Below are 144,179 nucleotides of genomic sequence, written 5' to 3'. Positions count from 1 at the left end.
AGGATGTCAGGTGAGTGCAAAGGAGTGGAGGTGGGCTCAAGCCTTCAAGTTAACAGTGAGAGCAACGCCAGAGCTGAGCCAAGGGTATGGCTGGGCTCTAAGAGCCTGTGCACGAGCCGAGTCCTGAAAATAGTTGCCATCTACATCATGCTACAAAGATCATGTGAAAAGTCTCTTTAAAATAAAAGAAATGTTGCTCTGTACCATGCAGACGCGTTTCACCGTAATAAATCAGATTATTTTTGTATAATGCACACACAGAACTTACACATTGGAAGGTGCTGTCATATGTCATATGCGATTATGATGAAAAAGGAGGCATTGTAAAATAAAATATTTGTCTAGGATCCCAAAATTTTGTCAAACGGGGAAACCAGGACGTCTGGTTCTCTAGTTTCACATTATTCAATTCACTCACTAAAAGGCTACATTTTTCACCTCTTTTTAATATCAACGGCTCATGCTTTGTTTTTAGGTCTCGGTAATATCCGGTCTGTCGAAGGCAGACCGGAAGTCCGAGAATTAATGTCAGTAAGAGGGCTGCTTTATCCCTCCCTCTTTTTGGCTCTCCCTCCATTGGCTGGCTTCCTAAATGGAGGTCAGCCATTGGAGGAGAGAGCCGTCCCTCCGAATAGGCTCCGTCTTTTTCGGATTTGGGGGCGTCATTTTTGCTGTTCTTTAGCTCGTGACGTAGTCCGTCACTCAGGACAGCAAAACCACTCCCCCAAATCCGAAAAATAGCAGAAGCTCGAGTCCGCCATTTTCTCGCCGTCCAGCCTGCACCAACCCGTCCCCTGTGAGGTCGCCTCTTCAGTCACCTTGCAGCCTCCCTCTCAGCCCCTGCAGACTCCCACTTCCCTACTCCCTTTCGCTCTCACCCGTCCTCCCAGTCCGTCCCCCCCTCCCTCCGCCCGCAGCTCTCCTCTGTCCGGGTTCCCCCCCCCTCCCTCCACCCGCAGCTCTCCTCTGTCCGGGTTCCCCCCCCTCCCTCCGCCCGCAGCTCTCCTCTGTCCGGCTCCCCCCCTCCCTCCGCCCGCAGCTCTCCTCTGTCCTGGCCCCCTCCCTCCCTCCGCCCGCAGCTCTCCTCTGTCTGGGTTCCCTCCCTCCGCCCGCAGCTCTCCTCTGTCGTGCTCCAGAGAGGGGTCGTTGGGTGACGATGTGCCGCTCGTTCACGGCGCTCAACTGCCCTCCCCCAGTGCTTTTGGTGCCATTCCAGGTACGTAATTTATAGAGATATTGTTAATGAAAACCATTCAAATACAGTAGGAAGAAGCGCTCGTTGGTGTAATCCTGTGGCAAATACAACACAAAGGGGTTTTACACTGTGTACTCTTTGGCAACTGCAATCAGAAGGGTGTTACAGTGGGAACTCTCTGAAACAAACACCACAGGGCAGGGTGTTTCATTGTTTAAAACCGAGAGACCATCTTATATAAAACTTTTGTTCAGGACTTTCTAAACATGTCTGTTTTTCATTGCATATATGTATATTTCTATGTTTCATTTTTAATGGGGCAGGAGGAGCAGCTATTTGAACCTGTTGCGGAGCTGGTCATGTCTACCTAGAGGCCGAGTCCTGGAGCAAAAAGCTTTTGTAAATACGCAAAAAGGATCTGGGGCAATGGGGATCAGTCTCAGTATACTGATGTAACCACAACAAGTGACGTTAGTAAACGCAACAAGTTGTGCACATGGCATGGGGTCAGTGATCTGTGCATGTGTGTTGATGGGTGGAGACAGTCTACCAGCGGTTACTGGGCATGGGCTCTTGAAATTAAATAAATGAACAGGTTGGGCCTTTAATTCATGTCCTCTCTTTACCCCAATAGTTGTGCAACCTCATTAGGTAAAACAGGCCATCAAGGCTCACAAGCAGAAAAATACAACTGCTTAAAAATGATTCCAGAAGTGTTATTTACAGTGTTAAATAAGTAGAAAGTGTGTCATTAGCTATGTGGCCTCGACAAAAATAAGAGAAAACTGTTACACCACTTATGGTGAACAAACAAAACACCATAAATATCAACAGCACTCTCATACTCCTCACAGAGTAACAGTCACACTCTGCTAGAAGCATTCTTACACCCATTACGTATTAGCAATCATCCAACTTGCAGTCACAGACAGCCAGAAGCAATCTCACACTGCCCACAGATCAGTAGTCACACACTTCCGACAGTACTCACCCCTTCACAGAGGAGCAGCAACTCTGAAAACTATTACATCCCTCATCCAGTAGCAGTCTCGCACTAGTGATAGCACTCTCACTAGTCTCACAAGCAAGCAGGAATGTCAATCGATCTGGCTAGTACTGCTTCAGTGATTGGTGAGTGTGTGTGTATGAGGTGTTGTGGATGGGTGTGAGAGTGAATGCAAGAATTAATAGGAGAATGAACAGTGCAAGGGAGAGTGACTGAGTTCAAGGAAGGATGTTTAAGTAACTGAATGGATGGAAGCATTCAGCCATTTCTGATGTAAGCCAGAACTATTAGCTTTGCCAATGCTTTGTAGTTTGGAAGACCAAAACACCATGCCATTTTAAAATGCACCACTTCAATTATCCATGGACCAACAACTTGATAATCTGCATGAGATTTAATGCTGACGGTCTGTTTCACAAGGTCCAAGGAAAAAAAGTGGGAATGTACTCTCAAAAGATTACTTCTTTGTTTGCAACAAATTTACAACATTTAGTGGTTCGTAGATAAGCCATGTTGAAGTGCTTCTGGAAATATGTCAGTTAAAGGTTTCCTTGAGAACTTGCATGGTCAATGTTATCCCTTTGGAAATTGCATATGTGGAAAATTCGACATGGCAATTTTAAGTCAAATATGCAGTTCACACGTAATTTTTTTTCACACCCCAAAGGAATTTTTTCCCTCCAGTGGAGGAACCCCGTCCTGATAACCCCATTTAATATGGGGGTGCTCTCTACCCAGTACCATTCTGAAAGTGCATCTACTTCTTTCTTTTACAGGAATAAATATATGGGCATATTTACAGGGTTTGGAAACTACCTGCAATGTATGCAAACATACGAATACACATGTTTGTGGGTGGGTATCCACCTACGCATGTAGGTAGAGCCTAGCAAGTATGGGTACAAACCCTTTATTTGTTGTTGTATGATTTTAATGATAGTGGTGGAAATGCTGCCTTCATGAATATACTTTATGAACCTCCCCCCCCTCCCTCCGCCCGCAGCTCTCCTCTGTCCGGGTTCCCTCCCTCCACCCGCAGCTCTCCTCTGTCTGGGTTCCCTCCCTCCGCCCGCAGCTCTCCTCTGTCGTGCTCCGGAGAGGGGTCGTTGGGTGACGATGTGCCGCTCGTTCACGGCGCTCAACTGGCCTAATGTACATACCCCAAGCCATATGTTTAAAAAAGCACAATACATGGGCATACATTGCATCCGTTTCAAAGCTTTGGGAACTCCAAAAATTAAATATGAGAAGATAGAAAAGCCTATTAATTCTCATTAAACTAATACTTTTTAAGGTTGCTTCTGACAACCCCGGAACCCGTAATGTAACCATGTAAGAAGGCTTCTAACTCCCTTCTCCCTAAAATGGAAGTTAGCAATCTGTCATTTTCATTTTGATTTGTCTCTATGCATGGCTAAACTCAATTAATTTAAGTAACCAGTTCGCACATATGCCCATATCTTTAGATAAACATCTTGCCCCAGGTTAAGCTTCGCCCAGCCCTCCCCCGGTAGGAGTAGGAGGTTTTTTTTGTTCCAGTTTGTAGGGCATCAGACCTACTTTTGGAAGGTGCTAATTCTACTTTTGTTGGCCAGTCCTCTTCGTTTCGGCTTCAGCTAGCCTCATTTGGTAACGCAGGGCATAAAGAGGGTCGGGCCCTTAAATGGGTGGACGCCTTCTCACTGCATAGCATTTGAAGGCAGATCACAGGATGTCCTAGTTTGTAAGATATACTTAAGGTTGCCACTTCAAATGGGGTGCTTCCTTTCAGGCCTGTCCGCTCAAATTGCAGTGCGCTGGAAGTCTTTGCCGTGTATACGTTATGACGTTATTTAAGACTTTGCTGTTCCTTTCAAGTGCCAAGGAAAGTAAACAAACCATATCAGCTGGCTGTAGACAGCAATTTTTGAGAGGCGATGGAGTCTGCGCTTCGGCGTTGAGTTTTGACAAAGCAGCCTATGTATGTAAGAACAACAAAATCGGCTTCTTAAAGAGCCCCTTATTTTAGTGGATGCACGAGGAAGAGGGTAGTAGATGCTCAGGAGAGGATACGTGTTATTTTACGGCTTTGGTTTTCAGTCACTACAAAGAAATCACACGTGTTTAGGTAGTTAAGAAACGCTAAAACCATGAGCTTTCTAAGTACTTTGTTTGTCGTATGCAAAGCTGCCATTTCGCAGTCACTGGGGTGTGTTGCTCCCAGCCAGCCCTGTGTATACATCTCGGGCGGAGAAACAAATTACTTGTGTGTGTGGCGCTGTGTGTGTGTGTGTGTGTGTGTGTGTGTGTGTCTCGCTGTGTGTGTGTGGCTCGCTGTGTGTGGAGCTCTGTGTGTGTGTGTGTGTGGCACAGTGTGTGTGTGTGTGGCTCGGTGTGTGTGGGGCTCTGTGTGTGTGGTGTGTGTGGGGCTCCGTGTGAGTGGGGGGGGCTCTGTGTGTGTGTGTGGGGCTCGCTGTGTGTGTGGCTCGCTGTGTGTGTGGCTCGCTGTGTGTGTGTGTGCGTGGGGGGGCTCTGTGTGTGGGGGAGCTCTGTGTGTGTATGTGGGGCTCAGTGTGTGTGTGTGTGTGTGGGGCTCTCTGTGTATGTGGGCTTTCTGTGTGTTGGGCTCTGTGTCCGCGAATACTCTCTACTACTCTCTAATGCTCACCTATTGCCATTGTAAATGACAATATCATTTATTTATGTATTTTTTTTTATATGGAAAAAAAATGTCATGAGCAATGCCAATAGCTCTACCTTTAATAATGCCGAGACCGTTGCATTGTAAATGCTTGTTAATTCTTGGTGCATGATTGTTGAGCATGGGTGGCAGACAGAAACCACATTAAAGCTTTGCTCGTTTTGGGCTCGAGGGTCCAAGAGGAACCTGAGCATTATTTTGGCTCACCCACCACTACAAAATAAAGCACATCATATCTAGTGAAACATTGTACCCATCAACTGAAGTGACCAGCTCTCGACCAGCGTTTCAGAAGTAACTACTCCAGTGAAAAAGGCCTTCCCTGGTTGGTCCAGTCAATTGTTGAAAGCAGCCATTCGAAGGAACAGAGGCTGCATGTTGAAAGCAAAGGAGAAAATGCTAGGAAGTCTTACCCCTAGAGTATAGGCTACAATAACAAATATCTCAAGGCCCATCAATGAATTAAAAGGAAACCCCCCAGTAGACTCTGACTCTTACCATGCCCTTTTTGGTTATTCAGTGACTTATACGGAATCCCCATGAAAGGAATTCTACATGCTGCAACACAGCTCATCAAAGCTCTGAAAACATTCAATCACATCTCCTCTTGACTCCTAATGGGCCCAGAGGCTACACCCCCTTTGTTTTCTGGCCGTTTGTTTTTATTATACCAAGAGTGAATAATAATCTATTTGGCCCTGCAGCAGTCTCTGTCTGATGACTTCAGCTGGTGCATGGAGGCTCATCTATCAGCCTTCACAGAGAGATGACCAGTTATGGAAAAAACCCATCCCTTGCCTTAGGCCCATGGCACACCTCTGTGCCTCTCCCATTTGTGACCTGGTAAGCGGCACACCTAAAGGTAGACACGGACCGCTGCAGGCTTCCTGCAGCGCCCAGGCTACACGTCAATCAGCATGCTGCCCCGCCCTACCCCAACTCGTCACAGCGTTGGGAAAGGGTGGGGTGAAAAAGTAAACAATGAAACCTGATCCCTGCAACTGCACAGGTTTGAGGTTTCAGTGTCATACCCCAACGCAGGAAGCTGAAAGGGGCAATATAAGCAAAAAAAAGCTTTTAAATGTTGTATGCTGTGCATAAGGGTAATAGTGTTTGTTTGTGGGTTAGAGTGTGCCTATGAGATAAAGTGTGATGTGGGATGTGTGTGTGTAAGTCAAACTGAGAGAATCAATGGAGGGTGTCAGTGAGTGGGAATGAGTGATAGAAAGAGTGAGTATGAGCGAGAACGCCTGATGGGGAGTGAGGGAGAATGAAAAGTGAGTGTTAATGTGAAGGAGAATGACAGTGAGTGTTACTGTGAGGTACAATGACAGTGGGTGTTACTGTGAGGTAGAATGACAGTGGGTGTTACTGGGAGGTAGAATGACAGTGGGTGTTACTGTGAGGTACAATGACAGTGGGTGTTACTGTGAGGTAGAATGACAGTGGGTGTTACTGTGAGGTACAATGACAGTGGGTGTTACTGTGAGGTAGAATGACAGTGGGTGTTACTGTGAGGTAGAATGACAATGGGTGTTACCGTGAGGTAGAATGACAGTGGGTGTTACTGTGAGGTAGAATGACAGTGGGTGTTACTGTGAGGTACAATGACAGTGGGTGTTACTGTGAGGTAGAATGACAGTGGGTGTTACTGTGAGGTAGAATGACAGTCGGTGTTACTGTGATATTAGAATGACAGTGGGTGTTACTGTGAGGTAGAATGACAGTCGGTGTTACTGTGAGGTAGAATTACAGTGGGTGTTACCGTGTGTGAGACTGACTGAGAATGAGTGAAACTGAATTAGTGATTGATCTGAGTGAGTCACAGTCTGAGTGAGCCAGAGAAGGGGTGAGACTAAGTGAATCAGACTTATTGTGAGACAGACTTAAATCTGGAAAAGATAAAACCCATCCGCCGAAATCTTGGAGTAGCATTCAGCTTCTGGTGTTTACCATGTGTATGTTTATTTAAACTCTGTTTAGCATTTTGCAATATAACACACAGCATTTAAACATTGTCAAGACCTTTTGCAATTACGGTTATTTTCTCCATTGTAAAGCACTTAAATAATGATTGCTACCTCTAAGTCTTTTATTTACTTCAATGCTGCTGATATTATTATCTTTCGATGCTTTTAGCTATTTCTAAATACTATGGCGATTTATGCTGCTATGGTCTTACTACTTCACTTTTTATAACCTCAGCACCCACAGCCATTTTTAGTAACCGCAGAACACTCTTGAGTCTGTTGCTTGTCTTAAGTGCTTTTTAGTGCATTCAATCTAATCTGATAATAGCGTTTTAAAAGTTTCTTAAGCTCCTTTTGTGCATTTGTGTTACTCAGATACTGCTTTCTTATCCACGCCTCATGTATTGCTTTTATTTAGAGAATTTGCACTGACATTGTAAAAATGTTTATTAATCATACAAGGAAAAGTATTGACTGAGTGAGAGAGGGAATCAGAATGAGTGGAACTAAGTGTAAACAAGTGAGATTGGGAGAGGCAGTGTGTTATTGATAGAGTGAGAATGAGTGGGACTGAGTGAGAATGAATGAGATTGAGTGAGACTGAGTTCGACAGACTGCGAGTGAGTAAGATTAAGAGAGTGAGTCAGAGTGAGAATGAGACCAAATGAAACCAAGTGACAGTGAGTGAGTGAGCGTGGGAGTGATTGAGCCCCTCCCCCAGACCCACTGAGAAGTCAGGCTTGCTCACTAGAAATCGAGTCATAGATTACGTCCTACCACGGTTAAAGATTACCAGCCGCCACTGAGTCCCCGTACCTCAATGGACTAACTACACTGGCTCCTTCATTCAATCTTCTATCATCTCGAAGACCAGCTGCATCTCAAACAAAGGCACCTCTACATATCCGTCAGAGAAAATTCACACCTTATGTGGGGAGAGAAACAGTAAAAGCCAGGACATTCCATTTAAAACTGCAAACAGTAGAAAAACAGAAGTTAACATTCCTGCATCTGTGCTCCGAGGTTCTGGAACAACATCCTCATTAATACCAGAATGGCACTAAAGCTTCTGCAATGTAGGAGGGATATTAGGACTCACCTTCTTACAGAACATCTCTTCGAGAATCCATAGAATGCACCATCCAAGCAGGGGCGGCTTCTTCGCTAAGGCGGAGGTGCGTTGCCCCACTAAGTGTAAAAGAAAAAGGAAATGATACGTAACGTTACGAACATTACCTTATTATCATTTTCTTCCTCTGTAAGGAGTGCCAGGTTGGGGATGGGCTGGGAGCAGGGAGAGGGAGGAGGAGTGGTGGCTGCTGCACCGTAAGTGCGCATGATGGTTTGGCTGGCCGTCTTGGGCCGGTCAAACCGCCATGCGCACTTAGCATGTTCTCCATTGGTTGTATTGTACAGCCTGGGTAGAGAAAATGCCTAGCATCCCAGTCCCCGTCTGAGCCCCGTGGTTTGGCCTGCTGTCAAGGTGACAACAGCGTCGTGATTGGCTCAGGGGAGCCTAGGTGCTGCTGGGAGCCAGGAGAACAGCTAGGATGGAGAAGAGGCTGCAGATGGTTACCAGTGACAACAAGGTCAATCATCAGTTTTTTCTAAACCCCCCACTGCCCTCACCTCCCCTACCACCGTTCCCTCCCAGCCACCTCTACATCCATGAACATTCGTCCTTGTAAACGCCACTGACTGGTTCCTTCCGCTCCTGCCGGTGTGCAGCGCTCCAATGCTCACTAGTTGGGGTCGCTTTATGTAAATACCCATATTCTCGTGCCAAAGGCAGGAATAAATATTTTTCCAAGGAGGGAGTGGAGCACATCAATAATTGTTGGGGGTGTAGGGGAAGGAGTGTTTTACACAGGGAAAGATGCTTTCTGTGTAGAGTAAAAAAAGGAAATGCTAAATTGTAGGATGACAATAGCATTTCAACATTCGTACAACATCAACATGTGTAACTCACACACACATACATGCTTCCGCACCGGTGCAAGCAGGATTTCAGAAACGTTTTATAGAGGTACACCTGATAACCGTCGACCATCTCACTTTTCTAGGCTTATTTCTAGAAAGCTTGCCACTTCCAGGAAACCATAAACCTGTACCCAGGTGACTTTTGGGTAAACAATCTTTTCTGTTCTCGTTATTTCTATTTTCTAATCCTGTTCAAATCGTGTTTTGCTTTGTCCTGCTATTCTTTTGTTCACTCATTACATTCTGCAGAATTTTAATTGTGCTAATTACGCCTGGAGTTTTCTTTGCAGCACGGATTCAATTACAGCCTTTCACTTAGCGGATGGCGCCTTTGTTTCCTTTCCACCTTTCACATTGCAGCAATGGGCCACACATCTGCTAATTAGTTGTTAATCCTGAATGGATTATTCTCTATTGAGTTAGGTTTATTGATCGCAGGAAAAATATCAACAGTAAACATTCACATTGTGAGAATTCAGTTTCCGACCCAGATAACAGTGTTTGGATCATTTTAGCATTAATGCAAATAAAAGGCCCACCTTCGCCGATCTGGGTAATCAATAGCACGTGGCAGGGCAGAATGCGGCTGCATGTACCATGTGTATTGTGCCCAGAATTACATCATTGCTGATTTGTATGGCACATGGGTACTCACAAACATTTGCCAAGGGGCCTCAAAGTACAGTCTGTTGTGTGACCGAGGGTGGCACTGATGCCAGCTGGGTGGTGGGTGATAGGGGTCTGGGTGGGTTATGGATTGTGTAAGGAGGTCTTAATTTTTTTTACATAAATGGGCATGTATTTATTTGAAAGTTAATACATGCTTGCTCATTTTTTAAAATATTTTTGTTGCATATTTATTAGTGCTGCTATTCACCGGGTGGGGGGGGGGGGGGAGGGGGATGCGGGGCACGCATGTTTAGGTCAAGAGGTACGCAAGCGCCCCCAGGCTGTACTTCGAGTATCACTGGTATAGCGCCTCAAAACATATGTTTCACCGACAGGAGCCTCTTTTAAGAGAAACAGAAATGTTTAGTAATGTTTAGGTTACTGAGGTAGGAAGGGGTGTTACAAAAAAGTACCCTAGAAACAGGGGTGTCTGGTAGCTTAGAAAGTGGTGGGGAAGGTGAAGTGCTCCACTGCTCCCCAAAAAACCTAAGTTAAACAATCCCTCCCTTCAAAAGTCAAAAACAACCAACCCTTCCCTCCATAAAATCTAAATAAATACAAACCCTCCACTCAAAATCCCTAAAAAAAACTCATTACACTTTCCTAATAAAAAAAAAAAAAATGTACTAAACCATGAGCTCCACGTCTTCCTTGGTGTTCCTCTGCAGTTTGATGCATGACGGATGATCCCCTAACTAATCAGGATGCTGCTAACCAGCATGAGAGCATCGCCAGGATTCCAAGGAGTGGGCTGGCTAGACTCTCCTTCAGGCCCTGGAGGCCTGTGCTTGGTCTCCACCCAGCTGTCTAAGACAGCTGGGTGGAGAGCTTCAAAGTGCGCATGTCACTGTGGCCCGTACAAGACAGCCAGCCAAACTGACATGCACACTTTGGGTGCATCCAGTCAGTCACTGCTCGAGTCCTCTGCTGCCACTCAGCAGCAGAGGCCCCCTTTCCATTTCTCCTGGCTTGGGGGCAGGCTGATGGCGCTTCATAGTGAAAAATAAAATAGCAATGAAATGATTTCATTGCTGTTAGAACTGGGATTTCTGGTTGGCTAAGACTTGCGCCAAAGCCAGGCAGAAACCACCACTCTAGTCAGGGCAAGGGAGTTACACGCCAAAGATAACCCCTGCTCACCCCTTGGAAGCTTGGCACGAGCAGACAGGCTTATCCCGGAGGCAATGTGTAAAGCATTTGCGCACGCGCACAACAGCAACAACATCCTAGGCACGCCACAAAAGGAACTCCACACAAGGTTATATATAAAAATAGCCTTTGTATTAGCATAAACACATTAGATCATAATCACACAGTTACACTGTGCCAACTGGCACTGGTCAGTATTTACAGGGGATTATTTACACCAGGACAGGGCCACGTGGGCCACTGTCAGGATCAGCACTTAGTAGAAATAGCACTTAGAGTAACTGTAACACCAAATAACAATTATAGACCACAACCAGTAACCACTGGTAATAGGTAGGTACACACTACGCAATACTAATAACCATAGGCATAGATCACGCAGGGGCACATAAACTCACTAGTATAAACTATACTAGGCAAAACACCCTCCTAAGCATGAAAACACATTTAGAGGTATCACAGGCATAAAGGCATTGCACATTACCTATAAATCACATTAGGCCTAACTAGTATAAATACAGTAGGCAATCTCCTCACTAGTCTAAACACATTAGACCCTACCCCCTAAGCATAACTCACATTTAGGGGCGTAAATCACAGTGAAGCACAATCTCACTAACACAAACCTACATAGGTAAAACAACCTCGTAATCACAAAATCACAGAGTGAAACATAATCTCACCAGCATAACCACATGGAATGCCACCTAACCTCATAATCCTAAACCACAGTTTACAGGTATAAAACACAGGGTGCGCAAAACATACTATAAACAATACATTTCCTAGCACCACATTTAGAACACATCAATCACATTAAGGCCTTGCGCCCTATCCCCATACCAGCCCCCTGGCCAACTGGCCATCTCAAAAAGGGGCTCAAATGCCCTGTCTCCAGAATGTCAGGGCGCACTGCCAACGCAGCGCCAGTCAGGGGTGCGCCACAGGCACAAACCTAAACGTTGCAGCTGCCCACTACTTGCTGGGCAGCTGAGAACAACAACAGGGCCTAAACGTTGCAGCTGGCACTAAGTGCTGCGCAGCTGTAGAAGGCCTGGCACCTCTGTGCCACTTCTGTCCCTCTCAGGGACTCTCATTCCAATTGGCGCCTAAACGGTGCAGCTGCCCACTACTTGCTGGGCAGCTGAGAAATCTTCTAATGGGGCAGGGGCTCTCAATAGCCCTCAGAACAACTTGCGCAAAGGGTTGGAGCCATCTAGGCTCTGAAGATAAACATGTCCCAGGGAGCACTCTGGCTCCTTAACTAGGTATGCGCCAACTGGGGTATCACGGACCCCTGAGGACCCCCCTGGGCCCTTTAAACACATATGGCCCAGTCAGAGCCACACAGGCCCTCTAAACAAATAAAAGAGGCACCAAAACTGGAGTTCTCTGGCTCTGAAATCAACTATGCCCCGGAGCCCACTGGCTCCTTAAATAATCAAAAGATGCCCCCAAACGTTGGAGCCACGCATAGGCTCTTAAAAGTAGTCATGCCCCTAAGTGTTGGAGCGACCCCCCATCCATCTGGCGGGCTGCTCTGAGGTTAGGCAGGGGCGCGGGGACCAAGACGGGCCCCTCTGTACCCCTTCAGAGCAAGGATCACCAAGGTATAAACGGCCCACTATCAGGCAGGGGCAGCTCACGGAATGGGCACTCACAAGGTGCCAGCGTGCAGTCCACTCACATGAGGTCCGTGGCATCCTTCTCCGGTCCCGGGTGGCATGCACTGAAGAGCCCCCGCTCCTCGGGGACCCTCCCTCTTGTCCTTCATGTGGTGGGGGGGGGTCAGTCTCTCCCCTCGTCAGCGCGGCACCAGCGGGGCTCTCCCTCGCTCTCGGGAGCCCCGCAGCACCCCTGACACTCGACTGCGCTCTTGTGGGCCACACTTCCGCTTCCGTGGGAAGGCCCCGCCCACGTCACCACCAGGTTCGCCTGACGTCCGGTATTACGGAGCAGGGTCGTTGCGGTGATTTACAATCTAGGCGGCAATCGCGGGGTGGGCACCCGTGTCTTTTCACCGGGAGATGATCACAGCAGCCATGTGGGGTGGGCACCCGTAATTTAAATAAGAATAAGCAGGTTGGGCACCCGTGAATTAATAACAAAAATAAGTGAGTGGCAACATGCGGGGTAGGCTACCGCCTCTCTCCCCTCCAGCAGGGGGGAAGGTTGCAGCTGCGCTGTGCTGCGGAGCCCTCGAGCTCCTCATCAGCTGGGCCCATTAAAAGATAGCGCTTTCAGCAGCGCTGAGTCAATCCAAAGTCCTGGGGCAAGGAGTAGCGCATAAAGGTCCCCAAGGTCCTTAAATAAGGATATAAAGCCCCAAAGGGTTGAGGAAATCCATCAGGCATCTAGGGTCAGGGCAGGGCCCAGGGAGGCAAGCCTTCCCCTGGGCCCCAGCAGCAGCACGCCCCTGGCAGATTCAAGTAGCAAGTGAAGAACACTTTTCATGGGGTCACAGCCCCTCTTTTATGCACAAAAACCCTTGTCTCAGGCTTCAGGGCAGGGGGAGAACCAGTTACAACTGGTTCTTGAGCACTTTGTTGTGCTCAGCCCCTCTCACTATTCACAGGCCAGGCTAGGGTCATCAGTCGCACCACAGGGGGCGGAGCCAGCATTGTGTAGGGGAGGCCCAGCCCTAGTCAGGTCCCAGGTGCACCCTTCCGAAGTTCCGACACATCAACACGCAGATCTCTCCATTCACCACCGGGGCAGACCCATCCTGCCTCCTGGAGCCAGGCACACCAGCCAGCTCCAGCCAATCACAAGCCAGACAGCCAATTCACATTCACTGCACAGACATGCCAACTTCTAGAAGTGGCACTTCCACACTAGACACAATAAATCCGCGCACATCATCGCGCAGCATTTAATCACACGAGTTCGCACATACCAAACTCGACCCTGCACTCCCCACACATCAGGAACTACCATGGCAACACATATTCCCCATGCATTCCTATGGGAGGGCAGTCCACTCTCACCACACATACACAGAGAGCGCACGCACTTTACACTGGATCACAGTGAAAAAGTGCGCAAAGGCCCAAAATCACCAACACCAGGTTACAGAAACAGGTTAGGCAAATGCGAAAAAAGTCTTGAGGTGAACCTGCCAAAAGGGCCAAGTCCAACAATTGCCATTTATTTTTCACGTTTAGCATGGCTCGCAGCGGTCAGGGGGGCGATGCCCCGCCACCCTAATAAAGAAACAGTCACTGCCTGGAAAATATGCTCAGGGCTCAAGTGGCAAGACCTTTTCCATGCACCTGTTTAAGGTATACACTGTAATAGTATCAACAGCAAATCTAAAATACACAAGTTAGAAACTATTGTGTCATACTGATATCTATATAGCTATGGAATTGAATGAGTGTCCTAGACTTTCCTTTTGCAGTTCATAGTTTGTAGGTGCGAGTTCAAATAAACCAAGACTGTGATCACCAGATGGCACCAGTGCTGTAAAGGAATGCAGAGAGCTGGGGACAAGACATTCTCTTTTGCTTGACTCATGTAGGCACGATTTTAAGTCATAACATTGTAGGTATTTATAAACATTTGCAGCACCTTTGATATGTACTTGACATTTACAACTTCCAAACTTATGGCTCAGTCAGCTTGGTGGAAAGGGGCAGAAAGTGTGAACAAGCGCTTGGAGCACTCCAGTTTTGAAACTTATTTTCCTTTAAGAAAAAAATGATGAAAGTGAAATTTCATATTTAGTCTTTCCCTACAGAGGTCCTGATTACAATTGGGCGGTTAATTCTATCCCGTGCGTAAATCCCTGTTTATGTATGGGACGGAATTACACGTTTGGTTTTATTTAACGCATCCGAAATAACATTTGTTAAATTTCGGCACCGCAAACCTGCCAAAAGTAATGGGGGGAAAACATGGTATTTACTGTATCATATGGATTTTCATCCGTTAAACACCAAACTTTGCATGTTATTACCCATAACCTCATAATAGGTGTTATTTATTGCACCTGATAAATGATATACCCTGTGGTATCCTTATTTATCTGGGGCGATAAATAATGCCTAAACTTGTAATTATAATTATAACACGATGGGGTAACCTAGTATCCCTCAGAACCTGGGCAGTAATTTATTAGAATACAAATGGTTCTGTCGGGTGCTAAGAGTATATTTCTTGAGGCAATAGGATTACTCAAAATGACTATGCAAACAATGAGAAATCAATTGTAATACACACACAAACCATATAGGGTATTTAAGAGCTTTTATAAATTGCTTCATTTATAGAAATACCCACATTTAACATTTGCAAGGCTGTCAGAAAATATATTCATTGTGACAAGTAAAATGTGATAAAGGTGACATTGGTGCTCGGTGCTGTGGTGATTGTGTAATATATACAGTGGTGACTGGGGAATGGAGGTTAGTGTTTGTGGCCAGAAAATACACTATATCCACAATTCTCTGCGGACTGGATTAATGTGTCAAATCGTAGGGTATCTCAACTGGTCCACGATTCAGATTGTCGACGTTTCAACCCAAGGTCAGCACTAATGGGGTGTCAGTGCGGGTCTTCATCAGGACTTGCTGAAATGCCAGAAACCGGTCCCCGGTAGCTTGTCTCCTTTCTGGTGAAGAATTGGCTTGGTAGTTTAGTCTGCCCTGTTCCCATGATGCACTGGGCCAGGGACAGACTGATTTGCATATAGCCAGGTTCTGAGCTGGGATGGGGCAGTGAGATAAATAACGGTGATGGATCAAGCCCTGATCTTTGGACTGGGTAAGAGTGGTCTGTTTAACTCAGACACTCTGTTCATCACCACCCCCTTTTTATAAATCGTTTTTGGCCACTATAGGTGTGGCAGGGTATACTCAGACATGAGTCCCTTTCTCACTGCTCCATCAGGATTCAAGCAAGCCGGGCCGAAGAAGGCTGAAATGCCAGAAACCGGTCCCCGGTAGCTTGTCTCCTTTCTGGTGAAGAATTGGCTTGGTAGTTTAGTCTGCCCTGTTCCCATGATGCACTGGGCCAGGGACAGACTGATTTGCATATAGCCAGGTTCTGAGCTGGGATGGGGCAGTGAGATAAATAACGGTGATGGATCAAGCCCTGATCTTTGGACTGGGTAAGAGTGGTCTGTTTAACTCAGACACTCTGTTCATCACCACCCCCTTTTTATAAATCGTTCATCAGGACTTGGACAGAATTTCGACAGCCTAATGAGGCACAGTAGGGCTCATGGGGTGCCAATGCGGTCATTCACAATGGTAGGGCTGTTGTCCTAGCAGGAGCCCGTAGTCTCCTTCACTAAGTCAGACTATATATAAAAGATGTGGAGGCTGCATGATTCAGGTCTCAACAAATGATCATGATTCAGGTTGACGTTCAAAATGGGGAGTTGAGGTAGTGTGATTCAAGTCTCAACACTTGATCAGGATTCTGATCTGTTGTTATTTCCAATCGTGACTAGTAGTTTCTTCCTGTCACTGTAGCGCTGAAATCCAAACTTTGCTTGTTATTACCCATAAACTCATAATAGGTGTTATTTATTGCACCTGATAAATGACATACCCTGTGGTATCCGTATTTATATGGGGCGATAAATAATGCCTCAACTTGTAATTAGGCCCAGATAGGTAATGCTAATGTGTATGACAGGGTTATTCACAAAAATCTAAGAACCTGATTACGAGTGTAGGTTCTATTTAGTGCACCTGATACAATAGCAATGCCAAGGGTGGACGGGGCATATTATCAAGGGGGTTTATCTCCACTTTTTTGGCTTTAAAAGCCAAGAAAGCGGAGATAAAATGATCTCCCTATTACCTAGCTGTCGCTAACACCAGTTAGAGACAGCTAGTAGGAGATAGCGACCATCTTGGGCCCCACTTTGCATGTCAGTGATATTTATCACTAATGACATGCAAAGTGGGCGTGCCAAGATGTTAGCGACTGAAAACAGTCGCTAACATCGCTATCTCCTATTACCAACTTTTGGAGATATTCGCGCTGAGCGTGAATATCTCCAAAAGCTAACACCTGCCCTGAGCAGTTCTTAGCCATGTTATCCAATGGGAGGTGGATAACATGGCTAAGAGCATTAGCTCGGTAATGCATGAATATCGCTGACTTTTCAGCGATATTCATGCATTGCGGCGATTTTTATCGCATTTGCGATAAACCTTGGTAATACCAAGGTTTATTTGCGGTAAAAATCGCCGCAGCGCTGCGGTACATTTTTGTCTCTAACCAAGCAATAGCGATAATTATCGCTATTGCTTGGTAATATGCCCCGACGTTCTTTATGGGATGCAATAAATAGCTCCTATTGCAAGCTTGTGGGGAATAAAGTGGATTTTGGTGTTTAACGCAACAAAATCTGCATGGTGCGGTAAAAACTGTTCACATTCCCCTTGTTAAACACCTGCTGAAAGTTAACAAAGCTTGAGGTATTTAACACATCTGATAATGATCAGATTCACTAAATACCTTTTGCCTCATGATTCTGGTCTGTATGTAAAAAGAGGTTTACGCAGGGCGGTGCAATCATGTTTGTAGGAGCCCCCAATGATCTCCTTCTCCAAGGATTCTCCATAACAACTCCCTGTCATGCATTTCTTTTGTTTTATAGCACCACTCACAACAGTGTAAGGTGTCAGAGCACTTTACATCACATACAAATTACACAGAGACATTAATCCTAAGTGTGTATATGAGTACATAGGAAATGTTACGCCAGACAGAGGACTACAAGGTGTAGGAGTCACAAGTCATCTCTACTGGTAGACAGTACAGTTTGGGTGCTTGGTGTGGAGAAGCACAAACTCAGAACGTGAAAGTACCACCATGGTGGGGGGTTGGCTCTACTAATAAGAATTGATTTCTACTCAATTAAACCGTTTTTGCAACAATAAGATACTGAAATACTGGGGGGAAAATCATAATGCTTTAATCTAAAACTTGCAGTTTGCATGCAGCTCTTTGATGATAGTTAATAGCTCACAGTTCTGTATTAGGTTTTAAATGTATAAACTGCATATAACAAAAGGAGCTCTCTGACAGAAGCAGTAGCACACTGACATATTCACATTGTATGCACTTTGTAATCTGCATGGTTACATGTCCTTTGCAGCAGGCATTTTAACCTCCTGCACTACTTTCCGATCTCTCTGCAGCAGGTCCATCAATCACCAGAGATATTTTGACATTTTTATGGTTGCCTGAAAATTGTTGGAGGCAAGGAAAGCAGCAGCATGTGCTTTTAAAACCATGTTGTACTTGAAAACACAGCTCTCCCCCAAAGCCAGCGCCCGGTGCGGTGGCACCGATCGCACCGCCCACGAGTCAGCCCTGGGTTTACGCACTAGTTGGAATTAACTGACTAATTCTTAATAAGGCTCTGCGTTTGCTTGAGTACTTACCACGTTGTAATGTCCTCCGTGCATTTGGAAAAGAGAATACGGAAGAAGTCATAATATTAATAATAAACCCAGATGATTAACTACAGTAGCAGCTGCTACTGGCAGTGGTGGTAGGGTGGGGTGTTAAAAGGGGAACGAAAAACAAAACACTTACATTCCCGGCGGCCACTTTCCTCCCTCCTTGCCCTCTTCAGGTCGACGAACAAGAAGGCACCCGGGCTCCTGACTCCCCTGACCAATCACAGCACAGCAGTGCAGCGCTGCGATTGGTCTGATTGCCGTGGTTGGGCGCTCTGCCAGGGAATGGGAGGCTGGGCATGTCCTACATCGGGCTGTACAACACAGCCTTGTAGAGAACATTTCAAGTGCGCATGACGGTTTGGCCTGCCTGAGATGGTCGGCCAAACCCTCATGCGCACTTAGAAGAGTGCCACCACTCCTTCCCCTGCTTTGCGGGAAGCGCAGCCCTGCCCCGCCTGCACTGGCTTTACATAGCCAAATATGAAAATTAAAATTACAATAACATTGTTATTTTCATTTATTTTTGTGGGGCGAAACTTCTCTGCCTTAGCGGAGGAGCCGCCACTGAATAACTAGCTGCTTGGTGGAAGTTGCTGGTAAGGTGAAAGATGTCACAGCCTCGGGTGGAGGAGCGATCGAGCTTTGGTAATTGGTATTTAATGACTGTTTATAGGAGCCTGACCAACTATTGTTCTCCCAGGACCACTTTTATGGATTTTTACCTGAACAGTTACATTGGTGTGTTTGTTTCTTCTACACTCTTGGGTGCCCCATCTTATTGTCTGCCTGTCAGTTTTCTCTGATACGAGGTCTAAGGGTACCCCGACGGAGCTTAAAATATTTTAGCAGAAAAAGGCGAAGGGCAGGGGATTAAGAGGTTAGGAAGCAAACTTTCATCTGTAATTTTGTTATAGTTGTAGGGTGAGGTGCAGGATATATGTATTAGTCATGCTATGCACTATATTTATTTTCTGCATGGTTGTGTGAAACAGACTCACGAATACGCCTCCTCAATTAGTTCCCTGGTTGCATATCACCCCCTCATCTCTTTTACATCTTTGATGTTCACCCACACTCTGAAAGAGATGTCCTTCTGCTCAGCCATATATTTACCTTTTAGAGGAATAAACTCATCACTCTCCAGGATAACCTCTCAATAGTACCCTCACCAGTGATAAGTTCCACTTTATTTGACTTCTGGTGGGAGACACACATCCCTTATTCTCCTTTTTCTGAGTCCTTGAAGAAGCAGGCACAGGAATGCACTTGTTTAAAGTGTGCTATTGCACTTCCTACATTCCTGGACCTTTTAGAGCAATGATCTCCAACCTTTTCATTAATAAGAGCTACTTATGTTCAATGGAAATCAGTGTGATCGACTAATATTATTAGCCTTTTAGTGTTGTAATGGTGACCACATCAGACAAGATTACATTATTGTCCATCCAATGCACAATTCCCACTGGTGATCACCTCAGTGCATCAGGCAGGGGTGCCAGCAGCAATTTAAACAAGCATTTGCAATGCAATAGGTCTCGCATTAGGAAAGTTTGAGCCATTGGTATTGTAAATGACACAGTTTTTATTTTTTATGTGTTGGTTTTGAAAATAGCGAAATTAATAGCGTTGTCATTTACAATGCCAATAGTTTTAACTTTCGCAAATGTGACACCTACAGCATTTGTAATGCAATATGTGTTGTATTTACAGTGCTTGGGACCTCAAGCCAAACCTAAAAATAGAAGGGGCTAGTGAGTGAAAGGCATTGTGTAAAAAGTGAAAGGCATTAACCTTTAAACAGATAGGTAACGCAGATACATCAGAAAAGATATCTTCTCTTCCACCGTTATATGGGGAGAATCATTCTCAGCTCTCGAGCAGAAAGGAAACATTTACCTGCAAACACACGAGCCTTTTCAATCTACCAACTGAGTCAGAAATAGAAGCCATTAATACTGGACGTGGTACCTGCTGCTGAGGTCACAGGTCCCCTGGTGGCATCGTTCTGAGCATAGCGCATTGTATATGAATTCAGTTGTCATTGTTTGAACTCCTCAGAGTGGTATTGGTAGCCCACAGCCGCTTCAGAGCGCTAGCGGCAGGACAAGGATACATACATTCAATTTATATATCAGACACATTGCTAACAACCACATATACATGGGCGATGCACAGGCGTCGCCGCGTCCCCTGAGAGACAAAAACGTACATATATACCTGAAAAGCGTCAGTCTTCCCCCACCTGCCTGGTCCACCTGTGTCCTCACGAGCGCAGCCTCCCAGAACACACTTGCCCTGGTGCAGCCTGGTCACTCCTTTTAGCTCCTCGGGATGCGCTGTGATGGGCCAGCCCCTTTTCTTTCTTACATAACTGAAGCATCAGAGAGATCGGGTTTGGAAGCAGGTACAAGTGCTTCCTGTCAGTCAGTGGAAAGGGTCGAAGGAGTTCGGCCAGAATGCCTGAGGTTGCCTCGTCTCATCCGCATCGCAGGACACGTCCCTGGGCCACTGGGTGGACTCGCTCCCTGCTTGTCATTGTGTAACAACGGCTGAATTGTGTGTTACCCGACCTACTTTAGCCTGAGCTTAGAAACACAAGTGAACGAACGTGCATGGAATCTAAATGCTTACGTCATAGAAGTTCAAAGCGCGCTAAGTGTTGCCGTTTTGCATATGTCGTGCGTAGCCATCATCAAGCATCGTAGATTTGAAGGAGCATCTAACTCGGTGCATGGTGGGACTTGTAGTTTCACTCTTCTCATTAGAAGTAAGGGATTGAAACTCTCCTGGCTAGAATGGCACAACAGGCTGGGTGTGTCAGTCATGACTTGGTACCACGCCCATCAATGTAGGAAACATGTGTACCATAGCATAGCGCCCTAACCGATGCAGACGCAATTTTTCCAAGGAATAACTCCAATAAATCTATTTACAGAGTGATTTATGTATCACCTACTGAATGCATATGGAACATTATCTAACACATTTTATGTAGTGCGAACTCGACCCGAAGGTGTCGGAGCTCTTTACATGTGCACCAGTTGCATTAAAAACGTCCCTTGGCTCGTAGCCCTCTCCCCCGCCCCCGCAGACAGTGCCCGCGCGGAGCACCCCTCCTTCTCCACCGGTGGGCGCTGACGTTCAGAATGAAATGCGACACATTCATAACAAGGGAGCCCTGGACGAAAGTGAGGCCTGAAGCGCAAAGGGGGCGGGGCAAGAAGAAACAACGAGCACCCGCAAGAGCAGCAGCCGCAGCCGCAGCCATCTGAAGAGCCCCGGTAAGGATCGCCAAAGTCCATCTCTCTCGCTCATTGTGAGCCTGGGACTGTTGCGTGGGCCCCTGGGGGCGAGGAAATGCGGCTGTAGACCCTTGTGCCGTAACCGAGATGCACATCGGCAGAAGCACCCGGCTGTAATGAAGAGTGGAGTGGGGGGGGGTAGAGGGCGGCGGCGGCTGTGGCGTGTGTATGCGTGCGTGTCTGTGTGTGTGCAGGGGGGTGGGGGTGGGGGGCGGCAGCGTGTGTATGTGTGTGCGTGCATGCAGAGGGGTGGGGGCTGGCTGTGTCTGTCTGTGTATATGCGCGCGCATGTGCACGGCGTGGCGCGGGACGGAACGTGCGCGTTCGCGCACCCAAATCTGCCTTCAAAAGCTCGTGACAGTTTCTTGTCCCTCATTCCCCCGCGTCCGATAGCTATAAGTCTCCGACCCTGGACGCATCCTTCGGATGCGAATTCCACGGCTGAATTGTGTGTTACCCGACCTACTTTAGCCTGAGCTTAGAAACACAAGTGAACGAACGTGCATGGAATCGAAATGCTTACGTCATAGAAGTTCAAAGCGCGCTAAGTGTTGCCGTTTTGCATATGTCGTGCGTAGCCATCATCAAGCATCGTAGATTTGAAGGAGCATCTAACTCGGTGCATGGTGGGACTTGTAGTTTCACTCTTCTCATTAGAAATAAGGGATTGAAACTCTCCTGGCTAGAATGGCACAACAGGCTGGGTGTGTCAGTCATGACTTGGTACCACGCCCATCAATGTAGGAAACATGTGTACCATAGCATAGCGCCCTAACCGATGCAGACGCAATTTTTCCAAGGAATAACTCCAATAAATCTATTTACAGAGCGATTTATGTATCACCTAATGAATGCATATGGAACATTATCTAACACATTTTATGTAGTGCGAACTCGACCCGAAGGTGTCGGAGCGCTTTACATGTGCACCAGTTGCATTAAAAACGTCCCTTGGCTCGTAGCCCTCTCCCCCGCAGACAGTGCCCGCGCGGAACACCCCTCCTTCTCAACCGGTGGGCGCTGACGTTCAGAATGAAATGCGACACATTCATAACAAGGGAGCCCTGGACGAAAGTGAGGCCTGAAGCGCAAAGGGGGCGGGGCAAGAAGAAACAACGAGCACCCACGAGAGCAGCAGCCGCAGCCGCAGCCATCTGAAGAGCCCCGGTAAGGATCGCCAAAGTCCGTCTCTCTCGCTCATTGTGAGCCTGGGACTGCTGCGTGGGCCCCTGGGGGCGAGGAAATGCGGCTGTAGACCCTTGTGCCGTAACCGAGATGCACATCGGCAGAAGCACCCGGCTGTAATGAAGAGTGGAGTGGGGGGGGGGGGTAGAGGGCGGCGGCTACTGTGGCGTGTGTATGCGTGCATGTCTGTGTGTGTGCAGGGGGGTGGGGGGTGGCAGCGTGTGTATGTGTGTGCGTGCATGCAGAGGGGTGGGGGCTGGCTGTGTCTGTCTGTGTATATGCGCGTGCATGTGCACGGCGCGGCGCGGGACGGAACGTGCGCGTTCGCGCACCCAAATCTGCCTTCAAAAGCTCGTGACTGTTTCTTGTCCCTCATTCCCCCACGTCCGATAGCTATAAGTCTCCGACCCTGGACGCATCCTTTGGATGCGAATTCCAGGGCGAGACCTAAAAAGGATTTGCTAATTTGGAATTCCTTTACATGGGCACTACATAAGCTGCCACATCCCTGACACCAAGGTAATAGGTTAGTATTACGTTTCACCAAATGCCAAATGTTTTATCACTCAAATAACAGCTTTAAATATATTTTGGAAATACAGCCATATTTCCTCTAAACATCAGCTGAGGTGTTCTAAAAATGCACACATTTTCGTCTCAAATACATACTTGTCAATTCTGGTATACAAACAGGAATTAATTCAGTCAAGAAAAAGCTTCTAATTTAGTAGATCGGGCTGCACATAGGGTAGCTACTTACAGGGAGTTGGAGAAGTCTTCTCTAGATCATTGGCAATGCTCCCATGAACTCCTGCATGGCTCTAACAGGGGCTCAGCAAGCTCCCGGACGAAGTTTACCGGATACCCAATAATCACTCGAGATTCACTCTTGGCTTTGGATTCTTAAGGATATAGTATGCAACTTCACTTCAACTTCAGGTGGGTACCTTGCATTTCACATTGATGGGTTCTCTCAGGTCTGGATAATATTTTTGGGATACAAGTCCTTCAGCTCAAAAGACCCCTTGAGCCTCCTAGTGCCCCTGGGGCTGTGGGTGTGCATACCTACACTAACTCCCGGGCTTTGAGTCAGACGACGAGTATGCTACAGAATGAAGATATATGCTGTGGCCCACGCTAATGGACTACCAATGGAGTTTGGTGCCTATGGAGGAGTAGGTCCTGCATGCAGAGGTATTTATATGGTATATTTGAAAACCCTACCCAAGCAGCTTGGCTCCTGTAAATTATCTCCGCTAGCTCTGAAAGATTTATTATCAAGTTATCAGTCAAGGCAGATTTTCTGGGTAGGTTTCTTACTGCTAATTTTGTGTTGTATGTGCAAATATGATCTGCTTGGCAGTGTTAGCCTTACTAGCTCTGCAGATCGAGGCAAGGGGATGGTGAGTGCTTAGACATGGTTATGTGGCAGCCATCTTAAAGCTGGTTGAGAGATTTGTCTAAATTTGCCATACCGTGTACTACATATACTGCAAAAGAACATGCAAGTCATGGAAACTTCATATGCAGGGCCTACACTTGAGCTGGCAACTTGTCTTAGATGCTGACAGGAGTTTCTTACCAGACTCTTTTTCTGACACTTCCAGGACGATTACTGTATTGGCCAACATTGTGCGTTCTGAGGTTCTCAGGCATTCTGAGGAAATCAATCCTACAGATGGGTGAGCCTATGGCCTTATGCCTCTTTCTTATTTTATAGTCTAGCAACAGCCTCTTGAACATTGAACTGTATGGTGATGAATTGCTACCTTTGCACTGTTATTGGCAAAATGGGTGACAGTGTTAGCCGTAGAGAGGGATTCGTTGCACATCTGTTCATGGCCCATGACAGGGCCGGACTGGCCGTAGTGGGCACCGGTTGGCTGCCAGGGTGGGGTCCCTTGGCAAACAGCTCGGCCGCACCCCCAACCTTCAGGGAGCTGGCAGAGCACTTTGCCAGGGCCGGTTTTGGTTCCCAGTCTGGCCCTGGTCCATCCCTGCTACATGCCAATCAAACAGATGGCCAAAGAAGGACCTTAGAAGAGGATACACCTTCACATGAGTGAGGAAGCCAGTAATGGCACTTCCCTCTATTTCTATGGTTTTGGTCACTTGAACTCAAAATTGCTTTTTCTGAGTCATCCACCAAATATCGTTGGTTGTAAGTCCCAGAGCAGATTTACAATAAGTGGCGCATCCCTGCATATCAGCAGGGATGCGCCAGTTATTGTGCACCATGCCTCCGCCACCATAGATGCGCCACATTTACAATGCGGAGCACCATGGGGAAAAAACGGCACAGATGCGTCACGTATCTGTGCCGTAAAAGCAACGCATTGCCGGAGTTGCATCACAAGTGCGACGCAGCTCCAGCAATGCTCTGGGGGGCCCTATTTTAACAATGCTGTGTGAATCCTTACGCCTGCTTCAAGCAGGCGCAGGGTTTTGACGCAGCATGGGCCCAAAAGTGACTGAGTGAAATTTTGTAGATTTCACTCTTAGGAGGCGTTCCTGCGCCGGAACACCCCCCCACCCCCTGCGCAGGAACGCCTCCTTCTAGCACAGGGCTTTACAACGTGACGCATCTCCCAGATGCATCACGTTGTAAGTACCCCGCACCATGGTGCATCTTTTGCGCCGCCGCTGCGTCACAAGAGTGATGCAACAGCGGCGTGAAAGGGGAGCAAGGGGCTTGTAAATCTGCCCCCCAGTGTTGAATGAAAGAGCAAGACACCAACTAATCTTGGTTGTGATATGGGCTCTTTCTGGTCCGCACTTATACTTGCAATGTGCAGAAAATATATCTCTGCATGCTGGTTCACTGAAGTATCTCGGTTTTACTCCAGTGTAGTTCTCAGTGAAATAAAGTATGCACATGGTGGTGGGTTGTTTTTGCACCGGATTACTATATTTGTGCCTTTTAAGAGTTAAGGCTCTGTTTTACAAAGCTTTTGTTTTGAGTTGGAGTCAAATTTTTGATGTCCACCGACACAAAATCCATGTTGGTATTTACAAAGCAATGCAGATTTCCATTTGTATTGCTTTGTACAATAACATAATACTGAAATGCAGCAATGCATTGTGTAACTTTGTGTCAGGGAGGCTTTCCATGGGTGGTGCAAGGCTGTTCCCATGCCTCCACCCATGGTTTTTGGCACAAACCCATATTGACAAAGAGTTGTAGACATGGTTTTGCACCAAAATGGTGTGACTGCCTGACGTTGGCGTAATGAGAGAAATATATTTATTTTTCCTCATTATTCTCTCTCTTCATGTATGATGCATTCTCCAGTACAGATACACAGTGGAAAAAGCAGGATATTTTTTGTGAAACAAAGTATGCCTTCCTGCGCAAAACCAATCTGTCCATAACACAGGCACCCATACACTATGGCACAAGGGTGCCTAGGCAGCCCACCACAGAGAGATAGAGCAGAACTGCACCGTCTTCTTTTAAAATATGGCGCAGTTCTCCTGTCTCCCTCTCACTCAGTGCACACTGTGTTGCATGAAACAAGACAGGGCCGGCTTTAGCACTGGTGGCGCCCTGTGCGACAATGTTTGTTGGTGCCCCCCACAGACTCCCTCACTACCACCCTTTAACAGTGCCCCCTCAAGTCTCAATAACCACTCTCTCTCTATCAGATGTGTTTGATGAGTTATATAGATCCACCTAAACCAGTTTAGGATGTCGGAGCACTTTACATCACACACACATAACACAGAGCTAATCAATCATATGTGTGTAAATCAGTGTATAGGAAATGTTACATAAGCCAGAAGACTACAAGGTGACTTACATGTCATCCATACTGGTAGTCAGTATAGTTTAAGAGTGCTTGGTCTGGAGAAGCACAGACTCAGAAATTAAAACATAACTCCATGGGTGGGAATTATATTTAATGATATAGATTTTTATTTACCGAAATGAACCCTTTTTGAGACATTAGAATAATGTAAGATGCAGGAAAAAAATCATAATGCTCTAATCTATACCTTGCAGTTTGCATGCAGCTCTTCGATGACAGTTATTAGTTCACTGTTCCATGTAAGGATTTTAACATCTATACTGCTAGTAACAAAAGGATCTCTCTGACAAAAGCACTGATCTATTTAAACTATATGTACTTTGTGATCTGCGTGATTTATTTGCTGCAAGGATATTAACCCTCTGTGCTATCATAAAATGAGTTAAAACTTCCACTAGACAAAACTCCTTCTCTCTCCAGGAAGAACATTAATCACCACAGTTATCGGAGGCCAGCAATGCAGCAGCACATGATTCTGACACCATAAAATACTTTCAAATACGACGCCCCCTCGAAGAGTCAGCACCCCCTGCAGTGGCACCGGTTGCACCGCCCTAGAGCCGGCCCTGAAACAAAAGGCAACGCCCGGGTATGGACACAATATCAAGGTAAACAGAATTGTTAGACGCAAATATCGTGTCATAAAAATCTTTTACCAAAATATTGTGCCCCTATGCTGTTAATGGTAAATTCAAAAGTATCAGAAATAACATATTAAGTCACACTAATATAGTCCAAAAACATACAAAAATATTGCTTTTGAAATAAATATATATATAGTAGTAAATCTCAAATATTTTAATATATAACTTTAATGTAAATAATTATACTTCTATAAATACATAAATCTAGCAGGGGCTGGAGAACTTTGACATTTTTCACTTTGAGTACGCGTGACTATTGTTTACAGACTTCTTGGCATTTACTGGCTGGGTGCCGCACTCAACACCTTGCGAGACCCCGAAGCAAGCAGCACAACGACATTTGCGGTACGCAGCAAGCATATATATATATACCGAGGGGACTCAGAGAGGAGCTGGTGGACGGGGGCATTAGCTGGCGCGCAGTATCACCACCTACCTGCATCATCTGGAATCGCCTCCTACCATATGTACAACACTCCCCATACCGCCGACCCAGTTGCACCCATTCCGTGCATTCTGGGGGTTGAAGTCCGTTTACATTTCACGGAATCCAACAGGTGAGCAGTATCAGCTAGGGGGTGGAGCGTCCAGTCGAACAGTTAAGAGGATGCAGGAATTGGACAATTTGGTAGAACTGCTCGTGTAATGAGGGGCGCTGAAGAAGGCTAGACGCCGAAATGCATCCGCCCACCTTCATTGCTAAGCTTGCCTCAATAAAGCTGGTTGCTTCCTGAACTCCCCTCTGGCCTCCGACCTTTTCTGTTTGGATGGGTGTTCTTTCATATATATATATATATATATATATATATATATGAGAAGAATACTCAACAAGCATTGGCACATCATTAAAAACGACCCCGTGCTTGGGAGGGAAGTCCCCAAGAGACCACAAGTAACATTCAGAAAAGCTAAATCTTTTAAAGATTGTTTGGTATCCAACATGCTCACAAAACCCAAGCTAAAAACAACCTGGCTAGACAAAAAAGGCTTCGTAAAATGCACAAAGTGCAAGGCATGTAAGTATGGCCTGAACTGTAGCAAATACAGATTAGGCCTTTCCAACAGAACGGAAAAAATTAAACATAAATATACATGCAAAACTGATTACGCGATCTACATCCTCGAGTGCCCTTGCGGGCTCCGATATGTAGGGAGCACAATCAATGAAGTCTATAAAAGGATTTTGCAGCACTTGCGTGCAATTAAGAATGCCGACAGGGCCTATCCTGTAGCCAGGCACTTCGAGTTGATGCACAATGGGGATGCCAAAGGATTGACATATTGTGTGATCGACTCTATTCCAGCTAGCCAAAGAGGGGGGAACAGACTGAGCAAGTTGAGAAAATTAGAATCTATGTACATAATCAAGCTCAACACTAAGCAACCGAACGGTCTTAACATTGAAGAAGATTTGCATAGACACCTTTAATATCTTCAGTGTTTTACAAGTAGTGTCTGCTATATTCATATATAATGAATTTATTTTGATCACTTTGATTAATGTATGGACAGCACACTGTGTAATGTATTCATAAATCAGGACTAACATGAACTGAGACAACTGTAAACAATCTTGGTTTGCTTTGCGTAAGGGACAACCAGAGTGCTCGCTCACTGGAGCTTTATTAATTCATGTAATGTTTTGTAAAATGAGTTGTGAGGAAACTCAGTGCGTAATGCTTTAAGCCTAAAGGTAAATCGGAATTATTTTGTTAATCCGACAGATATTTGGGTATGCCCACATGGGCTAAATTTTTCAACTTCGCATCATTAAATTGGTGATAAGCGCTGGCAAGGTGCCTTGTCTCTTTGTCAACATGTGCCACTGTGGATAAAGTTTTTGAATGTGGTAAAAACAATCCTCAAACAGCTCGTAATACGATATGTTAATACAAAGCAATGAATTGTCCGTGTTTAGCAACCATTTGCAATACATACACGTTTTTTGACCAAATCTGTATAATTATGTTAAAGGAAATGTGAAGAAACACTATTTCTGTAATGAATTGGTAAAATGAAGTCTGTCCTTTCTGTCAGTTGACATGTGGTCACTGACGGATGTGATGATGAAAAAAACTTTCTTTAAAATGGCCGCGCGCTTTTTTTAATCACAACCAGTGATCAAGACTACTGTGTAGTCGAAACGCGTTTGGCAGCGGCAATAAAGAAATTGTGAAAATCTCACCTGGCGTGGTCGTTTATGTAAAGAAGGGTGAGGGACTCAATCCAAGGAGTCCTACTGGGACGACGCAACTCTCGATCTGGTGGAGGCAGTCAATACTTGGATTTTCTTTGTATATATATATATATATATATATATATATATATATATATATATATATATATATATATATATATATATATATATATATATATATATATATTCACTGAAAAAACCATAGGTTATAGACCATATATAGTTAGGAATTCGCATTTACAAAACCTTATTTTACTCACACAAAACCATTGAAATTCCATATATAGTTAGTTGCACTAACTATATATCGCGCACCCGCAATCCACTGCTGATGATGTCACATATTACATCATTCATGACATGGTCAGTGACATCACTGATGACATCACTGATGACATCTCAAATGACATCACTGATGACATCTCAAATGACATCACTGATGACATCACTGATGACATCTCATTTGACATTACTGATCACATCACTGATGATATCATTCATGTGATAATACGATGAACCTCTTCAGACTCTAATATAACCTTAGATACAATCAGTGTAAACAGACACTCACAGACTGTCACTCATCCATGGAGTTACTCACACACCTAGTCAGTCATGCAAAGAATCAATCACACCTCCATTTCCTCAACCATACAGTTATACAAATTTTACTTATTCAAACATATACTAACACATATTTACTCTCTTATACAATCCCTGATACAAGTTCACAATGATCCATACAGCCACTCACACATTCACTGGCTCTTATGCACAGTTATTTATATATGTCAACTCTCACATGTACTGTGTTTTACATATGTACTTACTTTGACATGTAGCACTGAGATATCCATTCACTCACCAATACACTCATGCACACAGTCAACCGCCCATACAGCTGTTTCCACATGCACTTTTGAAACCATACATCTAGTGAATCAACTGCTCACACATCTATGCACAGAGTCATACACCTCCCAGCCACCCACACACACACTCAGTCTCCCATACAAATACTTGGGCAACCAATCAATAACCCATATAGTTACTCATATAGCTACTTATCAACACATGCAACAGTTTACAGAACAACAGACATAATGATGCACAAATTAAGACAGTTTAGTCACTAACCCATGCACTCAGTGAGACACATTTAATCACTCACTAATACAGTCAGTCATGCACCTACTAAATCCTTCATCCAGACACTTATACATCCACTCATTCTTCAATATGTAAGACATATTTTAACTTTACAGAAACATACAGTCACTGGATGTTGTCATCAGTGATGTCATCAGTGATGTCATTTGAGATGTCATCAGTGATGTCATCAGTGATGTCACTGACCATGTCATGAATGATGTAATATGTGACATCATCAGCAGTGGATTGCGGGTGCGCAATATATAGTTAGTGCAACTAACTATATATGGAATTTCAATGGTTTTGTGTGAGTAAAATAAGGTTTTGTAAATGCGAATTCCTAACTATATATGGTCTTTAACCTATGGTTTTTTCAGTGAATTTTCAAGGTTTTGTAAATGCTAATTCCTAACTATATATGGTCTATAACCTATGGTTTTTTTCAGTGAATTTTCAAGGTTTTGTAAATGCTACTTCCTAACTATATATGGTCTATAACCTATGGTTTTTTCAGTGAATATATATATATACATACATATATAAACATATATCATCTGTATATCTATATAAATACAAACATAAATGCATGCATACATATACTTATATGCATACAGATGCATGTTATTTACATGAAAGTTGAAAAAACACTAATAAAAGCAAAGCTAAAAAGCCACCTCATTACAAACAGAATGGCTTTAACTTAAACGAGGGCGAGATCTATTGCATTTTCAATGCTTGTTTACTTTGGTTCCATCAAGAAGGCATTCAGATGTGTCACACATTTGCCATAAATTCTGAATGTTAGCACTCTAGTTGCACATTAGATCACTGTAGTAAAGCTACTGCTCACCAGGGACGTCTGCTGCTGGTATTCAAAGTGCATGTTTCAGTCTGCATGTCAGAATTTTTTTAATGAAATAGAAGAGGATTTGAGAAGTCACTCAAAATGTGCCCTCATTTTTCTTTCTGCTGCACTAATCATAATTCATATGGCAAAATATACCCCCTCATTTTGTTCCTTTTTAAATGAAATGTTTTAAGAGTTACCACTTTATTCCAATCAAGATGGCTTCAGGTGTGCCATACCTTTGTAATAAGTAGGACTGTTAGCGCTCTAGTTGTTCTTTAGAACACTCTGGGACATTCTGTCATTGGGCTATACTTGGGCTACATCTGGGTGATATTTGGGCTACATTTGGGCTCTTTTGTCTCTGGTGGCCATTTTGGGAGACTGCATGTCAGAATTTTTTAATGAAATAGAAGAGGTTCTGAAAAGTCACTCAAAATGTGCCCTAATTTTTCTTTCTGCAGCACTAATAATACCTTCTATTGCATAATATACCCCCTCATTTTGTTCCTTTTTAAATTAAATGTTTTAAGAGTTACCACTTTATTCCCATCACAATGGCTCCAGGTGTGCTATACCTTTGTAATAAGTAGGACTGTTAGCGCTCTAGTTGTTCTTTAGAACACTCTGGGACATTCTGTCATTGGGCTATACTTGGGCTACATCTGGGTGATATTTGGGCTACATTTGGGCTCTTTTGTCTCTGGTGGCCATTTTGGGAGACTGCATGTCAGAATGTTTTAATGAAATAGAAAAGGATTTGAGAAGTCACTCAAAATGTGCCCTAATTTTTCATTCTGCAGCACTAATCATACTTTCTATGGCAAAATATACCCCCTCATGTTGTTTCTTTTTAAATTAAATGTTTTAAGAGTTACCACTTTATTCCAATCAAGATGGCTTCAGGTGTGCCATACCTTTGTAATAAGTAGGACTGTTAGCGCTCTAGTTGTTCTTTAGAACACTCTGGGACATTCTGCCATTGGGCTATACTTGGGCTACATCTGGGTGATATTTGGGCTACATTTGGGCTCTTTTGTCTCTGGTGGCCATTTTGGGAGACTGCATGTCAGAATGTTTTAATGAAATAGAAAAGGATTTGAGAAGTCACTAAAAATGTGCCCTAATTTTTCATTCTGCAGCACTAATCATACTTTCTATGGCAAAATATACTCCCTCATGTTGTTTCTTTTTAAATTAAATGTTTTAAGAGTTACCACTTTATTCCAATCAAGATGGCTTCAGGTGTGCCATACCTTTGTAATAAGTAGGACTGTTAGTGCTCTAGTTGTTCTTTAGAACACTCTAGGAGGCTGCAGTAGAACACAAAGGAATCAACTGACAGTCTCTGTCCTTGTTGGATGTACATGTTTTACTGAGAATGTCAGACTTCATTTTCACATGACTGAGAAAGATAATGTGAATTTACAGAAAATATGCTTTCAGTTTAGCTTATAGATCCCCTTCCAAACCACTGTGGGAAAATCATGAGATATTAGTTTTCTTTCAAACAATATTCATGATATCACAGCAGAAGGTTTTTTCACATGGTAAAATCACCTTAGAACCCACCACAATTCCTAAAACGAGTATGGTACCATCAACAAATGATTTATAATGTAACTAAAGTCCTAAAACCCTCTATTAACTACAATGCTTTTTAATGAGATGCTATCATGTATATTGGTCCCAAGATGGCTGCCAACACTTCTTGGATGAAGTGCTGACAGCCAATCAGATCAGATGTGTGGTTAGGCTCCGCCCAGATATATATCTTTTTTTGAACCTAAATTACTCAAAATCCACTGGAGCACATATATTGAGACCTAGCAAAGGCACATCGGGCTAACAGTCCCTACAATTTTTCCAAGTTTCGTGCAAATCCATTCAGCCGTTCGAGCTAAAAGTGAGGCCAACCGCCCTATGGAAATTAACATGGGAAAAACGCGTTTTGGGACCCCCCTTTTTTCTCGGCCCCCCCTTGATGAAACCCCCCCAAATTGTCAGGGGCTGCTCAGAAACAAAATGTTCCATTTTCCTGAAAATTTCAGCCAATTCCGTCCACAAACGCCAAAGTTATTAGACATAGAATTTTCAAAAATGCCATAGAGAAAAAATCCTAACTATATATACCTACTGGCGACCGCCAGTAGGTAATATATATATATATATATATGTATATATATATATATATGTATATATATGTATATCCATACACCCCGTTATTGCTCTAACTCCACTGAAAAACTATATATATATATATATATATATATATTCCAACACAGCAACTTTACCTTCCGAAAGAAGTTAGCTCGAGCCCAGATTCATTAGCGTGAAGTTTTATTTACCACACAGAATGCCAAACAACACCCGACGCGTTTCGGTGCAGCCGCACCTTGGTCACGGGTAACAGTGTTTTTCTCCCATCACAAGTTTTAAAGTAAAGTTAAATCAAACAACATAAAGGTAGGACTACTCGTCCTCACACAAGTGTATGTTTTACCACAGTTTGGCGGCCATATTTGAATGTGTTTAGTTCTTAAATGCAAGTAATTGTACATCCCATTTACCACAATGATATGTGAGCAACTCGACATTGAGAAATGTAAACATAATTTTGTAAATGGCATTACATTTTAGACTGTTACTAAACTAAACAAAACAATTCGTTCTGAGTAACCAGTGCCTCTAACCAAAACGATTGCAATCTACAATTCACTAGTACTATAGACAAACAGTCTATTGAATATCTAGATGTTTTGGTGTCAGTTGATAAAGGACGACTCATTAGTAGACTGTATCGCAAGCCAACGGCAGGCAACAGCCTACTACATGCGTCAAGCTGCCATCCGAAAAACTTGATTTGCAGTATACCTTTTGGTGAACTGTTGCGTGCTAAAAGAAACTGTGGAACAAATGCAGACTTTGACAATGAAATGTGTGTAATGAAGGAGAGATTCAGGGAAAGGGGCTAATCGGCCAAAGTGGTCGAACAAGCATGCAACAAGGTCAAAAACATAAATAGGAATGATCTTCTCATCCCTAAACCACCAGGTGACAGTGAAGAAGGACCAATTAGATTCATCACCACGTATTCTGACCAGACTTGGCAGGTCAGAAAAAGTCTTAATAAATTCTGGCATGTACTCCAGCTAGATGGGACAATAAAAAGTGCTGTAGGTAATCAACCTATGATTACCTTCAGGAAGTGCCCAGCTTTAAAAGATGTGCTTTGCAGCAACATGGTAAATGACAAAAAAGACACCAAAGTAATCAAGGGTTTCTTTACCTGTCGCTCATGCAAAGCCTGTAAAAACAGTGTTAATAGGAAAGAACTTATCCTATCTAACAATAGCAAACCTTTCAGTATTCAAAAAACATCTGACATGTAAATCTGATTACTGTGTATATGCACTGCAATGTCCATGCTCTCTGACATATATTGGAAGCACAAAACATCCAGTCAAAAAACGTGTATTAGAGCACATGAGGGCAATAACAAATGAGGATAAAAATTACCCTATTGCAAAACATTTTAAAGACTTTCATGAGAAAAATTTAAGTTCATTAAAATTCTGTGCTTTGGACAGGATTCCACTATTAGAACGTGGTGGTGATAGACTCAGACAATTACGACAACTTGAGTCGAGGCTTATAATTAAATATGACACTGTACAGCCTTTGGGGTTGAATAAAGATGAGGAGCTATCTGTCCACTTAGCTTAGGAGCCCAAATTAATATATTCACCCTGTTGACATACTCTAAAACTGAATCCCTTATAAATCATTGACTTGAAGCTGTCTTTGTAGCTGTTTTTAAATAATTTTGTGACTTTAAAGTGATTATACATTTTTATGTTTGTAGGAGACATATATGTCGCCGCACAGTGAGGATGTGAAACCACTGGCTGCTGAATTAATTGGATCAACACAAGAGAATCCATCTACTTTACCGATTAATTGTTTTTGAGTATGAGGACATTATGAGAGTACTATCTAGAAGTTGAATGCCCACTAGGGCCGCATGCATTGTAATGAACTATCAAAGTGACATAATTTGGCAATTGAAGAACATTAGCCCACTGGGGCTTAATCGCATTGTGACATAATATCGCACTCAGTGCACAACCGCCCACTTGGGCAGCACTGAATAATTAGAGGCACTGGTTACTCAGAACAAATTGTTTTGTTTAGTTTAGTAACAGTCTAAAATGTAATGCCATTTACAAAATTATGTTTACATTTCTCAATGTCGAGTTGCTCACATATCATTGTGGTAAACGGGATGTACAATTACTTGCATTTAAGAACTAAACACATTCAAATATGGCCGCCAAACTGTGGTAAAACATACACTTGGGTGAGGACGAGTAGTCCTACCTTTATGTTGTTTGATTTAACTTTACTTAAAAACTTGTGATGGGAGAAAAACACTGTTACCCGTGACCAAGGTGCGGCTGCACCGAAACGCGTTGGGTGTTGTTTGGCATTCTGTGTGGTAAATAAAACTTCACGCTAATGAATCTGGGCTCGAGCTAACTTCTTTCGGAAGGTAAAGTTGCTGTGTTGGAATATTAAGAGGGTCGCCTCCTCGCTCGAGCCCGCCGCCGCATGTGGTTGGGGGACTGGCGAGCTTCGTTGATTGGATATATATATATATATTATAAGAACATGTACAAAATCTTGAATCTTATGTAAAAGATACTGGAGACTTTTTGGGTAAAATTGGTAAAGTGGAATGGCAGGAGGGGTATAAGTTGATTACTCTAGACGTAACGTCTTTGTATACATGCATAAGAAACAATGATGGCATCAAAGCAGTAGACTATTTTTTGGCAAGGAGACCCATAGAATATACTGCACATAACAAAATGCTTATGGATATGTTGGTCTTTTGTCTTGAACATAATTTCTTCCTCTTCAGAAAGCAAATGTTCCGGCAAGTACAGGGTGTTGCGATGGGGGCAAGCTTCTCCCCCAGCTATGCCTGTCTTTTTATGAGCTGGTGGGAGGAGCTGGTCCTCCGGAGACAACATGGCGACACATACAAGGACAAGGTTATATCATGGCTACGGTATATAGACGATCTGATGATCATATGGAATGGGACAGAGGGCGAAGCAGAGGAGTTCATTGCCAAGCTAAATGATAATGACATAAATCTGAATTTTACATCAAATATGAGTAGGGAGCAAATCCCTTTCCTAGATGTCCTTATCAAAATAGAGAATCTTACTATTAGTACCACGCTATACAGGAAGGAAACTTCTGGGAACACATTACTGCACGCAACAAGCGCTCATCCAGCCCATCTTATTCAAAGTATCCCCTATGGGGAAATGCTTAGATTGCGAAGGATATGCAGTAGTGAGGCAGAGTTGGTCAAGAACCAACAAGCAAGTAAATTGAGATTTATGGAACGAGGGAACAGTGCCAAAACAATCAAAAGCGCAATTCAAAAATCTAAGGTGAGAGCTAGGGAGGATTTGTTGGTACAAACCAACACAGTGTCAAAATCCCAGGATCAGGAGACATCAGTAGTAGATGGGAACCCTAGACTCATACTAACTTATAACCGCCAACATAAATCTTTGCGCCAAATAATTAAGAATAATTGGCACATAGTAAAAGATGACCACGTTATAGGCAATTCACTATCAGAATATCCAGCCATAACATTTAGAAAGTCAACATCAATGGCAGACATTTTAGTCACCAGCAGTCCAGAATGTAAAACTAACACGGACTGGCTGAGTGCAAGGAAGGGGTTCTACAAATGTATTAGTTGCAAGGCTTGTACATTTGGAATAAATAGAACGACATACATGACAGCCTTCAGCCCAAAACCCCAAATGATTAAACAACATCTAACATGAAGAAATGATTATGTAGTATATATTTTAGAGTGTAGCTGCAATCTTAGATATGTGGGAAGTACGAAGTTGCCTGGGTATCAAAGAATATTACAACATATCAGGGCAATAACCAACAACGACCCCAGCTACCCAGTAGCCCGTCACTTTAAGGAACACCATGGGGGAAAAACTAAAGATCTAAAATACTACTTGATAGATAGTGTCCCCACCCAAAGAAGGGGAGGTGACAGGGAAGGGGCACTGCGTCGCTTGGAGACCCATTACATACTACTATTGGACAGCAAGCAACCCAATGGGTTAAATATGGGGGAAGATTTATACACATATCTGGATTAGCGAGCAAAATATGATCAAATGTAGAAATAAACAAATATCTGTTTTAACCAATATACTACACAACCTATGTATCAGTCTGCACACATAAAAACCTGTCCATTTATAAGAGGAATGAAAGTGAGGTACACAAATTTGACAACTTGTTATATAAGGTATATCTGCAAAATTTGTAAATTCATGAAATTGTTTATTATTTTGTATTTTAGATGATGGGAACATTAATTGTTGAATTTTATCTTATTTTATTATTTATATGATCTATTATAGAGTTTTACAATTTTAAGATATAATGGACCGAAAAAATCTTTTTATAGTTCAGACATGAATTAGTTTTTTAGGCATTTTTAAACAAATGTTTTAAAACTAATTGTGGGAAGCATGTTTTAGAACTTAGAATAAGTAAAAACTTTGTCCATTTGACTTGTGTTCCCAGTGTTGTGAAAACTGCCAACAGATATCAAAGTAAAAGAAAAAATATAATTATGAAATTAGATAATACAAACCTCACAATGGCGAAAGTAAAATGGGACCTAGCCACACTTGCACTTTATTATTTTAGCACTTGTATGCACTTTAAGTTTAAATACACCAATAGGGTGATTAATGGGTTGTTCCTGGGGAGAAGCACAACAAAACAAGGCTTAGAAGAGAATCAAACACATGTAACTACGATAATCATACAGTAGTTGCAATTGTAAGTGGAAATGGGGGTAATTAGGGGAACAGGAATCTTCATAAGACACCCCCCATGCAGCACCAACAGACACCCCTGCTTACAGAGATGAGCAAGCCACTTCAGGCGTGAGCCAAAGGACAGGTCCGGACTCAGCTCGAGGTGCTTTTGGACCCTCAAGCCCAGACCAAGCTGAGCTTTAATGTGGCTGCTGCCTGCCACCCACGCTCTATTATAATGCCCCAAGAGTTAACAAGCATTGAAAATGCAATAGGTCTTGCCTTTGATTAAGTTAAAGCCATTTGCTTTTCTAATGGTATTGTATAGCAAAGCAAATGGCTTTAACTTAATGAAAGGCAAGACCTATTGCATTTCTAATGCTTGTTGTTATTTGGTGTAAATCTATTGAGTAGTTTGGGAAATATAAAGAAAAAAATGATATATATATAGAGACACAGATCCTCCAAGGATCCGACAGTCCCCTTGCTGACATCTGATTGGCTGCCATCACTTCAACCAGGAAGTGTTGGCAGCCATCTTGGGACTTTGCTTCCGCTGAGTCCCACAAAAAATGTTTTTTTAAAGAAAAGGGGGCAGGGTAGGAATACTCTTGTGACAGCGCCAAATAGCACTTTTCGTTTAAATTTTTTGCTGCGGGCATGCAGCAGAGCTGCAGATCTGCAGCAAAAAAAGAAGCTTGGTCTCTTGTGCTTGTTTACTTTATAGCTCCCGGGTGAGCCAGGTCCCAAGGACATATGTTTTTTTTAATAAGGAGGAGTGCACGGGCCCCCTCCTGAGGCTTAATTATGCACTGGGGACCACCAACTCCCTGGGGCTTAATTTTAATATATGCAGGGGGCTGCTTGGGCCCCCCTGAGCCCTGGGGACCACCGTCTCCCCTGGGCTATGGGTTACATAAAACAAAATGGGGGGGGCTCATAGACCCCCCCCAAGCCCTGGGACACCCACCTCCCAGGGGCTAAGTTAAATATGGAGTGAGGGGCTGCCCAGACTTCCCATGCTCCAGGGACAACCACCTCCCTATGCCTTTCTTTTATTTAGAAGGAGGGGGCTACGCCACCCCCCTCCAAGGCCATTCTCTGCCCCGGAGAACACTGAAAGCGGAGGTTTCTGACCTATATTTTGCCTCTTTCTGCTCATTTCTGTCCTTTATTTTGCCTTTTCTGCTCGTCTCTGACCTTTATTCTGCTCATTTTGTACCCTTATTTTACATCATTCTGCTAGTTTCTGATCTCAATTTTGCCTTTGTGTGTGTTTTGACTCTTATATCTTGCCGCTTTCTGCTCTTTATTTTGCCTCTTTTTGTCGGTTTCTGATCTTTATTTTTCCTCTTTCTGCTCGTTTCTGATCTTTATTTTGCCTCTTTCTGCTCTTTGCTGACCCTTTATTTTGTCTCTTCCTGCTCAATTCTGATATCTATTTTGCCCCTTTGTGCTTGTTTCTGACCTTATTTTGCCTCTTTCTGCTTGTTTCTCACCTCTATATTGCCTCTTTCTTCTCATTGCTGACCTTTATTCTGCCTCTTTCTGCTCATTTCTTACCTTTATTCTGCCTCTTTCTGCTCATCTCTGTTCCCTATGTTGCCTCTTATTGCTCATTTCTGACCTCTAGTTTGCCTCTTCTGCTAGTTTTTGATCTCTATTTTGCCTCTTTCTGTGTGTTTCAACCTTATTTTGCTTCTTTTTGCTCATGTTTGATCTCTATTTTGACGCTTTCTGGTCAGTTCTGAACTTTATTCTGCCTCCTCTAGTTTCTGATCTCTATTTTGCCCTTTTCTGCCCGTTTCTGACCTTTATTTTGCCTCGTTCTGCTCGTTGCTTACCTTTATTTGACCTTTTCTGCTCGTTTCTGATCTCTTTTTTGCCTCTTCTGCTCGTTTCTGATCTTTATTTAGCCTCTTTTTTGCTTGTTTCTCACCTTTATCTTGCCTCCATATATACCTATCTATTTATATATCTTCTCCATGTTGCCCTGTGCGTAGAGGACGCCACTCCACAGGGATTAGGTTAACAAACCTTTATTTGCCACAAGCAGCTTTGCAAACAGGATTTATTCAAAGGACACCCTGACGCGTTTCGAGGCAGCATGCCTCTTCTTCATAGGGCAAAAGCAGTAAATGCGTGGCTGCGCATTCTGAACCTTTTAATTTTCCCATTTTGCATGCCGCGCCCACATGGGTTTGTCAACAGCATGCTGGGTATTGAAGTTCTGTTTAATGCCTCTGGTGGCTTGCCGAGCACTTGCCTTCATTGTTACTTTTTCATTTTTCATTATTTATTTATACAAACATATTTAAATGAGACATACAAATATTACAAATTGAATTACAAAATATTAAATAAATTGCTAAATAAATAAACTATAAAAAATTAAAAACAAAAAAAGACATTTACAAAAAATATTGTAATAGAAATATGAACAAATAATATAAAATGTAAAAATATACAAATAATAATAAAACATATATTTAACCAATACTAGGAAAAGTATTAGAGTCTGGGAATGTTGGCTATACTAGTCCCACTCCAGTTTATGCAACAGTACTGAAAATGTCAGACTTTGGAGCGGTAAAATGTATTATTCCCACTCCAAACAGCGCAACAGTAGCAAATGTTGGACTTCTGAGGGGTTACAGTTACTATTCCCGCTCGAGTCTATGCAACAGCAGGGAAATAGCCGAATTTCGGAGGGGTTAGATTTACTATTCTCACTCCATTCAGCACAATAGTATAGAAAGTATTAGACTTCAGAGGAGTTACATTTACTATTCCTACTCCAGTCAGTGCAACAGTAGGGAAAGTATTGGACTTCAGAGGGGTTAAATTTACTATTCCCACTCCAAGCAGCAGAACAGTAGGGGAAAGTGTTAGACGTTGGAGGGGTTAGAATCACTATTCCCACTCCAAACAAAGTGCAAAAGTAGGGAAAGTGTTGAACTTCGAACGGCTAAGATTTACTATGCCCTCTCCAATCTGTTCAACAATAGAGAAAGCTTTGGACTTCAGAGAGGGAAGATTTACTATTTCACCCCAGTTAGCACGATAGTAGGGAAAGTATTGGACTTCAGAGTAGTTAAATTTACTAATCCCACTCTAAAGGTCAAAACAGTAGGAAAAGTGATGGACTTCGGAGGGGTTAGATTTACTATTCCTTCTCCAAACAGCACAATAGTAGGGAAAGTGTTGTACTTCGGAGGGGTAAGAATTACATTTCCCACTCCAGTCTGTGCAACAGTTCAGAAAGCCTTGGACTTCAGAGGGGTAAGATTTACTATTCCCGCTCAGTTCTCTGCAACAATAGGGAAAGCATTGGACTTCAGATGGGTTACTACTCCCACTTCAGGGAAATCTTTGGACTTTAGAGGGGTTAAATTGATTATTCCCACTCCAGTTTAAGCAACATTATGGAAAAACACATTATATATTTGAATCAACCTATAAATTTAGAAAAAATATTAACCCTTACTATAAACATCATTAACATAAAAATATTTATTTATATATTAAAAAACATTTCATACAATTAAACAAAGTGGATAGTTACTAAACAATTAAATAATTATCAATTAAAAATAGTTTGGTATTTAATTGTTAATTAAATAACTCCCCGCCCTATACCCCTTCAAACCGAACAGCCCACACCTAACATATAACTAAAATAAATAAATATAGCACAGTTTATACTTGATAAATATTTAAATCATTTAATTACCAATTGATAACTCATTGTTAATTAATTATTACGTGATTAACTTCCCTCACTATACTCCTACAAACCCAGCAGGCCCCACCTAAAACACAATAAAAATATATACTTGTTACAATTTACATAATTAATACTCATTTCAATCATATTAATGGGTTACTAATTCATTGTTAATTAATTGATACTTAATTAACCCACCACCCTATCCCCCTACAAACCTAGCAACCTGCTCCTGAATGGTAACTAAAATAAATAAGTATAGTACAATTTGCATAATCCATAATCAATCAAATAATTAATTAATAATTAATTGAAAATGAATTATTACTTAACTTTCCACCCTATACCCCTACAAACTCAGCAACCAACACCTAAAACATAACACAAATCTATAATTATTACACAATTTACATAATTAAGAAGCATTTAAATAATTGTTGATAAAATAATAATTAATTGTTAATTCATTAATACTGAATTAACTTCCCATCCTATACCCCTACAAACCTAGCAATCCACCCATATATAACTATATATAACTAAATGAATCAATATAACATAACTAACATAATCATTATCAATCACATAATTAATTGAAAATTGTCAATTAATTAATAATTAGTGTTTGCTTAATTAACTTCTCACCCGATCCTCCTACAAAACCCACAACCCGCCACAACACTATAAAGTACTATTAACAAGTAAATACAAAATTTGAAATCACTTAACATTACAAACTATATTATATAAAACTAATAACAATTACATATACTATAGAAACACATAGCATTAAAATATGAAATAAAACACAATAAAATAATTTTTAAAAGGATATTTTTTGCAACTACATTATTGAAAATTATATTAAAAATTACGATATTTTAAAATACAATATAGCTTACCTAAAGAACGATTCTCGACAATGATATTATTGTGTCATGATATTTTTTTCCGATATTCGTGTCTCCCGATATTTACTGCTCGATATTTTGTCAAACACCGCAACACTGAAATGAGATTTAATCGCAGTTCCAGCCTGACTCAATGTGGTGATGTGGATCATGACAAATGTAGGGCTGAGTAGCACCTCTATAAATACTTTATGACTGGGTTTCCCTCTGACCCCTGTTTTACGGACCTCTATTACTACTAGAACAACCCGACAAGGCAAAAATGAAACTTATAGGCAGGAGCCTTCATGGAACCTCAACATGTCTAGCCCTCTAGGGGCTGATTATTATTCGGTATGTTGTCAAACCACACTTTGAAATTGAGGATGCTTTCTTCATGCGTGTTTTACTAAGTCCACAAGAACCTCTTTCCTGGTGTCACTCAGATTTGCAAAGGACTTTATACAATATGTTAGGATACATGTTCATTGCATATATGTCTTTATCTGCATGTTCAACTAACTCATAGTTTGAAGATGTGCTATCAAGCCATGTTATCATATACTAACTTTGATATTATGCTGTTTTGTTATTATTCTAGGTTAACAGTGTAATATATTTGGTAGAAAACCCTTTACCCACTTCTGAGCACTGGCAACGTAAAAACAACTATAGTCAGTTAAATACGTGCTGTGCAATTTGTGTGCTACCTGTAGCTGACAGGTTCAGATGACTGAGTTATAAAGAGTGTCCACTAAAATTCAAGCATTACAAGCCCTTCATTATGTCTTGAGCTCAGAAAAATATATATCTTTCAAGGGTACTCCATGTACATCAACATGTCTTGCTGTGTTATATTTAGGCTGGCCTGTTTTCAGTGTCATTTATTTGTGGATTTCAGTGGTCTTTTCTCAGTGTTTTCCAAACATTTTGTAATCAGTGTTTATCAATGTTTATTCTAAGGCCTAACCTCAAAACAGGCAAAAACTGTCTTTTTCCATTGTTTACAAAACATGTTGCTTTTTGGCAGTGATTGTTATGTGGAATGACAGTGTGATGTCAGTGCCATATTTTACTAAGACATCGACAACCTGGAAAGGGCAACTTTAAAAACAGATGAGTGTCAAATAGCCACTGTATCACTTAGCTCTATAACATATTACATTGGCAGTCTTTCAGAAAACCTCAAGGGCTCGAATTCAGATGCAGGTGGCAATGATTGAAAGTTATAACTGTGGGCCACTTGGGCAACCTGAGTTCAAAGTCTGCTTTTGGAAAAAAAGTAACACCTTTTGTGTCACTCTGCTGCAAGCAAACCTAAGAGTGAACAGGAATCCAACCAGATCTGACCGTGGATATGCTGTGGTGTGGGGACTCTTTCACTACTTCTGTCATGCTAAAGCTGGTGTGTACCTGAGGGAAGTATGATGTATCCTGAGATGAACTGGAGCTCAGTTGCTGAATGTGTGAGGTGAACAAGCGTAGAGGTTTCATAAGCGAAACACCATGATCTGAATCAATTGTAAATTATCTGCTTCTTTAATAAGGGAATTAAGGCATAAATAAATGGAGTAATCTTTCTAGCACTATAGAACCCATGGGTCTACAGCCAATAGCAACTACTTACCCACTAGACCACATTTACTCCTTGAACAACGAGATTTGCAATCATGATTGCTCCTCACAGCCACCAGCCTGCACTGGCTGTGCACCAGTGTGCAGCCTACCTGCCCCAATAGACATGAAGCACAGTAGGCAGTGGGTAATACGTTTTTAGTAAAAACGTATTAACCACTGCCCAATGTTCTACGTTTGCCCTCTCCCATTGACCGTCTCTCCTGGCATGGTCATTCTGAATTAAGGTAACTTAAAAACGTAATCACCTTAAGATGATCCGCCTTTATCTACATGTTCACATCACATTATTTTCAGATATGTGAACTGAGGTTCACGCCATGGGAAACAGCATTTACAGCGCTGTCATTACATCGCAGTATTATTACAATGCGGTCGTTATGACCACGTTGTTAGTACGCGAATCATTTACAACGCAAGTCATTACAACACCTTGCTGTAGGCGGCGCTGAGGTATTGGAAATGACTTCCATCACCTTCCCTACTTTTGTGCAAACTGGAGTAGGAATAGTAAATAATACTATTCCTAAGTCCAGCGTGCCCCCTACTGCAAATCGTTGTAATGACTTGCAATGTAAATGCATCGCGTTCTAACAATGCTGTTGTTGTAACGACCGCGTTGTAGAAGCACGCAATGTAATACAGCACGTTGTAATGTACTATATTCCCAGGCCACAATAGAAATTGATTTGCCCTATATCACACAATTGTGTTGAGTCAGATATCCATAATTTAAAAACCTGGGGCTTCTGCTTATACAGTCAAAATTACCAAACCTTTAGAACACATTTCATCTCCAAACACAAAGGCTAATTCCTCTGACCAGATACTCCAGGACACCAAGAAACCTGACCAGACCCAGGTACAACATCCAAGGAATTTAACAAAGCTCATTGAGTGGGAAACAGATTTAGTTGCGACAAAAGGAGAGCGGTCAAGATTTAAATATTTTCAATTATGTTCCAGGTGGGTACCCCAAAAGTGGTTTCTGAAAATGATTGATGGGAATATGAAGATCAGATGACAGACAATGTTAAACCAACGAAAGATGTTGCTATGTGGTATTTGGAGATTATCAAAGCAGAAGACAAGAATTTGATGGAGTTACATCGAATATGGGAAAAAGACTTGCTGGAGATGGTACAGAAAATGTATGGCAAGTATCTCTCAATTTACTTTACTCAACAGTAAAGCCTGCTGCTTTAAAAAAGAATAATGTCTTTACTCTCCTTAAAGTATATTGGATGCCACAGAGATTGGCTACATTTACACAAGAGTTATCAAGCTGTATTAAAAAAAAATTGAAGACTTCTCTTTTTGTCTAAACGTATTTCCACTCTCTCTGTGCACTCTCCCTCTCTTAGGGCTCGCGCCGGGACACTCCTTGGAGTATCTGTGCGTGCTACAAGTTCAAATAACATAACATAATGTATGAGGTGCAAGCTACCAAGGCAGACAACAAAAATATGCTTTTGGACTGCCCAGAAATGTCTACCTTTTGGTCAAAAGTAAGTCAAATCTTATGTGAAATGTTTGGATGTGAAATCAAGGTAAGCCATACTTTAATTTTATGTGGGAGTGATCGATTATCAAATTTATTGCTGATGAAGACCCAAGAGAGGCTTATGTTCTATTTGATCCCCCTGTTTCAGTAGATTGAATGAAGTCAGGTAACTATGTTAGCCAAATAGATATAGCATGTGACCCACAAAATGAAGAGAAAATGTGGATACAATATACAATGTGGCAATCTGACCTTAGGAGTCCTATTTATTATTTATTTATAAAGTTTTATATAGTGCAAACAAAATCCCGAAGGATATCAGAGCGCTTTACAATAGGCAGGAAGAAAGGACAAGAGGGTAGTATAAACATCAATTGGGAAACAAAAAAAAAGGAAGATAATACAGTAAACAGGTGTATGATTATACTTTGCAATTGATGCGCTTGATGGCCAGTTGAATAAAAAATATGGGTACTATCAGCAAAATAATAAAGTCATTCTCTCCGTCTCTCTGAGGGTGGAGCAGTGCAAGCAGGACTTGGCCCTCTGGAACTTCCTTCTGGCAGGGCCAGACTGGCCATTGAGGGTACCAGGCGTTGGTCGGAAGGGTGGGGGCCGGTTTTGGACCGTTGGAGGAAGTTTTTGGTACTCGGGGCAGGTTTTGCAGCAGTGCTGCACTATCGGCCCCCTGTACCAAAAGCAGCAGCAGTGTTTCCCATCCCCGGGGCCGGTCAGACTTAATTGCCAGGGCTGGTTCCCAGTCCAGCCCTGCCTTCTGGACATGGGCTAGGGGTTTGGAAATGGTCTGCCCTGGTCCCCTTCTCTCAACTCATTATTAGCATTCTGGGACAGGAGTTGAGTTTTGATCCAGGCTGACACTTGTGTCTTGTGTTAGCAAAGGCTGTGTGATTCATGCTTTGTCTCCCCCCTTGCTCATTTCGCAGCCACAAGGCTGGGTGGGGTCTAATCTGGGAGGTGCTCTCTTGTGTCAGTCGAGTGTTGAATTTCTTTGAGTATATTTTGCCCAACTCCGTGCCTTGTCTTTGGTCACACTGTTTGGTTCTCACTCCTTGTCCCTACATTTATCCCACTGCTGTTTGATTCAGTTGCTTTTAGGGTGGGGGCTGACTTGGTATAGATGATTTCTTGCCTACTGTACAACCCCACACTCCTTTTGTATAGGGGGTCTTTTGGTGGGTGTGTGCATGTCTAGCCATGAGTTCTGGATCATTGCTCCCTGTGTGTCCCCTTTCCCCGCAGCTCCTGCTGTGTGCTTGGTTAGGTATTTAGGCTGTTTGTGATGGGCCTGCCCTTCCCAGACTGCAGTCCTTACCTGCTTTTGCTGCAGGAAGAGGCTTCCCCTACTGGTTCAGTCTGCTGGTGCTCAGTTGTTTCCTCTTGTTGAAGGCCCCTGTGTCTGGGAACCTGACTGATATCAGGACTTGGCCTCAACTAGGGAACCAGGGCAAGCATTTTCTAGCTTAGACACTTTTGTTTGTGGAACCAGTCTTTCCCTTATCCATTTTGGTGTTGGTTCTGGTTATGGACTCTGCCTGTACTCCTTGTTATGCTTGTGACATAGTCTGCCTCCTTGTTTTGCTTGTGGCATAGTCTGCCCACGGTATGCTTTTCTGTTGTGTGTCTTCTTTGTTAACTTTGTATGCCACCTCCTCCTTCCAGTCTTGATGTGTGACTTGGACACACCCTCTCCCCTATGCTTCCTGCTGGATATGTGGCGGGACCTGCAATTCCTCATGGCTGAGCTTTTTTTGTTCCATGCACACAGGCTTGTTTCTATTGGTCCAGCATGCGGCTGGTGTGGTCTTTGCTCCAATGTAGCTATGCATGGCGTGGTTAGTGATATGGATATCTGTTGCTATTTTGCTTGTCATCCTATGTTTTGTGCCAGGTCCTGATCTCTCCATGTGTTTTTGTGTGTTGTCCTGCATTCTATATGGGTCTTTCTCTGTATGTATTTCATTGGTGTGCTTGATTGGTTGGAATTGGTCTTCCCTTCATGTGGGATTGAACTGTGTTCTACTGCCTAGAGAGTGGCAGTTGTACTTGCTCCTGGCTTTCTCTTATGGTTGACCCTTGGTACCCGAGATGGGCTAGTATGCTATTATCCCACTCTCCTTTTTGGGTGTGGCCTGTTGCCTAATTGTGGCATTGGGGGATCTTCATTTTACGTTCCTGTCCTGAACCCTTCCACTAAACTTTAAGGTGAGGGTTAGTGGTGGTCTCTTCACATTCATTTGTGCATTGCCTGGGATTAATCTTCTCTGTTGATGGACGCTGCTGGTCTCAGTCCCTGTGCTGCTGTCTTGTGGTCACTTCTGGATTTCTTTCCCTATGAAACTAAGTGTGTGAGATGGTTTCATTGGGCAGGGGCTAGCTTGGGCTTCCATGACTCTCTGGTTGTCACCTGAATGTATGGGTTTTGCTGGCATCTGCTCTACTGCGGGCCTGTTCCTCTGGGTGCCCTAGTTATGCCTTCTGATTTTTGGATGCCTTGTATTTGTCAGCTTGTATTGGCTCTGGCATTTGAGAATGATCTGGTGTTCAGGTGCTGGTCCTTCCTGTTTTGTTTCCGAACTTTGCCGTGTCTGTTTGGATGTTGTGATAGTTTATTGATGCCGCTTGTGTGTGCTTTGAGAGTTTATCATGATGGAATGAGTCGAAAAAAGCACGTGATGAGCAGGTAATGCTTCAATTACTTACCAGTTATCAAATGACTTAGATTCTACTTACCCAATCAATTCCTTATGGCCCTTCTGACTATACGAATGGCTTCGATCACTGTTTGTTGAGCTGCTTTGGTAGTCAACTAAAAATCATTCTACGTAGAAGCGATCCTTTCATGGCACACCCAGAGAAGGGAGAGTTTAATCATTTTTCTTCCAGGTAAGTAAGATGGGTGTCAGTCTCAAGAGTGGGGGACATCTCAAAATATGAGCACTAAGTCCAGGAAGGAGAATTGGCGCAAGATCACCAACGAGTTATCAAAGCATTGCAACACTATTCAGGACACACACCCTATGCTTGTCCCACTATTACAAAAGATCTTCAAAAAGGTGATTTAGACCCAGCAAGAAGTTGCAGGCGCCTTGGCAGCCTTTCCAAAGACTTGTGTCCTTATACATAGCATCTCCAATTTGCCTTACAGTGTTCCATGCATCAGGTAAGGAAGGTGATGCTAGTGACTTCAGAAAAGCCAGTGGAAACATAGGGGAGGAGAACAACAAGCGGGGTCTAGGATGAAAACTAAAGCTGAATATTTGCAGGTCCAGGAGTGCGTATTTGATGGGTATATAATCAACAGAGATATAAAACATATGTGAAAAGCAGGAAGGTATGAAACATTGGCATGGTTTCTGTATTTCCATCTATTTCTGATTTTGTGCTAGTTCTGTATTCTTCTAGTTTCGATTGCTCATGGGTACCTGCTCTTAAAGCAAGAGCTGACTTGGAGTGTTTGTTGCTGTCCATCCCAAACAGTCCAGGTCCCCTCTTTACAAACTAATGCCTCGATTTTAGTTTTTTTTCTGCATTTCTCCCAAAAAATGCTTTTCGAATGGGAGCTGGAGGGTCCTTCCTTTTTTAAACCACACGACCCCCCTATTTTCTTTTTTTTAATATATATAATAGTTTTATTGATTTTTTAAAGCAGAACAATTACAATCTTAGCAGCCAACATCACTTTTCCCCACTCGAAAGCATCATAATATCATGCAAAACGTAATGGGCAGCAGTGCCAGAAATACCATGTAGCAAGTTGAGAATATACGGCTCCTCACCCCGTATCTTAGTGTGCCTTTTTTGGCAGCTTCTTGCTTCCTACACCAAATCCTCCTTTTTCGGCCCTACCCTGTTTTGCATGTAGAAAGTATCCCCCTGTCCAGGACAAGTCCTAAAAAGGCCTAACGGGAAGTCAAGCATCACACGCCTGGGAGTTCTGCCAATTCCTCGGTTGCCTTCTCGGTGCCAGCGGTGAGTTGCATAACTCAACTAAGGCAACTTTAACGTCCTGTTAATATTTAAGGAACCATTTACATGAAGACAAGGATCCTACCTGCCCTAATGTTTCCTCCCTAAACTGGGACAATTGCTGGGTGTCAGCCACACTTGTAAAGGGAAAGCCCAGTCCTGTGCCAGATTAGTTACAAGGGTTGGCAGCTCGCCCGTGCTTCATGCCCTGAAGACAATACTCCTGTTGAAGGAACACCCCTGACAAGCCTTACATTCCTAATCACCTCTAATGCATGTCAGGATGTATCAAAGAAAAGCATCATTATGTTTCCTGGAGTGTGTACCGTTAGAGCCACTCACTCCCATTGGTTCTTCTGTACAATCTCCCCACGCGCACCATGTATCATAACAATATTTGCAATAATGACATAGTAACACGGTTTCCAACTAAAATAATTGCAGCCTCAGTTGTCGCTCCCAAGCCCTGCTGTAAACACCCAGGTAGCCTCGGGGTGCCAGGGCGCGGCTTCGGGCTCCTGTCTGCTGGAGAAAGACCTGAGATGAAGGACTTGTCCAGCCATTGTAGTGAAGACGTGGCCTTGGCCTTCAAGTATGGGTGTCCTTGAACTGAAGAATGGCAACAATGTTTAGCACCTGGGGCTGCTTGTTGTTTGTTGATTACAACTTCTACATTCTGTTGAGAGCAAGCAACCACTGAGGAGGCGTCACCGACTGGCAAACAATGCACAGAGACGAGAAGGCATTGCAAGCCAGGAACTCTACAGGATGTAATCCCTCAGCACGACCTACAAATACATGCTGCACAACTACAGGAAATACTGATTCTTTCGTATTGGACAGTAAGCACAAGACCTGTGGGAGCTTTGTTGGGACGCGTGAGCGCTCTCCTATGGCCTGTCTGGGGCAGCCTGTTCTTTATGGTCCAGTCTCAAATCTCTGCTACCCTACTAAGCTCTTGGAAAGCGCGATGGCCCTAGAAATTGAAGGACACTAATAGGCTTTATCATCTACAGGCTGGCTTTGGTTCTGGTATGGAAAAACAATTGGTGGAAGACTCGCCTTTGGAGATTGACAATCGTGGTGCCAGGATTGTGATAGTTCTGAAAAGGGTTCGAGTCGGGGTACCACGCGGGTTGACGGCGTCCCCCCACTTATTTTACCCGGAGTTTGATAACTGGAGCAAATGGAGCCACACATTCACTCTTTGGCATCTCTGGGGCGAGATAGGAGCTCATTCAGAACGCTCCTCACGTGCTGGCTTCTCTGATGCAATCGCATATAAAGGGTGAGCGAGGGGAGGCAATGAGTCTGATGGTGCTAGCCACCTTTCGTGACGTCACTTCCTGTCGTGATGTCAGCGTCCCCCAACTTCTTTTTTTAGGTCTTGTGCCCTGCTTCTGAACTAGCCGCAGGTACACATTGGCCTTCAGCATTAGTGAGCATACACTTTGCTGCCTGCCTTCATAGTATAAGCAAGCAGATAAGACCAGGCTGAAACTTGGAGTACTTCCGGTCTTAATAATCAATGCCTCCATCTCATGCTTTCCCTACACTGACACATGGAGCTCTATCTCGGCCCGATAGGCTGCCTGCATTTCTCCATGCAAAGAGCAACGCTTTTGTGAGCAGTGAATAACAGACCGAAACAGCATTCAGTACCTCCTCCTGTGTGACAGAAGTGCTCGGTATATCTTTGAAAAATTGCCACCTTGACCTCTTGATTTTTCTGATCTGCTCTATATTTTACCTCTAGCAGATCCTGCAATCTGTGAGCCCACTGCAGATGCCCCACCTTTTAAATATAGAGTTTTATTATTACTATTGTTATACAGTTTTTTGTAGAGCACACGGCTACCCAGGCACGGGCTTCCCAGCGCTGACAGAAATCATAAGAGGAACAATGGCGTACTAATTATATAAACAAGTGAGTTTTTAACCCCTTAGCTGCGGCGGCTATTCCGCCACAGTGCTAAGGGGGAGGGGGGCCACGCGGCGCTCCCGTGCTAGTGACGGAACCGCTCCGTCACGAGACTCGGGTGGGCTGTGCTTATAACGGATTGGTTCCGTCACGGCCCCGCCCGCCTAATAGAACCTTCAGCGCAAGCGTGGAATTCGCACCGCGCAGGCGCGGCGTGCGGGCCGTGACGGAACCGTTCCGTCACCAGCACAGCCCACCCGAGGCTCGTGACGGAACGGTTCCATCACGAGCACGCAAGGGGTTAATTGTTTTCTAAAGCTGAGCAGATTATCATCAAGTCTAAGATGGATGGGGAGAGAATTCCAGAGCTTAGAAAACCGATAAACAAATGATCGCCCTCCACTTCTGGCCCTCTTAATTCTGGGAATGGCCAGAAGAAGGCGGTTGTTTGATCTTGGACCTTGTGCATTGCTATACGGGATAATTTGATGGCTCAGGGTATGTGTTCCCTGAGCGTACTTTATCTTAAGTGCAATACAGAGTGCTTTGAAATCAATTATTTTCCTTACTGTCAGCCAGTGAAGGCGAGCAGACAGAGATTTAGGAAGGCTCAGCAAAACGCGGGCTGCGGCATTTTGAATAGTCTGCAGTCTATTTAGGACACAGGCAAAGGTAAAGTGAATCATCATAATCCAACTGTGAGAGAATGTGACATTGTACAACTGCTCTCCAGGTTTCTGCAGGGAGACATTTAATTGTCTTCAAGGCTCTTAACGGGCCTAAGCAAGCCCCTGCAATTTTCGTGGCCTGCAAGGCCATGGTGAGATCCTTATCCAAAAGAACTTCCAAGCTCTTGACCTCTATTGTGGGAGGCGTTTGGTCCCCCATGCATGAAGGACAAATAAGGTGGTCTCACAGAGATGGACTGTTCCCGCCCACCATGACTTTTGTCTTGTCTCTGTTTCATTTAAGGCAGCTAGAGGCCATCCATTTGTTCACTTGCTCAAGGCAACTAGATAGGTTCATTGTGGTTTGACCCATATTCGGTGCCAGGGAGGCGACAATCTGGGTGTCGTCAGTGTAGGACACGATACTAAAACCAAAGGAGCAGATAACATCAGCTAAGGGCGTACATGTATGTTAAAAAGAGTGGAGCTCAGGAGGACCCCTCATGCATATCACACTTATGGTGGTGGACCGCCGACAGACAAGAACCTTCCCTGACCTGAAAGCATCTGTTATCAAGGAATGAGGTCAGCCGTTTCAATACTTCTCCCGATATCCCTAACATCTCCAGCCTATATCCGAAGGTGGGGTGGGAAACAGTATCTAAAGCTGCGCTCAAATCAAGAAGAATGAATGCAGCTTACCCTCCTTGGTCAGGAGGTTTCTTCAAATCTTCCATGGCCCGCAGAAGATCCGTTCAGTACTGTACCCAGGTCTGAAGCCTGCCTGCGACTGATGCAGGAGATTATGGGCCTCCAAAAAATCGGTCAGATATCTTTTGACCAATTTCTCTAAGCTCTTGGCGGCAGATTTTAACAACTGTGCCTAGTTCTGTTGAAACAGGTACACCAAATGTGCACCAACATGTGGACAGTGCCCTCTTCCGAGACCTGGGGACACCCAGGACTGTGAGATGCTCAGCCACGTCCCTGAGGTTTCAAAGTTTACTCCAACAATAAAATCAAGTTTAAACTTACAGGGTGTTATGTATTCAAAGAAATTCAATGACAAACATGCATAAATCCAACATGAATTGTATTGAGATACTTCCTGTGCCAAATACAAATGATGCAAAAATGTTTAAATGCTAGTAACATCCAGTTACAATGATATAGTGATGAAACACACATTTTTCAAATGATAATTGGCAAAGAAAACATTTGAAATGACAACACAACCCAATGCATTTCGGCTTTTTAAACCCTTCTTCAGGGGTACATTATTCAAATGCTTCATTTTCATATAATATATAATTTGGTTCCTTCAGTGGGACACTACAACAGAGAACAAACGAAAAAATACAGTAACTATGATTTGATCATACCAAGAACCAGATTTTGCCTCCATCTTTCATGGAATGCCAATGTTTGCACACAATCACCCTAAGAATTTCAGAGAACTTCTCAAAAAGGAAAATATTTCCAAAAACCTCACTTTTAAGGGAATGGGAAAATTCTGGAACTGCGGCCAGTGCAGTAACGTATTTCCAGGAAACATGTTTCTACACCCAAAAACAGGTCAAAAAATTTCACTGAGACACACATCTGATTGCAACACTGAGGGCGTCACATACACCATTAAGTGCCCTTGTGGGCTGGTCTACGTGGGGAGAACTTCAAGAAAGATTAAGACTTTCATCATCGAACATAAAAGCACAATTCGCAACAAGCACTTAACCTCTAGCCTAGATGCACATTGGGTAAACTCACAACATACCATATCACAAATCAGATGTCCCCAGGTCTCGACAGTGCAATTTACAGAACAGAGGTTCGGGCTGAACCCCTCGTGCGATAGCATGCCAATTTGCATAAAATTTGTTCTCAGAAACTGTTAAGTACACAACTGTTTACTTTTATTACAACCGGTGTGCAGGTCTACACAACCACAGAGCAATTCCCCCTTCCACCATGCTATGATCCAATTAGAGCACACGTGTCATGTGCATGAGTGATATGCAGTATAAAGGGTGGATCTTGACGTGGATACATTGTGCCTAACTACACAAAATGGCAGTCTGCTCCAGTTTTAGTTTATGCAGAATTGAATGAATTAATGAATGCAATATCTTGTAAAGTGCTACAAATGCCCAGAGGCGTCTTGACGCTGTACGAAACAAAAATGAGGCAATCAAGATCATAGATTTAAGTAGCTATAGTGTAATTGATTGAAAAGTCATGTTTTAAGCTGTTTTCTAAAGACTAGAAGTGATGGTGCTGTTTTCAGTTCAAACGGAAGACAGTTCCATTGTAGAGCCGTTGACCTGAAAAAACGTCTTCCACCCCATGAGGCACGTTTAAAAGCTGCACCTTTATAAATCTTGCTGAACCGGAACGGATGGTTCTGCCAGGGGTATACAATTCAAGAATTCGAGGTTTTTCTTTAGATAAGTTGGAGCTTTTCCGTACAGGGTCTTATAGGCTAAATAAAGTGCCTTGAAGATGATGCGATGACTAACTGGGAGCTATTGAAGTTGCTAATGATGGCTGACTTGGCCGATTGAGATTTTGGGATCTTGAGTAGAAACCATGCAGCGGCATTCTGAAGGGTTTGCAATTTCTTTGGTGGACCCTTTGGCAGATCTACATACAGGCCATTGCAATAGTCCAGTTGTGTTAGCACTAGAACAATGACTACAGTTTTCAGGAGATCCGCAGGTAAGAATTTTTCAATTTTCTTGATGACTCTAAATGCATAGAAGGATGTGGAAGTAACCTTATTAACTTGATCTATGTACTTTAAATCCCTGTCCATCAGTATTCTTAAATGTGTTACTTTTGTGGTTGGTGTAGGGAGAGAGCCTATTTCGGATAGCTATCAATCTGGGCACCATATGGACATGCTATTGCTGAAAAGGATGATTTCTGTTTTTGTGGAATTTAATTTCAGACAGTTACAGTCCATCTTGTTGACGGCACTCATGCAATTTCTGAATATGCCACCAGAGTGGCTATCATTTCTTGCAAGGGAGACTCTGATTTGTGTGTCATTGGCATATGAAGCCAATGACAAGCCAAAAGATTTTATCAAGGAGGCAGCGGCATGACCAAAAAAATTAAACAAAGTGGGGGATAGAGATAATCCCCGAGGGACCCCACAAGGTAAAAAGTATGAGTCTGAATTAAATTCGCCCAACAACACCACTTGTCGGCGTTCAGTGAGAAAGGATTTTAAAAGGGCCAGTGCCACATCATCAATCCCGATGTCCTGCATACACTCAACCAATAACTCATGGTTGACCATATCAAAGGCTCCTGAAAAATCCAACAGGATGAGGACCACACTCCGCCTCTGTCCAGGACGCTCTGATTTCCTCCGTGGCTGTAATCAGAGCTGTTTCAGTACTGTGTTTTTGCGTAAAGCCAAAATGAGCTTCGCGTAAAAGATGATTAATCTAAAAAAAAGAGGAGAGTTGAAGGTTCATTATTTTTTTCTACCAGTTTGGCTGGGTTTGGAAGCCGAGATATGGGCCGATAGCTCTTCGGATCCAAGATATTAAGATTAGGCTTTTTTTACAAGAGGAAGAACTGATGCTGACTTCCAGGTGGTGGGAAAAGTCCCTGTCTTAAACATGGCAGAAAAGATGGAAGCCAGATGGTGTGCTATTACTTCCGGTACTAAATGCACTATCTTGGGAGGGCATGGATCATAGGGCGATCCTGCTTTAATACTGGTAATAATCTCTGTAAACTGCTCTGCTAAAGGGGCTACAAATTGTCCAAAACTGAAGGGATTAGTTTTTGATTTTGTGGGTATATTGTTAGAATGTCCGCTAGTGACATTTTAAAAACTATTAATGACTTTTTCGGGAAAAAAGGCAGCTGAGGATTTACAGAACTCTTGGTTGTCAACTGCTATATTGTTTGTTGTGGTGGTGATCAATTTATTTATAGTTTGAAAAAAAGTTTTATTGGCGTCATTTGCTGTTTTTATTTGTTCTCTACAATATTTTGACTTGGCCACAAAAATGAGTTTTTTTATAGCTTGCTGGATAGAGTTTATATTTTTCCCTCTCTTCTTTCTTGTATTCTGTGTGCCATTTATGCTCTTGTCTCATATAGTTCTGTTTGGCAGGCCTAAGTGATTCGTAAAACCTCGGATGGGACATCTTTTTTTTATTATTGGCAGGACGTTTAACTGGGGCAATGTCATTAAGAGCAGAACTAATCCAATCAGAATAATCCTCTGCCATCTGGTTTAAATTAGTGTTTATTGAGGGTAGTGATTGTATGAATAAATGATTGAAATCAGCAGTTGGAATTTTATGCCAAGCATGGTTAGCCTGGCATGGCTTACATACTGTTGGAAAAGACCTCACTTGCAAGCTTAATTGCCACATCACTGAATGGTGATCCATCCAGGTCAGAGGAAGAGAGTGAGAGAAACGAATATTAGGATTGTTGGTAAATAGCCCATCTAATCAGCGACCAGCCCGATGAGTGGTCCCATTTACTATTTGGGTAAGGCCAAGACCTGAAAGGGTATCTAATAAGTATTCTGTTTCTGCATCAGAGCGATTTTCTAAATGAAAATTGAAGTCGCCGATGACTGTAAAATCAGATTTCAGAATGGGGGAATTCATGTGATTGACTGAGTTTATCTGCAAATGGAGCCCTTTGTCCAGGGGGGGGCGATAAATAAGCATGCCATTAAAAGATTGAGTTTTTGCGAGTTCGATGTTAAATAACACCGCTTTCAATCCCTCAATAGAAACCAGGTTGTGTCATCCCCGATTCGGATTCCTCTTATGGCTTTGTTATTTCTAATCATGGCTAGGAGTGGCTCCAGGGCTAGTAGGAAGAGGGCTGGAGAGAGTGGGCAGCCTTGCCTTGTGCCCCTTTCTAGGCTGAGTGGCTCAGATGTTCCACTGTTCACTACCACGCGGGCTTTTGGCTAGTTGTAGAGCGCTAGCACCATCCTTCTGAAGTTAGTCCCTAGACCGAATTTTAGCATGCAGCAATCTAGGAAAGGCCATGACACTCTGTTGAAGGCTTTTTCCGCATCCAGGGCGATCATGACCGCTGCATTGCACTGGAGAGAAGGACTATAGCCCAAAGGGGTGCAAATACAGAGATGACAACAAACAGGGCAAGGTGGAGGTCGGGCCTGTGGCAGCTGGGGCTGAGAAGGAGTAGCTGGCATGGTATAAGATCCAATCAGACTTTTTTTCCAAGGTCACCGGTTGGGGCAGGTGCTTCTGAGTGACTAAGAAGCAGCAGCAGGAATTAGCTCCTGCTTTATTGCAAGGTTCCCATCCCTAATCAATTCTTTCATGTTAGCACTCTCACTCTGTTGTTGTGTTTGCCCTTCCCTCGTGTTTTCTCTCTCTCTAGGTGTTCCCCCTCCTTGCTTTGCATTCCTTCTGCCATCATCCTTCAGTGGCGCTGACTCCATGCTCCTTAGTATGAGAGGATCTCCTGCCACTGTCCGGGTTATTCACAGCCTGTTCTCTAATATCATATTGGGGTCATATGGTTAGGATTCTCCTTGAGCAAGTACTGACATCTTTGGTTGGTTTCTTAAGTTCTTTATGCTGCTACTGGGAAGCAGCCATCTTGCTGGCAGCCCTGTAAAGTGCCACACATCTAGGGTAATATTTACGCATATCTGAATATTTTCCGAATCACTGCAACCGTGAAATTAATCATGCATATCACCTAGGGTCAATTCACAGTCTTACTGCTATTATTGTAATCTCTCCATGCCTTGGAGATTTGGCTCCGCCTCCTTGCTACTTGCAGCCAACTTGTAGAGTTGTTGAAAACAACTCGATTTGTTTCCTGTGGTACGTCTCATCTGCCTCCTCCTGTGCACTGGATTTTGGACTCTGCTCCAGTAGCAGCGGCCACAATAAAGTGGTGGTTGGGTGGGTAAAGCGGGAGCGCGGGGGGAGCATGCGTGAGGGTTAAAATAAAAACAAAATGAAAAAGAAACACTTACCTGGACCTGAAGCCGCCTCCTGCGTCGCTCTTGGCCTTGTCTTTCCTGGTCCCAGCAAGCGCTGGGGCCACGTCACGGACTCCCTGCAATCCTGCGCTGCTCTCATGTGAGGAAGGAAAGATGCTCTGCTCAGACCAGGAAGTCTGTTGGGGGTTTCTCCAGCACGGCTGCTTAATGCAGTCGGGCTGGAGAATCCTAACTGCACAATATACATTGGTACAGCATCTTGAATATAATTATAACTCGTATAACAAAAATCTTTTCATATATTACCACAACTTGTTCAATACAGATGATGAATATTCAGTATAGTTGTTTGTAGTATATTCTTTATTTATCCCATGAATTTTTTCTTCCAATAAAAAACAGACCGTAGCCGTGGCCAACGCGTTTCGTCCTTCAAGGACTTCTTCAGGGCTTATAATTATTAGGCAAAATCGCAATGGATGCCACGCCACGGAGCCGGCAGAGACTTTTCTAAACACATTGAAGAATAAGGACAGTTTATTGGGACTGCTTTACCAGTGAACAATCTACTTTTTCATTGACACACACAAAACACAGTCAAATAATTATAAGCCCTGAAGAAGTCCTTGAAGGACGAAACGCGTTGGCTACAGCTATGGTCTGTTTTTTACTGGAAGAAAAAATTCATGGAATAAATAAAGAATATTGAACAAGTTGTGTTAATATATGAAAAGATTTTTGTTAAATGAGTTATAATTATATTCAAGAGTGCTGGACCAATGTATATTGTTTCTGAAAATAAGACACGATTGTCTTAGGAGGTTTAGGGGTTTTGAATCTCTGGTCTGCTGCACCTAAATTTGAGATAAAGGAATCACTAAGGATAGGTGCGATTGTGCTTGGCCCCAAACCCCAAGTCTTTGTGTGCTGCAACCCTAACTGCGCATATATGTTATGGTCGGCCTGAGACGGCCGGCCAAACACATATGCGCACTTAAGGAGTGCACATAGGACTCCTCCTCCCATGCCTCACCCCTCCCTGTGCAAGCTGGCTTAGAGCCGGAAAATAAACTATGACATTTCTTTAGTTTTCATTTTCTGGCTCTCAGCCAGGCTGTGGGACGACGCTCCTCCGCCATTGAGGAGGAGCTGCCACTGCTCTGCTCTCATACTGAGTTGCATGTGCACTGTGTGCGGGAGCAGTGCCGCTTCTCTTGTTTACTATGGTGATCACTGTCTCAGTCATGGAATGTTCCCTTGCCTGAGAGTCTCTACTGCACCTTACCCTGTGAGAGCTGTAGTGAGCCCGCAATGATTGTGACTGAGACATTTGGCAACTTTCACGAGTCAGGTCTCTATTGGCTCATCCATCACCCAGGGCAGATTTCTACGTCTCTCCCTTTCAGAGTTTGTGCCTGTCCCTTGTGTCTGATTTAGACTTCCTCTTCGTGGTGCAGGACTGTGGCATGCCTCTCTCAGGGGAACATGCCACCTCTCCTCCCACTTCTTTAAACCTGCCGCCATGACGTGCCCCCCTCCCCCCAGCTCCCTAGCTGGCTGCATTTCCAAAACGGGAAGCATAACGTGGGAGAGCTGAGATGGCAAACTGACATGGAGTCCGCAGGAGGCTCCTCAGTACAGAAGGCCCTGAATACTAGGGCAGAGTTTGCAGTTGATATCTTTAATTTTGTCATGAGTGACTTTGATTATCAAGTAGTTGGGCCATGTTTGACATCCTCACACAGAACGTGACATGCTTTTTTGGACAACCTCCCTTTATATCCTGTGCACTCAGAGTCCTTACAGTAAAAGGCAGACTAAGACTCCCAGAGTGTAGTGTGATGTGGATTTAATGGACATATATGGCAGATGCTGTCACACATGGTAATAGGCGACTTTAAAAACGGTTGACGTATTAATTCAAAATACGTTCTGATGTATTCATGAATCGGACAATGGACAATTAAAAGTAAGCTACAGCAACTTTGTTATCCAATGCTGAATCTTTGCACAATTTATGAAAACCACAATGATGTAGAAATAAACCCAGATCTTATGTTTCCCTCCTGCATCCTGCCAAATAATACCCGTAAAAAGGAGGATCTCTCAATCCTCCTTAGTCAGGCAGCAGTTTCAGGTTTGCTAGTTTAGGCACCGCCCCCTCCATGTCTCAGGTAAAGACCAGCAAATCATCCATGTGGAGCTAAACCACAAGTATATGTGTTGTAATTGCATTTATATAGCGTTTACTACTCCTGACGAGGTTTCGAAACGCTTTTTCGGCGAGTAGCACGCTACTCCGGGACCCATAGAGGATTAGTGTTGAATTGGTATAGTGAAACATGCAAGTACATTTTAAGTGGTGGATATTAGTCAGTTTTTTGGAGTGAGAAGGATAGCGGAGGGATAAAAGTGGAAGAAAGATTTGTATTCATATAGCACTTGTTACCCCTGATGGGTGTTGAAGCACTTTTCTGGTGAGTAGCACGCCACTCCGGAACCCATAAAGGATTAGTGTTGAAAATTAGTATAGTAAAATATGAAGTAATTTGAGTAGTGGATATGTTATTCAGTTATTTGGGTAGAGAAGGGTAGGTGGCGGGATAGAAGAGGGAAAGAGGTTTGTATTTATATAGCGCTTGCTACCCCTGATGGGGTTTTGAAGGGCAAGTAGCACGCTACTCTGGAACCTATAAGGATTAGTGTTGAATTAGTATAGTGAAACATGAAAGTAATTTTAGTGGTGGATATGTTAGTCACTTATTTGGATTGAGAAGGGTTGGGGAGGGGTAGAAAAGGGAAATGGTTTGCATTTATATAGCGCTTGTAATCCTGATGGGGTGTTGCAACGCTTTATTGGCGAGTAGAACACTACACTGGAACCCATAGAGAATTAGTGTTGAATTAGTATGGCTGAATATGGAATTTGAGAAGTAAACATTTTAGTCTGTTATTTTGATTGAAAAGCATAGTGGAGGGATAAAAGAGTAAAGGATGTTTTTTTAGGGCTTAGCAGTAGGAGGGGGCTTTTGGATGAGTAAGAAGGAGTTTTGGAGGGGAGGAGTCAGACGGAAGAGTTTAGAAAGGTTTGTTTTAGGGGATCGGTATAGTAAAAGTGGTGTCAGATGATGCAAGGAGGGGTAGAGTTGGAGATAGTCTAGAAAGGGTTATTTTGGGGATCATAGTAGTTGTATGGAGTTTGGGATAAATGAGAGAGTGGATGTAAAGGATATATTGATAGCTGAATAGAATGAGAGATAGGGTAGTGTCTTGGAAATAGTAGTAGAAAGAAGTTTGAGATGAGTGAGAAGGTTGGGCTAGAAGATATATTTAGAGAAGTATAGGCTGAGAAATAGGGTAGTACATTGGAAATGCTAAATTAGAAGAAAGTGATAAATATATAGATCCATAAGTACATTGAAAGTATAAAGATACATAAAGGAGGTAAGTATATGTAGATTAAAGATATCGATAGAGGCACAGGATGAGCAATAGGGTAGTGCATTGGAAATGCTTTTTCAGGAGAAAAGTAACAGACAAAAAGATCCAAGTACATGGAAGGTACATAGATGCACAATGGAAGTAAGTACATGTAGACTAAAGATTTTTATTTAATTATTTATTACTATTATTTTTATTCTTCTCAACAACATAATTATTCTACATGTTTATACAAAGCAATAGACAAAGATAGATACATATCTATAGTGAAATCAAATGCTTATATACAGAGGGATATGCTGTAAATTACTGTTTGCATATGGTGCTTATGTGGGGAAGAGTCAATTCTTGAGTAGTTTTCTGAAGATAAGGTGGTTGTCGGTGGATCTTATGTTGGGGGGTAAAGAGTTTCATAGTTTGGCAGCTTGAACAGAGAAGGATGTGCCACCCATGGTTTTTTTCTTTTTTTTCTTGTATCTTGGGATTTTGAGGCGAGATACCCCTTTAGAGCGGAGGTCCCTCTCTCTCTTGAATGTGTTTGGTGATTTGATTCCTGATGAGGAGCGGTCCCATTCCATGTATTGCTTTGTGGGTGATACAAAGCAGCTTGAACTTGGATCTTCTGGCAAGCGGTAACCAATGCAGGGCTTTCAAGGCAGGGGAGATGTGGTCTTGCGGCTGATATGCAAGGGTAGTCTGGCAGCCGAGTTCAGAATCTGTTATAGTCTTGTCATGGTTGTTAAAGGTGATCCGTGGTAGAGGATATTGGCGTAATCGCGTTTGAACTGAACAAGGGAGATGGTAGCTTGGACCTTGTGTGCAAATACTAAGTGTGGTATCCGCCAAGTGCAAGCCCCAAGCCAGGCTGCTCTGCCACAGCAGCATGGCTAAGGATTCAATGGCAAGCACAAATAGCATGGGCGACAAAGGGCTGCCCTGCCTCATGACCTTGGATATTGTAAATGCGGGTCATATGGGCTGTCTCGTCTTATTCTTCGCAGTGGGCTCCTCAACCGACTCAGGGTTTTAAACAGGTACAGCCACTCGAGAGTGTCAAACACCCGTGGTTGAGGGATAGACATGCCTATCCTAGCCACTCTGTAGGGGCTCTCTCCATAATTTGATAGAATATCCTAATATTTCAGAGATGTCTTCCTCCCAGGGATGAAGCAATTCTGATTGCTGTGGATCTGCAAGGGGAAGGTTTGGTGCAATCCCAGGATTTTAATAAAGAATGTATATTTCGTATTTAGGATTGAAATGGGGGTATTATGCTGAACATTCTTCCGGTGGACGCCCAGGCTTCAGTATTGATGTCATTACTGCTTTGTTGGTTGTAACAAGAAAGCTGCCTGCTTCTAGTGCCACCCATACATTTGTTAAAGCTTGGGAACCAGTGTCATAGATAAGGTAGTGTAAAATTCAGCAGAGAAGCTGTCAGATCCCAGAGCTTTACCTGTCGGTAGTTGAACTCCACAAGGGGGAATGTGGCTCAACCCTCATTTGATCGAAAATACTCAATGGCATGTTTCTCTTATGACCGTGTCCTCAAACCACAGCAGCTGAAGTTTCCATTAGTGGCTTAGAGTTGGCTCCTTTCCCCAATAGTATTTGATCCCCAGGGGGTTTTGGTTGAAGACAGTTGTATCCTAAGCAGGAAATGTGGAAGACCCCACACTGAACAGAGACCGAGGTGAAAATAAAATCCAAGCGGACTTGCAACTCATGAGGGCGTGAGTAGAACAAATGTTCCTTCATTTTTGGGTTCCAAATCCGCCAGTACTCTGCCAGTGCTCAATCTTGCACCCATGTCTACAGAGCTTTGCAGTTGCGGGGACTGGGGTGCTAGGCAATGGGGATGTGAGAATGTGAGCGATCTTGACACAAAGTCTAACATGGAATTGAAATCCCCTCCTAGTAGCCTGGTAAGCCTGCCCAGTCTGCCAGCCTCTTTGAGAGTGTCACCAAAAAGACTGGCTGGTCAACATTGGGCACAAGCACATATATGCTGCCGAGGACCAATGAGGAGCTATCAAGCCTTCCCTGCTGGTCTATACGTGTTTACTCTATGTGAAACAATACATTTGGCTTTGCCATATCGCCGCTCCCCTTGCAAAAACTGAATATGTTGTGTGGTATAATTGCCAGTGCCATTTGCCTCCTAGCCTTTCCCCCTCCCCATCCTGTACAAACCAAATTTTGGCACCCTGTCATGTAGTAGCGCCTGAATCCCACAGCATTTACGAAGAGTACCCAACCCCCACACATTCCTTGTAAGTGCAGTGTATTTACTTGGACTAGTCATGACAGCAGCGCAGGCAAGAGATGAGCCTCAGCAGTAGCCCGAAGCCAACCATGTGGGTCATCTGGAATTTCAGATTCTCAGGGGAACACATTAAGTACTAATCACAATTAGGGCTCCCGGTTTTCCGTTTTTATGGATTTTTACATGTAAATACAGATGGAAAACAAGTTTTCCTTCATCTGCATTTATATATAAAAACAGGAAAATACTAGAACATTTTGCTGTGCTGCCGTGCTCCAGCAGACCTGCCTACAGTAACACAAAACACTTTTATTGATGCCCCAGCCACTTTCCGGGGGCTCCGCTCCGCCCCTCAAGTGAGGTCTTCATTGACATCAATAGAATCACACCTCCAACCATCTGGAGTCTCCTCCTCCTTAGAGGTTTAAGAGGTGCCAGCCTGGGCTGAGACAGCTTCCTGAGAAGTGTGGAGAAGTGTGGCTCAATGGTTAGAGCAGCAGACCCTGATGCGGAGGTCTGGCCTGGGACCAGTGTTCAATTCCCCGCCTCGGTGGGTCTTGGGCTCAAAATTCCACGGACCTGATAATTCTCGCCTCGGTGCCTATTCCAATCATGGAGTCACACTCTGCAACTCTGGGCAATAGCTTGCTTAATCTCCACAACAGCCCCCACAACGCTAAGGATGCCTGGCCTCCACCTTGGGGGTGCCCAGGAGTTGACGCCTCACAGGGAAAGCCAGGATGAATTCCACAGCGGTATTCGTACAAGCGCCTTGAGACCTTTGCGGGTGAGTAGTGCGCTATACAAGTATCAATTTACATTACATTTAGAGTACTCACAGAGCTGCCAGCCACACCTGAGTACTTCACAGGTCTTTGAAAGACCATTTGCTTGTTAATGAGGCTTTGTTGTTCTTTCACCCCTTCTTCCTGCCTCTTCCCTCTTTTTTCTTTTTTTAGGTCAGTTCTAAGCGCACTCCAAGACATTCTAAGAGGTAGTCATCACTTCCTTGCAAGAAGCTCTCCCCTTGCCACAGTGGTTGAGGGAAGGAGTGCAGAGCCTAGGTCTATCAGTTATGTTATGTTATGTTAACCCTTTGTTGAAGCGCAAACAGCTGCCGCAGCAACGGAGCGTCCCGGCGCTGACCTAACCAGTACCTGAGGAGAGGGTGGGAAACCAACAGAAGACTAGATGACAGAAAAGAGATGGGTTTTGAGTTCCTTTCGGAAGGCAGTCAAATTGGTTAAGGTGCGGATGTGTAGAGGCAGGGAGTTCCAGAGTCTTGCCCCTAAGACTTTGAAGGAGCGTCCGCCCATTCTACAAAGCCTGGTTCGGGGGACCGTTACTAGGTGTTGTCCCAGTGAGCGCAAGGTGCTCTGGGGAGTGTAGGGTACAAGGAGCGGGCGTAGAAGTTCAGGGCAGTCTGAGTTAAGAATTTTGTATGCCATGGTAAGGGTTTTGAAATGAATTTGGGATTCAATTGGCAGCCAGTGCAAATTACGGATGGTGGCTCTGGCAGAGCACCTGCGTGGGAGGCCAACCACAGCTCTGGCGGCCGAGTTTTGAATGCGTTGCAGCCTTGCAAGTTCTGCTTTGTTTGCCCCCAAGAATAAAACATTGGCATAGTCCAGCCGGGCAAGGATCATGGATTGGATGATAAGTTGGCGGGTTCTGGAGTCAAAGAAGCCGAGTATCGGGCTAAGGCTCCTCATTAGACCCACACACGTAGCTGCCACTTTCTTTGTTTGGGACTGAAAGTTGAGTGAGGAGTCGAGCCAGACACCTAGGTTCTTGACAACATTTTTTGGCACGGGGGTGGGGCCAAGCAAAGAGGGCCACCAATGATCGCTCCAGTGGCTGGGGTTTTTGCCAAGGAGAAGCACCTCCGTTTTCCCGGCGTTCAGCTGCAGGCAGTTGCGCGTCATCCACTGTGCAACTGCCGCTAGGCCATCCCTGAATTTAGTAGCCGAAGATGATGGGCCAGTTACAATAGAATCTTCTGTTTCAGACTGCATTTATTTTTTGCTCCTGGACAGCAGCAAGCTGTCATTTGCTTACTTGAGTGACTGCGCCTGTCAGGCTTCTCTTAAACGTATTCAAAGATGGGACTGTATTCAGTTCTGCAAATGTTTGCAATAGTGGTGCTCCTGTTACTGGAGAAGGACTTTCAATCTTAAACTAAAAAGTCTGCCATTATCTCTACGGCACCACAAAACACTTACTACAGTTCCTGCGGTCCTTCGTTTCCTCCACTCCTTCAGGAACACCTGCCTGGTTCCCCAGCCCCCTGCAGCCCTGAGTCAGAACTGTTCCCCCCACAATCACTGCACTAGAATACTAAAAGTAAAGTTTGCATACAACAACCCAAGCAGCTATGATTCTAGGGGGCGCCACCCACCCTTCTCCGATGAAGGGACTGATCACCTCGTACTGTGATCAAGGACTCACGCCCTCAACTCTTCATGTCGGTGTAACAAAGGCACCCGATGGAGACAGTGCACAAGTGGACCCAGGCTAAGGTAGATCTCGAAGGCCGAGCAGAGGGCATCGGAAGGGACACTCACCTAATGCTGGGATGAGTGGCACCTACAAAACATTAAGACAGGGCCACCCACTGGTCCAGAAAGAAAAATCTCAGGGGCAAAGTGGAAGCTAGGACCGCTTGCATACTCAAGGGAGGGGGTGCTGATACAGTGAAAGGCAGGAGGGATCATAGTACAGGTTGCAGGTGTCCTTTACCAGCAGTACCCTTACACTTGCATGCAATGTTTAGAGCCTGGAGAGGGCAGTGACCACCTACATAGTGCATTTCGTCCCAGGGGGTAAGCTCCCCCACAGTGATGCCACTACTAGGGTAGATGGCGGTATGGCAAGAGGGCCCCCTGGTGAGGACAGTATCCCCCCACCCACAGAGGAGGCTGCAATACCCCCGGGCCCATGCACGGTGCAGTCACACAGCCCCTGGCTGGTGGGGGGGCCCCAGCCGCACCCCCTTGGGCCACTCGCTGCTCGCCAAGCAGATGATCATCATCGGCAGCTGCAAGAAGAGTGTCAACATGACTGAGTGCGTGCCGGTGCCCAGCTCTCTGAGCACGTCGCCAAGATCGTGGGCCGGCAAGGCGAGCACTGGGAGCTGGGCCTGCCTCTTCACTCTGCCGATTGCTGAAGAATCAGCCCCTCCCAAAATTTTTATTAGCCCCCACCCCCCAAAATTTCACTCTAGTTGCGCCTCTGAATGTGGGTCCCTTCCAAACTGTTTGACTTTGATTTTAAATAAACCCAGAGCTTCAACAAAGACTGGCAAGGGTCCAGTTCAGTTTTTGTTTATCGCAGGTTTGAAGCTACCACCAACATCAGGGCCTTAGAAACGGCCAAATTATCTGTTTTCTGCTCATTTGTAATTTGCAAACACAGTGAACGCTTTTGGAAAGTCCTTCATATGTGTCATCGCACACTTACGCCCTCATTACGAGTGTCCCAGTAAGTTCCAGTGTCTGTGGTAACTCCTGTTACTGCACATATCAGATTATGAGTTATGCATTTTTTATTGCATCCAGTACATACTGGTGGGATAGATACCCATTAGCTGGATATATTTCAGCATGCCAAACCAGCAGACATTTATCAATGGGAAAATGGCAGGTGAATAATGGGATATGTAGATTTTGGTGTGTACGCTCCAAACTTGCAATATGTGCCCCATTTTAGAGGCAAAACTCAGAATAAATGATAATTATTGTACGCAATAAATTCCGTGCACCACTGTGTCGGTTTTTATCTTCTGCACACACAAAACATCAATCCTCATAGTAATGTAAGATCCATTTGTAGAGCGCAACTACCACTCCAGGGAGCATCTTGGCACTTGAGACCGAAACCAGATTGGAAAAGGCCGGCTTACTGATAGAGTGTCGGGGAGACCTGCACATTTTATACTAAGGCTTTACAAGCGATGTCAGTGAGGGAAAACACCCAGGTCTTCAGGGCTTTCCTAAAGTGAGTTTCTGTCGGGATTTGCCGGAGCTGCAGCGGTAGCTTGTTCCATGCCCTGGAGCCAAGGACTACGAGAGATTTCCCACCTTTGGAGGCGAGCCTGAATTTAGGGAGCACTAAAAGATTTTCATTGGACGATCTAAGGCTCTGTGACGGCAGGTAGTGTCTAAACCGGCTTGACAAATACTTAGGCCCTTGTGAGTGGAAGGCCCTAAACGTGATGACCAGGATTTTAAATAGGACACGCTTATGTATGGGCAACCAATGAAGGGCTTTCAGTGCGGCTGAAGCAGATGACCTCCTGGGCCAGCCAAGGACCAGGCGAGCGGTTGCATGCTGGACCATCTGTAGCCTGTGGAGCACGGACTTGTTGGCTCCCGCATACAGGCTATTGCAGTAGTCCAGTCTAGATGTAATAAGTGCAACCGCTACTGTTTTCCTTGCTGCCAGTGGGAGGAGGTCAAAAAATTTCCTAAGGCTTCTGATGATGTGGAAGCAAGTGCCTGCCACAGTCACTGCCTGTTGCTTGAATGACAACGCATCGTCAAACTTGATGCCCAAATTACGTGCAGACGAGATGGTATTTGGGGGGGCTTCAGCGTTTTCGGGCCACCACTGTTTGGGGGAAAACAAATTTTGCTGGCCGAACGGCAAGATTTCGGTTTTCCCCCAATTACATTTGAGATGGTTGCACCTCATCCACTCAAAAGTCGCAGTAAGGCAATTTTTAAGATTTTCTTCAGCTCCGGGCAGCTCTCTGTCTAATACCAGGACGAGCTGTGTGTCATCAGCGGATGAGATCGTACTGATCTGATAGGAGACGATGAGTTCAATCAGGGGTACCATATATAGATTGAAAAGTATAGGGCTCAGACTAGAGCCCTGAGGCACCCCTGTACTGATGACTTTTTCTTCGGAACACAAATCTCCCAATACAGTGACTTGTCGCCTGTGGCTAAGGAAGTTTTTGAGCCATGTCAGCACCACTCCCCCAATCCCTGATGACACAAGACGGTCAATCAGGATGGTGTGCGAGACCGTATCGAAGGCCGCCGACAAGTCAAGTAAAATCAAGACGGCCTTCTTCCCTTGATCCATAGCGCTACGTAAAGTCTCTACTGTAAACAGGAGGGCAGATTCTGTTGAATGTTTAGCCCTAAAACCTGGCTGGTTGGTGTGAAGGATGTTGTTCTCTTCAAAAAATTTTGTGAGTTGTTTATTAACACAGGTTTCCGTCAGTTTAAATAACAATGGAAGCAGCGAGATGGGGCGCAGATTAGAAAGGTTTGTCGGATCCGGTAGGGTTTTTTTCTGAAGGGGTTTGACTGCTGCAAGTTTCCATTCAATAGGGATCTCAGCAGTGGACAGTGAGGAATTAATAATACTGTTAATGATGGGGTTCCCCTCCTCAGCCAGGGCTTGTAGGAAGGACGGAGGACAAAGATGTGATGGCCTGGGACAGCTTTAGCGCTGGTGGGGCACAATTGGGTTGCAGTTGAAGGCAGTGTGAGTTTCTCTCAGTGGGGCAGTATGGTATTCAGTGGGAGAGAGGATGTGGCAATCTGCTGATGACAGAAACTGCAAGGCTTTAAGACAAATGGCACTTTTAAGCATATTTGGGACATTCTCCAAATGGCAACATTTTCAGATGAATGTGCTGTGTTAACCAATAACAACCAAGCGCATGTGTGCATTGTCAATTTAAATAAATGTGGAAAAGTACTAGCTGTAGCGTCGTCTTTTGCTTGTGGCAAAAATAAATGTGGATAAATACAGAGAAAATGCCCAAAAAATAAATATGGATGGAAATGGCAAAAAAATAAATACCATAAAACCGGGTTTCCTAATCACAATCCAGGTGGATACAAACTCCCCTTCAACAACAACTCCTGATATGGCAAGGCAACAATGAATGACCAAAACAATAACAGATGAACTTCCCAAACAGATAGAAAAAGCATATTAGTTTATAATTTGCAGTGACAAATTTCAAACATAAACTGCTTAAGGAACTCCCAGAAGCCCTGACTGCAGATTTCTACTATAGTGCTAGAGAAGGTGAACATAAAATGGACCTGAGTTTTTTACACACGCCGTCCCACGAAATGGATAAACCTCATAAATAAGCTATACCTGCAAATCTATTGGAATCCCATATGGAACTAGGGGCCAGATGTAGGTAGGCATTTACCGGTCGGTAACGGCCGAATTCGGCCGTTACCGACCGGTAAATGCAATTTGAGATGTAGGGCCCTGTATTTTACAGAATCGGTAAATTTACCGATCGGTAAATTTACCGATTCTGTAAAATTCCGAATCGGTATTTTTTCCGATTCGGTAAAATTGATATGTAGGTGGGACTCTTCTGAGTCCCACAAGCATTACAGAATCGGTATTTTACCATCAAAAACTATTTGATGGTAAAATACCGATTCTGGTGTGCATGCACATGTGTGCATGCACACCTGTGCCATATGACAGGCAGACCTGCCCTTAGGGCAGGTATGCCTGCCACATGGCACCCAATCCTGTTTAGGGGGTGCCAGGGGGTGTCAAAGTGACACCCCCTGCACCCTTGTGAAATTCGGTATTTACCGATTCGGTAAATACCGAATCGGTAAAGCCTATTGATTTCTATGGGCTTTGAAGCCCATAGGAATCAATAGGCTTTACCGAATCGGTATTTACCGAATCGGTAAATACCGAATTTTACCGATTCGGTAAAAGGGAACATCTGGATTCCCTACATACCAACCCCTCACATTTACCGAATCTTAATTACCGAATCGGTAAAATTCGGTAATTTTCGGTAATTAAGATTCGGTAAATGTTACTTACCTACATCTGGCCTTAGGTTATCTATTTCACCCTCTAAAAGCTTCAGAGGTGAAGTCGTCATATCTATCTACAAAAATGGCAATATCCTGATCCAAGCAGATAAACACAACTACTTACAAATCTTCGACCATCACTTCTCTACATTCCTTGAGGCCCTAACGAGACTCCACCTGCCACATAGCCCTCACAACTCCCAAATCATACCCACTCAAGGAACACAAACACAATTCACTCATCCTCACACCAACCAACATAAAAAAACCTGTGCAAGAAGTACAAAAACAAACAACTCACTCATCCCCACATAAACCAACACCTCCACAATACACCCAACCCCCAGCCCTCACTCACCAGAACCAAAACACAAATAATCCACACTACACGATTAAACCACCTATAGGAAACCAGCCTTCCAGTAAGGGTAGCCTCTTTCACACATCTCCACCTTAGGCAACAACGATTATACCAGCCCTTCACTAAACATACACTTGACACAGATGAACTGAATCACACCTTAATTACAGAACCCACCCAACATATCTAAATGAACACCAATATACCACACAAACTAACGAACAGAAACAGAAATCCGAACCACCTGCAAAAAAAAAGTTTACTACCCCAAACTACCTGAACTACCTGAACAGCCCTCACGTTTCCTCGACCAGCCTCAGCTGTGACACTCATCCTCTCTGCAACACTCACTCAAACCCATATTATCACATTTACATAAGACACAGATAGATAAAAATCTACTCACAGAACACATGGATATCGCCCCCCTGAAAGAACGCAACTAAACACAACCCTGCCACACTCTGCCACACGCTACATGACATTCCATACCCTGCAACATATATCTCAGTCATTTCTCAATAGAACAGTTCACACCATAAATAATCACCCTGAATCACTCGCACACCACAACAAATGATCTTGGGCTACTATTTATACAAATAGAGCAATACGCACCCAAACATTACCAACACCTAATCAATACAAGCTGACCCTACCTTAAATAACTGTCAAATGACCAGCCCAATACCAACACAGGAACTCCGCCATTCAAAACACTTGGGGCCAGATGTAGGTGGCCATTTACCAGCCGGTAACTGTCGATTTCGGCCGTTACCGACCGGTAAATGGGTTTTTGGGATGTAGGGGGCCAATTTGACCGAATCTGTAAATTTACTGAATCGGTAAATTTACCGATTCGGTAAAATACTGAATCGGTATTTTTACCGATTCGGTAACTTCTAGATGTAGGTGAGACTCTTCTGAGTCCCAAAGGCCTTTCAGAATCGGTATTTTACCACCTAATCCAATTGGGTGGTAAAATACCGAATCCAGGTGTGCATGCACATGTGTGCATGCACACCTATGCCATGTGACAGACAGACATGCCCTTAGGGCATGTCTGTTTGCCACATGGCACACATGCCTGTATTTGGGGTGCTAGAGGGTGTCAAAGTGACACCCCCTGCACCCTTGCTGGAATCGGTAATCGGTAAATACCGATTCAGTAATGCCCATTGATTCCTATGGGCTTCAAGGCCCATAGGAATCAATGGGCATTACCGAATCGGTATTTACAGAATCAGTAAATACCGAATATAACGATTCGGTATTTACCGATTCTGTAATACCTACACCTCCCCCCCTCTATTTTACCACTTCTTACATACCAATTCGGTAACATTCAGTATTTAAGAAGTGGTAAAATCAAATTACCTACATCTAGGCCTTGGTACCCAACTGGGACCTAGATCACCACTGGTGATACCACTTACCACACCCACACTCCACCCAATCTCTACCCTTTGTCTGACAGTAACACTCACACCACTCCCCCAAGAAGAGTTTACTAAGACTCAAGTAAAAATTTAAAATAATATTAGACACCTAACAATAGAATTAAAGAACTTGACAAACACACTAGCTTCCAACACTAACCTGATACCTATCAACCAGACAGTCAACAAGCGTAAGCCACACTAGCGCTCAGAGCCCAAAAAACTATAAACACACCACTACCCAGAATACTCATAGGACCCCTGGCCAACCACACCCATACACACCAGTTTACAGAGGCCTCCATGAACAGCAAACAGGATGAACCAAGAATAATTAAATGACCTCCTCAAGTCATACAAGGCCACAACTAAAAAATGCCTAAGGCTAGAGACCCTCTTGATACCTCAACACATGAGTAAATTCAGACAAAGCTGAACCCAAAAGTCGAAAAGTACTCCGTAAAAGCTCATCGTTATACCAAAGCTCCAAGTCAAAAACATGGAGAACAATAAAACAAACATAAAATGTATGCTTCATAATTGCAAGTCAGCAACAAAACAAGCAACATAAATAGCTGAAACGATTCTAACACAGGAAATAGACATCTCTTTTTTTGACAGAAACATGACTGAATGACTTTACATCACCACTGTTAGACCTTCTTTTCCCCCTCGGACTTCAATATGAAAAGCATTGACTGGAAGAACTGCAAAGGAGGTAGGATAGCAGTTATATACAGAAACACACTACATATAGGCACTTTCAAAACTAACAATTATGCTTTCTTGAAATACCTAGGAGTAGAACTCAATGAAATGGCCTCTTTTATTACCAGATTGAAACCAACAACATATTTCTCAGGGACTTTAATATACACTAGAATGACACCAGCAACACCCAAATGGCCAACGTCAATGCTTTCCTAGATAACAATGATTTAAAACAACACTATAGCAGCCCAACCAATGGTAAAGGGGCCATCTTGGACCTAATCATATCCAAAGGAGACGCTCTGACACTCGAGTCCATCATACCAATAGACTGGTCTGACCACCATACTGTTCTCTTCCACCTCACCTCGCCCTACCTCTAAACAGACTCAAATGGCAGCCTCACAGACGAGAAACAATGGGTAAGAGACATCAAACAAATAGACACCAGGAAACTTAACAGACAAGATAAGTGCTAACTTACTACCAGCAAAGGACAAACTTGGAGTAGGAGAGCTAACTGCACACTACGATGATACATTAAGGGTCATACTCAACTAAGTGTGACAGCTAAAACTAAAAAGAAGTAGGAAAAATCCATCATGCACATGGTTCATTACAAACTCCATATCTAGCACTTCTGTGCAACGTAGGAAACAAATACAAAAAACTTATCTTTAGAACTAAAATATATTTTTTCCACTCACTGGCTGCACAGATGTTGTTGAGCAGGGCTAAAACCTGTTGGCAAAGCCATATGAAAGGGAAGACCTATTTACTTTTCCAGTGCTTATTTTGTAAAGTGCTCACGTAGTCTCTTACTAAAAACGAACCTCGGTTTCATGTGTTGCATTCTGATACTTGTAGCTTTGCTTTTGCAGTTTTAGATGTTAGATTACAAACACCAGACTGGAATGAATAATAGTTTACACGTGACCAATGTGAGGTGTTAGTATTTGTGTCTGGTGAAGGATTTCTTGACCATAATAAGAAGTGGTTTTCAAATTGGTACCTCCTACAGCAGGATTACACTACAGCACTGGTTAAAATTGTTATTTTTAGGTATGGTCTAATACTCATGTTTAGTGACGTCAGTGACACCGTGGAAAGTAACACAAGGTCTAAGGGCCTTTGGGGATGGCACTGTGCTAGTGGAGTTTACTGGGCAGGAATTGGTTGCTTGGCAGGTGTTGGTGGCTTCAGGCAGGCATTGCTGGCAGAAGACTCCTGATGATGCGAGAGTCCACCATGAACTAACTCCATTTGTTTTGCTGGGATAAATCCTGCTGTTAAGGCAACTCCTCTACTATGGGGCAGTGGTTATTCATCTGGGACCGGACAATGACTACGCTCTGAAGTAGTAGGATTCTCTCAGGGTATCTACGATCAGCCCATGAAGAGGCTCAAATACTCATTTTATATGATAAATCCCACGTGTCAAACGTGGTACGACTGAGGCCTGATGGTGGCGGGAGACTGATAACATATTTGTGCCTTATTTCTTGCTTAACAGGGCTTACAGTGCTTTCCCGGCTTTGTAATCAACTATCTCTGAGGATGTATGACGTTACAACGCATACTTTTACAACGCATACCTTTACAATGTATTTTTTACACCGCACCATCCATTACAACGCATTCCATTACAACATATGCCATTACAATGAATTTTTAAAAACTACCTTTACAACGCATTCCATTACAACGCATACTACCTTTACAACGCATACCATTACAACGCATACCATTACATTGCATGTATGGTAAGTATTGGATAGTGTAGGGGTAAAAATTACTATTCTAACTCCAGGGGGGTGCAACAGTAGAGTAAGTGTTGGATAGTGTAGGGGTAAAAATTACTATTCTAACTCCAGGGGGGTGCAACAGTAGAGTAAGTGTTGGATAGTGTAGGGTACAAATTACTATTCTAACTCCAGGAGGTGCAACAGTAGGGTAAGTTTTGGATGATGTAAGGGTACTATGCGCTGTGATGGTATGTGTTGTAATGGTATGCATTGTAATGACTGCGTTGTAATGACATGCGTTGTAATGGTATGCATTGTAGTGTCATGCGTTGTAATGGTTGCGTTGTAATGGCATGCGTTGTAATGGATCTTGCATTGTAAAAGTTTTGTTGTAATGGTAGTGCATTGTAAAAGTTGCGTTGTAAAGGTTGTCTCCCATCTCGGATATGTGTCAGGGAAAGAGAATTAGCTCATATTCCATTATTATCGGTTGGTGGCATATGAGCGCCTTTTAAAAAAAAACTAGTATGGGGATACACACACTTACTAAAATGTTTGAAAAAATGGTGGCAGCGGGGGTTGGGGGATATTTAAACCAGCCCTAGACTGCAGGAGGCTGCGAACAGAATGGAGCAATGTGGCTTTCTTGTTTTGTTGATAGCAGCTCATCCTACTCTGACTGCAGATCCTGAGCCTGGGGGCCATTGGTACAATGATAGAGTTGCAGAAAGCCCTGGTCACAAGTGGCATTAGAGTAGCAGAACCACCCAATCAAAGGAAAGTACATAGAGAGATTGCATCTTCCTTGATATATCCTGACATGCATTAGAGGCGATTCAACATGTACGGCTTTCAACAGGAGTATTGTCTCCAGTGCATGAAGCACGGGAGGGCTGCCAACCCTTGTAACTAATCTGGCACAGGACAGTGCGTCACCTTTTCCAAATATGGCTGACACCATCGAGTGCCCCTGTTTAGAGAGTAAACATTAGGGCGGGTAGGCTCGTTGTCTTAATGTAAATGGTTTAATAAATATTAACAGGACATTACACTTTCTTTAGCTGAGTTAAGCAACTTAGTCTTGGCACCGAGAAAGCAGCCGCGCAGCTGCCGGAACTCCCAAGCTTGTGATGTTTGTCTTCCTGTTTGGCCTTTTTAGCACATAGCCTACCCAGGGGGACACTTTCAAAACACAAAATGTGTGTGTGTGGGGGGGGGGGGGGGGGGTTTGGGGTGGGGGCGCGGGGGATTTCTGTGCGAAAAAGGAGTTGGTGTAGAAAGCAAGAAGCTGCCAAGAAGCACACTAAAATAGGGGTTGAGTGCTGGGATTATTGTCAAATTGCTGCATTGGCACCCAATTCTCTCAACAACTCCGAGAACCTGTAAACCAGCGACATGAGTTTTAATGTCTATTCTTTTGCTTATTATATAGCATATGTTTAAACCTCCCCTTGTAAAATCGTCCTCCCTTCGAGTGAGAAAGGCCTGTTATTGCAGATTTCTTTATCAAAAAGATCTGTACTATAAAGCTAAAAATGTCTGCATCCTCAACTGCAAACATGCTAAGCACTTTAACTCATGAAATCCACTCTCAGGTGACAAACATGAGCTGCCATCACACTTCAATTGCTCGTCTTAATCCCTCTTGTTCTGCAGCGTCCAGTATTGTTAAATCCATGGTAAGGACTATGGGCAAGCCTTTAAGGACCTGATCTTATGTTCTCCTTAATAGAACTTACTGAATTGCCTCTTTTCTTGAAAACAGGGTACACACCCAACACAGTTCCCAGTGATCTCAGCCAGCATCTCCCTATTACAGGCCTCTCATCCCTGAAAATATCCAAGAAAAGTTGTGTTGGTGCACAACTACTGATATGACCACACAAAACCGGCCGCGGTCCGTGCAGGTAAGAGCAGTGGGGCGGTGGGGCCAAGTGAGGGAGGATTTCAATGGACAATGGTAAGGGAAAATTAAATAAATAATTAATTTTCCCTCGTCATCGTCCATCGAAATGCCCCACACCGGGCCCACCGCTCTCACATGAACAGGCCACAACTGCACAAAACAAGCTTTTCCGAATGATTATCAATTTGACCTCAGATATGAGTGAAGTACTGAGCGTACAGCCCTTCACATCCTGGGTTAGGACTTATCTTCTCATCCTTCTAGACCTCGCGGTGGTATTTAATAAAGATGATCGCGAGATCCTTCAATAAAAATAAAGGAGTGACTGCTCCGTTACGCCAAGAGAACTGGTTCTAATTTGAGTTTACTGCATGAAGGCTTCAGCGAGACTCTCTCCACCTCCATTTAGTTCTTGAAAACTGGGTCCACATATCGAAAACGTTGCTGGACACCAGTCTTTCTGGCTTAGCTGAGAGGACCTTCTAAGCTCCTTGAAAATAGGTCTCAATGCATTTGTGATGCTTCGGAAACACCTGGGCCTAATTTAGATCTTGGCGGACGATTTACACTGTAACAACGGTGACGAATATCCTGTCCTTTGGGGTTTATATTTTGGTGGACGGGATATCCATCATTGTTGTCACTGAGTAACCAGTCCGCCGAGATCTAAATCAGTCCCTAAGTTGTGGAAAATTAGAAAAATTGATGTACATAAGCAGCGTTCATTTCCCTTTTTCCCACTCCTCTCCCTGTATGCACCATGAATACCATAAAATATTGACCGCATCACTCCGCCAGTAAAAGCCCGTGCCCATATGTACATGACAGCCATTTTAGGCACCTTGGCCTCTTGCCCACTCATTAGAATCACTGGCTTCCCTTCTGCGCGTATTTGAACCCCCCCCCTCTCTCACATGCATAGACCATGAAACCCTCTCCCTCTGCGCGAACCTGCCCTGAAAGGCAACCCTTCTGCTTGACCCTCGCAAACCCCCCATTTCCTCTTGAAGAGGCATCCTTCGCCTCAGCTGACATAGCCCTCCCCAGCTGCACCTGACTGCCCCCCCCCGGTCTCTCATATACGGGTCATAAGATCTCTCTCTGTGCGACTCTGTCCCTGTGAGCACCCTGGCTCTCCCCTCCTCCCTCGCATGGGCAAGTCATAAACCTCCTTCTTCTGCAAGACCCCGTCCTTGGGAGTCACAGCCGCACCTGACCAGCACCTCCTTTCCTTTCATGAATAACCCCTCTGTTAGTAAACCCTCCCTCCGCGATGGACTGTCCACATGTCCGAGGCCATCGCCTAAGCCGGAAGATACTGTTTATTGCCCCTTATTGTATGGAGTCACTCCTCTTCAAAGAACCCACTATTGATCCTGGCTTCCCCACCCCTTGGGATACGATCAGGCGCACATACCCTAATAATTAGCAGAACACTCAGCTGCGTCACGGCCACTTCTCTTATCGACAGTCCAAGGGTCTCTATTGTAAGCATATGTGGGGTAGGATTGACACGAGGATCATGGGGATGTCTTTTCTTTGTGTCACAATGCCTTGATTGTAATGCCAAGTGTTTTGTAAGGTATAAAAGACGATGTCTCAGCTCACTTGTTAGAGCACCTCCCGAAAGACACTGTGTTTCGTGTCCGAAATGACAGGCTCTCCTCATGAGTAATAAATCCTGTTCTTATGATTCCTGCTTCCAGCGCCCGTCTCTTTATTTGGTAACTATTCAGAATGGGAACTAAGAGGCGACTTGCGCCAGCAGCCCGGGCATCGATAGTAATATGGGCTCGCCTTCAACAATTGGCGTCCCAACGCGGGGTCCATCAGTGACATAAGGTCCAGTAAGAGAGATCCAGACGAAGAAGTGAACATCGAAATGATTGGAGTATACCTGCCTTGAGAGGGCCCTCGTCCGGCTGCCGATCGAAAGAACTTCACCGATTCTGAACGGACCTCTCTCGAGTGACCTATTGTCCTGACTGGAAACCCATAGGAATGCTACACGGAGTAAGAGAACGATCGGGCGCTGGAGGAGGAAGATAAAGAACTATCCATATGGTCCGGTCCGGGTAAGATTAAGTAGGGCGTTTTACGCCTGATTGGTAGGATGGTTTCATCCATCTGATTGTTTGATTGATTGTATTGGAATCAGTATTTGAATACTGATATTGTTGTTATTGGTTCATGTAGCTTTGGATGCTACTTGAAATATTGGTTCTCTTCTTGAGAACGAGACATTCTCTGTTTGCAAACAGCGGCGAATAGGAACGTTCGTCTCTCTTTGCAGATAGAGAAGGGTAGGTAATGCAGACTTTTGTCCCCGTTGTAATCCGTCATGCCTACCTTTCTCCCCACTGATTGTTTGAAATCGATTAATAATCGATTATTGCTCTTTGAGATCTTCCCTGTCCACAAACAGAGACGAATAGAAATATTCTGTCTCCCTTTGCAGATAGCGAAGGGCAGGTAATGCAGACGTTTGTCCCCGTTGTAATCCGTCATGCCTGTTTTTCTCCCCACTGATTGATTGATTGACTGGACATTGTTGTCCAAGGAATTGTTTGTTTGAGGTATTTTCTGTTTGCAAACAACGTGGAATAGAAATATTCTGTCTAGTCTTTGCAGGTAGAAAAGGGTAGGTGATGCAGACTTTTGTCCCCGTTGTAATCCGTCAGTCCTACCCACTCCCCACTGATTGACTATTATTTGGGGGGTAGCTCACCTGGTCCGTCCAGGAGACTACCCTAATGGAGGACACATGCCCCCACCCGTTGGCCATTTATTGGAGGTAGGCCATCTGGTCCGTCCAGAGGGCTACCCTAGTAAGTGGAGGTACATCATTTGGTCCGACCAGGATGATACCCTAACGAAGGATATGTGTTCCCCTCTGATTGATAATCTAGTTCCACCCGGACCATTTATTGGAGGTAACTCACCTGGTCTGTCCAGGAGTACCCCTAATGAAAAGGACATATAAAATATGAAGTGATCACCGTACCCTACTAACAGAAACTTTAGCTCGAAACACGCTAAGGAAAGGAAGGAAAAATAAAAAGAAATCGGGCTAAGTCAGTAACCCCCTGATGAGCTTTCGACTTCACTAAAAATAAGAAACATTAGAAAACAGTTCGTAATAAGAGATATAAAAATGGCGAAAGCTTGACGGCAAGAACAGCCACGAGGTAGCTAGGCTCCACTGCCTATTTCTGCTCCCAACATGTCTGCCTCATTGCCCACCACGCCCAAATAACGGTCACATGAAATAGGAACAAACCAATAGGTACCTACCCCCATTCCGGAAGCTCCCGAAGTGCAACAGGTCCGCGGTTACGCCCATCCGGAAGGCGAGGCCTCGATGCGTGCAGGGCTCGGCTGGCCGCGGTCGAAAGGGGAGGCTGTAGGGCGGACGGCCCGAGGAATCATGGAGGTCTCCCCTTTCCCTCTTCTGCTGCCCTGCAGGCCACGGGGGGGGGGGGGAGCTGTCTTGCCTCAGCCACCGACCACCCCCCACCCCCTCTCTTGCCTGATCTGGCCATCGTCGAGGACCGGAGAAAAGGCGAGGTCGGACAACCCTGAAAGTTGCAGGTAGTCCCGCCACATGGACAACCCTGACAGTTGCAGGTAGTCCCGCCACATGACCACGCCTGAGAGTTTCAGGTAGTTCCGCCACATGTCAAAAAGGGGGGGGGATGTCTTGCCTCAGCCACCGACCCCCCCCCATCTTCATCAGCCGGCACGGCCAATACCGAAGTTCTGGAGCCGAGGAACGGCGCAGGGTCGCTGGAAGGGGGAGGCGGCGCGAACGAGCCTCCCCCACCTCCCTCCAGGTGGAGGCTTCCAGCGACATCCCAACGCTCTTGCTTAAAGAGGGTCAACATCGAATAGCGGTCTTTTGCCCAGGACGGGCACACGCCCCATGCCTTCTCTCCTCAACTTTGAAGATTCTATGAGAGCCGGGGGGCCCCCGACCCCTCCGCATGGGCGCCCCCGTCCCCCTCACTGGGAACCGCGACATCGGCGCACTCCTGCCGGCACCAGCCTCAGTTTGGAAATGGCTAAAATACAGCAAAGGTACAGACTTGTTCAGTTCCGGTGGAACACCAGAATGACCCGGTAGGAAAAATTGTTACCGCCCTCCCCACTCTTTGACTGATGGTCCATATTGCTAGACTGTTACCCCATTGCGAAAAACTTTTTGAACTGCCAAGAGAAGTTCTGGTCCTACTACGAGTCAGTGGAGGCAATCTGACTATACTGGGACTTGCCTGACCTCGCCCAAAATGGCGTCAATACGAAATGAAACTTTCAAACTCCTTGTTCACCTTGATTGCTCAAACCTTGATGCTCTGAGATGTGTATGCAGTTTTTGGACAACGAAAATAGATAAGATGGATATTGATCATGTGTTCGGAAAAGAAAGTGATATAAGATAGATAGCGATTATGTGCTGGGGCAATGAACTGATTTAGGGTGGGTACTAATTACGTCTGGGAAGAAATGAATTGGTATGAAATAAGAACTGATTGAGCATTTGGACAATGAATTGGTAATTATTAGGTCTTGAGTAATAGTTGGGCAATGAGATAAAATTATTGAAAAATTGAATTATTGACATGCATCATACTCGCAGTATAGAAAAGATTCGATATGATTTTATTGCACTGCCGCACTTTTTTGAAATAAATGATCTCCGACCTCGTCCCCCTTATGCACAGTTCTAGTCTGCTCCGTGGCCGGCCCACTGGGTTGTAGGCCCGTATTTGTGCGCCAACCTTTTTATTAAAGTTTCTTGAGCACGCAAAAATTATCGTAGCGTTTGTATTTATGTATGCTATTGAAATGTATGGCTACTGTCACCGACATAAAATACGTGCAGTATGGCTAAGGTTGAAGGTTAAAAGGGGTCCGGTGCTTAGCAGCTACATTCTGTGTCATAGACAGCCGGAAAAGTGTTTCAGACGCCCTTAAAACGATACCGAGGAAATGCCCCCTGACCACCACCCTTGCACATGACCTAAAAAGCCACGATCAGGTGATTTATGTAGATACGCAGACCATCAACGATTATCTATCTAACACTGCTGGTCCATCTGGGCTTAAACGCCGAGATGGTAGAGAATGCACCCCGTGGAGATAGGTCGAGTATGCGGTAGATAAAAACATTCTCGGATTTATGCAAGTTGATGTATTTTGAATGCTGCCCCCAACCCCCTTCTTCTCCTCCCTTCTGCAGGTCGCGTCGGAACGTCGGCTGAAGAATGGAAGAGCGATGATCGAACGACCGACGATAAAGGAAGGAGGAGCTTTTGAACGTAGTACTGATGCTAGACTTAGATATGACTGTTCCTCCATTAGAGCATAGCGACTGGGAGAATGGACTGACATGGAAACTTGACGGGTACTGTATGACGGAAACTGACTCGAAATTAGTACGCTAGATAACGCGATTATGACGTTTAATTAGATAGGGAAAGGACTAGGAAAAGTCCTGAGGTAAGGGTACCCAGGCACCACCCGTCTGGGAAGTTAGAAATATTGTTGATGTTCGAAATGTACCACCTCCTTCTCACCCTCTTCTAGATATAACGAAATTGCCCGACTGTCCTCCTGATCAATACCCTCTGTTGCCTCAGCCTGGAGAACATCCAACTAAAGGAAGAAAATCAAAAGTGGTTTAAGATCCACCTATGGGCAATAGCCTGACCAGGTTAATTTCTGACCGGCTGCACGAGGTGTAAGTATTGGCAATTGGGGCGCTCGCAAAAGTAGTAAACGAGAAGAAAAGGAGGAAAGGTAAAAAGAGCTCAGCCCATGGATAAATAGGATATTAAAAATGCGCAGCATGCGCAAGGAGATTTTTGTTTGGCCAACAACTGTTTTATGTTTTGTCGTGAATATCTTCTATATGTAATACATGTACTGTCTTCCTTTGTCGGAGTTTGTGCGTGTGTACTGTAGGGATTTATGTCCTCCCTCTGTTTGCGTCTCTCCGTTACCTGACCCCCCTGCTGTTCTGTGTTGTGAGCGCACTAAATGACCTATTTTCGTACACGTCTCTCTCCCTCTCTCTCTCTCTCTCTCTCTCCTTCTCTCTACATGTCATACGTGTACCGAATGGCTCGTTTAGATTGCGGACGACTCTCACTCTCTATGAGAATCTCCCTATTTCCTCTTCCTTTTTGTATGTAAAATTGTGCCCCGCTGGCACCAGTCTGATTGGATACTTATCGAACACGAAGGTGTTCAGCGAAATTGACAGAAAATAAAAGGATTGTAATTCGCCATATTACTACCTCTCCTTTCTGCAAAATGAATGGACTCGAATTGGCTAAGAAGGAAAGGACAGGTGAGACGACTAAGGTCTCCTAAATCTGGCCCTCTTAAAAGGGGAACTATATGTCAATGGCACCCTATTTTTTTGTTGTTGCTAGAGACAAGCGTCAATGTCCAGATTGGCCCCCAATGCCCAGATTGCCCCACCCCTTTGCACCCAAGCGCTAATGCCCGAAGCATCCCCGCCCCACTTGATTGACCCCAGCTGCTGTCCCGGATATAAACATGATGACCATGAGTAACTGTCGTCCCTCGAGAAAAACCTGTTTTACCCTGACTCTCGATGATAGCGCCCCCGCTCTGTTTGAAAAGGTTAGCCAGCCTTGAAGGGAAATGTTAGACTGTTGAGGCTCAGGTTAGAAAGACGAGTCTCCCTGGAGGTTCCGAAATGTTGAGTTTGATGAAATGCACAGTTGATAAGAATCTGACTTTTCTCCATATGTGACATGTGTAGACGATGAATAAAACTTGGCATGAACTCAGTAGGAATGCCGACATATGCACTGCTTGATAATAGACTTCTGACTGTGACCAATGAGCGTGTCTGCGTAGGATTGAGGGAGGAGTTCACATGCATAAATGTCTTCTCCTGCCAGTTCTCTAAAGCTTGTTTTGTACCTATTCAAAGATATACGACCACTGGAGGAGGAGGGTCGGACGGGACACACCGCCTGGCCGCCGATCATGGGATACATGCGACCTCGACCAAAGGTGGAGCCACAGCACAGCAGGAATACGGGACGAGACAGCACTCTCCAATGTGGTAAAACGAAAGGATGAAAGGCTGTCCTGAAGCCTTTTGTCCACCTACCCACGCGTGCCTGAAGTCTCCGTCCCCCTTTTCAAGCCCGATTGATGGGCCTGCTCCCTTGGTCCCTTTGGTGTGTCCCAGGAAAATCTGCCCCCACTCCGCCCTCTCACTCCCATCGACTATCGAAACCACACACCCTCTTTTCCACGTGACTTTTTGTCGAAAGGAAGAACAGCATCCAGGTGGAAATGGGGTATACCGCAGGAATATGGGTGCCGAGCATAAGGCGCCACTAAAAGGATTGGTTAGGGAACAGGACTGTGGTCTAACAGCAGAGGACTGACCGCACCCTGCAACGCGTAAGGATGGATCCGAGCTGGACCTATAGCTCCACCGCCGGTGCTCAACAGCGCCAACATAGGGACACGGACTAGAGCCTACCAGTGATGGCTCACTGCTAAAAAGACACTGTGACGAAGAGATCTTGTGTATTGAACTGAATTCCGCCCTCAACTACTTGGTCAAAATGTTCATTGGTCACATTTTTAAGTCAGAAACATTTATGCTATGTAGTGCTTTTGAAATGATAGGAACTCGACAACTGCAATTTCCTATGTGCTGCCTTCTGCCCATCACATCAACTGTCCATGATTATATGCCAAATGTTAGTATCGACAAATGCTAATTCTTCAACCACGCCTGTTTATCTGTACCCCATCAATTAGAAAAATGAACTCTGTTATGTAAAAAGGGGCGACTGTGGAAAATTAGAAAAATTGATGTACATAAGCAGCGTTCATTTCCCTTTTTCCCACTCCTCTCCCTGTATGCACCATGAATACCATAAAATATTGACCGCATCACTCCGCCAGTAAAAGCCCGTGCCCATATGTACATGACAGCCATTTTAGGCACCTTGGCCTCTTGCCCACTCATTAGAATCACTGGCTTCCCTTCTGCGCGTATTTGAACCCCCCCCCCCTCTCTCACATGCATAGACCATGAAACCCTCTCCCTCTGCGCGAACCTGCCCTGAAAGGCAACCCTTCTGCTTGACCCTCGCAAACCCCCCATTTCCTCTTGAAGAGGCATCCTTCGCCTCAGCTGACATAGCCCTCCCCAGCTGCACCTGACTGCCCCCCCCCCGGTCTCTCATATACGGGTCATAAGATCTCTCTCTGTGCGACTCTGTCCCTGTGAGCACCCTGGCTCTCCCCTCCTCCCTCGCATGGGCAAGTCATAAACCTCCTTCTTCTGCAAGACCCCGTCCTTGGGAGTCACAGCCGCACCTGACCAGCACCTCCTTTCCTTTCATGAATAACCCCTCTGTTAGTAAACCCTCCCTCCGCGATGGACTGTCCACATGTCCGAGGCCATCGCCTAAGCCGGAAGATACTGTTTATTGCCCCTTATTGTATGGAGTCACTCCTCTTCAAAGAACCCACTATTGATCCTGGCTTCCCCACCCCTTGGGATACGATCAGGCGCACATACCCTAATAATTAGCAGAACACTCAGCTGCGTCACGGCCACTTCTCTTATCGACAGTCCAAGGGTCTCTATTGTAAGCATATGTGGGGTAGGATTGACACGAGGATCATGGGGATGTCTTTTCTTTGTGTCACAATGCCTTGATTGTAATGCCAAGTGTTTTGTAAGGTATAAAAGACGATGTCTCAGCTCACTTGTTAGAGCACCTCCCGAAAGACACTGTGTTTCGTGTCCGAAATGACAGGCTCTCCTCATGAGTAATAAATCCTGTTCTTATGATTCCTGCTTCCAGCGCCCGTCTCTTTATTTGGTAACTATTCAGAATGGGAACTAAGAGGCGACTTGCGCCAGCAGCCCGGGCATCGATAGTAATATGGGCTCGCCTTCAACAATGTGTCTTCATACTGAAATTAGGGTACATATTGTACAAATGCAGATATGTTTCCTTGAAGAATTAAAAGATATGTATAGACTTTTCTGAATGGACAGCAAGATTAGCAACACTCTTGGACATGGAAGAACAAAACTGATACAATTATAGAACTCTTAGAACAAACCACTGCTACTTTTACAGACTTTATGTAATTTCTTCACTGGGTTGCAGTCAGTAGCAGCTGGTGCTTCTAAAAAGTGGTAGGCTGAAAGTTAAATACAAAGTTCAAGTGGGGGGAGAAGTCAGGGGTACAAAGCAGATGGGGAGAGGATTTGGCCAGGTTCGATTCTCGGCATCGGCTCAACATCCTGTGATTCTGGGCAAATTGCAAAATCGCCTAGTGCCTACAAAAAATGGCCATGTAATGTGACTGCCGACTTGAACTGGTGCGTGCTGTGCCTATAGCGATGCCCTGTGTTTTACTATTAGTGCCTTCATCAAATGTACTACTTGTCCAGTCAAGCAAGAAGTGTAGCTGCCTACATTTTACCTATTATAATTCCTTTCCAATAAAGAGCTGCAACGTTACAGTTTTTTTCGTAATAATACGAATTACAGTAATTTTTATGAAGAGGCACGGGGCAGAGAACTGAGAATGGTCAGCCTCTCAATAGGTTTGCATACTTTTTAGGTCTCGCCTAGCGTTGCTGCGCACATGCGTAGCTTGCTCGGCGAGTTTATTGTTAATGAGGACTTTGAGAGAAGGGCTTGTAGCCCCGCCCCTCATTTCCATTGGGTAGCGTCAGCATCTATGGTAAACCCTGGCTTCCTATTGGAAAGGAGGGTTTTTTGATGCCTCCCTTTGGCTTTTTGGTCCGGCCCACACAGAATGGCTCGCCTGCTTCACGGCTGCAGTGAAGACTTTTCTTATCTGCTCGTTTATTTAACAAGAAGGTAAGAAAAATCTTCACAAAAGCTGTGGAGCAAGCACGGAGCTCAGAGGCGCACGGGATCACAGGGAGGACATGGCAAATGCAAGCGCTTGTTTTAAATTGTGAGATGGGATTGGCATCATTGCATGTTTGTTGGGGGCAGAGAAGTTTATGTAAATTTCCTGTAGTGAAGAGACTTCTGCATCTTTCAGCTAGAGCCTTTGAGTAACATATTTAATTTTTTTGCAGCCATTTACCTATCTGTGTTCATAAGTGGGTGAATTTGCTTTTGTTTTTTGTAGATCATAAATCAATGAAGTATATAGGATTACTGGCCTTAAAGAGGTTTTTAGTTGTTTAAAATACAGTAAAGGTTGTGCCTGCCCACTGGGGGGAAATGACGTGGTGAACTATCAGGAGGGCAGGTCCATGCCATGTTTCCAGAATAGCCACTGATCATAAATGCACATTTCATGAATCCAATTTGAGGTAATTTACATGGTCTCTGGCTGTCCTGCAATGTCCTTTGGACCCGCCTCTTGTGCACAGACGTGCAGCCCCCGAGTGGCCTCTTGTGCACAGAGGTGCAGCCTCCCATGGCCTCTTGTGCACAGAAGTGCAGCCCTGTGGCCTCTTGTGCACAGAAGTGCAGCCTAACCCCGCAGCCTCTTGTGCACAGATGTGCAGACCCCCCGTGGCCTCTTGTGCACAGATGTGCAGCCCCAATGGCCTCTTTTGCACAAATGTGCAGCCCCCCCCACTGCCCCTTGTGCACAGACGTGCAGCCCTGCTCCCGCGGCCTCTAATAAGAAGTGACTTTAATTGATAGCGGCCAAGAATGCTGGGTGACAGCTGAGCACAGCCAAGTCCTCTGGGAATGAGAGTGGTTTATAAAGGGACAGGGGTAGGGACCCTGGCGGGGAGATTCACTCGCATGCACCTTCCTTCCTTCTCTCACATGCACCCTCCTTTCTTCACTCATATGTGCCCTCCTTCCTTCACTCACATGCGCCCTCCTTCCTTCACTCACATGCGCCCTCCTTCCTTCACTCACACGCGCCCTCCTTCCTTCACTCACACACGCCCTCCTTCCTTCACTCACATGCGCCCTCCTTCCTTCACTCACACGCACCCTCCTTCCTTCACTCACTTGCGCCTTCCTTCCTTCAATCACACGCGCCCTCCTTCACTCACATGCGCCCTCCTTCCTTCACTCACATGCGCCCTCCTTCCTTCACTTACATGCACCCTCCTTCCTTCACTCACATGCGCCCTCCTTCCTTCACTGACATACACCTTCCTTCCTTCACTCACATGCTCCTTCCTTCCTTCACTCACATGCACCCTCCTTCCTTCACTAACATGCTCCTTCCTTCCTTCACTCACATGCACCCTCCTTCCATCACTAACATGCACCTTCCTTCCTTCACTCACATACGCACTCCTTCAACCCTTCCCTTCCTCTTGTTTCTTCTCTCTTCTGCTATTTTATACTCATTTAGCTCATGTTCTCTTCTATTTGTTCATTTTTCTACCTCCTATTGTGTCAGTTATTTATTTTTGTTTTTATTTTCCTGTCACCCCTTATTGCAGTTCTTTGATGTTTATATCGACTTCTCCGTCTTTCTTTTGCTCCCTCCATCTCCACCCATCTTTTGCCCTCTTCCCATCTTTGCCTCTCTTACTCTTCCCCTTTTTGCCTCTTTCTTTCTCCTTCTGTGCTTTAGCTCTCTTCTCACGAACTCACACATCTTTCTGCCACCTCTCTCTCTATATTGCTTTCTTCCTTCTCCTTTATCGTACTCCCACTTAGCTTTCTTTCCCTCCTCCCACTACCTCTCTCTCTCCTACCTTTTCCCCTTACCCTCCTACCTCCGTTCTGTTCTCTCTCTTGATCAGTCCCTCATCATTTAATTTCTCTTCAGTCTCTTCTTCTCTCTTTTGTACTCTCTGCTCGCCCTTTCTCTCCCTGTATCTCATTATCTCTCTCTCTTTCCCTGACCTCTCCTATCTCTTAGGCTCTCCTCTATCTCCCATTCTCTCTCTCCCACACATACGCTATTCGTCTCTGCTCTCACCTCTTCATCTCTCTCTCTCTGCCTACCTCTCTTCCTCCTCTCTTCCCTCCCCCTATCTGTCTATCTTCTCTCAAACTCGCTCTTATCTCAAACTCACTCTTCTTTCACACTGCTCTCTAAATTTCTCTTCACTCTCTTTCTCTGCTCTCTCCTAGCATGCTGTCTACCCTCCACCTCACCCCCTCTCTGCTCCCACTCTCTCCCCTTCTCTGTTTCTCTTGCATTTTATTTCCATTTCAACACTTTCCCGTCCTCAGTTAATCATTTTCCATGGTAGCTGCTAACTGGTGGTTGCAGTGCTGACCTTCAGCACTCATTTTTGATTTCAAGACTTATACTTCATCATCAGGCTTTGTTTCAGAGCAAGAGAGACAAAGGCGGAAAAGAAGAAAGAGAACGACAGGAAAACAGTGACCAAGTGAGAAAGCAGAGATGAAACGGAACTAAAACAAAGCTGGACCGACCGTAGTGGCCGCCAGGCATTTCCCTGGTGGGTCGGAAGGGTGGGGGCCAGTTTTGGACCGGCGGGGGGCGGTTTTGGTACAGGGCCCCGTTTTGCAGCAGTTCTGCAATATTGACCCCCATTACCAAAAGCAGCAGCAGAGTTTTCCACGCCCCCGCAAATGACAATGCCTTTTATTTATGTGTTAATTATCAAAGCAGATAAATAAAGGGCATTGTCATTTACAATGCCAATAGCTTAAACACTTGTAAATGCGAGACCTATTGCATTGCAAATGCTTGTTGTTTTTGAATGCAAGAATAGGTTGGCAGACTGCAGCTCAGCTGGAGTCTGTCTCATAGAAAGAGAAAACACACATTTTGTAAAGGTACCGCGGGGGAAACATCCTTTACCACACGGATTTTACTCCGCAAGGCTTTAACAACGCGTCCATAACAACGCAGTCGTAACCACGACTTGCGCTGGAGGGCGCTAAAGGATTAAGAATAGTATATTTACTATTCCAACACCTTCCCTAGTGTCCACTGGGACTGGTGTTAGAATAGTAAATTATAATATTGTCAATCCGCGCCCCCAACGCAAGTCGTGGTAATGACTTGCGATGTAAGGGACCCGTTGTTAAAGCACGTGTTGTGACGGTACGCGTCATACCGTCATACATCCGTACCGCCGTGACGTACCCTTGTAACCTCCGTTCGTAGTTTACAATGACATGAATACATGCCAAACAGACAAAAGACCGATACAAAAGACCGAGTGGCTAGGATACACTGAATGATGCCTGACAAAACTTAAAAAGCACCAAATTAAACATCATGACTAAGTGGCAAAGCGCTGATAAAACCAAAGAGTTCTGTCGATTCCCCACATCTCAGCGAGTGGTCGGCTAAGAGCCAAGAGGAATCCTGCTCTCGACATCGAAGACTGCCCGCTGCAAATGGAGAACGCGTGGACGGGCCTGCACCCTGCCTCTGTGATTACACATCGCCTGCTGTTACAACAAACATGTCTACTACAAGAATCAGATTGCTTCAGATTATCAAATATTATAAATAATTTAAAACAGCAGCTCACCACTGGTCTCCAGGGCCTAGAAGCACACACTGGGCAGTGAAGAATACCCATAGTTCTCTCTTCAAAAATGCCCCCCCTCCCCTGCAATTCCTTCAGAGCAGCACTTCGTCATTGTCTCGTCACCAGTATGCACATAAGCGCAACCTGAACAACCAATCCGTGCTTTGCTCTCATGCTGTTTTATTAGCAAACAGAATGAGAGCAAAACAAGGATTGGTGTGAGCAGGGGAACCCAGCTCTTCAAAGGATACTAGGGCAGCGGGGGTACTTTGCTCCCTGGCTCTTTTGCAGCATGATTCAGAAGCCTAAAGTATGCATGTCTGGTTGGCCACAGTAACAGACCTGTCCAACCAGACATGCGCACCAGGCGATAGCTGCTGACTGCCAATCAGCAGGATTGGCAATGCCCTGCCCTACCCATACACGGGCAGACCGACTTGAAAAACACGCTTCGGCCGCAGTGAATAATTATGTATGGCAATTCAATTGCCAGTGGTTGTGGGGGCAACTGGAGTAAAAGGTCAACGCCCCATGGCCCCAATGTAGAAACCATCGCTGGTTGCAGTTTCCGCTCTAATAGCCTGGAAATTGACACATAATTATTAGGAGGTTGGAGCATGCTAAGGGGTTGTTTGTCACAAGTATATAAAGCTGTTGTTTTTGTGCACAGATGTAGGGACCTTTACTCTTGCTATATAGCCAGTGATGCTCAACTTATTGGCTAATCTGTGAGAATTTGTCGTCATTTGGGAAGCTGTGTCTGCTGTGCACATTCTCGTAAGGTGCTGACTTGTAGTCCAGTGAGACATTTGCATCAGCTGAACTCCCTACTCACCAACCTGATGGATTCAGATTTTGAGAAGATCCTGCATGGGGGAGGAAGAATCCAGAAAAAGGCTCAAAAGAGACCAGGGCAGATATATGATGTGAAAGTATGTCGCCGTGAGCACACTCTATGAAGAGAGCATAACATTCAAACACCTTGGGTGAGCGTTGCACATTGCTTTGGGCTTTGTTGAGGTAAGACCGGTCTATTTTGCTACTTCAGAAAGGGTATTGACAGCCAGATTCAGAGTCTTCCTACATTGTTTCAATGCTTTGTAATACTCCTAATTGGAGCTAGCGCCATCACTACCTGCTGTGAGCATCATCAAAGGCTGTGTAAAAAATGTCATTTAAAAGGAAACCGCCCCAAATCTGTTCCAGACAAGGGGTCAACATCCCCTGTCTTGAAAATTAGTATAAAGATGGGAGCCATACCATTGCACTTTGTTACAGTTCCAAGTTCTCCCTGACCAAGGAAGGGTGTGCTCTGCAGTGCACTTGAAAAACTGCTGGGATTCAGGGCTGGTGTTTGCATGACACTCAGTATTCCAGAGGTAAGGGGAGTTCACCTTATGTCTGCACAACTTGCTCTAAAAGCTGTGGGCCTGCCTAGCACCAAGAAGCATTCTGCCTCCCTGCTTACAGAGGGAAGGAGAGTGCCTGGCCCTGCAGAAGGAGAGACCTGACCTTTGATACCTGCACTGTCTGTCTTACTTTCAACTTAGGCTCATCTTTTACATGTCCATGGAAGGGTGGCTTAGCGCTGCGGGGGTTGTGGTGTGCCCGTTGCTGTCACATTCATGACGTCTCTGTCAGTCGGAGCAGGATAGTGGTAACAGCCAGTCTCAGATCACGTCACAGGAGAAGCTAACATAGCAGGGCAGGTACTGCAGTTGCTTACCTTCGGTGGTTGCAGCTTCTAGGTTGATAGGGGGTCCCTCCCATATAGTGGGTATGACATCTTTATCCACAGCTCATTGACAGCAGCAAAGCAGGTCCCTCATGGTATGGTGATGATGCCATAATGCACTGGTACTTTAGTGTTGTTGCACATTTATGCAGTTCACCACATGAACCACACAGGTAGGCCGGGGGACTTCTTCTGCTTTCATCAACCCCAGTCACCCTCCCAAACACAAGCAGCTGTTGCTACTCTACTCCTACTTATATAGATGCACTTGTGTGCCCTGAAATGGTGCAGTGTTACGAAAATACAAGGGAAACCTAATTTAGCAATTGGTCAGGGACCTTGGGAGCTTATAGTGTCTCTAAAGACAGTGGTACGCCACTTGACACCGGCATTCGCCACTGCCCTTGGCGCGTATTGCCACAGTACTCGCACTGCAGAAGAAACATGATATTTTCTCATTTAATATAGGATTAATTCCAATGACAATTGAAATAGGGATATATTTTGTATACAAAAAATATGCGGCAAGGATTGTTGTCACGAAGACTAAAAGTAGGCTGCAACTGTTTTTAAAGCCTGGTTACCCATGCTTTCCTAACCTCGTTATTATTCTCTTTTTTCCCCCCTCTTTCTCCCATCTCATGTGTGTTTCCTCAATTGTAATGTATGGATTTATATGTTCCTTTAAGTTAATAATGCAATGTTATACAGGCATGAATTTAATGTCCTGAGGATGATCCCTTTATTCTTAAACGGGGATCGAAACGTCGTCGACACTGCACACGCTATATGCAGATGATTGTACTATAGAACATACCGCAATAGTGTGATTTTCCTTTATCAGTCTGCAAAAAGTTTTTATTGTACGCAGACCTAACGTTGCCCTTGCCTGAACCCCTCCTTCTCTATGTCAAACAGTTCTATGTGTGGTAGTAGGACACAGGCTGTGTCCCACTTGAATCATCTGTAGGAATAATTGACTGCAAAACCTATATACTTTATATTAAATTCTGTCCGCTGGACAAAGAATATAGAAACTATTTAGTCTATATTTATTTTCAACGCATAACTTGCTCTGTCTAGGGATCACTGTCTTTAGAAACACTGAAATGGTGCACGGCAACCAATGCAGCACTAAGCCTCATTTGCATGGATTTGTAAAACCCAAGACTGCATTGAAAGACTGATCTGCGCTTTGAGAGGAGTGACAAGTTCTGATACAAACCCTTTTGCAAGATACAAATTGAACTGACCTATGGGTAACCCCATTCAGTGGTTACCTGCATAAACCAAATAGTGAACGTGCACCTGGATGATTCTTGCCATACATTTCCTGGCATTAATAGCAGTGGTGGCTGGTAGAGAACAGTGGCCCGACCCTCCCTACTGCACGTTGGCTCTGCCAGCAACTGAAAAACAAAACAATGAAGTATATTGTTTTATTTTTCAGGTGCTGGCTCTGAGCCAGTGGGGGACGCCCCTCCGCCATTGCGGAAGAGCCGCACTTGAGAGCCATAGTAGAACAGTCCCAAGACACCAGAGACAAATGTGCCCAACTATCTTTGTTTGTGGCCCAGTAGCCCGTCTGCTTGGTTGTCCCCTATTGAGGTGTGATACATACCAAAAGATGATGTTCAAACATGTGCTTTTAAGTAATCACTTTTCATGAATTTCTGCAAAATTTGTGAAATAAATTTTTTGATAATAAGACAGAATGGTCCTTCGTCTTATGTGGATATGTACACTGGGCCCGATTCACAGAATGAACTTAAGACTCAATCCTAAACTTACTACTGTTTTGGTATTCACAGATTGCACTTACTACTATTTTGGCATTCACAGAATGAACTTACTACTTTTGGCATTCACAGAATGCACTTACTCATTTCGGTATTCACAGAAGTTAGGACTCCTAACTTTAGGACTCCTAATTGCCTTCTGTGAATACCGAAAGTCTTAAAATTAGGATTTTTCTCAATTTAGTAGTAGTAAAGTTCTAACTTTACTACTACTAAATTGAGAAAAATCCTAATTTTAAGACTTTCGGTATTCACAGAAGGCAATTAGGAGTCCTAAAGTTAGGAGTCCTAACTTCTGTGAATACCGAAATGAGTAAGTTCATTCTGTGAATACCAAAAGTAGTAAGTGCATTCTGTGAATGCCAAAAGTAGTAAGTTCATTCTGTGAATACCAAAATAGTAGTAAGTTTAGGATTGAGTCTTAAGTTCATTCTGTGAATCGGGCCCTTAGTCATTTGATGAAGGTTCATATAAATGTATTAAGTGTTAAATATTAAGTGAGCACAAGAACATAATATGCGCTCTGCCAGTATATGAAAAGAAATAGATTACATTTAACAGCACCAAATAATCTGTTTATAAGGTGAAACTGCGTAATTGGTGCTTGGGTATTGTTGGTCAAGGTCTTGGATGGTTTACATGCTACTCCAGACCATTTATTAATCCTCTTCCCAGCACTCTACATTTTACTTAGAGTTCATTGAAGGAATGATGGGTGACTTGGTAAGTCATTTAGATCTTAGAGGGCTTGCCAGCCCTACAAGTCAGTAGAAGCCAGGACCCCACCATATCATGCGATTCCTGTCTGCGTGATTTGGTACTCAAAGCCGTCTGTGTGCCCACCCGTTAACTGGTATCTGTTATTGCCTATGTAGCTACGGTTAGGTCAGATTTTCAATTGATAAATGTTTTATGTTTTCCTAATTACTTTGGTGCCATTTGACAAATCTGCATCTTTCCATTAAGACAGTTCGCCCACTTTGAGTTCATCATGGCACATTTTGGACAGTTCTGTCAACTGGGTACCAAAAGAAAGGGAGGATCCCAAAAGTGACATATCCCATTTTAACTCCAATAGGATGTTTTGCTCTGCAATATCGAAAAAAAAATGCTGAATGTATTTACATTAAACTTGGCACGAAAGTAGACCTTTACTCAAGAAAGTGCCTTTGCTTGGTTTGGTGTAAATCTGTAATTTGTGAGAAATTAGTGTGTAAATACTGAACTGTTCAAGATATAAAGCAGTAAAAAAAATTAAGTTTGAGTTTATTGAAGTATAAAGAGTCAAAGACAGAAAATGAAGAAACAGTCAAAGGTTAAAGAAAGAAGAAAATATCTCCTATATAACATATGCATAATGAATAAAAGTAAATAAATAACAATGCTAAATTTTTGAGATATCTGAGCACTTAATCCACAGAACCACCGCTGATTCGCGTATCCATGGAAAATTCATTACAGAAAGCTCTTTTTTCCATTGTGCATTGTGAATTCATGAATATGGCGTCAACACAGAAAAAGTTCTGATGTGGATGTCATTACCAAACATGGTGTTCTGAGAACCTTCTGGGAATTTTTTTTTTAAATGGTGAAACTTCTGTGACTCACAGGATCATGTGGGTGAGGGGACACCAAATGGGCCCCTGGCATAAAAATGAATATAATTTTTTTTTATTGCAGGATAAATCCTGCAGTGGATTTGTGACTCCTATCCCTTCCCCCCTCATTCCTGCAGACCATCCTGGCATCCGAGTTTTTGCAAACTTCACAGTGTGGTTTAGCACCTGTGGTGGGTTGTTCATAGTACTTAGCAGAACCCTTTAAACCGCCACTTTCCCTGGCCGAAAGCTGTGCACAGTCAGGGTTGGCCACCATTGCAGGTTAGGTGCTGGACCTCACTGTAGTCCATGTCCTGTGGCCAACGCCTGCTTTTTGTAGCTGTGCCCAGTGGGGTCTGGCTGCCTGCAGGGTGTTAGCTGCATAGAACTGTAGTATATGATAAGAAAACTCCAACAAGTCAATGAAAAAAATAAAGGATAAAGTGAAGTCAAGGTTAGCTTTGGTTATAACACCTTGAAATATGTTTTTAAAAAACTCAGAAATTCACTTAAAAAGTCACAGTTAAAGTGACTCACAATATTTCTACCAATAAACAATACACCTTGTATCAAAATGTATTGAAATAACAATAAATAATACCACATTCCGCATTGTCTCGTTCGAAGGTGATGTGATATTTATTTTTTTCTGTAAGATTACTTCAAATATTTATAATTGATCTCTTGCATGATGGGAGAAATCCCGAGCATTGCATGTGGTGCATGAGTTTTGGTTTGCATGGCTGTTGTGCAAGTTAAAGATTATAACCCTAACAATAATTTGTGCATTTCAGTGGTTTCTATTTTACTTTGTAATTTATCTATCTATTTATCTATCTATCTATCTATCTATCTATCTATCTATCTATCTATCTATCTATCTATCTATCTATCTATCTATCTATCTATCTATCTATCTATCTATCTATCCAGTACAGGATGCTGCAACTTAGCCAGTGACACTCTATGCCTACCAGTCCCCCAGATTAATTCCAAAAGTAGAGAATCCAGTTCATGGAACAGTTGGCGTGATGCCAGCATTGGCATGGTAGAAAAAAATAAAGCAGTCTCGGAATCACCACCATCTTGGCCACCGCTATTCAATCAACCACAGATAAAGGCAAAGTGTGATTGCCAACGAGCCACCAACCCATGGAAAATCCACATGCCCGAGAAATGCTAGTCAAAGGTTCCATTGATATTGCAAACAACAGGGGGAAAGCAGACCCACCTGCCTAGTACCTCCCCCACTACATATGATGCACAGATTGTTCTACCAGTATGAACCTGCGCCGTTGGGCTCGTTTAAGTGAGTCTGACCCAGTGTATGAACCCAGGTAAGAGCAGCCAGCCGGGGTAACCCTAACTAAGACCCATAAACACTTACAACTAACCCAAATCCCCATCCCCAGGACCAGAAGCAAACAACTTCACATCCAAACTAGTTGGAAACAGTCCAACGTATGTGAATGCATTCAAGCACAACAACTAATCAGGGGTGGGTGGATGGGCACCTGCCGAGGCGCTAGACAGCACCACAACACACCATCTTTGCAAGGAACATACAGTACAACCCCCCCAGAATTGGGCCACACTTGAAATAGACACCTATTATTTAACCCTGCTAGGCAAATGAACCAGTGCAACAGAATTGTTTGCTAACCCATACTGATGCATAGTAGATAGCACATCTTTTAGATTATTTCATCAGAAGTCCCAGGAGTGATCTTTGCCAAGGATTAAGTAGATCCCAAAGACGAGACTAATATTTGATCAGAGTCTGAATCACTCAGTTCTCCCTCCTCATTGGCAGGGGGCAGAGCAGAGCCCCCTTTACTCAAAGCAGCCACCGCTTCCACCACTCTCTGGTGCTCGCAACACACCTGTGACTGCGACGGAACAATACTCAGCCCACCCTTTGCTTCCCTCAAAGATCGCCGGTAGCCGCGCTGGCCCTTTTCCAGCACAAGATCTTCTTTCTGTTGTGAAAGTTGATCTATCTGTTGAAGAAGGCAATCTCTTGGTCTCATATACCTTGCCCTCTAGTGGGCAAAACACCTCTGGTTTCCTGATCTTTCTTTGTACTAGAAGAGTTGAGGCAATTCACACCTTCCTGAGTTTCCATTGGATATTCTCTTTCATCTAGTTCATCTTTACAGAATTATTTATAGGTGTATGTGAAGTTCCTCATCTAAGTTATGCCTATCGGGAAACTTTGTCTTGAGTTTAATTATACATTTTGACTCAGTTTGTCTCTGTTTCTTTATCCTGTGGCGACCATGAATGTCGTTGTCTATCACACCAGTTCTCCAGAATTGCAGAATCTGATTTCCCATCATGTCTATTCAATGCTGCTGTGCTAATGGATACCTTGTGTCATTGGAACACACAGTTGCACATTTATGCACGTTATATTTCCAGTTTATTACCACAGAAAAGTGGAATTGACATGAGTAAACTACTCTTCACAGATTTCATATTTCAGTTATTTTACATATTGAAACAACTTTTCAAATAATGAAAAGGCCTCTTCAATGTGATTTTACATTACTGCACACATTTAACCCATTGTATTCTGAGTATGGTTAAATACCCTTTTTGAAACTAATAAACGTGAAAAAATACCATGGTATGTATATGTAATCGTAAAGAATGTAATATTGTAATATCATACTTACTTCCTCTGTTGAGGAAGTTGACCCGTGACAAAGGCGTTTTAGATGCCGAAACACGTTGGGTTGTTTTCTGTGCACGGTATTTGCACTTTAATAAACTTTGCATACTTATTCTGGATATGTTATCTATTGCACTGGAGTGCACTTCTCTCATGTGTTTGGGAGTGTGTATCGGATATTGCTGGCCCCTCACCCATGTCACGCACCTCTGCTGCCTGGGCTTCCAGGCGGAGAGGAACTGTGGAGCTTGAACTATCTATCTATCTATCTATCTATCTATCTATCTATCTATCTATCTATCTATCTATCTATCTATCTATCTATCTATCTATCTATCTATCTATCTATCTATCTATCTATCTATCTATCTATCTGTCTGTCTGTCTGTCTGTCTGTCTGTCTGTCTGTCTGTCTGTCTGTCTGTCTGTCTGTCTGTCTGTCTGTCTATCTATCTATCTATCTATTTACCTACCTACCTACCAACCTACCTGAGTTTGTCGGATAGGCATGTAATGGGCAGACAGTTTTGTGAGGCAGTTTGGTGAATGGCCATGGAATGCCTTTTGTACTAGGGATACAAAGTTTCGAAGGTATTTGACTTGAAGTAAATGAGACAACATGTGAAGGCTACCTTGTCAACTGTTACCTCTCGAGCAGGTAGAGTGGAACCTCCACATTTGACCAAGTGACTAATGGGTTTTCGCCTTTGGAAAATTTTGAGAAAATACACAAAATTATGTGAAAATGCTGTTTATTATTATCGTAACTGAAAATGTCGCACAAAGGAATAAGAGACAAAAAAACTCATACGAGATACCACCAGAACGCTGGCTCGAGCAGAAAATGTTTTTCGGGCAAGACATTTTCTGTGCGAAACAATCTCTCTTGGCAAAAATCATGCAAAGTTGAGTACTGTGAAATTTTAGCACATTTTGCATAAAGCAAAGTTCACAAATGTAGCAAATTGTGTCCATCTTTGCTCAGAAGCATGTATTGTGGCTTAGTACCACAGAGCACCGCTCCACTTTTCATTCTCTCTGGTCCCGGTCTGGGTTCCCTGTGCCACCAGCTTCAAAGGCTGCCTCTGCCTGATGCACCCCATCTGCTGACATCAGCGGGACCTCTGGTAATGACTTACGGTACTGCACCTTTCTGCTGATTTAAGAGGAACATCTAATAAACATGTGTCACTGCACCTTATGTGTTGACCTCAGAGGCACCTCTGGTCTATTTCTCTCTTTCTGCTCACTTCAAATGGATTTCTAGTAACGACATGATGTACTACAGCGTTTGTACTGACTTCAGAAGGACCTCGAGTAATGATGTATGTTGCTGCACCCTTTCTTCTGACTTCAGAAAGGCCCTGAGTAGCGACAGGACTTACCACACCTTTCTGCTGTCTGCAGAGAAACCTCTAGTAATGAGCTGAGGTTACTGCACCCATTGTGTGGACTTCAGCAGGACTTCTATTACTGACCATTGGCATTGCACACTTGTGTAGCAGGCAGCATAAGGAGGAAAGAGTAGATAAAACAATCACTGTTGGACAGTTTGTGGAGGGGTGTTGCTTCACCACAAAAAACAAGGACAGTTATACATGTAAAATGTTTCCTGCAATATTAGCAAATGTACCATGTTTTGTTGATATATTTGCAAATGGCCCAGATCTATGAGCAGGTGTCTGACAGTTTGGAGGCATTGGCCACTAGTGGGATGTGAACCCCTGATCCTGACGTTACCGCCAAGTGCCATGAACATCTTTTTATCACTCTTAAAGCCTCTCTCAGTAAAGATACCTGTAAGGCACCTAGCCTACATACCCACTGCGCATGGTTTAATAGCAGCTGCAGGAAATCAAGACATGCTCTTATCCAGAGCCTAAAAATTGGAATTAGTCAAGTCATTGCTAGAGCCAAGAAGGATTATAAAGGAGCACTTTTGCAGGCCAAACCTAATTGGGAACGAAAGATATGGAGGATCTGGTTGCAGCTGCCTAGGCTGGTGATGCTACATCATTTTGGGGGATTGTGGCCCACGGCAAATGCAATGCCACCACAGGTGTTGACCACAACCGACAATCTCAGTTCTGCGTGGAGCTTCCAAAAGATGTATGTAGCCAAACCTGATTATGAGAGAAGAGAGTCAGTAAACAACTCCCCGCCCCTCTATCAGGTGAAGGTACCCCTTGATTCTCTAGCATAAAGATATACTGGAGGCGCTTAAGCTGCTTTCAGTGAACAAAGCACCAGGTCCTGATTCTATCCCCCGGAACCTCTTTAGAACAGAACCTCTAACCTGGCCTTCCTATTTTCAGCTGCTTTTCTGTTCCTTTCTAGAAGGTGGCCCAACCCCGGCTCCTGGCCGATGGCTGAAATCGTTCCAATTTATTTAAAAAAAAAGGCTGCAAGGATGATGCAGGGAATTATAGTCCCATCAGCCTTTGTTGACAAGTCCTAGAAATTCTTTTCTTGCCTTATTCCATTCTCTCTGTGATGCAGGCAGGATTTAGGAAAAAGGTCAGCACGGTGAGGAAATCCTCTGTTTCTGTGCCCTTTATTGGAAAACTGTAACTCTCAACAAGGGCCACTTGTATGTGCTCTTTGTCAATCTGAAAGCAGCCTTTGATTCCATTTCCAGGGCCAAGCAGTGGGAGGTTTTGGAAAAGAGTGGTGTCCTTGCTCATATCCTGTCTCCTCTTGTCAGCCTGCATGCGCACAATACTGCCAGAGTGAGGTATGGCAATCATGGTGAGCCCACAGACCCTTTTAGTATTGACACTGATGTCCGACAGGGTTGTGTGTTGACCCCTCACTGTTTACCCTTTGTATTATTGATTTAGTCCAAGTACTCATCTTCCCTGGAAATGACCTGCGTAAAACGGGCCTTCACAAAATTGTGAGGCTGCTCTTTGCAGATGACATGCTTTTAATTTCCATAACTCCACCTAGCCTGCAGGCTATACTTTTTTTTCGTAACAGATTTTATTGCATTTAATAATCACGCAATGTATGCATAAGTCAGGAGACTCTTCTTGTCGTTTTGATGAGTAAAGATAACTTACATGGCGTACAGCAGCATGCAGAGACATTATTTGTTCAGGACATCCCTTTTGCGAACCCTCCCCTCCCTCCTTCTGCAGATGGCTGCCGTGTCTTAGAGATGTGAACCGGATTATTCCCACTCTGATCCCAGATATTCTCCAAATTGAGATCACCAGCCACGGCTCTTGGAGGAAGTTTCGGTGGGGCGGAGAGGCGGGTTGGGGGAGGGCCAGGGTGGGGGGTGCGAAAAACTGCAATTTAATAAATAAAACAAATTTCGTAGCGCACCCTGCATCGCATTTTGCGATGCAGGGCGCGCTACGAAATTCGTTTTATTAATTAAATTGCTTACTTGCCTTCAATTATCCATACTCCAGTTTTTCGCATCCCCCCACACTGCCCCTCCCCCGCCCCGCCTCTCCACCCCACCGAAACTCCCTCCACGGGCCGTGGCTGGTGATCCCTCCTAATTCACCAATGTAGTCTAATGGCAATCCTCAGGCTCTCCTGGGTCTTTACTCTGCGCCCCACCCAGGGCACAAGTCTTAAAAAAAGAAGTGGGGGGACGCTGACACCGGAAGTGATGTCACGACAGGAAGTGACGTCACGAAAGGTGCCGAGCTCCTCGTCCCAGAGAGGCAATAGAGCGAAGTTTAGCTGTTTGGCAGGGGGGATGGCGTCCCCCCAGTAAAATAAGTGGGGAGACGCGGTCCACCCGCGTGGTACCCCGACTCGAGCCCTGGCCCCACCCCCAGGGTCGTGAGCAGTTCCACTTGTCTGTAAAGGTCCCCTAGTCTAGTTGCTCCCACCTGTGTCCAGTCTCCAGTGTCCCCCATGTGGCAGTATATGGAGCACTAAAGCAGCAGGAGCCTCGTCAGGCCCTGCGATAATATCTGTAAAACCATTCAATAAAGTTCAACCACTTTTGTCCATATGTTCGATGCATTTTATTTCTTCAATGGTCTTCTAATCATCCATGGTTTTGAAAACATTTCTCATGCCAATCTTCACTTCATTCCACTTGAATCTCGCCTGATCTGATTGAATGAGCGTGGGTTTAAATAGTAAGAGCCTCATTCCTAATATTCTAGTAAATATCTTAAAATCCAGGTTAAGCATGGACAAGGGCCTGTAGGCCTTGCAGTCTAGAGGGGATCTACCCGGTTTGAGGAGGGGAACGACCAGCCTGCAGGTAATACTTAATCTCCGTTTAACCTCTTCGAGGCTCATGACGAGCTGAGCTCGTCAAGAGCTGAGCTCGTCATAACGGCCGTGGAACGCCCACGCGGGGTTAATTCCCCTCCTGTGCGAGGCGTTCAATTAAGTAGGCGGAGTCATGACGAGCTCAGCTCGTCATAAGCACCTCTCCGCTGTGCAGCATGACGAGCTGGGCTCGTCGTGAGTACCGCGGCGCTGCTCGCGGCCTCCATCCCCCGCGCCGTGGAGGAATTAGCCCCGCTGCGAAGGGGTTAATTTTTTGCAGTGATTGGGGCCTTGAGCTCAATATCAATAAAACAAAATTCATGGCATTCAATCCCTATAAATCCAACTGGGCAAATATTCTGGTGCAGAGTGTTCCTCTTGAACAAGTGCAAGAGTTGGTGTCATTGGGGTCTGCTTAACCAATAAAATGAGCTGGTCCAAAGGTATCCAGATGTGTTCACTGAAGCTCCAACAAGAATCTGCTTCTGTATCGAAATTACGCAAGAAGGCCCATGCATGTTTCCTTGAAGCAGTGGTGGAGATATATAATCTCAAAGCAAAGAGCTCAGCTATGTACGGTGTAGAATTGTGGGGACATGTTAGGACTGATGATCTTAGAAAAATCGAAAATAGGTTTGTGAGGAGCTTTCATAATCTCCCGCACTCTGCCGCACACCTCCCCAAACTTTGGAAATGGGTATCCTTCCGATTAACCAACAGATTATGTCTCGTCCAATTGCAAATTGGCATAGACTCTGGTCGACAGACGAGCTAGAATACTACAGAGTCTCGATTAAGGCACTTTCAAAATCCCCGGGCTGTGTGAAGATCACCTAGTTTGCCTATATTATATCTATGTTGAGGGATTGTTTAAAGGAGCATTTGCAGCTGAAGGAATTGAAAAGTGTCAAAGCAGGAAGCTTAACTGACCTCATTGTAGTTTTTAATCTTGCTCCTGCTTATGAATTACTTGTTGATATTCTCCCAGCACCTTTCCCATTGCAACTCTTCCTAAAATGGAGGTATGGGGTCCTGCCGGTGAACAGTTTCTGCATGAGAAGGGGCTCTACATCACTTTGCCTTTTTCTGTCCCTCATATGATGGTACAAATATGGGTGCGTGCTGAGTGAGGGATGGTGAACATCTCAACATATACTACTAGTGAGTAACTGCTGATGCAAGTCTAAACATGTCCTAGAATTAAGATAGTGCAAATGTCCCTGTGCAGTCAAGTCGTTTTTGTGATGGCGCAGATCTGATTTAAAACTCAAGCATTTGCACATGCAAATCTGAATAAATATTCAAGATGAATGAGTGGTAGTGCAAATTTCTACAAACTCTAAGGATTACTTAGTGATGGTGCACATTTAAGGCTGCACTAAGGATTACTTAGTGATGGTGAAAATGTAAGGCTGCACTAAGGATTACTTAGTAATGGCAAACATATTCATGCAGGAATAATGAGTGATGGTGAAAATCTGGAAAAATGCAGAATGATGGTAATTATTTGCCACTGGTGTGTATTCTTGGCACGATGGCACTCATCTCTGTTTAATGCTTGCACTGGCACAATGGTGGTAATTCATGACATTTTGTAGGCACTCTAGGACCAAAGGGATCAGCACAATGCACTAGCAGAATAGTGGTCAATTTGGGCTAATCATAGCACTAATACTACTGCTGTCTAAGCCATCAGGCATATTATATGATTGGTCTGCCTGCATCTATCAGTGTACGCACTCATTATTCTATGCATAGCCTCACCAATGTATCCACTCATCTCTTAGTGTAATCACGTATGCAATCATTCATCCATCTATGAATGCACCCTATATTTATCCATGCATGTAGTAAATTACTCATTCATCCAGATGCTCCCTCATCAATTCTACCATTGGCTCTTTATCATAGTCACCCACTGTCACCTCGACACACAAGCTAGCCAATGAAGAATCACTTTCACTTACAAAATAGCCATACCTGTTGACTTTGCACATTTTTTATCATCTTGCTGGTCATTGTTCACCTTTCTTTAGGGCAGTAACTGTGTGATCTTCCAGACACAGCCTTGGTATTTTGATCAAATGAGTAATGGTACCTTCCATCACTATGGAAGCTGCTTTGCTATTCGCCAAGTTGCTTAAAGAAGAGAGACTATTGGTTTAAACGTTTGGAGTAGCATCACATCTGATGAATTTGGGGTGAATGCAAATAACAGTGTTTATTTATTAAGGGTTTTTGCTGGCTTGACTGAGTAAAGAGGGTGTCAGGTCTGATGAATCGACTATATGTTTTATCTAATAGTAGATACATTAGCAATGTGGCTGACTTGATCTTCCTTTGCTCTTGATTATTTATTTAACAGTTTAAAGCAGTAGGCAATAGCAATCTGAATTGTGCTAGACTCTTCCTTAGATACAGTTTTGGTGCTATGAGTCTTGGTCTGCCAGTTGGTGGATTTTTTGCTCTACTCAGGGCCGGCTTCTGGCGCTGGTGGCGCCCAGTGCGAAAATCTTTTTTGAGGCCTGCCACATGACCTCCATCTCCACGGATTTACTCACTACCACCATCAAACAGTTCCCATCATCTCTCCATAGCCCCTTTCTCATGTGCATTTCATTTGTTTTATAGGTCTCAGAGCACTTTACATCACAAGTGCATTATACATAGACAATGAATCATACATGTGTAGGTCAGTCTATAGGAAATATTACATAAGACAGTGAGAGTGAGAATTACAAGGTGTAGAAATCACATGCCATGCTTTGTAGTAGGCAGTTCATTTTAAGAGAGTTTGGTCCGGAGAAGTGCAAACTTAGGATTTACAATGTACCACAGTGGTTGGGCTTGGCTTTACTAATAAGAAAGTATTTCCACTCAAACAAACACTGTTTAGCAACATTAGGATAAAGAAAGACTGGAGAAAAATATATAGGGCCAGATGTATCAAGGGATTTTACCCATTCTGTGTCTATGGGAAAATATGTTCATACATATGGACCATAATGTTCTAACCTATACCATGCAGTTTGCGTGCAGCTCTTTGATGACATTTCATAGGTCACTGTGCTGTATTGTGATTGTTACTTATGAACTGCAAGTAACAAAAGAAACTCTGTGATAATGTGATAAAATCAATAACCTATTCAGCTATCCCCATTACATACAGTTCTGTGATCTGCATGGTGCATGTTCTTTGCAGCAGACATATTACCCTTCTGCTCTACTTTATGATGAGTCAATACTGCCATTAGGCAAAACCCTGGTCTTGCTCCAGCAGAAAATTAATCACCAGTTATCTTGACGTTTTATTGTTGCCTGAGGACTGCTGGGCACACAAGGAACTCTGCAACAGGTGCTTTCAAACTCAAAAGTTATTTCTGAACTCCGCGCCCGTCTCCGAGGTCAGTACCAGGTTGTTGTACCAGTTGCACCACCCTAAAGCTGGCCTTTGGTCTACTAGCTTGATGATAGAGTCAAACCACTTCTTTTAATACTTTATACCTGCCACTCTCAAGTTAGTTTTGCTCCATTGAACATCTAGCTAATAGTTTTTTTTGTTTAACTTTTCAAACTCTTGTTAATGCTAGAGAGTAGTGAGTTTGTACTCTGATTCTGATGGTTTGGAAGAGAAGATCTCTTTTTGGAAGGGATATCTCTGTGATCTGGCCATCTCAGAGGTAGATCAATGAGGTTATGAAGTTCCACGTTTCTAAAAAATACTAGGTCAAGAGTCTGACATTTGTTGCGGGTGGGCCTACATTTGAGGCATGAGAGGAGTAGTTCTGTAAGATCAGAAGCTTTAGACTGACTGACTGACTGACTGATTGTGCTTATAAAGCGCATTAATGCCGAGGCGTCTTGGCGCTGTGTTAGAGAAACTCGGACATATAAGCATCCTACTGGTGTTGGGGAAAGAGCCAGGTTTTGATTTCTTTCCTAAATGCAGATCTGTTGGATAAGCTTCTTATATGAGATGGAAGGGTATTCCAGAGTTTCGACGCCAGGAATGAAAAACGCTTTCCTCGGCTACATGCTTTTTTTATCTTTGGAATTTGTTCAAGACCAAGGGAAGAGGATCTCAAAGCCTGGGTAGGGACATAGTATGAAAAGAGGGCTTGCACATCTTTAGCCCCCTCTCCGAAGAGCGCCTTATGAACCAGACAGAGTGACTTGAATTCTATATGTCTGGCCAGCCCAAGCAAAACTCTGGCTGCCGCATTTTGAATGGCCTGAAGTTTATTCAGTTGGGCAACACTCATTCCAAGATAGAGGGTGTTGCAGTAGTCAATTCTAGACAGTATAGTTGAGACAATAACCGTTTTCCTTAAAGCAAAGGGAATGTATGGAAGAATCTTTCTCAGTCCTTTTAGAGTGAAAAAACAAGCTGAGGTGACCTGGTTCATCTGTGAGGCCCATGTCAGATTTTTATCAACCATTACTCCCAGGTTCCTGGCTTTAGAGACTGGTATCCGGAGTGGTCCGGCACTACTGGGCCACCATAGCTGGTTCCAGATTTGATCTTTTGAGCCTAATTCCATGATTTCTGTTTTAGTTGCATTTAACTTTAGAAAGTTCTCATTCATCCAGTTCATTAAGAAGGAAATGCAATTGCAGAAGTCCACGGCTCATGAATCTGCATGCTTAGCTAGCGATACTATGAGCTGCGTATCGTCAGCGTTGGACACTAGCTTAAAGCCATGGCTCTTTACCATCCTGGCCAGAGGGGCAACATATATATTGAACAGAGTTGGCGATAGGGCCGATCCCTGCGGGACTCCTCCCGATAGGGTGAATTCCTCAGATCTAAGGCCATTCCAATAGATCATTTGCCTCCCATCTGCCAGGAATGATGATAGGAGGGAAAGTGCTGTACCATTGACACCAGCGTCCTGCAGCCTTTGATTAAGCACAGTATGGTTTACCGTGTCAAAGGCCGCTGTTAAATCAAGCAGGACCAGTACAGCACTACGTATTTCTTCCGTTGCCAGAATCAAAGCCGATTCCGTAGAATGTTTAGAACGGAAACCATGTTGGGTGGTATCTAGCAGGTTGTTAGTTTCCAGAAATGACATCAATTCAGTGTTTAATGCCTTTTCCAGTACTTTCGTTGCGAAAGGCAAACAGGAGATGGGTCTGTAGTTCATCTCAACCTGTGGGTCAGATTTAGGCTTTTTCAAAAGTGGGTGTATACATGCCTTCTTCCATGCAGTAGGGAACACTCCATCAGACAGGATTTTATTAATTAATGGAGACAGGGCGGAGCTGATAGCTTCTGGTGCCATATGCAGTATGTATGGCGGACAGGGATCCAAGGGGGAGCCCGATTTGATACTTAGTAGCAGTTCCTCTACCTTTTTTTCTGTTAGTGGGGAGAAAGATAGTAAGCCTTCGTGTTCCACCGTGGGTTGGGGTTGAGCTACGTTTAATTCCCCTATTTTGTGTGTTGATTCTTCTAAGCTATCATATACTGCTTGCACCTTATTTTGAAAGAACGTGGCGATTTTATCTACAAATGTTTGTTCCGGTGTGAAACAGTTCTTTCAGAGAATTTGCAGCTTCTTGAATTTTAATTGTGTAGTGTTCCGCTTTTGCGTGCATAATAGCAATTTTATATTCTTCTAAGGTAGCACAGTATTCTTTCTTATGGTCAATATTATATTTAGAACTCCAAATTCGTTCTTTTGTCTACATTTGATTTTTATCAATTTTAGCTTAGGTGAATACCATGGGGAAGAAGCCTTTTTAGCTATAGACTTGCTAGTCACTTAGACTCACTGTGATAATAAAATAAAATCTTATATCTTGTGTCCATTGTGATGGCCATTACATGTTCTTGAAATCTATCTTGGAAGGTTCCATCTCCATCAGTGTAGAAGTGCTGGGAATAAATTATGCTGGGTTTCAGGACTTGATGCATTGGAATCAAGCCATTTAGAATATAGTGATCTTTTGCTCGGAGCTGATATATAATCAGTGTTGAGGTGGTTTATGACGGGTACATGCAGCACATCCAACCACAAATTAATAAAATAAATTTCAGGGAAGGTAATTATGAGGGTGTTCCTTTCTTTCTCACACCTGTAATGTATAGTTATACAATACATTTGTGGATATAGGGATCTAAGAGAGAGAACTGGTTTACCCAAATAATTACATTTTTTCTAGCTTCAAGGTATGACACAATTGCTGTAAAGGAAGGTGTGGTTAAAGCTGGGATGCAAAAACAATGATAGGTTTGATCAAACCAAATAAGACAGCTACCCTGAGTGATTGACATTAAAAACGTCACCCACATTAGGTTGTATGAAGCATCACGTGTTTCTCAGAGAAAGAATTGCATACCATAGATATCTGAAGAGAAACACTGAGCCTGTTTTTACTGTAAGCATGGTAATCCTCCAACCAGTCTAATGCAGACTCCACATGCATTCTGGCATTTTATTGATACTTGTTAGAAAGCTGCCCTTTTTGCAGATTCATCCCACAATAAATGCTACAAGTGGGCTGCAGCATTGTAGGAAATGCCCTTTTTGTGTGCGCTCTCCCACAATTTGCTCCAATGCTGATGGTTACAACTCTGATAGTGAACTGAAGTTTGCTGCCCAGACCCCAGTGCCAGTGCTCACTCTCCCTAAAACTGTTACGTGTAAATTAGCATCCCCAATTGACAAGGACTTCACCCCCTTATAAGTACCTAGCATATGGTACCAAGGGCACCCATGTCATGAGTGGTTAAGGGGTCCCCAGGGCTTGCAGCTCTGTTTGTGCCACTCTGAGTGATCCAAGTAAACTACTGACAGTAGGCCTGCCATTGCAGACTGCAGGAGCAGTGCAAACTGCTCAAACTCGACTGCCTTTAATATATATCAGTCACCCCTAAGGAAGGCCTCCTAAAGCCCAGGGGGCCGGGGCATTATGTTAAAGGTGTGGACACGAAAGTGCAAGCTTATATGTCCCTCCACCATTAAAGGACAGTATACGTGACAGACAGTCCATAGGATAAGATGGGCTGGCACCAGGGCAAACCCGAGGTTGGCTGCTCCATTATCGTACCGCCTAAATATGAATATGAGATGTTATTTCACATGCCATTACTTCGCATGCTATTGCAAAGCGGTTATTACTTAGCAATAACCGTTACTACGCAAGTTTTTACTTCGCATACCATTACATTGAAAGTGTGTGCGAAGTAAAAACTTGCATAGTTATAATAATGGTATGCGAGATAACATGTCATTTAAAAAAAAAAAAAACACTAAAACAACTTTCTGTCCTTTCTTGTTGCATTTTACCCACTACTCGACCACTCCCGCCCATCCCCCAGTCATTGCTAATCCGATTTTACTCTGTATTTTGCGCAGCAATAAATAAAACTGAATCGTTGCATATCCGATAATATCTGGCATATTCCCTACCTTCTGAAGCCTAATTTTGACATCCATTGTGTATTGTTTTTGTACATGAATTGCGCATTGTTAATTTTGTATTTTTTGAGGGATTTCTGGTTACACTACTGCGGTGTCGAGAATTGTACTGGAAAGACGAGGTGCATGCAGAGACATCGTACACACTGCAACAATGCAACACTATTTAAAGTACACTACCCTACACAGATAAACACTAAAACACTACCTAAACACTACACTACCCTACACTACTGAAACACCACTACACTACCCTAAACCCTAAATCACTACCCCCTGCACTAACATACACATTCCCCTACTCCGCTCCCTACACTCATTCACTACCCATCACAACCCCCCGACACTACACTAAACACTAAATCAGTAAATTACACTACACTAACCCCACAACACTACCCTAAACCCTAAAACCCTACAATACGCTAACCTCACACCACTACCCTCAACCCTAATACACTACCCCCACAACCCCCAACACTACTGTACACTACACTAACACAAATAAACAACCCACAACTCTACACTAACACAAGTACACAACCCACAACTCTACACTATCAAAACACAAGCCCCACTTACCTCTTAACATGCGTTGATCAAATGTTCTCCCCCTTACGGCTTCCTCCGTCGTGGTCAAGCGCAGAGAGTGGCACCCTTGGAAAGTAGCAGCAGACCCCTCACTGGAGCAAATGTCCGCCGTGAGGAGCTCAAAGAGCGGCGCACTCCCCCTAGCATTCGGCGTTACTACGCATGCGATGCAACAGAATGCGCTGTTACATCGCATGCGTAGTAACGCTTGCGAAGTAACAGCATGCGTACAAACAGCTGCGCTGTTCACCCCTAAATATATCATGTTTGGTAACAACAACATGCCTTCTCACCTCTGACACGAATCTCGTGTTGAGGTTGATGTGGCATGCACCCAGGTGGCTACCTTAGATGCTGCCCACCTGGTTGCCCCAGCTTCTCTGTGTTCTGGCTGGCAGCTCACGCTTGCTGCCGACAAGACAGGATTCTGACCTCCTGACAGGCAGTGTGAACTAAACACTCCCAGGAGTCAAGAACAAAGGCCTGAGCAGTAAGGCTGTCACACCTCCTCCCTCTTTGGGTGGCTAGTGAAGTGGCACATCAATGCGGTGAGCTTTAATGGCTACACTGCCTGTAATATGCATCAGGGCTGACTCCCAAAGAAGGAAACAGCCCTCCCTCTACCCCAGGCACATTTGCACCTGAGCAGACAGGAAATTAGATAATCAAGGAGGTGTTTTCCCCTAGAAGGCTAGTCACACTTCCAGTGTGGGCAGCCCGGCCTGTACACTGAAAGAAGGGGTTTTGTCATTTTGGGAAGTGGCAGAATAGAGAGTGCTGAGTATAAAAGGTGACCCACACCCCAATATGGACACCTCAGGGGTGGACTAGTTGTAGGAACTAGCAGCCCATTGGACACTGGACACTGGCTCCCACACCCCTAACACCCATAAATCTAGGATATAAAGGACAAACCACAGTTCTGAACAACCTGCATCTAAGAGGACACAAGAACAGACCAGTGTCTGCAACAACAGGACTTGCAGAAAGCAAAAGAGGATTACTCTGCACCTGTGGCAACGTTCCTGGCACTGCCTGATCACGACTCATCCTAGGCTAACTCTATGTTCCCCCACACAGAGGGATCCCTGTGGAAGCCTCATGCACCCTCAGACCCCCTGGACCAGTGGCACTAGTCCCCTGCAAACTGCAGGTAAAACAACGCTCTGGATCCGAAGAATCCACTCCTTAACCTATGAACATCAAAAGAAGGACGTCCCTGCTTTCTAAAGGGTGAAGGAAGACCAGACCAGCTTACCTTAAATCCAGGACCCCAGAAGGGACTCCATGGGTCTTTTCGGGTGACGACCTGTGTGAACTACAGGGATACAACAAGTTTCAGAGACCTTAACTGTTTTCCAGTAGACCAGGCCAAACTGGACACAGAGTGAAACAGAGTCCCACAGAGTGAAACAGAGTCCCACAGAGCCGCACCATGCATCTTCTCACTGAAGGCTTCACTTAATCTAAAGCCTAGTGACTCAAGCCCCACAGAGCCGTGCAGCTCCAGACTGAAAGTCTCACCGGGTTCAACGCGGAGCCCCACAGAGTCATGCTGCACAGTTCATACATCCAAGTCAGAGGGTGAAACGTCCAGTGGGATGAACCTGGTCCTCTATCCAGCCCGCACTTCATGGCAGTCGGCCTGAACTTGTGACTTTGTCTCGATCCAGTGCAACTAGATATCCGCAATCGGTGCTTAGCGTCTTATAGTGTTATTTTAACATAACATAACATAACATTTTACTGATTTAATTGTAGTCATTTTGGTGTAAGTTTATTTATTAAATGTGACCCTTTTTTCAAAATTTGATTGGGACTGTTCTTCTGTTAAGTTTTCTCTTTATTACTGTTTGATAACTGCATAAATACTTTAGACATTGCCTTTAAGTTAAGGCTAACTGCTTTTGTGCCAAGCTCTCAGAGGGTTAAGCACAGGTTATTTTGGGGTTGCTTGTGTTTCACCCTGACAGAGATTGTGGTTTCTGCTTGAGTAAGGTTTCAACTCCCTCAACCCATAATACAATTTTCTACACCTCCACACTAGACCAACAATTGTAAGACTATATTTACCATGTAGTTGAGTGTATACATTCACTTAAACACAAACAGAATATCCTAAACAATAGTTAGATGAAAATTGCCTAATGGTTCATTAGCCCAGTGATTCTTCTCCATATTTTATTGTTTCTTAAAAAGGGGGTGACTAGAGATTGTGAATAGATTATATAGCCCTCAAAGGATAACAGTAATAAGCTATTAGAGGGTTAAGCACAGGTTTATTTGGTGACTTTCGTGTTTCATCTTAACAAGGACTGTGACTGTTATTTGTGGTGGATTCTCACCCACTTCAACCAATAATCTAATTTCTTACAATACTTTTAAATACAGATGTTGCGATGGCAGCATCAGTGTTCTGTGACAATCGAACATGCTAGTAAAAAGGCCCACTCAATAGCCAGCAGCACACTCCTTTGCTAACCTAGCACCATGGCCCCATGTTTCCTGTTGTATTATGGATCAGGTGGTAATCGTATTTAGAAGTAAAATACTGTAAAAGCAACAAGAGGGTGTGGACGTGGCACCCCACAGTCATAGGGGCAGATGTATCAACAGAATTTTTAGTCGCAAATGCTGCAATTCTTAAAAAAGCAGCTTTTGGGTCTAAAAATCATGAAAACGGGATGTATGACAGAAATGGATTCGCAAAATTAAGGAATGGCAGAATTTGCGATTCCTTAACTTTGTGCAAGCATTTAAGGAATCGCAAAAAGTGATTTCTTAAATGCTATGTAAAAAACACTTAAGTTTAGCGAATTCACCTTAAGAAATCGCAAATTATCACCAACATCAAGTTGGTGTTAATTTGCGATTTCTTTCACAAATGCACATTTTTGCATTTGTAAAGATGCCATGTGGTGCTCATACATGCCCCTAGGGCATGTATGTGCGCCATATGTGCACACATGTAAATTTCAAGGGTGCAGCAGGGTGTCCTTAAGACACCCTTGCACCCTTGAAATTATTCTCAATTTGCGATTAGCAAATTGCGAATCGCAAATTGAGAATAACTTCCCATTCCTTCCTATTGGCCTCCTGGGCCATAGAAATGAATGAGAAAGTATTCATTAATTGCTCATTCACAATTTGTGAATTCCCAATTAAGGAATATTAAGTAATCGCTAAAAAATTGCGATTTTTTTGATACATACCATTTGCAATTCTCAAAAAGCGATTCTCAAAAAATCGCTATTTGAGAATCGCGAATAGGTATTTTGATACATCTGCCCCATAGTGCTTTAACTTGTCACTAATTCTTTCAACCCCAATACTGCTCGCTCAATGCTAGAAACCTAACACTTTAATAATGGAAACTCTATTATACGTATTGCATGTTTTTTATCAATCCTGAGACAAAAATTATTTCAAACCTTTTCAAGATGAATGTGGGGAGGTGCTGTTTCTCAAGTCAGCGTAAGTGGAATACTTTTCAGGAAATTAGGTGCACATATTAGTACATTGATTTATTATAGTTTTCGGCAGCAAAAAAGGTAAACAACCCCAACACAAGCCCTTATTAGACACAGCAACAAGCAGCTGCCATCTTCATTATAATACACATGGTCCTTATTATTCTCAGTGAAATACTGGTCAAGCAAGTAGGCTACATTATCTTTTACAGTACTGGTAGTGTCCTGTAAATACTGGAAATTCAGCCTTTACAATGAACATTTGCTATGCACATGGTGTGCTTATTATAAATCTTCAGACAAAAATAATGGCGATTAATTGTTGCACCACTTCTTTGTTAGATTGCCATGCTATCAGTTCCACTAAACCCTAAAAAAAATCTACACTAAATGTAAATTTAGTGTATGTAAACCTATACACTCATAGAGGAACCCATAAACTCTGTCCTATTTTGTAGAACACCCCAAACCAAAGATATAGGCTTGCTGGTGCACAGTTGGGAGACCTTTATGAATGGGATGATGTTCAATTAGACTGGTCAAGATTGTGGTTCTCTTGTAGTGGCAACTATTCAGGTAGAGAAAGGCTGCACAGTGGTTGCAGAAGTAATCGTATCACTTCCTGGACCTCCCTCAGTGTGAGTTTGCAGTCATGGGTACTATTGAGGCAGGGAATGGTATGAAAACGAAAGGTTGAGTGGCAACCCCAAGGTATCCATTGACAGGGGAGGGTGAGGAACCTGTGGCAGGTGAGAATGCAAAGTGATGGCAAATGCAGCCCAATATTCTGAAAGGCATCAATCTCCCAAAAATAGCCTGGGCATGCCCCAACAGTTCAGTAGTCTCTGGTGTCTGTAGAACCATCCTAAAGCAGGTTTCCTGCTCCCATTATTGGTGAGTAGGCAGATTACTCTCTTGGGTTCCTCCCTAGCAAAGAAGAGTTAAATTGAAATGTTTTCAAGCTGGGATTGTCTGCACTGGATTTGGTTTGAATGTACCAGGCAGTATCCCAGCCACACGCTGAGTGAGGGAACGCGGAGAGTCTCTAGGTTGCCCGGATGAAAGACCAACAGTAGCAGTTATCTCACTAAAGCTGGATTGTGCTCTGGTCCTTCTATGACACCCCACATGTCCTGGAATGGCAGCATGAGCTATGGCACCAGGCCTGGAGATGATCAGAAAAGGGTGCAGCTTGCCCTCTGTATGAATGCCTCAATGTGCAGGTACAAAAAAGAGAACTCTGCACTGCAGTGCTCTAGCTGCCTTCCTTGAACCAGGTGTGAGAGGCAGTGCATGTAGAATGGGTGTTTCCAACCAATGGTGTTTATGTCCACCTCAGGAAGTTCACTCTCCCTTTTTCCAAATTGGTCGTTTTGTCAGATGCTCACTCGTGCACGGAGCCAATCAGGGCTGAATCGCTGTCCACGTTCTCTGTCACTTTGGTCGCTTGGTAACTGCTTGGTCTTTACCATACCAGGGGGTGTTCTGTCACATGCTGTTTGCAAAATACCGACCTGCACTAATGTCACAACAAATGTACTGTCAGGGTAAGCATGTATTAGTAAATACAGAATTACTGTTCTTAAGTCCCCATCAATGTAGCTTGTTATAATATATACGCATTCAAGGTACATAGTTGTGCAGTTAAGTATAAGGAGTTTACAGTAAACTATATATACTTGGTGATATAGTATTAGTTGATATTCTCACTTGATAGTGTTGTAGAATATTATTTTGTCCCTCAATATTGGGACATACAATTACCCACGGTATTGAGTCGTTGCCTAGCCTGTCTCAGGAGATACCATAGTGGGCGAGAGTGGGTCTGATCCGCTATGGATGGCTTACGAAGCTGCAGCAGTGCACAGGCTCTCTCCTCGCTGGGTGCACTGCATGACTTCAAGGAACCTCCCAACATTGGCCATACTGAGGAGGAAGCATTTCAGGTGTCAGTCAAAGCTTTATTTCGATATATAAAAATATCTTAAAAGCACATAACAATTAAAATACAATACATTTTTGGTTAAAAAATAGACTTAATAAACAATTAAAAAACAAGAATAAAAAAGCATTAAACCATTTACAGCTTTGAACATGATTTTAATAATAAAGAATCGCCTGATAAAATTAATCATAAGGCTTTATATCTGATCACCCATACCCAACCAAGGAATTTAGCTACCCCACAGGCCAATACAGTGTTAGGGTCTGTCTGTGAAATTCTTAAGGCAGAGACATGGCTTAATTGTTTATTAAGTCTATTTTTTAACCAAAAATGTATTGTATTTTAATCGTTATGTGCTTTTAAGATATTTTTATATATCGAAATAAAGCTTTGACCGACTGGCATTTCAGGTGGCTGGTGCCTTGACAAAGGAAAGGGGTAGATAGATGATGCTCTATGTGTATCCAAAGAGGTCTGGATTCTCTTAGTCTCAATGGGAATTGGGGGAGCTCCCATGAGAGGGGCAATGGATGGAGCTGTAATGGGGTGAGCACACCCCTCCCATCTCATAAGTTAAGGGGCAACTCATAAGGATAACCCTTATAGACCATGTAATTAAAGTTATATGACATTTTTCTGTAACATAATGAATTTACATTGACAATTGATGGGGACTTATGGCTAAAACTAGGGGTAGTTAAAAATAGTTTCTCTCAAAAACAAACCTCAAACACCAAGAATCCAACCCAAACAAGTGATGAGGTTCAGGAGCCCAAAGGTCTGGGTGTGGGAGCCAAACTCCACTGGCTGTTTCTCAGTCATTCTCTGTAGGCACTGACCGACCACCAAGACTTCACTCGTTGCAGCTAAAAACTGATCTTTAAGGTAAGGGACCAACTCTGACTTTGAAATGGAATAGCTACAAAGCTTAATAAGAGTTATAAAAGTTACGGAATCAGAACAGCGTGCTCTAGCCATCAAAATCAAAATATGGCCTTGAAGCCTGGGATGTTAACAGGCAATCTGCATGGCCCTCAGGGGATGGGAAGAGAGAAAGATTACAGCACCCTCAGAGCTTGTGTGAGTCAACGAAGAAGCAGGCTCACCTGTGATAAAGAACTAGGGCCAGATGCATCAAAGGGTTCTGCCCATTCTGTGTCTATGGGAAAATGTGTTGATGCATATGGCCCATAATACATTTAAATGGCAGTGCCAGACGGGCTCTGCTGTTTGAGGCATACTACAGGTAGATTCGTCAGTCAGGGGGCGCATGCGTGTATCTGCCAGGCAGTCACTTTGGTCAAGTATGGAAGTCAGGATTCATCCCTGTTTCATGGCTGCACAGCTCAGCCACTAGGTGGGTATCTCCTTATCCCGTTTAACAGCAAATGCTTTATCTTTAATTTTCCGAGGAGCTAAATAGGTGTTTCGCATTTTATTTTATCTGCATTTTTTTGCAGTGCTTACTACCCCTGAAGTTTGAGCACTTTTTCGAAATCTGCTGACTGCACTAGAGAGAAGCCAGCCCCAATGACCATACCCCCACAAGCAGGGACTTCAATATCAAAGGTACACACCAGAGAAGACCCCAGACCCCCAGTCCTCGTTCCTAAACAGTGGTGTCTGCTGTCTGCCCCCACCTCGGCTGTACTCTACAGAGTCCTTCCTTCACACCCATGACCACTTTGAGCAGTAGTTGTAGATACAGATCAGCATTGGCGTCTGCATCTTGCCCCCCTTGTCACACTAACTCCCACAGAAAGGAAATGCTCCAACACGTCTCTTATCTATCAGAATCTATCCAGTTCCTCTTTCCTTTAAATATAACATAACTCTTGCAGTAAAAAATGTGCACATATGATATTTGAACTGGATGTCATCAGGCTCTAGGGGGCAGATCATTTTGAAGTGTGCCTGAAATGTAAATTAACAAAAAGAACTTTGTGATTGCATGGTATCTGTTTTGTGTTGATCCTTTTAAATACATGGTATGCTTTGGTTTGGTTGGCAATGTGCTTTATCAAGACACCCGCCAACTTACACCGGTTTTTCTCGCGCCTGCCTAGGTTGATGCTGAACTTCATATCTGACTGCATGACTTTATGTGTCTCACTAGTGCCCAGTACAGTTATCTCCTTTTGTAATGAAACCCTAACATGGTTTGCTGTCCAAAAACTAAATAACTCAATAACACGTTTCCTGCTGGATATGGTGCATGTGCACCACACAGTGGGGCATGTTGTACTTGAGAGCTGTGAAGTCATCTAAATCCCTTTTACCGCACCCGCGTTCATTGGACACAACAGGCTAGACAATACCTGAAAATGGTATACAGTCAAAATATTGAGTTTTTATTATCGATTTGCATTAATATCGATTAATAAATATAGAATGGACAGAATATCGACTGGACAGAATATAGACTACAGAAATATAGAATAGGATAGCATTAATATCGAATTAAAAAATATAGAATGGACATAATATCGAATGGACAGAATATAGACTACAGAAATATAGAATGGACAGAATATAGACTACAAAAATATCGAATTTGAGGTAAGTAAGTTAATATCAATTATTAAAGTGTTTTTTATATTAGTATCTGTTTGAAAAGTGTATATTTATTTTATTATTTATATTAATTCATTATTTTTATGGTATTTGATTTTTGCGTAATATAATTCTGTAGCGGGTTGTGGGTTTATAGGGGAATAGGGTGGGAAGTAATTTAATTATAATTAATTAAATACGTTAATTTATTTATTGGTATTTATTTTGAATTGATTGTTAATTAATTATTAATTGGTAATTAATTAAAATATAATTGGTAATTATTTTTAATTAATTGATAAATTGATAATTATGCTAATTTTACTAATTTATTTTCTGTAGCGGGTTGTGGGTTTATAGGGGAATAGGGTGGGAAGTAATTTAATTATAATTCATTAAATATGTTAATTTATTTATTGATATTTATTTTGAATTCATTATTAATTAATTATTAATTGGTAATTAATTAAAATATAATGGGTAATTAATTTTAATTAATGTATTAATTGATAATTATGTTATTTTATTAATTTAGTTTATGTAATGGGTTGTGGGTTTATAGGGGAATAGGGTGGGGAGTAATTTAATTGTAAGTAATTCTATTTTTAAGTTATTTTTTTATTTTATCAAATTTTTAATTATGTTCTAATTGTTAATTAATTTATTGTTAATTGGTAAATAATTTGTATAAGTAGGTAATTATTTTTATTAATTAATTTGTATTTGCATTTTTAATTGATTAATTAATATATTATATAAAAGTGTTAAGTATTTTAATTAATTTGTAATTGGTAGTATTATTTATGTTGTTTTTATTTTTATATGAAGTATTTATTTTCTCTACTGTTGCACTCACTGGAGTGGGAAAAGTAATTTTGACCCTCCTGCTATCCAATGCTTTCCCTACTGTTGAACTCACTGGAGTGGGAATAGTAATTTTTACCCCTACGCTATCCAATGCTTTCCCTACTGTTGCACTCTCTGGAGTGGGAATAGTAATTTTTATCCCTACGCTATCCAGCGCTTTCCCTACAGTTGCACTCTCTGGAGTTGGAATAGTAATTTTTACCCCTACGCTATCCAACGCTTTCCCTACTGTTGCACTGTCTGGAGTTGGAATAGTAATTTTTACCCCTACGCTATCCAATGCTTTCCCTACTGTTGCACTCTCTGGAGTGGGAATAGTAATTTTTACCCCTACGCTATCCAACGCTTTCCCTACTGTTGCACTCTCTGGAGTGGGGATAGTAATTTTTAATTCTATGCTATCCAACGCTTTCCCTACTGTTGCACTCTCTGGAGTGGCAATAGTAATTTTTACCCCTACGCTATATAGCGCTTTCCCTACTGTTGCACTCTCTGGAGTTGGAATCGTAATGTTTACCCCTTGGCTATCCAACACTTTCCCTACTGTTGCACTGTCTGGAGTTGGAATAGTAATTTTTGCCCCTATGCTATCCAACGCTTTCCCTACTGTTGCACTCTCTGGAGTGGGAATAGTAATTTTACCTCTACGCTATCCAACGCTTTCCCTACTGTTGCACTCTCTGGAGTGGGAATAGTAAATTTCACCCCTACGCTATCCAACGCTTTCCCTACTGTTGCACTCTCTGGAGTGGGAATAGTAATGTTTACCCCTACGCTATCCAACGCTTTCCCTACTGTTGCACTCTCTGGAGTGGCAATAGAAATTTTTACCTCTACGCTATCCAACGCTTTCCCTACTGTTGCACTCTGTGGAGTGGGAATAGTAATTTTTACCCCTAAGCTATCCAGCGCTTTCCCTACTGTTGCACTCTCTGGAGTTGGAATAGTAATTTTTACACCTACGTTATCCAACACTTTCCCTACTGTTGCACTCTCTGGAGTGGGAATAGTAATTGTTACCTCTACGCTATCCAACGCTTTCCCTACTGTTGCACTCTCTGGAGTGGGAATAGTAATTTTTACCCCTACGCTATCCAGCGCTTTCCCTACTGTTGCACTCTATGGAGTTGGAATAGTAATTTTTACCTCTACGCTATCCAACGCTTTCCCTACTGTTGCACTCTCTGGAGTGGGAATAGTAATTTTTACCTCTACGCTATCCAACGCTTTCCCTACTGTTGCACTCCCTGAAGTGGGAATAGTAATTTTTACCACTACGCTATCCAACGCTTTCCCTACTGTTGCACTCTCTGGAGTGGGAATAGTAATTTTTACCCCTACGCTATCCAGTGCTTTCCCTACTGTTGCACTCTCTGGAGTTGGAATGGTATTTTTTACCCCAACGCTATGCAACGCTTTCCCTACTGTTGCACTCTCTGGAGTGGAAATAGTAAGTTTTACCCCTACTCTATCCAACGCTTTTCCTACTGTTGCACTCACTGGAGTGGTAATAGTAAATTTTACCCCTTCCGCTATCCTACGGTAAAAATATTGTAATTGTTTTATTAATATTACGTTTATATATATATATGTATTAACAAATCAGTTTGTATGCTTTTTTTACTTACATTAATTATTTATTAATTTTAAGGTTTTTTAAGTATTTTAAGTATGTTTAAGTTCATTATATTTATTATTTCATTAATTTTTAATTAATTTAAAGCATTTAAAAAAAATTGATATTTTGACTAACTATATTTTTTATATCGATATTTTTGATTCGATATTTTTGTACTTACCTGTTTGGAGATAGGAGGTCAATATTTTGGCATTCTATATTTTTACCTCGATATTTTGGTAGGTCGATATTTTGGCATTCTATATTATGTCAGTGATCCCTTGAAAATGTAAAACAGACAGTGTCCATCAGCGCTGCTGCTACAGTACTTAGACTCACACATACATTCACCTCTAATGATGTATCTCACGCATTGCAACACAAAGACCCATGCACAACTCCGCCAGTGCACCTCTATCTTACACACCTTGAATACAGAAACTGCTCAGAAGATGTACCTCAAAGCTGCAGCAACACTTGATGTCACAGCACTTAGCCCCATTAGGGCCTCTGCCAGTGTTCCAGAGTCCTGTTTATAGCACTCCTTGACTTACCCCTGTTTGGACTCGCAAACATTGTGGCTTTATCCTGCAGCTGTGCTTGTTCTCACAACGCTTAGACTCACTCATGATTCTGCTGATGTCCCTCAGTTCTTCATCTGTATCAGCTATTTCCGTGCAAACGCCCACACTCTGTTCTAACAGTGCAACTAAGATTTGTCTAGCAGTTCCACTTACCAGTTGATTTTCCAGGGTTTGGACTCATCCAGTGCCAATTTATCTCAGTCCTACCGCATTTCCTGCTCTTACAGTTTTTGCATCTATGTGTAGTCTTGATTCAGTGACGTCTCCAGATGTGATTTTTATGTGGGTCACACAAGGGCCACAGATAGAACTGGTAGGGCCACCTACAATGGACTATCATGAGGGTTGTGAACATATGTGTTTTATGCATCTAAACATACAGTCACTTAAACTTCTTAAGCAGGCTGTGAAGTAAACATTACTATGGTCCGTGGAAGCGGTAAGGTCTTCAGAGAGTCTCAGTCACTCCTGTTCTCCTCCTCACACCACTGTCTTCTGCCGTATCTTTGTGAGATGTTGTGCTCTTTTTCTCTTCTTATCTCTTTTAAATAATCTGAAAATCCCACACCTCAACTCTTTCCTCTTCACTGCCCTCTTCTCACTTCCTTCCTTGCACCTCCTTCACTTCACCAGTTGCTCCACACATGCATTGCACCCACTTACCTGGACGCATTGCAATCTTTTTTTTTCGTCCTGTCATTATTTGTGTACCTCGTTCACATACTTTCGTTTATAATCACAATTGCAGTTATCACACCAGAGCACTGCTTTGTGTGCTCTATAGAGAGCAAGAATTGGGTGAACATGTATTCCAAACTACTTTATGATGCACTGAAAAGCACTCCGAGGAATGTTGGGCTCCACAGCCCTCAATCGTGGCTCACCCAGAAACTGACCACACACTGCTAAATAGGAGTCAATCTTTCACTCTTTGCATTAAACATGAGCAATATGTTGAGTGAAAACAAACACAGAAACACACCATCCTGGAAAAAGCAAATACTCTTAAGGAACACTAAAGTAAGTAAAATGTGAAATGTAAACAGGAGCAATGTTCTCTGGTTTTTGCTGGCTGCAGCTGTTGCCGGTGGGGATGCACAAGGGAGTGGGGGGTGCAGGACATTTACAGATGAGGCACCATCCACACCAGGCCCTCTTTCTCACATCAGGGATGTCACTGCCTACATAGTGTGCTAAATAAATCCAGATATTAGATGTTAAATCAAGTTTCAACAAGACTTTCTAGAAAATTGGGATGGTGGTTAGCTAAAACCATGCACAATGTTGGCTCATTTTGGGCTCTAAACTCCAAGGAGACCTCAAAGTGACCACAGGCAGGCATCTACCTACCTGTAATGTCTTGTGATCATGTGAAGTAGGACCCTTATGGTCCGAGGTTGACTCCTTACAAAGTAACGTAATCAGGTCAGAGGTATTTGGGTGTGGTCAATAAAGTTTATGATGTGGTATGTTCAGTTAACGGTTGCATGCTGAAGAATTAAGACGTGTATTACTGAGCTCCATGTCTGGCATAGTCATTTGCATGCTCTGGAGCTGTGGTGGTTGCTACAACTGGCGATGAGGGTCGGATACGTGCCTGAAGAAACAAGACTGTTCTTCCTGAGAGTTCGCTGAGGTCCAGCAAACGGCTTGCATCTGCCACGTTCACCACTAGAAGCAAGCTACAGTTGGCGTATGTGGAATCATAGCGCCGCTCTAGTTCATAGAAGGCCCTTGAAGAGGAGCACCATCAGAAAGCCCACCAGAATTCTGCTGGTAAAGCCAGTAGAACAGATACTGAGCTATCATCAATTCAAAACATAAACGCTCTAAACAGCTATAACCAGGTACAAAGAAGCGCTAAAGGCAGCAACAGCCAGGTGCAAGAAAGAGGTTGAGGCAGAGATGACCAGGCACACGAAGAACCAGAGGCAGTGACAGCAGAGTGCAAGAAAGTGCTAAAGAACACAAATCAAAGATGCACATGTTCTTGGCCGCCTCTCATTAACGGTACTGCAGTCGTCTACCCGGACGTGTCATCAGGTGAGGGCATTGCATGACGAGGTGAGTGGGAGGAGTCTGACGGTGGCCGTGCAGCAAGGTTGCGGTGAGCTGTGAGCCGTTTCGGCTGGGAGACCGTGTCAGTTTCCCCCCTCCGGGGACATTGTTGGCATCTTCGGGCCGGGTCCGGGGCCAGGAATCGGGAAAGGGATTATGCAGCGGTGGAGTTTACCGGTAAGTCGGCAGGAGCGTGCGGGAGGAAGAAAGGGTGTGGAGAGGCGTGAGGCCGTCCCCCCGCCGCCGCCACAGTGGTAGCGGGTAGTGCACCTTGTGGTTGGTCAGGCAAAACCGTAGGACTGTGCCTCTCTGTCCTGCCCTTCCCCCTGAACCGCACGCCGCCGCATGGACCCGCAAGCTTAGTAGCATCCCCTGTACCCCTGTACCCCATGGCTATCCCCCGTGTCTGCCTCCAGTGGTCCCTCCTGCAGCGCCGGTTACCGTCTACTCCCCTGTGCTGCCTCGCCTGCTTAGCTTAGCCGGGCAGCCGTGTGGGTGACATAGCTGCTTTCACCAGCTCTGGGGCTCCTCCCTCCGCCTCCCACCTTCGTGTCTGTTCAGCGACAGCCGGCCTCGCCATCTGCTCAGGCCGCCGACTGGCTGAGTGGTTGAGGCGGGTTCACCTCCAAACTCCCCCCCTGGTGTGACCCAGCCAGGCGGAGGGACCACACAGCGGTGGGACTCTGACTTGTAGTCTGGGCTCGAGTAGTGCGAGGTGCAGGCTGCCGCGGACGAGCAGGCCGGGGCAGGGTTAACAAAAGAGCAGGGGGGTGCCACTATTAGGTAGCGACGAAGACCCGGTAAATCACGGCCGTAAGCTACAGTAGTGCCATCACCTCACCCCTGTCAGCCATCAACTAGCCGACAGCCCGTTGAAGACAGGATAAGTAAAAAAACTACGACTTCAGAATATAAACTAGCAGCACAACACCAGTCGGTCAGCCAGTGGCAGCCAGAATTGGCAGAATCTTCAGAATCTTTAGATATGTCTGAGTCATCGGAGCACTCAGAGCATCAAGACATCGCAAGTCACCACAATCCTCCCCAGACCTTCAATAGCTCTGGAAGCGCTACACCAGTGCTACCCCTGTCATCCCAGCTACTCCAGCAGCACCGGTTTCAGTCAACAGCTAACGCCATGAGATCTGGCAAAGTAAGAAAGACCATATTGGCACCAAAACGGAGGAAATCAAAACAACCGGTATCCGACGAGGAGCCTCACCCGGGCCAGCCTGGAAATATTGACTGTGAGCAGATCTCCATCAAACGGCTACTGTAATTCCAGCCAAAAAAGCAAGAGCACGGACATGTCATTCGCCTTAAAACCTTCGAATTTGTTAGACTATTTAAAAAAATATTCCAACAATGTCCAACACTTCCTCGCAGCCCCAGACCCAGTCCCAGACCTAGGAAGTAATCAAGCGTGGAGCCTCGGCCCAGCAGCCCGAAACAAGCACACTCCTTCCACAACCGTTATCCCCACAACAGTGGCCAATCGAAACTAAAAAGACAGCCCAACCTGCAGGGGTATACACCTTCGGATCTGTATTTAACGACCCTACGCCGGGAGGGCTGGGGGATGTAAGCCTAAAACCGTTCCCTTATAACTACCAACCAGAGCCGCAACCAGTACAGGAACCCAGTCAGCAATCTTTTCCTACTGTAGTAGACATCCAAGGAGTACGCCCGCTGCAAACTTTTCCAGTGAGCTTATGGGATATCCCGAGCTCCCCCACAGTTCAAAACCTGAAATCGGAAACATTGGTAACATCTCTCAGACAAGATTCTGTCACGTCAAAGGAAGCCCCAACGGCTCCACATTGCCAGTTAACTCTCGCCCAAATCCATGTGCAATGCACCCATTCGAGTAATAACATCTCCCAAACGTCCCACTTACTTCAAACCATGAGCACACTTAAGGAGCAATTGGTTGTGTCAAGCCCCAAGCATATTGCATTCTCACCACCAGCAGCAATAATGCCATCGCCACAAAAGTCGCCCAAAAAAGCTGACCCAAATGATCAGCTCTTAGCGGACTTGTCTTTTTTCTTTAAAAATACTCAAAATCTCACCAAGGACACGTCAAACACCAACCCTAACCGCAATCAAGAAAACCCCATACCAATCAGCTTTTGGCCTCAACTTCTGCAAACATTCCAACAAACAGTCAATGCATTAAATTACCACTCGGACAAACTGGATGCGCAGGTCAATCTCCTAAATACTCTAGCGCTGTTCACGTCAGGGATTGACAACAAACTCGATAAATTGAACAATCTAATACTTGGAGAGCAAGCCTTGACAAAGCTCATACAGTCGGTCTGTTGCTGCTCCCCAATTATTGACTCACTCTCTTCGCTTCCAGACTCCTTAACTAGTGTTATAAAGGAGTTCAAGATGCTGAAAGGTGGTAACTCAAGCATAACTCCCTGCCCGCTATTGCAAAAGCCGTCAGATACGATCCAAGATTCAGCTAACCTGTGGTCTACAACAAACAAAGGCACCAAGCCAAGCGGGGGAACAGTTCTCTGTCCAAACCAGCCGAGAGAGCAGCCAAAACCCGGTCAGCCACAATCCGACCCAGCCACAGCAGCAACGGGAAATGCTGGGACTTCAAGTGGGCGTATTACCGGCACGGATCATTCTGCGACAGGGTCAATGGCCAGCCCAGCGATCTTGGCCCCCCCCAAATAGGAAGAGCTGCCGGCGTTTGAACCACACCTTAGCAAAAGAGAACGTAAACGCCAGCGCAAACAGAGAAACAAAGCAAGGGCAAAAACAACAGCTGTCCACCCGGAATACTACCCTCTCTTCGCAATGGCAGCTAACAAACAGGCTCTTAGTGAGACAGACGCACTTTCACCCTTATGAAACCCTAGTGTGACCAAACAAAAAGGGGATTTACCTGCAACTGACACTCAAATAACTGCGGGGAGTTTACAATGAGGCAAGCGAACCAGTAGTGCGAACAGCAATAAACGAGCCCGGCACTGTCTCAGAAAAGCCAAGCACGAAAACCGAAGAACCAAGCACATCAGGGTCCATAGGGACCCAAGCGAAATTAAAACCTGGGCATGCCCTATTCTCATCTTGGGCGGACACCACAATAACAGGAAGGAACTTGACAAAAACAATTTACAACCAAAAAATAGCCTTCTCCATAAATCGCCGGCCCTCGTGGAAGGCCCGTCATTGCCCGACGCAACAGGAGCAGGAATTGGATGAAGGTCCGTCAGTTAACAAATCTAATAAGATGGCTCCAAGTCTGAAACATATTGTGACAAAAAACGAATCATCATATTTCCACATTTTACTGGCACCCGAATACAAATCAAAGGGCCACCAAGATATTCTCAACAGATCGAACATTATTAAATTAGTAGATGGCATTCCGGGGTTCGCAGGTCTGGTATCGGACGACATAGAATCTATCGAATTTCTCCCACCAAGAGGAACCCAACCGTCGGAGGTAAGCCTGGTGACACTCAAGTCGGCCAGCTGGACAGCTGCGTTTTTGGACCACAAGGCCAAACTAAGGGAATGGGGCATTCGAGTGTACCCATATTCCACGCCAGGCTACCCCATCGCCCTACTAAACCAGGCAATATCACCTCAAAAAGCTGGAACCATCAGATTGAAAGACCACCAGAAAACATATTCGATCTTAAAAAACGCTTCAGGGCCCGAAGAAGATCATAAAACCCTTCCAGCAGCGGTCTCCAATATCGACACTAGTCAAGGATGGGAATGGCTCCCAGCCATCTTATCAACCAAAAGCTTAGAATGACCGTTCGAATTAGAGACCGTGGTCCACGACCACAAACGCTTGGTAAAGTCAACCCCCCCAGTAGTTGCACCAAACTCACAAGCGGACTCCACCTTCTTATTATGTTCCTGGAATATAAGCGGCCTACAGCAAAAAATTAGGAATCATGATACTTTCTCCTTCTTGTGTGAGCATTCAGTAATTGTTCTGCAGGAAACTTGGGCCACACAAGGATGTCCAGTCATCGGTTTCATCAAGTTATGGAAACCAGCACTTAGGGACAGCCGCTTCGGTCATCCCAAAGGTGGGCTGCCAATATACATATCAAACACCTTAAAAGGTCCAATCTCACGATTGCCCTCGATGAAGACTGGCTACTCGGGGTTAAAATCAACACATGGCGGAAACAGCGCCCACTCTTCCTTCTAAACGTTTACATTAATCCCAGTACACGTACAAAAAAAGTTCACCTGACACGCCTAACGGAAATCATGAACGACATTGCTGCGGAATACCCCAATTCAGACTGTATTGTCACGGGGGTTTTTAACACCAAGCTATTTCAAGGGAACGTAGCAGACTTTGAAGGGCCTTTCCCATTTCTAATCACTGAGGCTATAATACAAACCAAACCGCCCAACCAAGCTCAATGCGGATTGGGCGAGCTCTGTGTGATGAAATTTTACAATGCAGGATACCTTGTTATCAATGGTAGGTCGGCGGGCGATACCCCGCCAAACTGGTCCTGGACAAATGGTAGCAAGCAATCCTACCTGGATTACACCATCTGCAACGCTGCCTTGCTTCACTGTTTAGCCAACTTTCGTATCCATCCACAAACCGAAAGTGACCATAGTCCCCAGGTTACATCCTTCAATACAAATCAAGTGAAACATAAATCTGCACCACCAACCTGCTGGGGAATACACACGGAAAACCTTAAGCGCCTCAAGTGGAGCGAAGATATAAGCCCGAACATTCAGCAAGTAAGCACGGACATCATAAGAGTCGGAACTGAGCAAGAGGCCACTCCGACTGTAACATGGACGACGCTCTGTTCCCATCTGACCAATCTTTTTCCAGCAAAGTAGCAGGTCCAAAGGGCAACTCAGGCTCGTCAGTTTATAATCTCACTTCAGACCAAGTCATTCAAGAAAGCTAGAAACAATGCCTTGCGGGCACTGGCAAAATCCCCGGGGAATAGTGAATACTTAATTCATTACCAAACTGCCCAAAAATCTTTCAGGCTGGCGATTACAAAAGATAAACGGTCTCACGAAAACCAATTCTGGTGCAAACTGATGTGTGAGAGAAAGAGCAAAAACTCTAGAAAATTTTGGGCCCTAATTAACCACAGACATTCTAGCACATCGAGCTTTGGATCAGCAAGCATCCAGGAATCAGACTGGGCAACATTCCTAACCGACCATTTTAAGTCTCCAGAACACCCAGGTCCCACAGGAAGCAGCTCCCCAAATGAGAATAATTCTGGGCCCGGTATCATGCGGAGTATACCCATCGAATGCTCACACCTCGTCAACGAGGATTTCGAGGTGACACAAGAAAGGGTTGCAACAGCAATGATAAAAGCAGGATCTGATGGGGCTCCGTCCCCAAATGGCCTGCCACAGAGTCTGTTTAAATCTGACATTGCCTTCTGGTCAGGAACGTTAACTAACCTCTTCAATTATGCTCTGAGAACAGCAACAATCCCGGATTCATGGCGCGGCGCCATCATCCACCCAATTTACAAATCAGGATCACGCGCCTCACCGAACAATTATAGACTCATTGCCCTTTTGGACACTGAGGCCAAGCACTATGCAGGCCTCCTCTTGGAGGACCTAAGGTTATGGGCAAAGGACCATAAACTGATGCCTTTGAATCAAACAGGGTTTTTGGCTAACTCAGGGACCAGAACTAATCTGTTAGCAGTATCAACCATTGTCGACAAAGCACTTTTAACATCTAGGTCAGTGTTTTGCTGCTTTGTCGACTTGTTTGATAGAGTCCCCAGGGCGGCTCTATGGGTAAAATTAAGGAAATGGGGGATCCCAGAGAATCTATTAGATTCAATCATTCAACTTCACTCCCGCACATGGGTCCGGGTGAAGTTAGGGTCCGGCACACATCTCTCGCGGAAAATTATGACAACTAGAGGCGTGAAGCAGGGCTGTGTGCTGGCCCCCTTCTCTTTAACCTGTTTATAGCAGACCTGTCGGCGTTCTTGGACGATAAAAACAGTTATTCTCCAAAGGTGGGAGGCTCGGCTCTAAGCAACCTTTTGTATGCCGATGACCTGGTTCTGTTTAGCCTCACGAGGGTCGGGCTACAAAGGCTCCTCGACAAACTACTTAGCTACACGATCATTAACCAACTAGAGGTCAACTTAAAGAAAACGCAAGTTGTCCCCTTTGATAAGAAACGACACACAGGTGGCGGGTGGTCATTTAACAACACAAGCCGTGTTGCAGGTCAGTCGTATAAATACCTAGCCGTCCACCTGGATTCTAGATGCAACCTTATAAAACAGCGTAATGAGATCGCAGTTAAAGCAATAACTCTTGCGGTGTCACTAGGTAAGCTTTCATAAATCTCTCAGGCCCAACTTTATCGCCTCTTCTGGAAGTAATGAGAGCAAAAATTGGCCCCACCCTATCATACGGTATACAGATATTCAGGGGAAAAATAAATACTGCCTTGAATCAGCATACGACCAAAATTTACAAAAAGGTTCTCCAGCTGCCCAAGTCTGCATCTGCTGCGCAGATAAGATTGGAGATGGGGCTATTAAACTACGATGCCTCCAACACCGGGGCATACCTGAACCTTTGTCACAAACTGAGACAGGCGTACCCAGGCACATTAGAATACCTAGTCTGGCTAGCATTCACCCAGAAAAATTCAGGTGGAACGTACAGTCGCCTTTTTAAAGGCGCCAGTCAGCAAATGTCAGCGAGTGATCTATGGGCCCTTAACCCTAGCCAGACAGCATTTAAAATCGGGATCAAAAAATGTGTGAGAATGAGATCACTTATCATTGACAAAGCACACCTTTGGAAACGCAGCAATGCTTGGGCTCTTGTAAATTCGTACAGACGGCTAGCCCTCGCCACCTATCTGGGCTGCACATACTCACTGTACTTAAAACGCAGCCTTATCGCTATCAGAATGGGTGACTTGCGATTTCTGCAAGATCTACCTCCCTAGCGACGCACTGCAGAAGATCTAACTTGTAGAGGGTGCGGCAAAACAGCTGAAACTCTGTTGCATGTGGTCTGCCTCTGCCCAGCCTTTAATTCAGAACGCAGGTGTAAACTCAAAGCGGAATGGAATAGGCTGGGTGCCCAGACCTGCAGGCAAGCCATTATGGTAGCTTTAAATCCTGAAAATACTGTCTTAAACATAAGACTTACAAACTTCATCCAGCAAGCATACGGTAATCTTAAACAAAAGAGGCCTTGTTAAAGCGTCCCTCCCACTCCTTTTAATCATTAAATACACCCCACTACATATTCCAATCTCAAGGGAGGATTAAATTAAATGATCAGTAGCCTCAGGAATGTTGGTTGCCTTCCATATGTATGATACTACTGATAACGAGTGCAACATAAAAGGGTTGAAGAGAAGAGTTTTCTTGCACAATATGTTTTAAACTATCTTCTGTTTTATCATTACCATCCTGTGTTTTTATTTTTATTTTAAAAAACTAAGGGTCAAGGAGGCTCAAGAGAGGACAACCTCTGCTTTTATAACGGCTGTTTAACTGACCATGTCTTTGCTTCTCCCTTGTTTTTATCCTATTAACTGATACATCATGTGAATTTTGTAATCTTCTTTTAAAGATATATGTGTTATATCTAAATAAAGATATATATATTTTTTGGGGATTTTGAACACAAATCAAAGAAAGATCGCCAAGTGAAATGAGCTGACTCATTTGGCTGATGCCCTAATATCATGCTAAAGGGGAATGGTTGTCCTACAACTTTCATTATAGATAGTGGTGCATCGATCAACATCAAGCCTGCAGAAAAATACAATGAACTTTCTTCTGCACCATGTCTAATGCCATCGAAAACAAAGGTGTATACATGGGCTGCTTCTATGCTATTACAAAGTCATGGGTCATTTGTAGCGACCATGAGGCATAAGAAAATGACAGTACAAGCACCAATTCATGTTCTTCATGGCACGTCGAGTGCATGTCTACTCAGTTACAACCTCAATGCACAATCTGAAATAGTAATTCAATTCCCCTCATTATTTCATGGACCAGGGAAACTTAAGACAATGAAGGTGCAACTTCACATTAATGACGACATTCGTCCTGTTGCAGCTATTTTGCCGAATTGCTTTTCATTTACAGGAGGCAGTTGAGAAAGAACTGGAACCATTATTGAAGCATGACATTATTGAGCCCTCTACTGGTCCGACACCATTGTTTTCACCCATAGTGGTAGTGCCATAAATGACAGTGGATGTGCAGTGTGCATTTGTTTTTTAAAATGCTTTTAAGCACAGTGATGATATATTAGTGTTTGGGGCCACATGAAAGGAACATGACTAAGCTCTGCCCAAGTGTGTTGTTTTCTCACCAATGCAGGCCTCACGTTAAATGCAGAAAAGTGTGAGTTTCACAAAACCAAACTCAAATTATTTGGACATATTTTCTGTGCAGGGGGAATGACTCCTGACCCTAATAAAGTACAAACATTGCCAACCATTTGTACCCTGCAAGATGTAACTACAGTGCAATCCTTCATAGGCAGGGCCAGCTATTGCTCCAGAATTATTCGTGATTTTGCCGCAGTGAATGTCCCATTATGAGTGAACAAAGAAGAATGTTCCCTTCCAATGGTCCTTTGAATGTGATTGAAGTTTCATGAAAATCAAACACATAATTGAAAATGCAACTGAAATGGCTTACTTTGATCCAAAGTTGCATACTGAGATTGTTATAGATGCAAGCCTGGTGAGGTTGTGTGCTATCCTTGCTCAACACAACAGACATCCAAATGTGTAGTGTGGGCTTGTGAACATTTTCAACTGTTTCTGTGTGGAAAACATTTCACCCTTGCACTGACCACTAGTCGTTTCTCACCATTTTTAGAAATCTGAAAGCCAAGATGCTCCCTCGCATCGAAAGGTGGGGAGTTGAGATTGCAAAAGTCAAATTATACTATTGTGCATAGGCCGGAAGGATCGAAACCATGCAGATTGCTTCTCACGAGTGCCATTACAGCATCACAGTGTCTAAAGTAGCTGAAGCATACATTAATTTCATAGTAAAGTCCAGCACCCCCACAGCTCTATCCATTGAGCAGATCCTCGCTGTTACCAATACAGACAGAGACATTCTTATTTTCAAGGACATAATTGCAAAGAAAACATGGAAAAAACATACTCAACCTCTCACAGATGACGTTGAATTTCAAAAATGCAAGAATGTGCAGGAAGAACTTTCTGTCACTCAAGAAGGTATCATACTAAGAGGTTTGAGAATTGTCCTACCTGAGAGCTTGAGACAACTTGTTAGTGAACTTGCACACGAAAGACATTTTGGCATTGTAGCCTCCAAGAGAGCTCTGAGACACTGAATGTGGTTTCCTCGCCTTGACGAACGAGTAGAAAAGGTACTGAAAGCCTGTCACCTGTGTAACTGCTTGTCTCCCAAGACAACACAGCATCCGCTAAAATGTCTGACCCTCCTAGACAAGTGTGGGAGAAAGTTGCAGTTGATTTATTTGGGCCTTTAAACAATGGCCATCATCTTATGGTAGTTATTGATGAGTAAAACCAAAGGGGATAATGGACGGAGTGTTGAACATTGCAAGCACTCACCCCAGTCTACTGATCTGGGTTAAATCCATCATCATTCTTTAGCTCACTCCGCCACCCCAGTTCAGACATAGCTATATGCAAATCAGTCTTGACCCTGTGCCTCATGGGAACAGTCCAGCCTGAACTGCCAAGCCATGTCTTCACTGGACCGGAAACAAGCATCCTAGGACCAGTTTCTGGGTAACACCCTTCATCAGCCAGACTAGCTTGAATCGAGTGCTGAAACTTTTCAAACACTCACCCCAAGTCACAGATCTGGGTTGAATCCATCCTCATTCTTTAGCTCACTTCATCACCCCAGTTCAGATATAGCTATATGCAAATCAGTCTGACCCTGTGCCCCATGGAAACAGTCCAGCCCGAACTGCCAAGCCATGTCTTCCCTAGACCGGAAACAAGCATCCTGGGACCGGTTTCTGGCTAATCAGCCGTCATCAGCCAGGCAAGCTTGAACCCAGTTGCAAAGTGAGCAAGGGACCCACGTCTGGGCATACCCTGCCAACTTAGGGCGAACAAAGCAAAACCAAAGGGGATGATGGCCGAAGTATTGAACGTTGCAAGCACTCACCTCCAGTCAACTGATCTGCGTTTAATCCATCATCATTCTTTAGCTACCTTCGCCACCCCAGTTCAGCCATCGCCATATGCAAATCAGTCTGACCCTGTGCCTCATGGTAACAGTCCAGCCCGAACTGCCAAGCCATGTCTTACCTGGACCGGAAACAAGCATCCTGGGACCGGTTTCTGGCTTATCAGCCGTCATCAGCCAGGCTAGCTTGAATCTAGTGGCAAAGTGAGCAAGGGAACCACGTCTGGGCATACCCTGCCAACTTAGGGCAAACAGAGCAAACACAAGGAGATGATGGACGAAGTGCTGAAACTTTTCAAACATTCACCCCCAGTCACAGATCTGGGTTGAATCCATCATCATTCTTTAGCTCACTCCGCCACCCCAGTTCAGACACAGCTATATGCAAATCAGTCTTGACCCTGTGCCTCATGGGAACAGTCCAGCCGAACTGCCAAGCCATGTCTTCACTGGGCTGGAAACAAGCATCCTGGGACCGGTTTCTGGGTCACACCCTTCATCAGCCAGGCTAGCTTGAATCCAGTGGCAAAGTGAGCAAGGGACCCACGTCTGGGCATACCCTGCCAACTTAGGGCAAACAAAGCAAACACCAGGAGATGATGGATGGAGTGCTGAAACTTTTCAAACCCCCCAGTCACAGATCTGGGTTGAATCCATCATCATTCTTTAGCTCACTCCGCCACCCCAGTTCAGACACAGCTATAGGCAAATCAGTCTTGACCCTGTGCCTCATGGGAACAGTCCAGCCCGAACTGCCAAGCCATGTCTTCCCTGGACCAGAAACAAGCATCCTGGGACCGGTTTCTGGCTAGTCAGCCGTCATCCGCCAGGCTAGCTTGAACCCAGTTGCAAAGTGTGCAAGGGACCCACGTCTGGGCATACCTTGCCAACTCAGGGCGAACAAAGCAAAACCAAAGGGGATGATGAACGAAGTGTTGAACATTGTCTGCCTCGATGTTTGTCCCCGCCAGACCTCACAAGTGACACAAGTCCACCTGAGAGCCTAAGTCAAGCATCTGAGTCTACAGCTATGATGCCAGATGACAGTTCAACTCCTTCATCTCGTACGGCGAGATCTGGAAGAGTCGTGTGAGCACCTCGATGTCTCATTGAGGAACTCTAATGTATATTTGTTGTCTGTATTTTCTTATTTAAACAAATGGGGAGATGTAGTGTTGTATGATCATGTGCAGTAGGACCCTTGTTGTCCTAGGCAGACTCTTTACAAAGTTACATAATCAAGTGGAAGATATTTGGATGTGTCTGGATATGGTCAATAACATCTGTGATGTAGTACGTCCAGTTAACAGTTGCATGTTGAAGGATAAAGACATGTATTACTGAGCTCTGTGTGGCGTAGTCATTTGCACACTCCAGAGATGGGGTGGATGCTACACTACCAACTTCTAGCCACAAGTCTACTTCTTGTTTTAACGCTCCCTTGTGCAAATATTTCCTTGCGTTGTGATAGAGTGTTTTATTCAACTTTTAAAACAAACAAAACCCCAGACTAGAAGAAGCAAAAAGCTGGCTGTGAACATTAGCCTGACATACAATAATTTGAAGCCACGGGGACACCATGGACATCCTCATGCACACTCACAGAGGGGAGGGGGTGCAGCAGTTTTACAGTAACCGGGAGTGGGAGAGGAGCTAGGGAAGAGTCAGACATCTTTAAAAGTATTGCTTGACAGAAGTTCGGTAGAGGGTAGAGGTCAGAATTGTTTTGTAAGTATGGTGCCCTTATCACCTGTCCTCAGTAACAGAAAAAACACAGCATGAAAACAGGACATTCATTCATCCTTCCAGAATGCCTTCAGATTACCATTTTATAACAACAATAATAAAACATCCTAAGCCCTACATTGAAAGACCTGAAGACAGCAAAAATTAATCTCACTTGCTGAAAATTAGAATATCAGCAATGAAGACTCCAGAATTACCCTTTGCATTATATCTAGGTGGGTTTTAAAACATCATTCCCTAGCTAACCCCTTCAAGTAGTTTTCAGGCCTGGCATGACAACACAGCTGTCTGTTGACCTGTTGTTACTAATTCTTTAAATTATGCAACCAGAAGGGAGCCGAAGAGGCAAACGATGAAGCAGAGGGAACAGGAGAAGTGAACTACTTCATGATCTGTGACTGACAGTCTGGTACAGAAATAAAGCAAAGATTCATGTTTGCAAAGCACTGTGACATAGTGTAATGTTGGATGGATTCTATCCCTGTGGACAGGAGGAGCAGTCACTCCTCATTGTGGTACCAGGGCAGGTTTGTAGCTCACTTTGCCAGCATCTCTTGTGAGCAGGGCAGACTTTAACACTGGCAGCGCCCAGTACAACAGTGTTTGTTGGCGCTTCCCAGTGACCACCTCCGCCACGGATTCCCTCACTACCACCCTTTAACATTGCCCCTCAAGTCTCCATAACCACTCTCTCTAAGATACACTTAGAGGAGAGAAGTTGGCCTAATGGCTAGGTTGATCGACCTCAAATCTGCGGAACTGGGTTCGAGTCTCGGCAACGACGCTGAGCATCCTGTGATTCTGGGCAAATCACTTAATCTTCCCATACCTAACAAAAAAATTAATGTTTCCTCATGTAACGCAACTGGTGCTATGTAAAGCACTCTGGTACCCAATACCTTCGGGTCATGTTCGTGCTATATAAAAGTCTGTTTTTAAAAACAAAATTTGTTTTATTGCACCACTCATACCAGTGTAGTGTGTCAGAGCACTTTACATCACACATACTTTACACAGCAACAATCAATCATACATCTGTAAATCAGTGTGTAGGAAACATCGCAGCACCAAAGGAGACGCCCGCCACTTTGCCTGGCACAGATTCTTATCACAGAACTTCTGACTGGCCGCCGTACGAGGACTTTTCTCGCCACTGATTCTCACCCTTGCCCTCTGTCACTGTGGTTCTTTGGGGGGTGATTGGGAAGGACACTGCATACCTGCGGTGCCATTCGCACTCATATTTTTTCATATCTTCTTACAACAATTGGGATCCTGAAGAGTGTCCAAATTTAGAATTTCCCTTACCAGTTGGTGGAATCTTCGACTGCCATACCACTACACTGTTTCAAGATTTTTCTAGGACCTTGATTGCTCTTCAGGTGTGACGTTTTTTCCTGGTACTTTAATACGATGCACATTGTGCTCGGGTCGAATTCGGGAGCCCAGGTTATTATTATTTTTTCAAGCCCTGACGAAGTTCCCATGGCACGGGGGAACGAAACGCGTTGGCTGTGTGCCGCTGTTGTTTCCAAAAGAAACTGAATAATAAAGAAAAATTTCCAAAGATTCTGCATCTTTTTGATTTGTTTAGTGCACCTTCCTATTTGTCTTTAATTCTTTGTGTAGGAAACATTGTTGAAGACTACAAGGTGTAGGAGTCAGATGTCATCCATACTGGTAGGCAGAATAGTTTAAGGGTGCTTGGTCTACAGAGGCGCAAACTCAGAATTTAAAAAAGTAACTCCATGGTTGGGGGTTTAGAATACGAATTTATTTCTTCTTAAATTAACCTTTTTGCAACCTTAGGATAATTAAAGACTGGGGAAATAATCATAAACTCTAATCTATACCTTGCAGTTTACATACAGCTCGTTGATGAAAGTTAATAGCTCACTGTTCTATTTTAGGTTATTAAATTATAAACTGCAATTAGCAAAAGTATCTGTTCGGCAAAAGCAGTAACCCACTGACCTATTTACATTATATGTAATTTGTGATCTGCGTGGTACACGTTCTTTTCAGCCTTGAGTCAAACCTTCCACAAGACAAACCTCCCATCTCTCTACAGGAAGAGCATTTATCACCGGAGTGATCTTGACATTTTTATTATTGCCTGGAAGTTGCTAGGGAAAGGAACGTGGCAGCAGGTGCTTGTAAAACTTTAACAATCTTGCAAACATGGCGCTCCCACTCGAAGTCAGCGACAGGTGCGGTAACACCGGTCGCACCGCCTTAGACCCGGCCCTGCCTGTGAGCGAGATCAAGGAGAGATTTCACACCAAAAGTGCCAACTGCAATGCACATGGAGACTCGGGGAGAACATATTCTATATCTGGAACCTGTTGGTTTTATTAACACTGCGGTATAAGCTAACACAAATCCGAGGGCTATTTTATATATGGCAGAATTATAAAAACAAAATATGTTCTGCTATCTAGACGGCTGCTCGTCGCACCGACTGCCACTACACATACAACACATAACAATTTTATCTTCACACTTATCAAGCAACATAACACTCCATATAACCCCTATAATCAGTTTATCATTCAGGGGAGGATGAGTGCCTGGGAAGAAGTTGAAGCCAGATGCTATGGCCTTAACAAGCCCTTCTTCTTTGAATTCATTCAAATAGTTCATTTCTTTAAAAGATACAGGGGCATATTATCAAGGGGGTTTATCTCCGCTTTTTTGGCTTTAAAAGCCAAGAAAGCGGAGATAAAATTATCTCCCTATTACCTAGCTGTCGCTAACACCAGTTAGCGACAGCTAGTAGGAGATAGCGACCATCTTGGGCCCCGCTTTGCATGTCAGTGATATTTATCACTAATGACATGCAAAGTGGGCGTGCCAAGATGTTAGCGACTAGAAACAGTCGCTAACATCGCTATCGCCTATTACCAAATTTTGCTAAGCGCGAATATCTCCAAAAGCTAACACCTGCCCTGAGCAGTTCTTAGCCATGTTATCCAATGGGAGGTGGATAACATGGCTTAGAGCATTAGCTCGGTAATGCATGAATATCGCTGACTTTTCAGCGATATACATGCATTTCGGCCGATTTTTATCGCTTAGGAGATAAACCTTGATAATATCAAGGCTCCTAAGCAATAAAAATCGTCGCTACACGGCGATAAAATTATTGCCGCTAAGCCAACCTAGCGATAATTATCGCTAGCTGTTGGTAATATGCCCCACAATTTTATACGTAATAGTTCCCCCTCTGAGGCAGCCATCGCCTTGTATACCTCAAATATGAGTGAAGCCAGTAATTGGTATCGCTTAATGCGAACCCAAGATGAATCTCCTTTGGTCTTAAAGTTTTTGGAGAAAGTCGCCTCTGAAACTCAATGTGTTTATTTTCCTCTGAAGAATGGCAAACAATATCTAGCACAGGAAATAAGACCCTTAGAGCTGCCAACTATAAAATAATGGCTTTTCTTGCTCACTGATGGCCTACTATGCTCCAAAGGCCCAAAAATGTAATCTATCCTGGGGTTGAAATTAGGTGTTTTTGCTGTTGCACCCCTTCGGAATGGGGATGGAGGCATATATTTTTTTCCTCTCCTAAACTGGGAGTGTTTTGGGAAATGTTTTTGGGTATTTTAGCCGGGCGATCCAAAAACCGTATGATCCAATAGCGGAAGCAGCCCTGTTTGGGATAACTAGTAGTAGGGAGGCCATATTGTCGAAAACTAAGGGGCTTTTTCTTGCTATTTCAGTGTTGGTCGCTCGCTCTTTAATTTTACAAAATTGGAGATCACTGGAAGTACCTGTGCTTGAGAAATGGCTAAACAAAGTGATACGTACAAAAAAATTCCAAGACGCTTATGCGAAACGAGTGGGGGCAACAAAAATGTTTTCTCTGATTTGGAAATATCTTGTTGAATGTTAAATTGAGGGAAGATAAAAGCAATTTTGTTTAGTTCACGATTTTATGTCGAGGTTTTAAAAACTTCTTGAATTTTGCTTAATAAGCTGTGGAATGAGACATGCTAATTAATGATTTTTGTCGGTCTGTATTCAGGACCACCACTTTTCTTTCTTTTTTCATTGTTAATGCAATGTGCTAAATCATCTATTTTCTGCTACTAGTCATGCTCTTTACAGCAAACAAAAGTGCATATTTATTTTGCAGCCTCTATAACAGCTGATTTTTTAATTATATGCAGCATCCGGGAACAAAAAATGACACGTATTTTCTGCAACTTAGCATCGGTTAGTTCCATGGGAGGTATTTAAGATGATGCAGTGCTATGCATTGTAGATTGTCACTGTGCATTATCGTGCACCGAGCCTCTTTAAAAAGCAGATTAAATCTGATCTCCACATGCAATAGAGACACCAGGAATATGGCCCTGGGCGTAACTTGCCATCAGGAAGACCATTTGCAAATGCAGCTACTTTGTCAATAACAGAGAAATATTTCTCTATCCATTTTATGTAAGCACACAAACCAAACAGAGGAGTTATAGGCCATCTATGAGCGCACAAGTGTTAATACTCAAATTTTCTTATTTTGCGCTGTACCCAAAAAAGGCCCAACTGCTCACAAACCTTGTACTGTAAAAGAAAATTTGCAATAGGGAGCGTTACAAAATAATCAATGAGGCTATATATTAATATCCATATTGAGTACAAAAAGTCGGTTCAATCATAGCAAAGTCCATCCAGATGGGTCAATAAATTCTTCCATTCGTCCATAAACTCCGAGAAGACACAGAGATGAATATTTAAAAAATGTGTATTCTTCACAAAATAGAAACATACAGGGTATCACTCCCTATTGTAATTTTTTGTAAAGTATATTTCGCAACAGTTTCAAAGGTTTTTTTTGTATTAAGCACACATTTCTTGAACATTAGTACGTCTCATACCATCTGTATTTTTGAACACTGGAGCCAGGCACATTGCTGTGTTCTAGTCTTCCAGATCAGATAAAGGCATTGTAGGAATCCTTTCAACAAGTGCCATGTTAAAGTGCGTAATAATGCATGTAGATCAGTGTAGCCCTAGAGGAAAGGGGAGAGTGCAGAACTGGAAAAACACCAATACATTTCTCATGACTGCCCTCCTCCCATCTGAGATGCTGCCACAGAAAAACAAACACTGTAAAGTATCTACTTATTTAAGACACGTTAACATAATTACTGTGCCAAGTGTGTGTCTCACAAAAGATGAAGTTCTATCCCATTGCAAACTTGACGCTTTATGTGTGTTTGTGACCCTTCTCTGGACTGCCATACTGTTGCTGGCTTGGGCATCTGGATAAAATAACAAAATAAACACAGCTGTGTGTAGGGGGAATACTTTTTCTGCGGAAGCATAATCAAAATGTGCACTCCTGTCCAGGAACTTGTGGGTGGTACCAAAGATTGAAAGCTGTTCTTAAGTATGATCACCTAAGACCTGAAGACAGCTGTGCTATCAAGCCAAACCTAAAAAAACATTAACTGTGTTGCTGTTGTACGCTATGTTAGGTTTATGGGACTTTCCTTCAGTTTTTCTGTTTTATTACTTTGCGCCTAACAATTGTAGACTGCAGAAAGTATGAGTAGAGAGCACCTCTGTGGCTGCAGGAAACAAATACAGCTTTGCTTACTCTTAAGCATGTTTTAATGGAAAAATGAAGGCCTGCTAAACTGTATATTTACCTGCTTAGCTGTATATTTGCTCAGCTGTGCCAGGGTAAACCATAAAAGGTTATAGCAGAATGACCTCTAGTGCAGAAGCCCCTGGCACTTACTATCATGAGCAGGTAGGGCTGGGCCCCAAAGTACAAAAACATCCATCAAAATACACCCACTTTCACTCTCATTGGTTGAATACACTGAGGCAAGTGACTTTAAGGGCTCTGCTCAGTGCTATAATGTTATGACATCTTTTAGGCAGTGTGGACCTTGTTTTTCACTGCCCTGAGCTGGAATTGTTCTGCTGTGCCCAGCATTTAAAAAGCCATAGGAAGGAAAGATTAAATAGGTAGGTGGAAGGTCAGCTTTAGAAGTGACATCCTACCACCTATATTGGTTGGGTTGGAAACTATACCTTGCATCTATGTTTTAATCATCTCTCTCAATGAATTGTAGCACCTTGGCGGGTGAGACTCCCTTTTTAGTTTATTTTTTTAATGTATGACAATATTATACCTGCCAACTATATATTTTATACCATATATTTCAAACACACTGGATACAAATGTTTTTCAAGCACTGTCATATTTAAAAAAGTAGTTTTTAGGTCTCGCCTATGCAGCGTGCATGCGTTGCTTAGGAGGACCTTTAGCCGTCGCTCTGCTCTTTTTGGAAGCACATACTCGTGCTTGTGGTGGCTTTCACCTTGCGGGAGCGAGCAGGGGCGTGCCACAAGCATGACTATGTGCTCCCAAAAAGAGCAGACTGCGCGTGCATGCACCATTGCCTGGCTTGTTTTAAACAGCAGCGCGCGCAGGGGCTATTTGGTTTTTGATTGACATTTCCCTCAACAGTTGTTTTTCCTTGCTACGGCCACGCAGACACGATGGCACACAGGGCTGCCCTTCAGTCGCTCTGTGGCGACAGCCGTTGGCGTTTGTCGACTGCAGGGAGCCCCAGCCACAGCGCATGCAGGTTTGAGGAGCCAACCCACACTCTTCCTTCATCTTGCTATCTGCCCCGCCTTTCTCTTACTTCCCTTAGTTGTCTTCTCCATCTGTTTATATCTGCCTTTTCTCCCTCGGTCTCTGTTTCTCTCACTTTGTCCCATTTCTTTATATCTCTTTGCTTCCTCTCTTTGTCTCCCATCTCACTGCCTTCCGTTATCTTTCTCCCTTCCCCCTGCGCCCCGACAGGTCATTATCTGAGCCTCCCTAGCTGCAAGAGGGGGAGGTGTCATAAGCATGTTCGGGGGGGCTTGGAGAAAGATGCGATTGGGTGCATCTGAGTGCACTGGAGCGCGCAGCTATGGCTTATTGGCTCAGCTCGCTTTTGGCTCAAGGTTCTTCGAGGTTATTGAGCAGAGCCAAAGGAAGACATCCATCTCGAATCAGGCTCGCGCTTTCGGTGGCTCACCAACCTCTAACCCTAAGATGCTCGGGCCGTACACCAACCCCTTTGTCTGGCTGAGCCCTCAGTAATTCCCCAGTTCAGAACGGAACAAGCAGAGCGGGTCACCGGCCAACTGTCATCTGACCTCTACACAAATAACCTCATGGAGGACATTGCTCTCCACCCTATGGCTGCATCCCATAACAAAGTTGCATGGGTGTCTTTATCTGGTCCTAAGGTAGCGTCAGAGGCTGGATCTTAAGGACACTCTGGGGTCACATGCTTAAAAATTATGAATCCCAACAAAGCCAACTTAACCTTCAATTCTAACAACATCCGTACACTGAGTACCAGTAAATAGGGTTAGAGTGGCACCAGGTAGTTACAGCACTCAGAAATTGCCCAAGTAGGCTGAAGTACTACTTATACAGTTATGAGTAAAGGTCACTGTACCCGAGGCATGTTGCTTTGTATGCTTGCTATCTTTTCATCCAAACACTCTATCCTGGAAATAAATCTAACTCATTTTAAGACTTGCCGTCTCTTTGCCACCCATGTTTCTATCCATTCAATAGCAATAAAGCAGTGTGCCTACATCCACCCATCCTTCTGCTATCATGTTTACATTGTGTCTCTTCCGCCCCTGATTGCTCCTTTACCGTTTCATTTCACTAGCACCTTCACACTTCCACCTTTGCTCCCACACACCTTTCCTATACAACTCAAGCATCTGTAAACCTTGTTAACTGGGGCTACAATTACCTAAGTTAGTGGCACCCAATTTATCATCCTTAGAAGGATGAAGTGCTGGGAAGCCATCTGGCAATTTTAAAACTCATGGTCAGGAGTTCACACACTCGTTCGCATCAAATGATTAACTCGCGGAGGAGTTTTGTCAGCTTTCAAGCCCTTTATTCATTCATGCATATATTCAGTCACTTCCTGCAGCTGTCCTGATCTTTGCGGAGTGTACCAAAATAGAGGGGAGGGCATTGAAAGAAAAGGGTTGCCTAGATAGAAGGTTTGTTGAGAGGGAAAGGAAACGCAAAGATAGTAACAGGGGATTCAGAGGAACTTAAAAAGTTCATCTCCTTGGCTCCCTACAGTCTGTTTTCAGCCAGGGTATTGCTCCCCAAAACCTAGGAAGACACCCTTGAAGGAGGTGACAAAGCCAAGAGACACCTGCCAGCGATGTAAGGCCCATCTGACCTTTGACACCACAGATCTTGCTAGCATGATTTGTTGCTTCACTGCACTTGAAGGAACCTCTAGCTCTGTTGGTTTTTGGTGTTCATCTCGTCTCATCAACTGGTCTCAACAGCTCACAGTGGTCCTCTTCTTGTATGGCTCCAGTCAGCTCCCATGAGGAGCTCCCCACTGAGGAGAAGTGTCAGCTAGCACCATCAATATTTAAATCCACCCCTTCCTAAAGACTCAGGGCGACCTCCTCCCACCTCT

This window comes from Lissotriton vulgaris, chromosome 8 (genome assembly GCF_964263255.1).
Source record: "Lissotriton vulgaris chromosome 8, aLisVul1.2, whole genome shotgun sequence".
Classification (NCBI taxonomy): Eukaryota; Metazoa; Chordata; class Amphibia; order Caudata; family Salamandridae; genus Lissotriton; species Lissotriton vulgaris.
The sequence above is the reverse complement of the archived record's forward strand: the minus strand, read 5'-3'. Positions refer to the sequence as shown.